The sequence below is a fragment of the Myxocyprinus asiaticus genome, chromosome 20 (genome assembly GCF_019703515.2).
Source record: "Myxocyprinus asiaticus isolate MX2 ecotype Aquarium Trade chromosome 20, UBuf_Myxa_2, whole genome shotgun sequence".
Classification (NCBI taxonomy): Eukaryota; Metazoa; Chordata; class Actinopteri; order Cypriniformes; family Catostomidae; genus Myxocyprinus; species Myxocyprinus asiaticus.
In genome coordinates this window covers 9,613,341-9,741,578 of record NC_059363.1, presented here as the reverse complement: position 1 = coordinate 9,741,578, position 128,238 = coordinate 9,613,341, and the positions used below count along the sequence as shown (strand labels likewise).

At 37.6% G+C, this 128,238-nt stretch overlaps 3 protein-coding genes across 4 annotated transcripts; all 3 read right to left on the bottom strand.

The window, feature by feature from the left end:
- Positions 1 to 13,690: 13,690 nt before the first annotated feature.
- Positions 13,691 to 57,767, bottom strand: LOC127411480 (nesprin-3-like). Its single transcript, XM_051647079.1, has 18 exons — positions 57,631 to 57,767; positions 52,215 to 52,373; positions 51,543 to 51,715; positions 50,967 to 51,276; positions 49,949 to 50,104; positions 48,514 to 48,858; positions 46,468 to 46,604; positions 45,909 to 46,083; positions 43,904 to 44,086; positions 42,384 to 42,527; positions 41,927 to 42,061; positions 40,794 to 40,955; positions 39,265 to 39,437; positions 37,186 to 37,783; positions 31,836 to 31,994; positions 30,585 to 30,758; positions 30,200 to 30,241; positions 13,691 to 18,309 (listed from the first exon to the last, which is right to left on the bottom strand). Exons 2-18 carry the CDS (start codon positions 52,356 to 52,358, stop codon positions 18,118 to 18,120), a joined length of 3,402 nt encoding a protein of 1,133 aa, XP_051503039.1. The 5' UTR covers positions 52,359 to 52,373; positions 57,631 to 57,767; the 3' UTR covers positions 13,691 to 18,117.
- A 13,183-nt stretch (positions 57,768 to 70,950) lies between these two features.
- LOC127411485 (gamma-aminobutyric acid receptor subunit rho-2-like) lies at positions 70,951 to 93,212 on the bottom strand. Its single transcript, XM_051647094.1, has 9 exons — positions 92,930 to 93,212; positions 90,624 to 90,730; positions 80,399 to 80,466; positions 78,338 to 78,561; positions 76,987 to 77,069; positions 76,736 to 76,876; positions 74,597 to 74,749; positions 74,282 to 74,490; positions 70,951 to 72,087 (listed from the first exon to the last, which is right to left on the bottom strand). Exons 1-9 carry the CDS (start codon positions 93,052 to 93,054, stop codon positions 71,776 to 71,778), a joined length of 1,422 nt encoding a protein of 473 aa, XP_051503054.1. The 5' UTR covers positions 93,055 to 93,212; the 3' UTR covers positions 70,951 to 71,775.
- Positions 93,213 to 105,978: 12,766 nt separating this feature from the next.
- LOC127411490 (ras-related GTP-binding protein D) lies at positions 105,979 to 119,095 on the bottom strand. Of its 2 annotated transcripts, XM_051647110.1 has the most exons (8): positions 118,718 to 119,095; positions 117,995 to 118,263; positions 117,167 to 117,462; positions 116,857 to 117,056; positions 116,666 to 116,780; positions 115,597 to 115,739; positions 109,494 to 109,642; positions 105,979 to 107,622 (listed from the first exon to the last, which is right to left on the bottom strand). In XM_051647110.1, exons 3-8 carry the CDS (start codon positions 117,407 to 117,409, stop codon positions 107,471 to 107,473), a joined length of 1,002 nt encoding a protein of 333 aa, XP_051503070.1. In that variant the 5' UTR covers positions 117,410 to 117,462; positions 117,995 to 118,263; positions 118,718 to 119,095; the 3' UTR covers positions 105,979 to 107,470. The 2 variants fall into 2 exon arrangements, with proteins under 2 accessions (XP_051503070.1, XP_051503069.1); XM_051647109.1 differs by lacking the exon at positions 117,995 to 118,263.
- Positions 119,096 to 128,238: the final 9,143 nt, after the last annotated feature.

Genomic DNA, 128,238 nt, shown 5'->3' with positions numbered 1-128,238 from the left:
TGGGAACAATATTATTATGTGGTGAACCTAACTATCATGCAAACCGTCGTCAGGGGGGCCCTGGTTGGATGGCAAAACTTACAAGGGGGACCCCCTGGTCCAACGGCTGTCAAGGGGGGCTGGTCAGTTGCTTAGGGGCCACGGAAATCATAAACACGCACCGTCTGTTGTTAACAAAATTTTTGGAACAATAAACAACACAACATCTGGCACAGCGTAAATAAGTTAATTAAAAGCACAGTCATAAACAGCAGTTAGGCCTACTACAAATGCAACGACTCGCGCGAGACTACTTTTTAGGGAACAGTTTTGCGTGGTGACTCAAAACAATTTTGCGCGGTGTTCTATTTAATTGCTTAATTGCTTACTGTAGGCCTATGTTGTAACTGCTGTTTTATCATATTTATTTGGTTTATTCAAATTATTTAGTTTTTTATTCTGTTTTGTTCTATTATGTTTAAGGTTTTTATTATTTATTTATTTACATTTACATTTATGCATTTGGCAGACACTTTTATCCAAAGCGACTTATTCAAGGTATACATTTTATCAGTTTGTTTGTTCCCTGGGGATCGAACCCATGATATTGGAGTCAGGGGCGGACTGGGACTAAAAAGTGGCCTTGGATTTTCTGGCCCACCAAACCTGGCCCACAACACACCACATCATAACACATCGGCTCATTGATTCGATTTTCCGGCTCAATTTCAAATTTTTGTGTTGAAAAAACAAAACAAAAAAAGACATTTCTATTGACTGCTAGTCATGACAACGGGCCCCTCCAGTGCAAAAATTGTCAACTTTAAAACATATAAAAACACTGTAAATGTGTTGAGTGGATTTTTTAGAGAAAGCACTAAAATAAGTACTTTATAAATCAGGCAAATAACATGTCAGAAAACGTTTTTCCCAACATACAGATGTTAGGTTAAAATGTACATGAAAGTACAAGGGAAAGTGTGTATTTTAGGTGCTGTGACAAGTCAGCATAAAGATCTTAATCACTTTTAAACTTTTTTCTAGAAGTGCAAATAAACTATTGTCTCAGTTAATATGAGGTTGTGGAAACAACAAGTATAATAATAATATATTATATATGTATATATAGCTATCATAAAATGTGGTTTAAAATAGTTAGATGAGGAAAGTGTCACAGCAGGACACTGATGGCAATGCTTAAAATTTCATGTCAATTACTCACATAACTATGTGTAAATGTTTATTTAAAAAACAAAATCATCTGCAGTGTTTTAATTCCTTCCCCAGATTATTCTTGAGAAAAAGTGAAAAGCCCGATGCTTTGACAAGCGATGTTTCTGCTATCCTTTAAACAAAGTAAGACTCAAATAGCCACAAAGTAAATATTTTTCATGACTCATTTATCAGGCGTGAGCATTATTCAGGCAAGCCGCGCTTCAGCTCCCAGAAATGCTTTTCGGGATGAATAATTATGCAACTGACTATGTACTGCTCATAGCTGTTTGCTGATTTTATTTACGCTACTGTTATTGTATTTGTTGTAACTTGCAGTTATTTGTCATTTAGTTATTATTCAGAGCTCATCTTATAATTAATATGTTGTTTTAGGTTTTCACCATTATTGTGATTTGTATGTCAAATAATGAGGTCCACACAAGGTATGAAGTTAATGCTTACATAGGGATATGCTATCCAATGTGTTAGTAATTTCAAAATAAAATTCATTACATTATTTCAAAATAAAAGCCATAGAACTGGCTTGTCTCGCAGAGATTATGACATTTTTGCTTTGTTATAAGGTCCGTGCAGGCACATTGGGGCCCAGGGCGGGCACCTATATCGTCTGTAGGACAGACCGGTACTTGCGCAGCAGTGGGCCAGCCCAAATTACCCAGCGGCCCACCGGAAAAATACCCGGTGCTCCCCATAGCCAGTCCTCCTCTGCTTGGAGTTGCCAGGGCTATGCTCTACCAGTTGAGCTACTATTTCTTTATTTGTTTGTGTGTGCATGTGTGTGCGTGTTGTAGCGCTTTGGGAATGAGAGAAGCGTGTTACAAATAAAATGCATTATTAGTATTAGTATTATTATTAAAAATAATAATAATAGTAATATTATTATTATTATTAATAATAATAGTAAAATAATTGAATCATTTTTTAAACGGTTCATTTGAACGAACCGTCCGAACGAACCGATTCGCTAAATGAATCGGATTTCCCCACGCTGCTGTATCACTCGCTCTGTTTCAGTGAAGAAAGACAGCTTGGAGAAACGGTGTGTATTTGCAGTGCTTTTTGGCGCATATGGGTCGTGTAAACGTGATGGACATCGGTCGTCGTTCGTACGTGGCTTCGCTGCACATTCTCTACAAAGACCGGGCTAAATCTGCTTCATGTCATGTGCAAATCACCTACCCACCCCCTCCTTTAAGCACATACCCGCATGGACAACCATCTATTATCGTGACCACTCCTGCAGCTCTTTTCTAATGACAGATCCAAATACGATCGTCGATGTAATCATGAACAAGTATAGTCGCGGTAAAAGTTATGGATTATCGATAAAGCAGTGTAGTGAACTGGTTATTGCAGAAGAGAGAACAGTGGCCACTGAAGGTTTTATCTTGATCTGCCCCGTTTTTTACTCATGATGGAATTTAATCTCTAGAAGCAACAACAGGAGTGAACATGAGATTACAGATTTCCTCTGTAGTAAAGCTCTAAATCATCAAATCAATTCTTGTAAGTGCAATGAGCCTCAGTTTATAAAAAAACGTGTCTGGTGACACCTTATAGTGGACATAATGCATCTTTATATTATTGGTTTCATTGGTCACCACGGTTGACCACACCATTCATAACCACAATCTTGGGTAGTTCACAAAATGATTGTTCGAAGAAAGGCAGCTCTATGCTGAAATTTACTTCTTAAACCATTTATACTTCTTCTGGCAACTTAAAATTATGTCTGATTCTGTTTAAGATTAAATAACCCTTTAAATGCATCTCAAATAAATAAAGTCCAAGAACATGAGTACAATCCATTGTGAAGTTGTGAAAAGTTATACTCATATTCTTGTACTTGGACTTTATTTATTGATATATTTATTTAACTTTTTATAGGTAGAATATATATATATATATATATATATATATATATATATATATATATATATATATATATATATACACACTATATTGCCAAAAGAATTCGCTCACCCATCCAAATAATTGAATTCAGGTGTTCCAATCACTTCCATGGTCACAGGTGTATAAAATGAAGCACCTAGGCATGCAGACTGCTTCTACAAACATTTGTGAAAGAATGGGCCGCTCTCAGGAGCTCAGTGAATTCCAGCGTGGTACTGTGATAGGATGCCACCTGTGCAACAAGTCCAGTCGTGAAATTTCCTCGCTACTAAATATTCCACAGTCAACTGTCAGTGGTATTATAACAAAGTGGAAGCGATTGGGAATGACAGCAACTCAGGCCACGTAAAATGACAGAGCGGGGTCAGTGGATGCTGAGGCGCATAGTGCGCAGAGGTCGCCAACATTCTGCAGAGTCAATCGCTACAGACCTCCAAAGTTCATGTGGCCTTCAGATTAGCTCAAGAACAGTGCGTAGAGAGCTTCATGGAATGGGTTTCCATGGCCGAGCAGCTGCATCCAAGCCATACATCACCAAGTGCAATGCAAAGCGTCGGATGCAGTGGTGTAAAGCACGCCGCCACTGGACTCTAGAGCAGTGGAGACGCGTTCTCTGGAGTGACGAATCACGCTTCTCCATCTGGCAATCTGATGGACGAGTCTGGGTTTGGCGGTTGCCAGGAGAACGGTACTTGTCTGACTGCATTGTGCCAACTGTGAAGTTTGGTGGAGGGGGATTATGGTGTGGGGTTGTTTTTCAGGAGCTGGGCTTGGCCCCTTAGTTTCAGTGAAAGGAACTCTGAATGCTTCAGCATACCAAGAGATTTTGGACAATTCCTTGCTCCCAACTTTGTGGGAACAGTTTGGGGATGGCCCCTTCCTGTTCCAACATGACTGCGCACCAGTGCACAAAGCAAGGTCCATAAAGACATGGATGAGCGAGTTTGGTGTGGAAGAACTTGACTGGCCTGCACAGAGTCCTGACCTCAACCCGATAGAGCACCTTTGGGATAAATTTGAGCGAAGACTGTGAGCCAGGCCTTCTCGTCCAACATCAGTGTCTGACCTCACAAATGCGCTTCTGGAAGAATGGTCAAAAATTCCCATAAACACACTCCTAAACCTTGTGGAAAGCCTTCCCATAGTAGTTGAAGCTGTTATAGCTGCAAAGGGTGGGCCGACGTCATATTAAACCCTATGGATTAAGAATGGGATGTCACTTAAGTTCAAATGCGTCTAAAGGCAGGTGAGCGAATACTTTTGGCAATATAGTGTATATATATATATAAACTCAGCAAAAAAAGAAAAAAAAAGAAACGTCCTGTCATTTTCCTTATTTTCAGTAAACTTAACATGTGTAAATATTTGTATGAACATAAAAAGATTCAACAACTAAGACATAAACTGAACAAGTTTCACAGACATGTGACTAACAGAAATGGAATAATGTGTCCCTGAAAAAGTAACAAGTCAGTATCTGGTGTGGCCACCAGCTGGATTAAGTACTGCAGTGCATCTCCTCCTCATGGACTGCACCAGATTTGCCAGTTCTTGCTGTGAGATGTAACCCCACTCTTCCACCAAGGCACTTGCAAGTTATCAGACATTTCTGGGTGGAATGGCCCAAGCCCTCACCCTCCGATTCAACAGGTCCCAGACGTGCTCAATGGGACTGAGATCCGGGCTCTTCGTTGGCCATGGCAGAACACTGACATTCCTGTCTTGCAGGAAATCACGCACAGAACGAGCAGTATGGCTGGTGGCATTGTCATGCTGGAGGGTCATGTTAGGATGAGCCTGCAGGAAGGGTACCACATGAGGGAGGAGTATGTCTTCCCTGTAACGCACAGCGTTGAGATTGCCTGCAATGACAACAAGCTCAGTCCGATGATGCTGTGATACACCGCCCCAGACCATGACGGACCCTCCGCTTCCAAATTGATTACTAGAGTACAGGCCTTGGTGTAACGCTCATTCCTTCGATGATAAACGTAAGTCCGACCATCACCCCTGGTGAGACAAAACCATGACCCGTCAGTGAAGAGCACTTTTTGCCAGTCCTGTCTGGTCCAGCAAAGGTGGGTTTGTGCCCATAGGCGACGTTGTTGCCGGTGATGTCTGGTAAGGACCTGCCTTACAACAGGCCTACAAGCCCTCAGGTCCAGCCTCTCTCAGCCTATTGCGGACAGTCTGAGCACTGATGGAGAAATTGTGCGTTCTTGGTGTAACTCGGGCAGTTGTTGTTGCCATCCTGTACCTGTCCCGCAGGTGTGATATTCGGATGTACCGATCCTGTGCAGGTGTTTTTACATGTGGTCTGCCACTGCAAGGACAGTCATCTGTCTTTCCTGTCTCCCTGTAGCGCTGTCTTAAGTGTCTCACAGTACGAACATTGCAATTTATTGTCCTGGCCATATCTGCAGTCCTTATGCCTCCATGCAGCATGCCTAAGGCATGTTCACGCAGATGAGCAGGGACCCTGGGCATCTTTCTTTTGGTGTTTTTCAAAGTCAGTAGAAAGGTCTAGTTAGTGTCCTAAGTTTTTATAACTGTGACCTTAATTGCTTACCGTCTGTAAGCTGTTAGTGTCTTAACGACTGTTCCACAGGTGCATGTTCATTAATTGTTTATGGTTCATTGAACAAGCATGGAAAACATTGTTTAAACCCTTTACAATAAAGATCTGTAAAGTTATTTAATAATAATAATTAATAATTAATAATAATTAATTAATAATAATTTTTTTTTTTTTTTTTTAATAATTTTCTTTATTTATCACACATTATACATTTGCACATATACGGTGAAATTCTTCTTTTTCACATATCCCAGCTAGGCTGGGGTCAGAGTGCAGGGTCAGCCATGATACGGCGCCCCTGGAGCAGATAGGGTTAAGGGCCTTGCTCAAGGGCCCAACAGTGGCATCTTGGCAGTGCTGGGGCTTGAACCCCCGACCTTCTGATCAGTAATCCAGAGCCTTAACCACTGAGCTACCACTGCCCTATTTTTTTTTTTTTTTTTTTTTTTTTATAATTTTATTTATTATCACACATTATACATTTGCACATATACAGTGAAATTCTTTTTTTTTTTTTTTTTTTTTCACATATCCCAGCTAAGCTGGGGTCAGATGGATTTTTACAAAATTATCTTTAAAATACAGTGTCCTGAAAAAGGGATGTTTCTATTTTGGCTGAGTTTATATAAGTTTAAATAAAGCTTCTTTACATCTTTAGTCCCTAAATGATGTCATATACTGTATAAGATATAAGAGCTTGTAGAGTTAGTTACAAATAATAGCCATTCCTCACAACAGCACCTAACGGCATCCTTTAGAAAACGTATTGCCGTAATAAGGTATATAACTTAAGGTACACAACTCAACTGATTACAACGTCCTATGCCTTAGGCCCAAAGCAAGCCATTATATTAACAGGGATTTCCTGTAAAGGAGCAACTAAGTTCTTCTAACTGCCATGTGCATAAGAGAGCGAGCAAGAGGTCTAACGGCACTATTGTTTTTGCATTGCAAAGAATATGATGAAACAAGTCTGTGAGGGTCAGTTATGTGGAATATTCATAAAGATTGATGGGTAGCAGCGTTCATCTGCCCTCTGTTCCAGGCAGAGGCGGCTGTTGTGTATCAGGGGAGAAGATGGAAAGTAAAACCACCCACCAACAGAAGCTTGAACAAAATCCAAAATTCTTTGACACATTTGACTGCAGTGTTAAACAGATTAAGTTTCAAGTTTTCCAACATTATCTAAGACCATCAAGGCTTTACAGCATGCTTCCTGGAAAATTATCGTAGTTATTCATTTGAGATATTTCCCTTGATTTACCTATACAGTTCCGGCCTTTACTGCAAGTTGAATAGTAGCAAAAGTTTGATGGCTAAAATATGTTCAGGTTTCTATTTTCTTTTTGAAAGAAATGCAACAGTACTTCAGGAAAGAATATCAGTTCATATTGAAGGAACCAATAACGTTCTTTGAAATCATCTGTTTAGGGGACCTTTTATAATAACCATCTATTGGGGATGATCATCTTATGCCCATGGTGCTCAGTAACTCATTTCTGTTTCAAATACACTGTCTTATCTGCAAATACTTTTACCTTGTAATAACCAGACAGGAATGCTGTGCTTGAAACTAATCACCATAAGCCATCCTGAGACTCAGGTTCAATTACAGCAGCCAGAGGGCTTCATTATAGGTATTGTGCTAACTTTGTTAATGCTGTCAATCTATCTCTTAGAAAACCAGGGCAGACTGAAATAGGGGCTCTAAAGTAAAGAAAGTTGCATTGCTGTAATAACTAATGCACCACTGGAACTCACTTTCCTCTTGATGCTTATCAGGTTATAAGCCCCAACAACAAATTACTTTATAAATAAAATCTGTTGGTTTGATTTGCAGTGTAGGTGAATGCTTTTATGAAGCAACATCACATAAACAAGAATGCAGTTGTGATTACCTGTGGCTCTCGGCCTGCAGTCTTGTGCTTGCAGCAGAATCACAACAATGCTGAATAATATTCACGATTTGGAGCGTGATATTGCTTTTCTACAACAGTTCTGTGAACAAGAAGCTAATACATAGTAACTTACATTTTGGACACAATATGAGCAGTTTTTGGTCTATTTTTACCCTGCTAACGAAAATGGTTAGAAATGAAGCTATAGCAGGATCAGACATTGCATGTCACATAGCAATCAGATTTGAGGGTCAAAATGAACTGCATAAAATGTCTTCTCATTTAAGACTTGACAGTAAATGCCCACTGTTATGATTGGCTCTCTGCCCTTGACTAAACTGCTCTCTCCTTGCCATCTCATTGCACACCGCTTCTGGGCGGGGCTACGGAAGTGATAAGGTAAAGTAGACGTTGATGTGTTGTTGTAGAGGTGGTCAGATGTAAATGTCTACCACAGTGTGACATCACAATGTGGAGGAAGTAGAGAACGAGTCATTTTGGTGGCTTGGTTTCAACAATGTTCTTTTTGCAGCGAGGAGGAAGTTTTGAGTTCTGAAACTTAAAGTATGTTTTTATAGTATAATGGACTTTTATATGTTAAAGGATCAAGGAAAATTTCATTCCTCATGCTATGACTCCTTTAAAACCCCAAGGTGAAGGATTTTCACTAAGCTCTAGATTTTGATTAATAATGACATAGTTAATCTATATTTAAGTTAGAAAGAAATTCTTCGGCTTATGTTGACAGTCACCTATTTTGATGTTGGCTGCAGCTGGTGCCTGTATCTTGTGTATTGACCTGAGGCTCTAATGTGGTGTCAGCGTGCCACTAGTTGCTGCTGTAGCTCTGGTTGGATTTATTCTTTCTGCTGCACAGAGCAAGTGCCATGCTAAAGCTGCCAACACACTGGTGGTGACCATCTGTCCTCTGTGTAATGTGGAGGAGTACAGAGATGTCACAGTGGAAGTGGGATGGGCAAATGTATGAAATGTTTGTTATGTTGTAGGTTAGTATATTAACATTAAATCATTAAATGACATATACGGCAGTGAACTGTAAAATATGCAGGCACCAAAATGACATCCCGTAATGTCTGAAACATGGTCACTATTTTTTGTTCAAAATTTCTGGCAACTAAAGCTGCCAGATTTTTACCATAATTTTAACATTATTCTGTTTTTGTACAGTGCTGTTTATTGTTACCTGCAAGTTACCTTACCATATACTGTACACTTTACTGTACATTACTGTACAATATGCTTTTTGGAAGTAAAATGTATTAATTATCATATAATTGATAGTGAAAATCTCTATTATAATTAACAAGACATTTACATCTACAAAATTGTTTAAAGTAGGTGGCTGAATGTGAAAGTGAGTCACTTCCATACCAGAATGTGAAAGTGTAGATTTTCAGTAAAAAAATATATAAATAAAATAAAATACAAAATACAAAAAATTTCACCATTATTATTTAAATTTAGCAACCACAACTGCCAGTTCTTTACCAAAATTTTAACAGGATTTTATTTATTTGTTTACTCTAATGGAGCACAATACTTTGTTGAGTTGGAGAATTCATCACTAGACTAATGGTATTATATAATCTATAGACAAACAAAATCATTTGACCTCATCCCATCTGGCCGCTGTTTAGTGCCTAGATCCTAAACCTTTTTTTGTGGTTCACCACAAATGGGTGTGGAAAATGCTTGCCCCCCAGCCACACCTTTATCTGCCCTCATGTGCCTCATAACACATACCACATTAAACAAGGTTGCTGCAGAGCTTTTAAAATCAAATTTAAGACTTTTAAAGACCTTTTTCAAGACCTGAACAAATAAAATTCATACCATATCCCCATACAAAAACAAACCAACACAATCTCAAAATAAATCATGTATCACAGAGTCTTACTTAAACAGGCAGGGGCACACATTCAACATTGCTTTAACATTGCTTATCAGTAAAACAGGGTAGGATATATGCAAGTTTAAAATACTCAAGACATGTTTTCCACAAATATATCACATTAAAATTGGTTTATGTACCATTATATAAATAAATACAAATTAGGTCATCCGATATTGGATTGTGCTGATTTGATAATGTGTAAAAGAAATAAAATTAATCTGCATATAGTTTTTAAAACTGGTAGCCTATATTAAATGGTATTAGTCTTTCCTTCCTGTAATGAGGAGTGGTGATGGTGTAGTGGGCTAAAGCACATAACTGGTAATCAGAAGGTTGCTGGTTCAATCCCCACAGCCACCACCATTATGTCCTTGAGCAAGGCACTTAACTCCAGGTTGTTCTGGGTGGATTGTCCCTGTAATAAGTCACTTTGGATAAAAGCATCTGCCAAATGCATAAATGTAATGGGGATGGCCAGACAGAGGCTACAAGAGTCCAAATTGAATTAATATATACCAATAACCAGCGAAAAAAATATATATTTGATTCATAGCTAGGAACTTCTAACTTTAAAGGCTGAAAAACACCAGGGACTCTTATTTTGAAATGTTTGAGCTTCAATGCTTCCAGCTGCTCATTCAAACAAATAAGGGATATAGGGATATCATCTACAACTTATTATAATATAAACAATCAAAAGTAAACATTGTCATATTTCATCAACACTACATCATCATCATCATCAACAGCTGATCATTAGTGATAGCTTGTCACAATTAATGATTGTGAACTGCTCTGCAACAGCTGATAACTCTGTTTGGAGAAAATACAACAGTGCCAAAAGACTTTTGTTGTATCATTTGAGATATTTAAGACTTTTTATGATCTTACATTTTGGAAAACTGAATTTAAGACATTTTAAGACTTTTTAAGGATCCGCGGGAACCCTGTTAAAGCCATTATTATGTTGTGGATGGGTTTAGCATGCATTAATTAAAAGGGTCATTCCATAATGAGGAAGACGTTAGGTCAGCCAAACCCAAGCCCTCCTGGATTAGTGTTTGCATTCACCACAGCTGAAAAAAGCCTGCTTTGTACTGAAAAAGGCAGATTCATATAGGTGGACATATTTGCTAGTATGCAGAATATTCAACTCCAGTAGCTACAATAAAGAGCTTAAGATCAAGTGATTTCCCCATGGTGAATTATGTGTAAATAAAAGTGCTCTCAGCCATATCTAACCACTGCAGTAAAAATACATTTGTCAGTATTACAGCAGTTCATAACATTACACAAATTGGAATTTTATCATTATATTATTACTAGATGCATAGTTACTAAACATAGCTACTAATTCACATTCAACTTACATTACTTATTTATAATTCAAATTTTATATTTTAATAAAAGTTAATGATACTAACTAACTAGACTAACTAGATATTAATCTAAACCTGTGATGTCACATTATTTGAGTTAGAGGTCGACCGATAGTGGATTTTGCCGATTTTTTTTTTATTCTTTCCATACTATGGCAGGCACAGACAAAGAGTCCTTAATGAACAAAATCCCAGATGCAGTTTATTGTTCAACCAAAATCCCCAAAATAACCAGAAAAAATCAAATAAAAAATGAAGATTTGCATAACGTGGGACTTTTAAGTATAAACAAGCCGAAACACACCTGGGACTCTTATTTTGAAATTACTAAATGATGAAGAAACTACGTATCTGCAACTATCGACATAGTTTCTTTTTTTAGCAGAGAATGGTAGTTCCAAAAAGCAACTATCAGCACCAATTATTTGGTAAACCTGTTATCGGTCTACCCCTAATTTGAGTAATTGTAATTTATTCGGGAAATATTTTTTTAACATTTTGCCAAAGACTGACTTCCAATATCAAACAGAAAGCTGATCTAATGGCACTGAACCATGACACATATGTCTGTAAAAATGACATTAAGACAGGGCGTTGCCGAGGCCTGCTTGACTGAAAATGTGAGGGATTCTTTTGTCTGTTTTATTGTCTGCCAAGGGAAAATCGTAAATCGAATAGCTTAGAAAAGATCACATCTCTCCTCAACACTGAATATATCATTCATGTGTGTTGCACAAACAGCATGAGACAAATTTCACACCAGGGGTTCGTTCAAAACCTCTAACAGCAAGTTATAATCCTTGAGCTGGATGGGCCCTGAAAAAGGACCGTCCACTAACATACATTTTTTACACTAATCTGCAAATTAAAACCTTTGTTTTAAGGAGCTGTCAATTTGGATTTACTAGATTTCCCAGTGGAAAGGACCTACACCGGCGGCCAAAAGTTTGGAATAATGTACAGACTGTGCACTTAATTGGTACTTTTATTCACCAAAGCGGCATTCAACTGATCACAATGTATAGTCAGGACATTAATAACATGAAAAATTATTATTACAATCTGAATTTCTTTTTTCAGAACTTCTTAAACTACTTCAAAGAGTTCTCATCAAAAAAATCCCCCACGTGCAGCAATGACAGCTTTGCAGATCCTTGGCATTCTAGCTGTCAGTTTGTTCAGATACTCAGGTGATATTTCACCCCACACTTCCTGTAGCACTTGCCATAGATGTGGCTGTCTTGTCGGGCATTTCTCACACACCTTACAGTCTAGCTGATCCCACAAAAGCTCAATGGGGTTAAGATCCATAACACTCTTTTCCAATTATCTGTGTTTCTTTGCCCACTGTAACCTTTTCTTTTTCTGTTTCAAAAGTGGCTTTTTCTTTGCAATTCTTCCCATAAGGCCTGCACCCCTGAGTCTCCTCTTTACTGTTGTACATGAAACTGGTGTTGAGCGGGTAGAATTCAATGAAGCTGTCAGCTGAGGACATGTGAGGCATATATTTCTCAAACTAGAGACTCTAATGTACTTATCCTCTTGTTTAGTTGTACATCTGGCCTTCCACATCTCTTTCTATCCTTGTTAGAACCAGTTGTCCTTTGTCTTTGAAGACTGTAGTGTACACCTTTGTGTGAAATCTTCAGTTTTTTTGGCAATTTCAAGCATTGTATAGTCTTCATTCCTCAAAACAATAGTTGACTGACGAGTTTCTAGAGAAAGCTGTTTCTTTTTTGTCATTTTTGACCTAATATTGACCTTAAGACACGCCAGTCTACTGCATACTGTGGCAACTCAAAAACAAACACAAAGACAATGTTAAGCTTCATTTAATGAACCAAATAGCTTTCAACTGTGTTTGATATAATGGCAAATGATTTTCTAGTACCAAATTAACAATTTAGCATGATTACTCAAGGATAAGGTGTTGGAGTGATGGCTGCTGGAAATGGGGCCTGTCTAGATTTGATCAAAAATGGCTTTTTTCAAATAGTGAAGGTGCTGTTTTTTACATCAGTAATGTCCTGACTATATTTTGTGATCAGTTGAATGCCACTTTGGTATACCAATTTCCTTCCAAAACAGCAAAATCTGTACATTATTCCAAACCTTTGGCCACCAGTGTATGACATCAGAACCTTGGCTGCCATAGCAACATGCTACATAATTAAATATTTACTACAAGGGTACAGGCCAGTCAGTGCAATAAAACAGTTTCCTTCAGCCACATTATTAACAGACCAGGTGCACCGCAACATTAACTTGTTTGTTGTGCCTATAGAATAATTAACAATGTCAGGGCAGCAAACAGTGTCTTTTCTTCACCAAGTCATCCAACTGGCTGAAGTGCTGTTGCTGCTTGACTTTTACTCACAAACTGTCCCTAATGTTCAACCCAAATTTCCCAAACTGTAAATCCAAAACTGTAGCTCCAAAGTGCATTATTACAAGCTAACGTGAAAATCCACATCTTTAGCCATGTGAGTCATGCTAGGCACATTAAAAACAGCAGTCTGTCATGTGATCAAGAGCTCTGTGCATTTTCCATATTGCATTTAAGCCTTCTAATGTGTGCTTGCTGTGTATTGAACTCCAGTCAAAAGTTGAGTGGCTAAATCTGATTATTGTAACACCACACACAAGAAAATAGATAATGCCTTTTTTCCCAAGATAACTCTATAACTCTTTTAATATAGAGCACATATTTCTGTTACTCATTGCTTAAGGTTAATGCAGTTTATCTTTCTTCTTTCAGTGAACTTGAAAGGACAATGTAAATATTTGTGGGATCCGGAGTATGATTTACTGTGATTGTAATTTGTACCAAGGTTTAAAAACAGAATTTACAGTGCATATGTATGATAATTATGATAGTTTATCATATATGATCATAGTTATGATATGTAAACAGCAACTGAACAAGGTTATCACTCTAGATTGATGAGGCAATGCAATTTGCCATGTTAAAAAACGTAAACAAGTCTAACCTATTTTTCTTGTCTTAGCTGATTTCTTCTACATTCCTATAAGAAATCGCCTCTAGTTTTAGAGGTTAAAGGTCCTTTTTATTGGTTTTTGGTTAATGTGTCAGTGTGTGTTTTTAAATTATGTTTGATTGTAAAGGGTGGAGATCGTGTCAGGGTTACAGAGATTGTGCTTGAGTTTCATCCTTACTCGCCAACAAAATGAACCTGGATAAGGGATTACTGTATTATTCAAACTCCATTACTTTCACCTGAATGGCACATTTCTGCTCATTCAAAATGTGTCTTATGAGTCCATGTGCCATGATCTGGCTCAGTGCTCCAGAATTTCTAAGCATCATCAAACAAACATGATTGGGTCTGTAGTGAGATGCATGTAACACAGAAACAGCACACGGAAACAGCCGTGTGAAATCTGTTGGTTACGATGCATGTAACACAGAAACAGCCATGTGAAATCTGTTGGTTGCGACGCATGTAACACAGAAACAGCCGTGTGAAATCTGTTGGTTGTGCACGTCGCTGCACTTGTGGGCGATTGTGTTGGATGGATCCAACTCGTTCTCTCTCATAGGAATCCTATTTGAATAAATCAGGCCACGCAAGTGCTTGAAGTGAGTGGGCCATAACATTAAAGGGATAGTTCACCCAAAAATGAAAATTTTGTCATCATTTACTCACCCTCAGGCTGTTATAAACCGTATGATTTACTTTCATTTGTGGAACACAAAAAGACAGGCAAGATAAAATTTTAGTCTCAGTCACCAATCACTTTCATTGCATCTTTTATTTTTTATTATTTTTTTTCAGTGGAATTCTGTAATACATTCTGACTAACATTTCTACTTGTATTCCATGGAAGGAAGTCACATGGATTTGGGACAACATGAGGGTGAGTAAATGACAGAATTTTCAGATAAATACAGAACTATCTTGGTGCCCAATATGCGCGAGTTCACATATACACACACCTTGAAGGCAAATAATCACCTGACTCCACAGCAACTACGTCAATAAATTGACTTCACTATGACCAATGTTTAAACAAAACATGTACCAGTACAGTCTAACAGTGACTCTGCAGTCTTGTTTATTTTACAAATATGTTGTTTTCACAGGGCAATATCCTCCAATTAGATCTAGTTTCCCTTTGGCAATAGCGACCTAAATTAAATGGAAAATGAAACTCAGGCAGTGAACGTAGCTTTGCCCGTTGCTTAGGCAATGAAGAAATGATGACAGAACTATGCAAAAAAACAATCAACTGCTATTTTTTTAACTAAAGCTATTGTGGTTCTTAAACACCTAGTTACTTAAGAAACTAAATATTTGATATATACCTTGATATACCTTCTGGTTTCTAACTAACCATATCAAATCAAATGCAAAACCTCAACCTAAGGCCCATGTAATATCTTTACGTGGCCCCTATCGCTAGGTAAAACCTAGCTGTGCTCCATTTCGTGAAGTTTCTTCACACCTGCACGCTGGTTTTGTGTTGCATTATCAGTATTCATTGTCGTGCATTTCGCTAAATCATTTCCACTTTGGTCTAATGCTGTGAGCACGCAAACAGATACATTTCCAGCTAAAGATTATCTTGATATTGAGCTACGCATTATCTAACATTCAATTTAAAGTCCATAGTGACAGAAGAAACACAAGCAGATCACATACTGAAAATGCACTGCATGTTTATTGCCCAGAGTAAAATACAAAAATACTGTTAATATGTGTGTGTGTGTGTATATATATATATATATATATATATATATATATTATATATGTATATATATATACACATACATATACACAGTATATATATATGAGGTTTAAAGATACAATATAAGAGTTTGATCCAAAATAATGTAATAAAATAAATGTTTTAACCTTTTTTTTTTCATGAATACATTGTCCTATATTAAACTTTCATGCAATATATATGAGGTTTAAAGATACAATATAAGAGTTTGATCCAAAATATTGTAATAAAATAAATATTTTAACCTTTTTTTCATTAATACATTGTCCTATATTAACCTTTAATGCATCTGAAAGCTACTTTTACCTTAAAACAAGGTTATTAGAAAAAAGATAACTATAATTTCTACATGCTGTAAAGCAACCATCTTGAATTAAGTTTTTGAAATTATTTCCAGTATTTTTCAAATCAAAATTTTCCTATGAGAAAAGCTCTTTCCATGCACACAGTGCTGTAAATTTTCTAGATATTTTAGCATACATTTAAGAAGCATTTGCGCTGATTCTTTTAACCACATTTTATACAGTTTACCAGTACAGCATTTGTCATCTTGATTTACATACAGTATCATTGATGACATTTGTTTATATCTGTAAAGAGTTTGCATTGACTTAAGAGATGAAATACAAACGATATAGCAGTGCAACAGTTTAAAGAATTGCAGCATATTTTGGGTTGTCTCTCTCTTTGGCATGCATTTTTGTTATATGAATTTAACATGATATAGTGCATGACATATTAAAGGAATAGTTCGGCTAAAAGTGATAATTCTCTCATCATTTACTCACCCTTTTGCAGTCTTAAACTAACTTTCTTCTGAACACAAACAAATATATTTTCATAGATGTATGATGTGTCTCCATACAATGCAAGTTAACGGGGTCTAACACATTTATGCTTCAAAAAGGACATAAAGGCAGCAAAAAAAGGTAATCCATACAACTTGAGTGGTTTAACCCATGTCTTCTGAAGAAATATGATCAGTTTTTGGTGAGAGACAGACTAAAATGTAACTCCTTTTTCAATATAAATCTTGCCATATGCAGTTTCCTCGGTGATCATAATTTGAAGCTTGAGTACACTTCCCCATACTTGACGCATGTGCCGATGCGTTCTTGGTTTTCTCCACCAAAACAATCGTATCACTTCAGAAGACATGGATTAAACTACTCAAGTTGTATGGATTACCTTTATGCTGCCTTTAAGTCCTTTTTGGAGCTTGAAAGTGTTGGACCTCATTGACTTGCATCGCATGGACAAAAATATCTTTGTGTTCCACAGAAGAAAAGAAAGTCATTTGAGTTTAAGTGGGGATAGTAAATTATGATAAAATTATCATTTTTGGTGTAATTATTCCTTTGACGAAAATGACAATCTTAATATAGCAGTTTTGTTTTAAGATATAGAGTTCTCAATAAGATTATTAAAAGGGCACTAAACAGTTTCCATTTTGCTACAGGATAAAAGCTGTACGGTGCTTGTATATGCAATACTACTGTCCTGAACTACATAGCTTAAAGCCATGCAAATTGCCTCCGATTCTAAATAAACACTGAACTCGACATCTAATGATTTTAGAACAAATGCGCCCTAAGAACTCCCAGCTGAGACACTGTTGCAAAAAAAAAAAAAAAAAAAAAAACCAGGAAGGTCACAGAGTTTACAAATTATTTTCAATAAAGGAAATTTTCCCCAAACAGGGCTATTTTTACCCTATAATCTGTGCCTTCAAAAATCTGATTTCCAAAAACTGTTTAAAGAACACGTCTATTCTGATATAGTTCACCCAATAACAACAATTCTGTTATCTTTACTCACACTCCTTTTCATTCCAAAACTGTATGACTTTCTTTCATCTGTGGAACACAAAAGCAGATGTTAGGCAGCATTTTAAGGACTGAGAAATCAAGTCACAGATATGGAATGAAATGAGCAAATGAGAACATAATTTTCATTTTTGGATGAACTGTCCCTTTAATTGCGTAAGACATACCACACAAAAATGACTTTTTATCGGCATTAAGTAGATACAAAAATGAATGAACATAAAAACGTATGTGATTTGAAATGGTTCCTGAGTAGAAACGTCTTTCATGGAGTTTTGCACTTTATAAAGGCTGTTTGGTTTCTCCAAATGCTTGTAGAGAAATTAACTGCTTGAGTCATTAAGAGCAGGTTGCGAGTGTCTATGCCATCCACCCACTCTAACATTTTCACTCTCTCACACAAACACACATTTTCTTATGTGCTGGGTCAACTAGTGGGTGTACTGTGGACTGAAACAAGCAGAGAACCAAAAATAAACATTAAAAAGAACAACGATAAAAAATGACATATAACGGAACAATGATAAAAATATATAAGCAACCATGTTACATGAACACAACCACAAATTGCTGTCTTAAAGGAAAAGCTTGTTTTGTTTTGGGTTTTTTGACCATGCGGCCTGAGTACCCATTGCATCTATGCTTAAGTGGGCGGTGGTCCATTGTAGCGCAGCATGATGTTAAAAGAGCGAGCAAAGTTGTTGGACAGCGAGCAGCTGGTGCCCTCATCCATCATAGGCAGCAGGAAGGCCAGCAGCAGCAAGGCCAATAGCAGGAGCTGGAGAGGAAGAGCCACGCGACATACGCGGTACAGGAACCCGGGACCGCTGCTCTGCTGCAAAACACAACCACATAATGATACATGCTGTATGGCTCTGTTCCGAAATGTAGTGATTTGCCTCACTGTCTACACTCTAAAGGGCCATTCACACTGAACGTTTTTGAGTGTCCATCTGCGCTGTTTTTCAAGCCGTTGACTGTTGCATCAGGCCTAGCTGATATTTCAGCATCTTACACAGGGACAGCATGTTTTGTTTTTTTTATTTCAACTTCTAAAAAATGAGTCTAGAGGCTAGGGCTGGTTATCGATACAGATTTCTCGATTCTATTAGAATTTGCAAGCTCCCGATTTGATTCGATTCCAATTCATTTGGGTATAGTTCAGTTATAATGTCCATTTTGCTTACATATGAAAGCAATCTGATGATTCTCAATACCAGTTTTGATACCACAACAAAATAGTAATTAATTTGAGTAAACATTGTTTCAAGTTTTCAAGTAATTAGTCAAGAAAAGAACAAAGAGGGGGGTCTGGCTAGCTCAGCAAGTATTGATGCTGACTACCACCCCTGGAGTCGTGAGTTTGAATCCAGGGCGTGCTGAGTGACTCCAGCCAGGTCTCCTAAGCAACCAAATTGGCCCGGTTGCTAGGGAGGGTAGAGTCACAACCTCCTCGTAGTCGCCTCATGTGGTTCTCGCTCTCGGTGGGTGCGTGGTGAGTTGTGCGTGGATGCCGCGGAGAATAGCGTGAATCCTCCACAAGTGCTACGTCTCCGCGGTAACGCGCTCAACAAGCCACGTGATAAGATGCACAGACTGACTGTCTCAGACGCAGAGGCAACTGAGATTCGTTCTCTGCCACCCGGATTGAGGCAAGTCACAACGGCACCACGAGGACTTGGAGCGCATTGGGAATTGGCATTCCAAATAAAAACATTTTTTAAAAAATAAAAAAAAAGAAGAAAAGAACAAAGAAACAAATGGCCATTAATAGATCAAATTAAAACAACAGAACAAATTAAGAAAACAGTCTTTGAAGCTTTTAACAGCAGTATCAAGTGTAAACATTTAAGAATTGAAAAAAAAAATGTAACATCCTTAAATTACTGGTCTTCACTGTATGATTATAATACTGTACATCAATACTTGTACTGTTATTTGATTAATATTAACCACACACTTAAAAAAATATATTTTAGCCAATTTTAAAGATTTACACATTTCAATTTCATAACAAAATCCCATCAAATTGAACTGTATAACATTTAACAAAATGAAATTAATAAAACGTAATTTTATTAAAAATTACTCAATTCAATTTGATGGAATTTTATAAAACTTAAATACATAAATCTTTAAAAAAAGCAGCATCCTGTGCTAATACTTTTCAAAGCGATTAGACTTATGATCTTGGAGACATTTCTAGGGACAAATTATCAAAATTCGGGACGCGCTTATTTGATTTGGTCAGTAAGCAACCACATGAGCAATGCACAAAACAAAACAAAAAACACTCAGAACAGCTTAGCAACTGCATAACAATGCCCTGTCAACCAGTTAGAGTTTCAGAAAAATGACCTTGAAAGATTTAGCTCTTTGAAGTCTTATCTTTATGTCAAGATGATCTGAATGACAGAAACAGATCTGAGATGTTAGTGTGTAAAGTGTCTATATTTTCCCTGCAGGACAATGACAGGTTCCTGAAACAGCAGAAGGTGGTAACAGTTTCATGGCGTTCTGGATCAGGTGTGCAACCCTCATTTATATTTGACTTTATGATGAACTAATGAGCACCACTGCCATGGCAAAATACAGCAACAAAAGTAGTCCTTTAGAAGTCAAATTAAAGTGTACTTTGAGAATACTTAAAGGAATAAAGGAATAGGTTCAATACAAGTTAAGTGGCCAATTTTCAGTGGGTTTAAAAGGCAGAAATGTGAAGCTTATAATTTTATAAAAAGGTGTATTATTTGAGCTGTAAATTTGTTTAAATCATCATTTTTACAGTCATTTTAGGTTTCAGAGTTTGTTGACATTACATCATCATGGCAACAAAGTTGTAAAATTGGCTATAACTTAACACAGAAAAGGTAATTAAGTGATTTTATCACACTAAAAAATCATGTTTACACACATATTGTTTATGTCTTGTGGATATACTTTTGAATCAGTGAGTATTTTACCATTCAAAAATTGGCCCCCATTCACTTCCATTATAAGTGCCACACTGGTTTTTGCTTTTTTTTTTTTAAAGAAAAGGATTGTGGTAAACAATGTTATGGCACAAATGCTGTCTATTGAGCTTAACCTGTATTGAAGCCAGAATATTTCTTTACAGTTCGTACTAGGGCTGGGCGATATGTCTTAAAAAATTATATCTCGATATTTTTCAGCCTATTGATGATATTCAATATATATCTGCTCTAAAATGGCTCAAAAGTGTATGTTCCCCTTCTGTCACTCACTCGACGTTGTGTCGATGAGGTGACATTACGGTTCGCACTTGAGAGCCCTGAACACCTCAGATCTTTGAGAAAAGGCCAATGAGAATTGGCGAGTGGAATTTGCATGCCACTCCCCCGGACATACGGGTATAAAAGGAGCTGGCTCGCAACCACTCATTCAGATTTTTTCTTCGGAGCCGAGCGGTTGTACTATCAGCGAGCTGAATACTACTGCTTTTCCATTCACCTCTTAGGAAGCGTATGCAGTTGGATATACGGTGCATTTCCAGCGGCTTTCTCTCCTTCTGCATGACGAGTGTAGATTTCGCCCCTGGGCGCGTCGACAGTGCTAAAAGAGTGTATATTTCTGCTAAAGAGTATATTTTCTCTATTAGAGCACACACATTGATGTTGAACGTCTTTTTAAAGACGCGTCTTTATAAAGATGCCTTTCAGTCTTTGTGTGATTCCTGGATGCAGTCGGTATCTCTCCGCTTCCAACGGCCATGGGCGCTGCCTCACGTGTCTGGGTAGCGATCACACTGAGGCAGCGTTCATGGATGGTTCATGTTCTCATTGCGAGAATATGACCATGGCAACATTGCAGTCGCGGCTTTCCTTCTTCCGGGGGAAAGCCACTCTAGCCGCCCCCCACACCTCGCCTTTTACCTCCGGGTACGAGGCCGGCCCGGCTGGCGCTGGAGGCGATTTGGGGGCTTCAATGGGCACGCCTCCTCCGGGTAAGTCCCCGCAGACCTCCCATTCCCCAGCATGCTCGTTTGCCCCTGGCAAGTTCTGAGAGGAGACCAGCTCGCCCCAGGGCCAGCTTAGTGTCCCTTTCGGAGCTCCGGAGCAGGATGAATGCACGAACGCTGCATCGGAGAGCGTACTGGCAATGTCAGATGCCGAGGACTCGACTGGGCTGCCACCTTCGGGTCGGCCCGCCCAGTCTGAGGCTGACGGCGAGGTGACCGCCATGCTTGCCCGGGCCGCCGCATGTGTTGGGTCCCCTGAGCCCTCGCGGCTAGATGATTGGTTCCTGTGTTCGGGGCGCCGCTCACAGCCACGCCCCCCCCCCAGTCCCTTTCTTCCCAGAAGTGCACGACAAGCTGACGAGGTCGTGGAGGGCACCTTTTTCTGCCTAAATCCGACCTCCCAGCTCGTCCGCTCTCACTACCCTTGATGGTGGGGTGGCCCACGGGTATACGGAGGTCCCTCAGGTGGATAAGGCGGTTGCGGTACACTTGTGCCCGCAAAGTGCAGCCACCTGGCGGGATCACCCAGCACTCCATTCCAAGGCCTGTAGGATGATGTCATCTCTGACGGCCAAAGCCTACAGCGCCACTAGTCAGGCCGCCTCTGCCCTGCATGCCATGGCCCTCCTGCAAGTACACCAGGCTAAGGCACTAAAGGAACTGCATGTGGGTAGTCTTGATCCTGATGTAGTCCTGATCATGTTTCCATCACGCCGATCTGCCGCCACTTGTTCGGCCCTTGGACAGACCTTGCATTTCTACGGGCAGGAGTTCCCCTACAGCAAGTGTCCAAGCGCTTCGTCATTACGACAGACGCCTCCAAACAAGGCTGGGACGCCATGTGCAATGGGCACGCAGCCGCTGTCTCCTGGACAGGACCGTGACTGTGTTGGCACATCAACTGCCTCGAGTTGCTGGCAGTATTGCTCGCCCTGCAGAGGCTTTTGCCATTGATCTGGGGCAAGCATGTGTTGGTCCGGACGGACAACACAGCGACAGTAGCGTATATAAATTGGCAAGGCGGTTTATGCTCACGTTGCATGTCGCAACTCGCCCACCGTCTCCTCTTATGGAGTCAGTGGCGACTGAGGTCGCTGCAGGCCACTCATATCCCGGGCAACCTCAATGCCACAGTGGACGCGCTGATGCTCAGGGGAGAGTGGAGACTCCACCCCCAGGTGGTCCAGCTGATTTGGAGTCGTTCGGCAAAGCACAAGTAGACCTATTTGCCACCCGAGAAACCTCCCATTGCCTGCTCTGGTATTCTCCGACAGGGGCCCCCCTCGGCCCAGACGTGCTGGCACACAGCTGGCCCCGGGGGCTGCGCAAGTATGCGTTCCCCCCAGTGAGCCTACTTGCACAGACCCTGTGCAAAGTCAGGGAGGACGAGGAGCAGGTCACCCTCGTGGCCCCGTATTGGCCCACCCAGACTTGGTTCTCAGACCTCACGCTCCTTATGACAGCCCCTCCCTGGCGAATTTCCCTGAGGAAGGACCTTCTTTCTCAGGGACGGGGCACCATCTGGCACCCGCACCCAAACCTCTGGAACCTCCACGTCTGGCCCTTGGATGGGACGGGGAAGACCTAAGTGGCCTACCACCAACAGTGGTAGATACGATCACTCAGGCCAGAGCTCCCTCCACGAGGCAGCTTTATACCCTGAAGTGGCATTGGTTCACAAATTGGTGCTGAAAACCCTCAGAGATGCGCAGTCGGGTCAGTGCTTTCCTTCCTGCAGGAGAGGCTGGAGGAACGGCTGTCCCCCTCCACTTGAAGTTGTATGTGGCTGCCATAGCAGCACACCACGACACAGTGGACGGTAGGTCCTTAGGGAAGCACGACCTGATCATCAAGTTGCTGAGAGGCATCCGGAGGCTGAATCCTCCAAGGCCACGCCTGTTCCTCTCATGGGATCTCTCCGTGGTCCTCCTGGGCCTTCGCAGAGCCCCCTTTGAGCTGCTAGAGTCAGTCGAGTTGAAAGCCTTCTCTTTGAAGACAGCCCTCCTGATTGTGCTCACCTCCATCAAGAGGGTCAGGGACCTGCAAGCGTTCTCTGTCAGCGATACCTGCCTGGAGTTTGGTCCGGGTGACTCTCTCGTAATCGTGAGACCCCGCCCGGGCTATGTGCCCAAGGTTCCCACAACCCCCTTTGGGGATCAGGTGGTGAACCTGCAAGCGCTGCCCCAGGAGGAGGCAGACCCAGCCCTGTCGTTGCTGTGTCCGGTGTGAACTGTGCGCATCTACTTGGATCGCACGCATAGCTTTAGACTCTTTGTCTGCTTTGGTGGACAGCGGAAAGGGAACGCTGTCTCCAAACAGAGGCTTTTCCACTGGATCGTGGATGCCATCGCTATGGCATACCAGGCCCAGGCCATGCCTGCCCCTTCGGGAATACGAGCACACTCCACAAGGAGTCTTGCATCCTTGTGGGCACTGGCTCATGGCACCTCTCTAGCAGACATCTGCAGGGCAGTGGGCTGGGCGACAACCCAATACCTTCACAAGATTTTACAATCTCGGGTTGAGCCATTTTCGTCCCATGTTCTGTCAGGTACGAACAGGTAAGTTCAGAAATACGGACAGCTGGCCGGGTGTAACACTTGCGTTTAGCGCCTTTCCCCTTCAGATGTGCGCTTCTTTTCCCATGCGAGTTCACGAACCCGTGAACCCTGGATGTCCTTCCTCCCTAGCCCTGTGGCTCGCGAATTCAGTGGAGGAATTCACAGCCGGAACCTGTGCTAATATACCCTTACTGAGGTAGGTGCTCCACAGGTGCCGGTTACTCCGGTAACCCCCTGTGATGTATTTTCTGCAGTACGGTCTCCCTGTCGGCAGACCTGCGTCTCCCTTCGACAGAGCCCTCTCTGTCCTGGTTGCCGTGTTTGTAGAGCTCCTCCCCTCTCTGTCCTGGTCGCCATGTTTGTAGAGCTCCTCCACTTTCATGCAGGACCTACCACCGCGCCTCTTCCATGTGCGGCTCTGAGCCCACATGACATGCTTGCATAGATTGGCGCATATATTAAGCGTTAAAATGGCCCCAGCCGAATAACTGAATACTCTGTGGAGAGAAAACTTAGAGAGAAAAGGCCGTGGCTGGCGTGGCCTGCTTCCATACTAGATATGTCTCTTCCCCCCCTAGGGATGTGGGGAACTATACAACGTTTTTTGGGGCGTTGGGGGAGGCTACGTGCAGACCAGTGCACCTGCTACAACGCACGCAGCACCTACACCGGCAGTCCACGTAACACGGTTCAGCTAGTTGTGGCGTTTCGTATAGAGACCCCTAGTGTCACTACATCGACACAACGTCGAGTGAGTGACAGAAGGGGAATGTCTCGGTTTCTGTCGTAACATCTGTTCCCTGATGGAGGGAACAAGACGTTATGTCCCCCCTGCCACAACGCTGTACTACCCGCTGAAATGGCCGGGACCCTGTCTCGGCTTCTCAGCACAAAACCTGAATGAGTGGTTGCGAGCCAGCTCCTTTTATACCCGTGTGTACGGGGGAGTGGCATGCAAATTCCACTCGCCAATTCTCATTGGCCTTTTCTCAAAGATCTGAGGTGTTCGGGGCTCTCAAGAGCGACCCCTAGTGTCACTACATCAACACAACATCTCATTCCCTCCATCAGGGAACGGAGGTTACAATAGTAACCGAGACATTTTTATATATCAGAGTTACCATCATTTCATCCAAATAGCCATTGTAGCCAAGTAGATTAAATATTTTAAAGACATTAAATACAAATATAATAATAGTTTTTCATTAAATAAACACAAGGGAGAATGAAATTCAGTCATTTTCATTTATATGCACTTTATATTTATACTTCATACACAATAATACATAGTAGCTTAATAAAAAGCATTTACATTCAAATGTTTTTACTGTGCAAAGCTACTTCACTGACTTATTTCTGAAACCCCCAGTTGAACATTGCATAATACTAAATTATTACTGTGGGACACGTCAGGTTGATTATTATAATATAATGCTGAATTATCATTATTGTTCTAATTATTAGATCTGCATTATACAAAAGTTATATATTTCTGTCATGTTTACATCATCTTCACCTGGGTGCTTTTATTTTGACACCGAAAGTGCTGCAGTATTTACTTCAACTTCACAAGTTTACAATGTTCAGCATTTCCTGAAACACTGTAATCTCCTCCTTTCCTGTTATTCTGTTCCGCTTTTGTAGATTTGTATAATAACTTTTATCTGTTACTAATGTTTGGAATTGCGCGAATGCTTGAACTTTGATTTCACAATGCACGTGAACTGATCTGAAAGCGCTGCTATGCGCATGCACACAGATCTGCTGGTTTGTTCTGAATCACACACAGACCATGTTTATCTGTCTTTAATTCACAGCCTTTTGTGGATTAATAATCACATATGACCAACTCGACATGTTGATGGTATTTTGATTAATTGTGCAGCCAAGAAGGATCGTGAAATTAGTCTAGTGATGCACTCTTTATTAAACATAAAGGCCAAATGAAAGTACATTATAATTATCACAATATTGACAATATTGGTCAGTTTTACATCGTCAGCAAAATTATCTCGATTACATCTTTAATATTCTATATATCGCCCAGCCCTAATAGGTACAGTAGAGTAGTGGCGGGCTTTGAACTTACAAACTTTCAGTTAGTAGTCCAGGTCTTTAAGCACTACACCACATCATAAAACCCATGGAATCAGTGTCATAAATTAAAGGGGGCTTGGGCTAAAAATGCCACCAAAAATGAGACAAGTGCCTCCAAAATTGAAAAAGTGGTCATTTGTTTTTAAATTATTTGTAACTCCAATATCCACCTTTTTCCTACATCCCATGATGCTTAGTGAGAAATATGGGCATTACTTCCGTTGTCAAGTAAATACAGCTGTTGTTGCAGCGTACGTCCATTCATTCTTTTGTTGTGGTTTTGGGATATTGAGGAGAGCGTGTATGATTTCATATGGACATACATCAATCACTATATCAGTGTGTTACTGAATGATAATAACTTTAAAAAAGTCATAAAGACAAAGAAAGCGTGAACAAAACTGGCACGCTGTTTCTCCCAGATGCAGTTGAGATTTAATCTAAGCACAAACGCAACATTTCAAGCAAAATTATTGGTTGTTTTAGTGGAGTACCTGTGTTAATTCAGCTTCAGATGTGTGTGCTTGTCATCTTGTCACCCTGCATGTTCAAATCAGACAGACACACCGAGGAAGAGCTGTGAAGTTCTCATACTTGGGTATGTAAATGCTTTTTCAAGATTTTTCCGATCGGATGGTCATTTCCTTTTAAATCTGCCCGTAAGTTTAAACATTTGTTTGGCAGGTGATTGACTGGTGAGAGGTGGTGCTTTGCTACTGTCCAGGACGCATCAGGACACCATTTTAAACCTCAAACGAGATGTGGATTTGACTTCCTCGGTATGTGTTTTGTGTGATCCAATCACAAAACATTTTGCACCCCATTTATAACTGTATAAACGGGGTGCAAAGCGCTGACCTTTGCGATTGGATCATCTGAAACACGTCTTATTACCAGCTGTCAACAGGGTCTTAAAATGACTGCAGCCAGGAATGCTGTAGAACGACTTCCGGCGGAAGTCCCACCCACATTCGTTTCCCCAGTAAGACCCCCAGGAAAAAGGTGGATAGATCTCAGTATTCTATTCTTGGTCTAGTTGTACATTTTAGGGCATAACATATGTAAGTTTATATTAATTTTATTTTATTGAGTTAGAGGTAATACATTCTCAATTTAAATATTTAACTGTAAATTTGTGTTTATGAATTGGTTAATGTATATGCATAAAAGGATGGCAGTTTTTTACATGGTTAGACAAAATATGCCCTCATAAAGGCAAAAATGTCCCTGAATCAAAGTTCATTTCTGACACAGGGGAATGGAAATGGAAGTTACAGAATTACAAAAGACTCAGAACGGCTTGCCACAAATTTAATAATGGATTTCAAGGGTTCATTCAGAAAAGTTTTGCAGAACTGGTTAAACCATTTTATGTGCGAATGGTCTTGATAATTGGATGGTAATGTTGCTTGTGTAAAACAACATTTCTATTCCCTCTGCTGATATCTGCTTATGTAAAAATGAAGACAAACTCAGCACAGCTTTTTATATACAGTCAGCAGGGCACCTGCATCTTTTCTCAAGTTTTTCACAGACGTGACCACTCATGACCAGATGGCCAGAGACTGGCAGAATGGGAAGAGAGGTGTTAAAAAAGTGTGAATCCAAAGAAAATTGAGAAATTACTTGCACAGATTAACAGATTCCTTTGAGAGACAGTGGACCAACTAATTCGATGTTTCCTGATACACTCTGTGTGTGTGTGTGTGTGTGTGTGTGTGTGTGTGGGGGGGGGGGGTGCTTTTAAGGGTGTACTTTGATTTAGTCTGGTTCTTGAAAAGCCATTCAAGTAACCCAACTGAACAGTGTCTCGCATCACTTGAGACCTCTTATAGAGTTTCTACAAACTCTCAGACTTGATTTTATCCATTGGGAATTGATTGGATTGTGAAAGGTAGGTGTTTCAAACCAGAATGGATCATACCTGAATGCGAGTTGGCTTAAAAAATACCTAAATATATTTGGCTATTGGTTAACATTACCCAATGGTCTGATTAGCCTTGGTGATGTCAGCTGAAAAGGAAAGTTATTTTTAAATAAATAATAAAAAAAAAAGTTTTAGTTTTTTTTTTCTCCTAATGGAATAACATGCACTGATAAATCATTCACAATATTACAAGGAGAATGTATTAAAAAAGTACCTAGTGTGAATTTTGATTTCATGTTGACTTTAAAAGACTATTATTTTTAAGTTTTGTAGTAAAATCCCACTGACCCACCCATGTATGATGCCATTTTATAATGATGTTCACGTGTAGTCTTAGGGTTGCCATGGTGTACAGTGTTACCAGTTTTACTCGGTACAAGAGACAACACCGGTGTGAAATTTTATACCGGATAAAAGGGGGAAACTTCCAATATCTGAATGGAAATTCCAATATCAATACAATAGCCTAACGAATAGAATAGCCTTAAATAAAGAATAGTTGCCTAATGAAGAGTTTGCGACCCATGATAAATAAACCTAAATAACGCATTGAAAGCCAGATGTTCTTTACCAACGTATCAACCTACACAGGCAGCAAAGTATGCGCACTGACAGAAGACTTTAATTGCAGGTAGCGAATATAATGTGCATGGTGGGTAACTGTAAGACGTCTTATTCAAAATGACACAAGAAATGCTGTTAGACACACAGACACGTGCTTGAAGAAACACACTTTATTATATTTTTAAGAACAGATGACAGAAAAGCCGTCTATGCGCACATCTGACGCGCTGTTTGTTTGGAGGCATGCAGTCTCATGGAACACGCGTATGTAAAGGGTTCTCACTCTTTCTTTGTTTCAGTCTTCTGAAATTTTTTTGCAAGAATAGCATCGTCTATGAGAGTGCTGTAAATGACCTCAGACCATCTCAGCTCAGGAGGTGCTCTGAGCTCAGTTCACTTTATTTCCATTGAGCAGTTCGTTGTTAGCGCAACTCTGCAGGGTCACTTTATATACAGTCCTATATATCTGTGATTTAATCATAAAATAATAATAAAAAAACAAGTTCACCTCGAACCATGATTTATATTTCAGTGATTATTATCATCATTATAATTATTATGTTTACATTTAAAATTGTTTTTAGATCTTAATATGTATTAGTAATTTTCTGTCTGATGTCATAGACGGATACTTGCGTGATGGTAAATGGAAAGGTGGTTATATATGATTTTTTTCTTTTTTTTTTGACCACTTAATTATTTTAATTGCTTTTTCGTTTCGTTTGAAGTGCAATTTGAATTTAAAAATGTCTTTAGTTTAAGTTTTTCGTTTTTTAAATAAATTAATTTAATTTTCAATGCTAAATCACTAAAGCAAGAATATTCACCGATCCCTCAGCCGGAGGGTTGACGATGTAATTGGATATTGTGTTATGTTTTTATATATATATATAAATATTGTGAACATATTTTTGCATATTGCCCAGCCCTAGGAGGGAACAAAACGAATGTATTCACACACATTCAAAGTCATTACCCTTCTGAAGCAGCTAAACTGAGTCCTGGGATGAAAGGTAATAAAACACCAACATTAAACCCACAACAACCCACAATAAGGGATGTATTTGCCCAGACAACGAAATACCCAATAACCCATGATGGAGACAATGCACGGATGAAGTAGGTTAGTTGCTAAAGAGATGTTGCCCTTCACAACTGTTGAAAAGCCATCATTCAAAAAGTTGAACAACACACATTTTAACTGCACTTCATTTTTTCAGTTTCATTTGAATTTTTAGTAAAAATAAATAAAAAATAAAGTTCAAAGTTTGAAATCAAGCTGTCTTGCATTATTGCTTAACGAAAATTACTCCATAGTACCAATTAGCGTCCAGCCAGCGGTAATACTAGTGTTAGTCTGTTTGAACGTGAACACCGCACCGGTGAGAAAGGGAGGCCTCAACTTGAAAAGGGCCTCAGCAGACCAGCAAGCCCATGGGCTCAGAAGTACCTTAAAGCACCCCTGCATACTGTGCACCCTATTTCACTGTGAGATCACAAGGATTTCTTAAAGCCACTTTGAATTGTGAGAATGTTCTTACAACTTTGCAAACCTACTATCAGCATCAAGGCCTATGTTCAGAGATTTAAAAAGTACCTTTCCAGCTCGTACATGCTCCTCCTCTTGTGCAGTGCCACCCTGAAATAATAAGAAATATTTAGTCAGTGAGTTGAATCGGATTACAAAACACAATGCTACCCCCTTGTGGTGAGTACATGTTAACGCTCCAAGAATTGCACTTGTTATTGGAGAAATTATTTCACATGGTGTATGACTCTTTTCTAGAATTCATCATAAGACCATTCACCATTATTCAAAACAGGAAGCAAAAAGTCAAAATGGTGGCTTAAGGTTTAAAATAATATTAGAAGAAAAAATAAAAACTGATAGATATACTTTATAGATTCCTGAGAGGAAGATTAGTAATAAATGATGACAATTTTAGTAACACATTGTTGTCACAATTAACTTCTTTTTGTACCTTGCATTTCACAAAATCTCTGAGGTCTCCAACCTCTTTCAGTTTGGACTTATATAACATCCATCGATATCGCAACTCCTCTAGTTCCACATCCTCTTCTGCTAGATTATTCTGCCGAGCAGCCTTCAACTTCTGGAACTGTGTCTGACCCCAGGCTACATTGGCATGTAAACCCTACACACAGATCAAAGGCATCGTTAGACTGGCAGGGGGTGGTGTGTTGCAGTGGTTAAAGGTCTGGACTGATAACAGAAAGATTATTTCTCTTCCGTGGAACACAAAAGGAGATCTTCAGCAGAATGTCTAGTCTGTTCTTTTCCGTACAATGAAAGTGAATGGTTACTGATGTTGTCATACTTAAAAAATGACTGAAAAGCACCAAAAAAGTGGCACTTCTTATCTATTTGTATGCTATAAGCATACAAAGCATGACAACCCCTGTATGGATTCACAGCATATGGCAAAGAGGAGTCTGGACATTCTGCTAAATAGCTTCATTTGTGTTCCACGGAAGAAATGAAGTTATATGGGTTTGGAACACCATGACAGAATTCTCATTTTTGGGAGAACTATTCCTTTGCTTGGCTTGAGAGTCTATTTCATAATCCAATTATTTCAAATCCAAAATTACTGAATGAGTGGCAGTTTCTATTTGCAAATAGACAGGTCTAACCAAAGTATTTGGGCACTTTGACAGCTGTTAGATATTAGAAAGAATTTTAAACAATGTGAATATGGCTTCTTTTTCAAACAGCCCACTCTAGAAAAGAGATTTGAATTCGTTCAGAGGCAAACTGAACATGAAGCCCATCCATAAAAGGCTCTTCAAGAGTTTTTCCAAATCTGAGCTACAACTATGAACAAAAACAAGGTATATCTGACAGTTGGCTGTCAGCTAAACTTCCATCTGATATGACAGCTGCCTGGTAGCTTGAATTTGTCAGAGACTGAGGTTAAACCTGAGCATAAAACTTTTAAAGCTTTCCCCTGGTAAATAAACACAGAACTACAAGTAGAATCACATATATTTCAACATAAACAGTTACACAAGAATGTGACAGATGTGGGTTTATTTAGTGAAAATTAGACTACACATACTATGGCCAAAGTGAAACATCATATCGTGATCTGTTAAATAAGATATCAAAGCTTTCTTACAAGACAGCACTATTTGATATTTTGGACCCTACATAAATGTTTAATCAAAAAAAAAAAAAAAAAAAGGCAAGAAATTTAACAAACACCACCAACCTTGAGTGTATTCTGTCTTATCCTCAGTTCTTTGTCGCTCAGGGCCCTTTGGTTGTTCAGAATTCCTTTAAGTTTGTTATTTTCTTTGTGAAGCCACACTTCAAATTCCCTCCAAAGGGCCACCGTGTCAGTATGAAGCTGGGGCCCCTGAGAGCCCATCTATAAAATATATGAAAAGAGACACTAATCTGCCTGTGTATGATTGCACAAATATGTGGCATTGCTTAATTTGCTCATTGGGAATTAGAGCTGGCAATACAGCTAAAAAATTATGTCTTGATTTGTAAGTGGCCTTTTGACAATATTCACATTTATGTATTTGCTCTGAAATTACTTAAAAGAGGGTGTTTTTTTAATCAACACAGTTTTTTTTTAAATTACAACACAGTAAAAATACAATTAAAATAATAAAGGCCTGATTTGAACACTGCTTTTCTCTAAATGAGCACAAGAATGATATTTAATCATTTTCATTTATATGGACCAATATAACAATATATAGCAATAAACAGCAATTACTACCTAAATATATTTTACAAAAACATTTTATTACTTGAAAAATTTCTTTATATTTGAGTGATGCACACGATTCGTTGAATCAGAGGTTTGAATCAATTCATTGAAATGAATTTAATCAGTCTGAACTGATTTTTGAAAATGTATCAAACTTACCAATTCTAACACCATTTTGCAACAGAAGTTCAAATAAGAGACACTATTATACTTTATTACTTATATACAGTGCATCCGGAAAGTATTCACAGCGCTTCACTTTTTCCACATTTTGTTATGTTACAGCCTTATTCCAAAATGGATTAAATTCATTATTTTCCTCAAAATTCAATACCCCATAATGACAACGTGAAAGAAGTTTGTTTGAAATCTTTGCAAATGTATTAAAAATAAAAAACGAAAAAAAATCACATGTACATAAGTATTCACAGCCTTTGCTCAATACTTTGTTGAAGCACCTTTGGCACTAATTGCAGCCTCAAGTCTTTTTGAGTATGATGCTACAAGCTTGGCACACCTATTTTTGGGCAGTTTCTCCCATTCTTCTTTGCAGGACCTCTCAAGCTCCATCAGGTTGGATGGGGAGCATCGGTTCACAGTCATTTTCAGATCTCTCCAGAGATGTTCAATCGGGTTCAAGTCTGGGCTCTGGCCGGGCCACTCAAGGACATTCACAGAGTTGTCCCATAGCCACTCCTTTGTTATCTTGGCTGTGTGCTTAGGGTCGTTGTCCTGTTGGAAGATGAACCTTTGCCCCAGTCTGAGGTCCAGAGCGCTCTGGAGCAGGTTTTCATCAAGGATGTCTCTGTACATTGCTGCATTCATCTTTCCCTCGATCCTGACTAGTCTCCCAGTTCCTGCCGCTGAAAAACATCCCCACAGCATGATGCTGCCACCACCATGCTTCACTGTAGGGATGGTATTGGCCAGATGATGAGCGGTGCCTGGTTTCCTCCAGACATGACACTTGCCATTCAGGCCAAAGTGTTCAATCTTTGTTTCTCATGGTCTGAGAGTCCTTCAGGTGCCTTTTGGCAAATTCCAGGAGGGCTGTCGTGTGCCTTTTACTGAGGAGTGGCCATACAGGCCTGATTGGTGGAGTGCTGCAGAGATGGTTGTTCTTCTGGAAGGTTTTCCTCTCTCCACAGAGAAATGCTGGAGCTCTGTCAGAGTGACCATCGGGTTCTTGGTCACCTCCCTGACTAAGGCCCTTCTGCCCCGATCGCTCAGTTTGACCGGACGACCAGCTCTAGGAAGAGTCCTGGTGGTTCCAAACTTCTTCCATTTACGGATGATGGAGGCCACTGTGCTCATTGGGACCTTCAGTGCAGCAGAAATGTTTCTGTACCCTTCCCCAGATCTGTGCCTCGATACAATCCTGTCTCGGAGGTCTTCAGACAATTCCTTGGACTTCATGGCTTGGTTTGTGCTCTGACATGCACTGTTAACTGTGGGACCTTATATAGACAGGTGTGTACCTTTCCAAATCATGTCCAATCAACTGAATTTACCACAGGTGGACACCAATCAAGTTGCAGAAACATCTCAAGGATGATCAGTGTAAACAGGATACACCTGAGCTCAATTTTGAGTGTCTTGTTTTGCTGTTAGCGCTGGCACTGCGCACATAAATGATGCTTTACCCAAATTGTCCGGTAAGATGGAAGTGTAACACGGCACCAGGAAAACGCTTATGCTTCACTCTAGCGAGTCATGTGAATACAGCTTTTCACAGGTCCAATCTGGGTTTGATTTGTGCAAAAAATATGGTTAAGAGGTCCTTTCTCCATCACTTGATCATTGACACGAAATCACTGTTGCGTGTGTTTGTGGTGTGTGTCACTGTGATGACCCTGGGCGGACACATCGCAAAGATTCTGCCCTATTCCAACCAGTGTTCAGAACTCAAATTGGTAACTGCATTAATCACAATTAAAGGGGCTTTCAGTAGTTCTCTAGCTAGCATTAGCATTGTTCTTCTTTGTGTACTTTAAGTACCGATACGATAGTGGTGGACGCTGTACTGCCATCTATCGATGTGGATAAGCATGATCGTCTCTGCTGCCCCCGCCAGCTTTGGAATATCATTTGCATCTGGAAAATGTCGGAGTTTAAGGTAATTTCTAACGTTATTTACTACTACTATAATATAATTGCTTTTCCTAAAAACAAACGTCAGAATGCAAGCGAACAGACTTCTGCAGTTAAGGACAGATTATTATTGTCCCTCATATCATTAATCTTTGGAGACTGTCTACGTTTCAAGTTATTTCTTAAGACAGTTATTATTAGAGAACTGCTCAGTGTGAAATAAACCTAAATTATCTAGTGATACAGAATGTTGGTAAAGGAAAGATTAGAATTGTTTTTGATGATCAAATTTAGCATGTCCATGAATACTGTATTTGAAAAAGTCGTTTTGTTTCCAAGCAAACCAATGTCATGGTTTACACAAAATCCACAATAATCGCTGTGCCAAGCTACTAAACGAATAAAGATGTATGTTATTTCATAGAGGTGGAGGTAGATGGGCCCCCCTTACTATAGCTGTGATAACAAAGAAAATAGAATTACACGTTGCTTTCCGGTTGCGTTTGTAAACACTGCTGAAAACTGTCCATTACTAACATACGTTGACTACGTACGTAATTTAAAAAAGTTCGAGGTAAACTTGTGAGTTTTCTGTAAATTCCACTGATACTATTTTAGAGAGTGGTCTAAACAGTTAATAATTTCTTACCTATCCAACAAAAAAGAAGCAACATTGGCATCACTACTCATGTTTTTCTCCATCATCAAATCTTTCCACCTTGTGTATTCCGTACCAATGTTTTCTCTAGTTTTTTGCCTTTGCTGGTCTTTCTGTCTTCTTGCTTCTGACCTTTTTCGATTCTTCGGCAGTACAGCTACTGAATCTCCTGTTGTCTCTGCTTCTAAAGCATGATAATAAGTATGTTTCATTGTATTCTTTTGCTCTTCACATCACCAAACAACACTGTGCTAAGCACAGACACGCGTATCTACATAGGCGGCAGCCAATGAGCGCAGGGATTTGCTTCTTCTACGTTTAGTGAAACACAGCGGACCATGTCATTTCAACATTGAAGGGGTGACCCGCACCATGTATAATAAAAACACTTTTTTATAGAAAACTATTATGAGTATATATATATACTGTATATACGTATGTACAAATACAAATCTGTTATATACAGAAGCAAGGGAATGTAATGGCAGAAGAGGTATGGTATGTTGGATAAATATAAATAGAATAAGCTGTGTATTGCACATTAATTCTTGCTCAGTGGGGCAGTTTAAACTGTTCATGGGATGGATAGCCTGAGGGAAAAACCTGTTCTTGTGCCTGATGTTTCTGGTGCTCGGTGCTCTGTAGCGCCGGCCAGGAGGCAACAGTTCAAAAAGTTAGTGGGCTGGGTGAGTGGGGTTCAGAGTGATTTTTCCAGCCCTTTTCCTCACTCTGGAAGTGTATAATTCTTGAAGGGAGAGTAGGGGGCAATCAATAATCCGCTCAGCAGTCCGACTGTCCTTTGTAGTCTTCTGATGTCTGATTTCGTAACTAAACTAAACCAGACAGTTATAGATGTACACAAGACAGGCTCAATGACTGCTGAGTAGAACTGTATCAGCAGCGCCTGTGGCAGGTTGAACTTCCTCAACTGGTGAAGGAAGTACAACCTCTGCTGGGCTTTTTTCACAATGGAGTCAATGTGGGTCTCCCACTTCAGGTCCTGTGAGATGGTAGTGCCCAGGGTCCTGAATGACTCCACTGCTGCCACAGTGCTGTTTAGAATGGTGAGGGGGGTCAGTGTTGGGATGTTCCTCCTAAACTCCACTATCATCTCCACTGTTTTAAGTGTGTTCAGCTCCAGGTTGTTTTGATTGCACCAGACAGCCAGCTGTTCAACCTCCCATCTGTATGCAGACTCATCGTCATCCTGGATGAGGCCGATGACAGTAGTGTCATCTGCAAACTTCAGGAGCTTGACAGAGGGGTCCGTGGCGGTGCAGTCATTTGTGTACAGGGTGAAAAGTATTGGGGAGAGCACACATCCCTGTGGGGCACCAGTGCTGATCGTATACATGCTGGAAGTGAATTTCCCCAGTCTCACTAACTGCTGCCTATCTGTCAGAAAGCTGGTGATCCACTGACAGATAGAGGTGGGAACAGAGAGTTGGTTTAATTTAGTCTGGAGATTAGCTGGGATAATGGTGTTGAAAGCCAAACTGAACTTACTCTGATTTAAGACTTACGAGTTGACTCACTGAACCGTGACCTGCAGTTTCGTAACCGACTGTTAAAAGCAATTAGTTTGGAAAGCAGCACTGAATGTTTTGCGGTGTGGATTCAAAAGAACAGGCTTATAAGAGTCATTCATTTGGCAATTGGGCTTCACTGATTGCGCATGTTTCGCACTCTAGATTCAAAACAATCAACTCATAAGAGTCATTTGTTCAGGAATCAGACAACACAGAACACACTGTATGTTTTGCGCTGTATATTCAACTGAAACAGCTCATAAAGTCTTTAATTGGGGAATCGGACTACACTGATCCCAATGTAGATTCAGGAATGGTGCTGCAGTGCCACTGAATATCAATGCAGGAAACAATGGTAAAGTATTTTAGAACAATTCCCCATCCGCATAAAAGAATGCTTGTTCGTGAACCATTAATGGAACCAAAAGTCATGAAAATCATATGGTACTGTATTTAAAAAAAAATGGAACCAGTTCCGAATAAGAACCGGTTTTTGGTTCCACATCCACAATAAAAGATAAAAAAGATAATAAAAATAACTTATTTTATTGGTCCTTACCTGAGTGCCACCAATAGAGTCATAAGTCACAGTGGTCTCATTAGGTGGGATTGAAGATGGCCTTATCCTTCTCTGTGCATGATCAGATTGAACTCCACTAAAAAAGCCATATCTGCCTTGCATGTCCAAATCTTCAATCCCAGAACCGCCCATGTGTTCTTCAACCCATTCCCCAGTCCTTCCACCACTCCTGGTCTCATTCTTCCTTAGCAAGTAACCTCCAGAAGTTACTGTGTCCACTTCATCTTCCATGGAGATGTCATGGTAACCCCTCTCTCTTCTCCAAACCTCTGGACCTCCTGGTCTTGGGATGTTTTCAGGGAACACCAATGGAATCTGACCCTGAGTTGCTTCCATGTTCCTCTCCAACTTCGGGTGACCTGTTGGTTCTGATCCTTGGTGGAACTGTCCATCGAGCTTCTGATGGCGATGCTGTCCTGTTCCCTCAACACCTGTGGCTGGACCCGCAGCCACTTCAGAGCTTGATGCTCTTGCAGGTCCTGAGCCCTCATGGTGCCTATCTGCCCATTTGTCCAGGAGCTCAGTTGTGTGCGTAAGGGAATCTTGCCCCCCGGTGACAGCATGTCCATTTAAAAGCCTAATATGAACATATGGTGAATAGTACAGAGTATTAAATACATGTGCATAGTTCATTAGGAAACATTCTTGAATTTATTTCATCTTCTGGTAATCATAGTGTAAACATACAGTGGCCATAAAGCGTATTTAGATACTGAAAAATGAATGTCATTGCATTAGATGATACTTCAACATCGTGCGACCCCGCATCCTCCTGCATGGACATTGTGTTTTGTCTTCGCCATATGTTATGCATAATTTCATTTCATTTAAACCGACTGATTTCAGTTTAGGACACTCTGGGCTGTCAGTAAAGGGTTAAGCTTTTGACACACAAAGTCATGTGACAAAACAAAATCGTGCCGATCTCAGCAGTTTGTCTTTGGTAGAAACGCCAACAAAACTACATCTGGTAAGATGTTTTTTTTATATTATTTAAACCTATTTGAGTAAAAAGACTAAAGTCTCTAGTTTCTTCCGATATACCATTTAAAAATGTAATCGATTTATTGCGAAATGGCACACTGTTAAACGCAATGACTACTTACGAGGACTATAGCCCTATTTTTTCTTTAGAAATCCTATATATACACTGTGTATTATCACTTTATTTGGAGTTAGGATGAAAATAAGGTGCATTTCAAACTGTTCTGAGACCAGTGCCGACAGACAGCACACTCCTGCAAACATAATAAACAATTTGATAAAAAAAAAAAAATTAATAAATTAATAAAATTAAATCTGACTTTCTATAGCTTGGTTTTATTTAAAATTTTACAACTTAGTTCCGCTGTCCTCACATGAGGACATACATTTTTAGGAAAACTATTAGATCTAAAAGGAAAAAAAACTTTTTTGGCATGTATATTAGGGGCTACTAGTTGCAAATGAAAAAGGGAAATGAAAAATGCACATAGCAGTCACACTCGGGTCTCAGGAGGTTAAAGAAAATATTTCACATAAAGAAGTTTGTTAGGTTTAAAATGATAATAGATATATTGTTCAAAATTACAACAAAAAATATTTGGATATTTTCAGGTTGTCATATTTAGTGAAACTTGTCCATAGTTAATATGGTAAACTACACATGTGGTTACTCTGCTACCAACTGGTTTAAAGTAATTGCAAAAAATAGCTAAGAAAAGTGAAGCTAGTTCTGAGCAAAGTCTATCTGTTTGCAGATGCCACTTGGTGTGATATTTTTGCATCTAATGAAATGAAATTCAGACATTTTAAGTGTGGCTTGAGTGTCCAAATGCATCTGTGGCCACTGTAGCACTGTAGCTCCTCCTATAGCAATCAACAATAACTGCCATCTACATTACCAGGTGAACTGGTTGTAACTGCACAGAATGTGAAATATTTAAAGAGGAATTCCTACTAGGATAGTACAACAGGTTTGGCAAAAATGACATTACAATTGTGCTTATTATGTTCCTTGAGTCATAGTTTTTCTCTGAAATAATAACATGAACACCCTCTGAAAAAGGTTCCTCAAACCTGTAAAGATTGAGACTAAGCGTGTGGAGGGACATCCAGGAGTCTCTGAGGTGTTTAAGGTCCTGCAGGATGTGAACTTTGCCCTCCTCAGAGGTCCTGGCCAGCACGGTCTGACCCTGAGCCTCAGTCTGATGAAGCTGGAGTTCCTTCTGTGGAAACTCTCCTAGCGCCCTCTAGAGGACAACAGTAGTACAGAGATCAGTCTACAAGAGTAAAATCTTTTATTTGCTCAATACTGCATATATGCTGACATTGTTTGAGAGAGGAGAGACAGAGGAGAAATCAAACATGCAATAAATGACATTTTCAATTCTGCGTTTTAACAAGATCCAGATATTTATGAGGCATATGAGTCTGGATTTTTCCCTCTTACAAGGTTTACCATGGAATTCATAATTTCCAACAAAATACAAGGGCAGCAGCAACAAATCAATAAAAATGGATAACAAGAGTTGACAATGAATGCCATTATCAATTAGTTGGATCTGTGTTGTTATACTGTATTGTTTATATTTTACACAGTTTTGCACACAATATACAGTACTGTGCAAAAGTTTTAGGCACTTGTGAAAAATGTTGCACAGTGAGGATGTCTTCAAAAATAATGACATAAATAGTTTTCATTTATCACTTAATGTCATACAAAGTCCAGTAAACATAAAAAAGCTAAATCAGTATTCGGTGTGACCACCTTTTCTTTTTCTTCTCCTAGGTACACCTGGACCAGTTTTTCTTGGTTGTTGGCAGATAGGATGTACTAAGCTTCTTGGAGAATTTGCCATAGTTCTTCTATCTATTTAGACTGTCTCAATTGCTTCTGTCTCTTTATGTAATCTCAGACTGATTACAATGTTCAGTGGGGGGCTTTGTGGGGGCCATGATATCTGTTGCAGTGCTCCCTGTTCTTCCATTCTAATCTTTTCTATTTGCAAAAGTAATGTTTGGGAGTCTAACATTTATATTTCCTACTGACGCACTAAAGCTGAAGATATAAATAACCATCTTAAGACAAATGCTTTTGTGAAAAATCTTATGTGCCCAAGACTTTTGCACAGTACTGTATACTGTGCAAAAGTAGCACACATATATATTGTGTTTTGGTTTGTAACCTTCAGTTTGCACAATGAAAGAGAGCATCGGACAAGATATTTTTCCAAATATTTTTTGAATTAAATGCTGATAATAAAAATTCAACGTCTTTTTCTGATTAATAAAACAAAAAATTGTTGATTATTCAATTATCAAAAGCATAATAAATTAACATGGGATCTGTTTCAAACAATTTAAGAAGCTTTCAGAATCTTTCTGTTATTTTGTCTGTGGCACTAGCATCTCCAAATGGAGATTTTACAAAGCTTTCCTGAACACATCCCTCGTCTGCCATTGGTCAAACAAACAGTAAGTTTTACCCCAAACTCTGCTGTAACTATTGTAATTACACAGGAACTATAGTTCCCATAGTACATTTTCATAAGGGTTGCTCTGTGTTGAGTTGGCAGAGAGCCATTAGCAGTGCTCGTTGACGTTACCTCAGCCTCATGTTGCCGATTATCGATGCTCCATTCTCCATCGGGCCCACGGAATGATTCCAGCTTCTGCCTCATGATCATTAACCATTTCTCCAAATTCAAAATATTGTCATGGAAACTCTCATGTTCTGCAATGTTCTCTTCACTTTCATTTACCTTCATCTGGTAGAAAAACCCATACATACACATGTAAATACATACATACATGATCATCCCAAAACAGACATCAAGGATTTTGTTGCAATAGAACAGTGGTTATCAAACCTGTCCTGGAGGCCCCTCAACACTACACATTTTGGATAAATCATCAATTATACACACCTGATTCATCTCATCAGCTCTTTAGTGCAGACTCCAAGATTTAAATTGGGTGTGTCAGAAAAGGGCAATAGAAAATGTGCAGTGCTGAGAGGCCTCCAGGACCGGTTTGAGAACCACTGCAATAGAAGACTGCTATCTGTGTTCATTACATAATTTTTTATTTTTTTTTAAATCTCATCGGGCCGCAAGAGTACATTAAAAGTGAAGGAAGAGGTGTTTGATCAAGGCCTTCATAGTCATCGTCTACATCACCATCATGATCAACACACAGCAGGAGGTATGAGAACCAGGGATAAGGTTGCTGAGGTTTCTACAGATCTTCAGGATTAAATCAGAATCACTTGTGAAGCTGGGCATTTTTGAAGTGACTAGTAAGAAGATATGTCCCCCCCCCACCCCAATTCTGAATTTCACATCTCTATCAATTAGAGATTGAATTTTAAAAGGAATGCTTCCCCAAAAATTGTAATTCTGTCATCTGCTCATATCTTTTCAAACCCGAATGACATTCTTCTGAGAAAGAGTCATTCTGAAGATGCCCTTTTCCACAAAAAAAACCCAAAAAAACATGACAACAAAAAGCACCATAAAAGTAGTCCATACGACTCATACGCTATATTCATAAGTCTTCTGAAATCTTCCACTCCATTGTAGCTTTTAAATCAAATATGGCACCATTGCTTTTTTTGTAATTTTATCAGTTACCTTTGAACATGAGGGTGAGTAAATGATGAGAGAAATTTCATTTTGGGGTGAACAATTCCATTCAACTTTAGCTAACAATTTTTAAACTTGAGCAGAGCACATCTTACCCAAACTGCCTTATAAAGCAATTTCCAGTCTGCATACAGACGCTCAAACTTTGTCCTGTTCGTAGGGCTGGATGACACCAGTGTCTCAAGAGCTATGATATGGGCCTCACAATCCTCCAAGTCTCTCCTAATGACCTGCAGAGAGAGACACTCTTTAACATTCAGGCTGTCACCAGTGAGCCATTCCTGCTCCCACCTGGACGATCCGCTCTGATCAGCCAGCGCAAACACGTTGAGCTCAGCGTGACAACTCCGAGCTCCCTAAATTATTCACATGACTCTTTTAGTGTGTGCCGAAAGACGATCTAATCAAAAGTCACTGTACATCTATAGCATACCCCATGCAGAGATTAAAACCAAAACAGCTATGTAAAAAGAAATTCAAAGGCTGTGTGCAAAGCAAAACATTTTTTTAGGTTGGAAAGAACTATACGTCTTATGTGAATGTGCTGCTCACCCTGAGCTGGTCTGCCTGGCTCTTCTTTGCAAGAATGTCAGGTTGTAGTCCATCCGCCGTGAGGAACCTATCCTTTATGGAGGTCAGCTTTTTGTGTATGGAGTCATAGGCATCTGAAAAATCCTTTGTCTTTGATATCAATCCCTAGGGACATATATGGGATAGCACATGTTTATGGAGGTTAAGATAACATTTCAAGTTTTTAAGAGGACAGACATGTTATAGTAATAGTTTCAACCTTACATTGCAGAGTTGGTACTTCTTTTTGGATAGATGGAAACTATGATAATTAGGGGTGAGTTCTACAAGCAAAAATTCTCAAAATCTATGATAACTTAAAATATGCATTCATATTTTTATAGAAATGTGATTCAAAAACTACTGAGAAAACAATAATGCAAGGTCCTTTTGACAGCAATGAGCGCACTATGGAACTTTGGGCTCACTAGCGACATCTGTGGTTGAAACCAAAAATTGCAAGCAACTTGTGGAGGAACATTTTACTTCAGTTGTGTTTCGGCACTGCTCATGGTTTTGGATTTCATTCAGGTAACCTCAAGCAAAAATCGTTCGACAAAGGTTGATTTTTGCCAATTTCCCCGATTTTGCGTTGCATGTAAACACCTTTACCGGCATTCTTACTGATTTATTCAGTGTGCGTAAGCAGTGTGTGCATACCTGTTTACGTTTTGATGTCAAAGACAGTTTTGATGGTTACGTTTTGATTTTTGATAGTTATCCGCATATTATTGCTGTGCATGTAAATGCGCTCAATGTTTAAAATAAAGGCAGGCCTACCACACATTTGAAGGATTTACAGTCACAATTTGCAATTTAAATTGTGAAGTTTTTATGTCTGAGTAGTATTAACAATCTCAGTTCAAGTGTTTTTTGTAGAGCATTTTTTAAACTACATACGATTACAAGATGTAAATCCACTGGTAATCCAAATATGAAAAAATTTCAAGTCAAGTATTTGAGTAAGAAAGTGTGAATTAGTAACAGTAACAATGGGGGTGGGGCCTCTTTCTTATTTTCTCAATTACAGGATGGAATGGTCATTCCCTACCAAGTGCAATAGAAACAATCTTTTGTACAAGTTTACCATTTTTTCTAGATTTACAGCTGGTAAAATTGCCCACCTCTACTGGTAACAAAGAGTAAATTAATTTTCCAATAATTTCTATGATGTGTTCAACCATTCATTAAGACTGTTGTGCCATTGTTTGCAGGCCTCTCTATTATTGTGATATCACTGATTTTATGAAATGCCACATAAAAAAACTAAATGTGGTTGATTGGTCAGATGGCCTTCCTAAGTGAGCAGATCTTGGGCAAAAAAAAAAAAAAAAAGCAGCAAATTGCACAAAATCTCTCTGTGTACACAAGACTATGCATGTTATGGCTAATGTACAGACATATCGAGAGAGGAAAGGCAGGGAAAAGATTGTTGTTGTAGCTCAGGCGTTTATAACCTCAACATACTGCGGTAAAATTTTGGGCTGTGGCTGGTGGGGTACCTGCAGGCGGTTCTTGCGCTGTTGGAGCTGGCTGTGGAGTAACTCTCTCTTCCTCATATCCCCGCTGAGCTCCTCCAACAGATCATCCGCTTTCTCCTGGCCAAAAACAGAGCTGAGCAGATCACTCTTCACCTGGAGCAAACTCAAGCGCTCCTGCAGCTGCACGCTGTTTTTTAGAAACTTCTACAAAGAACAAAACAAAAGAACAAAGAGCACAATCAATAATTTCAAAGACAACAAAGGGCTATCACAGAATTACGAATTTAAAAAAGGCTAAATACATAGCAAATGCTTCAATACAATAGAATCGTATCCAAAATAGATTGCAGCAAAATGAAAATAGAGTGTTTCTAAAATCAAATTGAAAATCAAAGACATATGGTGTCAAGAATGGTGAATGGAAACACAGAATGATACACTGTATGTCTAAAAATCTGACTAGCTGTACAATCTAACTGCATAAATCCCTGTATCAGGGCTGTAAATTTGCTCTGATAAAGCTTTCACTATGTTTCTTTACTAAATAGGACTGGGTTTTGATCCATATTTCCTGATTTGATTCCAATCCACAAGCTCTCGATTCCATTCGGATTTCAATTCGATTCATGTAGGTTTATTTCAGTTATAATGTTCATTTTGCTTACATACTGTGTGAAAGAAATGAATCCCCCAACTAATGCTGTTAATTACACAGGAGACCTTCTAACTAGGTACATTACAAAAAAATATTGATTTTACAAATTTTATTTTATCATTAGCATTTCATATTTTAGCTTTTTAAAAATGTACAAATCCATGTTTTCAATCAATAAATGTCTTGAAATTACATTTACAGTATTATATTGCAAATACACTGTATATTGTAACATGTTTATTGTTAACATGCATAATTTGTACTATTTACAAGTATTTACATTTATTTGTAGAACATATGCTAAAATGGTACTGTCTCTTTAAAAATACCAGCAGTTCAATGAGCATCACAAAAGTGTTTGGTTAAGAACAGATTAACGAAAGCTTCCTTACATCATCCATTCTATGTATAAATAGCATTAAATGTTTATTTCAACAACTGACTGTAAAGTACATAAAAGAGACAATATTAATATGGCAAATGGATTGCATGAATCTCGTCTATGGACACACATTACACGGAACGAGTCAAACCAAACCTTTACTCTCAACACGCAGTGAAAGAATCTCAGACTCGGTGCTTAACTTCTTCACCACTATACTTAATCATGGTGAATGTATGAACATTTACTGGCCAGTGGCTAATAACAGATACATTTAGCCAAATTTTAGAAATTTGGTTGCATATTTATGCAAGTGATTTTACTCGCATTGTTGAGGGCTGCAGAATAGATTTAAAGATCGATCTTGGGATTTAAGAATCAATATCGAGGTCGTTCAAATGAAGATCCTGATACATCAGAAAATCTATATATTTACCCAGTACTATCACTAAATGATCTGACATTTGGATAATGATTTGGTCCAATTCGATTATTTTGGTCCTATTAATAATTATTTTCAAAATTATAACCATTTAGGACAATTTAAATGGAGGGTGGAAACTTAAATTCTGTAAGCAATTGTATTTTAGGTAAGAAATGAATGCATAATACAAAAGGTACTACTATATTATAGTGAATTCAGGAGCAAAATTCACATGAATTCCAGGCTAAAATTGGGCCACTTTTTTAAATTCATGTCATTGTAAAAAAAAGAGAACAAATTTTCTTGAAATAACCATAAACGAAATTGATTATTATATTCTGCTAAATCAATGAATTCGAAATTGACTGAATTTCACTGTCAGGTCAAGTCAAGCCAAGTCATTTTTATTTGTATAGCGCTTTTTACAGCACACATAGATTCAAAGCAGCTTTACAGGAAATCATGCATTAACAAAAAAAATTAAACTGTAATATCTATAAAGTCTTAAAGGTCACATTTTTACACCCCTTAAAAGGTCAAAAACTTTTGGCTGTGCAAACTTTACCTCGATATTCTGCACGAGCAGAGCGATATGGGAGAATTCCGTCACATCGGCAGAGGCCTCCAAAACTTGTGAAACGGTCTGACTCCACTGGCTGAAGCCATACAGAGGGTCCTGCAGTATCTGCCGAAGAGCTGTCTCACTTTCAGAGGACAACCTGAAAGATCTGCCCTTCACACTGTCACAGGACACAGAAAACAACTTGACTGAGTCCTATACAGTAGAGTATGTGCTTATAGGTATTCCAACAGATGGCTGTCACAACACAAATGAATAAATAAATGTGGTAAACCCCTGTGTGTAATGCACCAATTGTGTGAAGTGCTTACATTAGCACTCTCTAAGGGCTGGATACACATTGTTTACAGTTGACTAGGCCCCATGAGTGGCATCACAATGTCTGTAACACAATGGGGACGGTAACCTACCCGTGACCATCCTTCCATTGTGTCTGTGGTGACAGAATGTTTACGAATCAATAGATAACGATTCATAAAATATCCATCAAAGCCTCATTCCTCACATGCCTGAGGCTCCCTGTGGGTGTGTGGCTGCTGCTCACCTCTGGTATTCCTTAACCACTGCTAGCATCTCATCAGATAGAGCTTTGGAATCCTGTGGGAATCGGAATAGCTCTTTCAACCGGGATTTCAACTGTTCCACCCTGGGCTCCTCTGCGACGAGCTTCTTATGTACACCCTGAAATGCGCACGTAGAAAACTAATCAATAAAGCAGGTACACACACCATGAGTTCATGATGGAAGCTCATCCAAATGGGCATTAATGCATAATTTCTCCACATGGGGTCCAGACAGCTTTCATTGATCTAAAAAAAGGTTTTCATCGTTTTCAGTTCTTCCCCACCATCAAAAGCAAACTTGGCACAACTGGTTACTTTGATGGACTGAAATCAAAATGTTAGTTTTCAAATTCAGTTTATCATCAACTACAATGGATTGAGTGGAGTGGAGTGGAGTGGGGAGTGGGGAGTGGGGAGTGGGGAGTGGGGAGTGGGGGGTGGGGGGGGAGTGGACTAAAGCACTGAACTGGTAAGTGGAAGGTTGTTGGTTCAATCCCCACAGCCACCACCATTGTGTCCTTGAGCAAGGCACTTAACTCCAGGTTGCTCCAGGGGAATTGTCCCTGTAATAAGGGCACTGTAAGTCGCTTTCGATAAAAGTGTCAGCCAAATGTAAATGTAAATGCATTTTGATAAAAGTTTAATTATACTATGGCATATCAGAATTGTTCTTTTTCTTATTGATTTATTTTGTGTCCCACAGAAGAAAGAAAGTGATGCAGGTTTTGCTTCTGAAGGCATACGATAGGTTTTGGTGAGAAACAATAAATTTACAAAATGAAAACAACATGAATACCTTGGTGTCTGTTGTTCGTTTATAAATGCTATTTTTAGTGCTAAAAACTGCGAGCCACTGTGATCAAGCATCTCTCATAGTGCTCATGAACGCGCAATGGCCATCAAGATTTTCGCTGGAAAATTATGTGTTGTTTCTCACCAAAACCTATCGTATGCATTTAGAAGGCTTAGAATATGAAGCATGAGTCACATAATTTTGGGACAGAGATATTCATTAAAACATCTCTTTTTGTGTTACACACAAGAAAGATTCATACAGGTTTGGAACAACATGAGGGTTAGTCAATTATGACAAATTTTGGACGAACCATTCCTTTAAAGGCATAACATTTAAAGCACATCACAAATTGTGTGGCCATCCGTTTGGAGGTATTCCACACCATTAAAGGAATAGTTCACCCAAAAATGAAAATTCTCTAATCATTTATTCACCCTCATGCCATCCCAGATGTGTATGACTTTCTCTCTTCTGCTAAACTCAAATGTTTTTAGAAGAATTTCTCAGCTCTTTTGGTCCAGACAATGCTAGTGAATGGTTGTCAAAATGCTCCAAAAATCACATAAATCAGCATAAAAGTAATCCATAAGACTCCAGTGGTTAAATCAATGTCTTCAGAAGCGATATGATAGGTGTAGGTGAGAAACAAATCACTTTCACATTCTTCTTCTTGTGTTTTTGGTGATTTACATTCTTCATGCATATCACCCCCTACTGGGCAAGGAGAAGAATTTCTAGCAAAAAATGACTTAAATATTGATCTGTTTCTCACCCACACCTATCATATCACATCTTCTGAAGATATGGATTAAAACACTGGAGTCATATAGATTACCTTTATGATGCCTTTATGTGCTTTTTGGAACGTCAGAATGTTGGCACCCATCCACTTGCATTGTATGGACCTACAGAGCTGAAGTATTCTTCTAAAAATCCTAATTTGTGTTCTGCAGAAGAAAGAAAACCATACACATCTGGGATGGCATGAGGGTGAGTAAATGATGGTAGAATTTTTATTTTTGGGTGAACTATTCCTTTAAGCAAAAAAAAACTTGCAGAATTCCTTTTACAGGGCCACAAACTGCTGTCTAACCCAACACTGGAATTAACCTGGGGCATTTCCTAAATCTCCAATGTGCTACTGTCACATAAACAAGCCTCCAACTCTGCCCTACAGCAAGACATATAAGATCTTTCGGGGTGGTGAAAGTGAGAGGACCAGAATGCTAACCGTGTGCGTCTTCCATTGAGCAACCATGTGTTCCTCAGTCCGCTCTTCATCCCTACTCTCCAAATCACTGCTGAGGGTCTGGACCAGGGTTCGAAGCTGAGCAAGATCTGACCACAGCTGCTTACAACGGTTTGAATACTCGCTCTCAGAGTCCAGCGAGTTCTGGAGCTCTTCATAAATATCCACCAGTGCCTGGCGTAATCTCTGCCAGGCCAGCCTCAAGTCCTCCATCTCTTTTGTGATCTTCTCTGCACCTGCTGGAGACGTGTTGGTCTTCACCACCTCAGACAAGCTTTCAATATGCTGGAGAGTGAGCTCTTCTTTAGCTATACTGGTGTCCAGCTCCTGACATTGGTTGGAAGAAATATATTTTAGAATTCACACAGACTCTCAAAATTCTTAATCTCAAAATGTGGAAGAGCTTTAAAATAATTTGTGAAAGTGAAGAATTAGGACAGAAATGTACTACTATTGCATAATATAATATAATATAATATAATATAATATAATATAATAAACAGTATAAAATGGTAAGTTGACCAAGACTAAAGCTATAAATATTAAAATGATTAATTTCTTTGAAGGAAACCATATATCCCAATTTTTTTTTTTATAAGATTCCAAGTTAAATATGAATAAATGACTTCCTTATTTGTATGTGTGTTAAGCACACATACTGTACAACTTAAGAAATATGACAATTTGAATGATAGTTTATCGGCAGTCAAATGTAATAATTGTGACAGCCCTACAAGGAGTAAAATCATACATTTAATTTTCATTTGATCTTTTCCTAATGTCTACTTATGATGTTAATTAAGGTTTTCTGGTGGCCTAAAAAAGGTATCTATCCTACTGCCTACTTATTACTTTACCGTGTCTCTGCCGAATACAAATATATACAGTAAAGGTCATTTTAATTTACTGTTACAAACAAGTAGAGAAGAAGTGAATGCTGTACGTTTGGTGATACACTGATGCCCTCAAATGCAAATCTCAACTATCTGTTGATAAATTTATGCTTATGATGTCACAAAATTAACTATTTCAATTTACTTTTTTGGTGAATGAGTGAAGTCAGTTTGAAGTTATCACAAAAATGCCATTTGGTTTGATATTTTATGTAATAATATATCATGCATTTACAGTTTTAAGTGTAGCTTAAATGTGCAAATTCTTTTTGGGGCCACTGTGGTGTGTCAAGCTCCTTTATTTTAAAATATCAAGGGAAATGTGATGTTTTGTGATATTGCCCCTTTAATATAGAAGCTCAGCACAGAAAAAAAACAAAGAAAGGAAAATGAGGAGACAAATTATTAAGTACATGGCTAAAAGATGGAATTGTTTTTTCCACAGTTTGACTTCCAAAGTAGGAATTATTTTCCCAGATGACCATTCTGAACCTCCCCTCCCCCAAATAAGTAGGTCATTGTACCTTCAGGGCTTTGAGTCTATTCTGCGTTGTGTCCTCCATGTCGTTGAAACGGCTGACTTCCTCTGTTTTAGAAACCAGCCAGGTTTGGAATTTATGAACACAACTTTGGTATTGCTGGTGCTCCTCTACTATTTTCTGTGCTAAACCCAATCTCTCCTGCACATAAAAAGGAATGCAATATGTTTCAGAAAAACACATACAGACAAATATGTGACATGAGACTAGCCTACTATTTTTAATTAGAGTATCTGAATTAATGTAACAAGCTGTAATAACATATTCAGTGCAATAAATAAAATTTTTGCACCCAAATAAGAATGTTTGGCATTCAGAGATTACTGGATAAGGGTAAATTAAAAAAAATATATTGAAATTTCCATTACATTTTGAAAAAATTTTTTTTATTATATTATTGGCTTTTACTTCCAGGTTTCTATGACTGTGGGAACCCTGGCGAAAATCAAGAGCCTCTAAATCTTTGTCAACAAAGTGTGTGCGTGACGCAGAAACAGCAGTGAAGTTTGTGAGTGAAGTTCCGACTGAAGTTTGAATGACACTTGTTTGGGTGAAAAATGCTTATCGAGAATGCACTGGACAGGACATGTTGATAACATATAACCTCTGATTAAATATGAAAGTATAGAAATCAAGGGCAGTATATCCTGTTTTCGTATTGAAACAAGACCTGTACACCCAGCAAGAGTGAGTGTAAAAAACATGGAAGACAAAAGATTAAAAGGCTGCTGTTAATTGACTTACACAGCTGCATGCTGAGGAGCCTTATAAAAAATTCACAAAACAAGATAGCTTCAAAGCCTCATCTTCAAATCCTTGAAATTTTGTTTCATGTTCTTTTCATGTTATTTGAGAACAAAGACACTACCTTAAATAAAGCCCTCAAAATGCTAAAGCAAACTTTCTGACATGAGTTATCATATATTTGTTTTGGCATTTGGGTGTCAAGAATAATGATACATTCATTGATATATAATATTCGTTTAATCTGTTTCGTGTTTACCTGTGCTCGCTCTCGAATGTGGTTGTAGGCATCTTGAAGTCCCTGCTGAGCCTGCTCATCTATACTGCCATCTTCTGTGCGGTTATACAGGGCTGCAGCCTCATCCAGGAGCCTCTCCAGAAACTGATCCTGGGCCTGGATGTCACTGTGCAGGACCCGTAGATGATCCACCTGCCAAAGTTTCTCCTGCAGACCCAACTGCATCTCAAGCAAGGGTTCCAGAGCCATGTGCATCTTCTCCAGCCACATCCTAAACTCCTCATGGGCCTTCAGGTATTCACTCCAGTGCAGCCACACCCATTCGATACGACTAACAGATGGGGCAACAAACAAACAAATAAGCAAACATCAAATGCAGATATATCCTCCTCATATTATCTATCCTTCCATCCATCCATCTCTTCCTTCTTACATTAGGACTTAAAACAGCAGCATGCTCCCAGAGATATAGACAGAAATACTTTAAATGAAATATGAATTGCAGGGTCTCAGAAGGATTTAACTGTGAAAAACCATCACAATCAAGCGCAATGAGTAAATATATTTGGTGGTATATGATGATACCAACAACTGTACCTGTGGCAGTGAATTATGTAGGTTAAAGTCTCATCCCATAGCACTTTCAGATCTTTGAGTTTTGAATGAGTCTGATTCTTCATCTCTTCGTCTCCATTTCGGAGCAAAGCTTCAGATGCCACAAGCACCCTGTCCATCTTCAAATTGCCTTCAGGCTCTGAACTATGGATTTTCTTTACAACAAACAAAGTGTTACATTCCAGCAAAAATGATGTTAAAAAAACGGATGTTCTTAGCAGTAATGTTCTACATTTAAATGTACTGGTATGTGCCTATTGTGAAATGTTGTAAGATAACTGTATGTATAAATTTATGAGATTTAGTTCCATGTTTGACAACCTGAAAGTGTCCAAATCCTTTTTTTATTTAATTTTGAACAGTATAAAAACTAACAAAACTTAAATTCTTGTAAAATGTTTTGCTTTAAAAGTGTGCTTTGTGCTATCTTTCTTTGAAATGTATGCCACTTGGTGTGGTATTTTGATATCCAATGAAATTAATAGATTCTACATTGTGGCTTAAGTTTCCAAATACTCTTTAAGACACTGTGTTCAGTTCTGGACTATGATCACAAGAGTTTCTTTCAATCATGATAGACCTTTGGAAAAATGCCATAGTGCTATTTTTAGGACTATTAAGCCCTCATAAGTCAAAGGTCCATTGAGCTCTCACCTCGGTTTCTCTGAGCCTGGCCTCCAGCGCTGATCTGGGCCCTTGGGTGTTATCATTTTGTTTAAGCTTCTCCTGGACGGCCTGCATCCAGGACAGGGCTTCCTCCAATCTTTTCCTGAACTCATGCTGCTCTTGCTGGGTCATTAGTTTAAGGCAGACCTAATGCAAAAGCAACAGAGTAGGCACTTATGTTACTATGGTGCAAAACAGTCATGAATTTAAAATACACAAAGTCCTCTTACATATTCTAATTTTAGTATTTCACTCATTTGTAATTTAACTGATGGTTTAATCTACAATGACATGTTCCTGTAGCTCAACTGGTAGAGCAAGGAACTAGCAAATCCAAGACCATAGGGTTGATTCCCAGAGAACTCACATACTGATAAAATACCTTGAATGCTCTGTAAGTTGCTTTGGATGAAAACATCTTGCAGCTAAATAACTGTAAAAGAATAATAATTCACCCAAAAATAAAAATTAGATCATTTACTCAAACTCATGCCATCCCAGATGTGTACAAATTTCTTTCTTCTGCAAAACACAAAGATGTTTAGAAGAATATCAGCTCTGTAAGTCCACACAATGCAAGTGAATGGTGACCAACATTTTGAAACAATAAAAGCACATAAAGGCAGCATAAAAGTAATCCATATGACTCCAGTGGTTTAATCCATGTCTTCTGAAGCGAACCAATCGGTTTTGGGTGAGAACAGACCAAAATGTAACTATAAACTTTTTTCACTATAAATCTTGACATCAGCAGTCTCCTTGGCGATCATGATTTCAATCTCAATTACACTTCCTAGTGCCGCCTAATGCTCTTCGCATACATCAAGCCCTAGGAAGTGTAATCGAGCTTAAAATCATGACTGTACCAAGAGACTGCATTGGCAAGATGTACATTAAAAAGGAGTTACATTTTGGTCTGTTCTCACCAAAGAAAAATAGATATTGCCTTCATATATAGTTATCACTTCAGAAGACATGGATTAAACCACTGAAGTGATATGGATTACTTGCTGTCTCTATGTACTTTTTGGTGCTTCAAAGTTTTGGTTACCATTCACTTGCATTGTGTGGACCTACAGAGCTGAGCTAGTCTACTAAAAACCTTTGTGTTCAGCAGAAGAAAGAAAGTCATACACATCTGGGATAGCATGAGGGTGAATAAATGATAAGAGAGCATTTTTGGGTGAACATTCCTTTTACCCTCAGAGACCCAAGCATAGAGACTGATTAGGAAGCCATTAATTAGTCCTATACAAATCTTGATTTAAAAAAAAAAAAATTTGTTTGGGAGTAAATTTTGTGCCACTTCAGAAAACAATGGCAGTCTATGGGAAAATCTACTATGGAAAACTAGCCCTGAGTCCGAAAAAGCATGCTGTCACACAGTGTTGGGGAGTAACGAAATACATGTAACGGGATTAAGTATTTAAAATACAAAATATAAGTAACTGTATTCCACTACAGTTACAATTTAAATCATTGGTATTTAGAATACAGTTACATTCAAAAAGTATTTTGATTACTGAAGAGATTACTTTGCATTTTATTGTCATTTGTTTCATTTAATATTTAGTCCTTTCAGATGGAAAACATTTATACATATAAATGATGCCATCAAAGTGCATTTGACCAGCGGTGAAACACTTTCTTATGATGTGTTACATTCATACGAACAGACAGAGAAGTAAGTCTGAAGTAAGTTTGGAGCAGAAGAAATAGAATTAAACCTTGTGTAAATTATCAGCTTTACACTAAGCTAAAATGCTATTTCTAGCCATTTTACATGCAAGGCACGATCGTATTTTTTTATCAAGAAAATTCACGTTGGATCATAATTTCTTTTTTTCTAGTAAGACCTTTGATATTAGGGCAAAAATCATATTCTTGATAATAACTGTTGTATTGTTTTCCTGTAAAAATATCGAAAAATCCTTAAAACAAGATCAATTTGATTTATCTTGTTTTAGAAACATAATCATAAGATATTTAGGTTTTTCAGAGAATATATTTTTACCATGTGTATTTTGTCTTACTGTACTGGCAGTTTTTATAGTCAAAACAAGTGAAAAAAATCTACCAGTGCTGAAGAAGTAATCCAAAGTATTTAGGATACGTTACTGACCTTGAGTAATCTAACAGAATACGTTACAAATGACATTTTACAGCATGTATTCTGTAATCTGTAGTGGAATACATTTCAAAAGTAACCCTCCCATCCCTGCTGTAACAGTATGTACTGTATTTGATGAATGACGCACTTCTCAGCCGGTAGAACAGTACGTTCTTTAGGTATGCATGCAAGTAGTATGAATAGATTTTGGACATACTTCATCCAGGTACGTCGGCATTGTCGCGTGACATAATATATGACGTAATAACAACAATTGCGAAAATAATCTACTCAGGCTTTGTGAAACAAGCACCATTTAAGCACAAGGGACATCTTTCTCGGTATATACACCAATCAGCCACAATATTAAAACCACCTGCCTAATACTGTGTAGGTCCCCCTCGTGCTGCCAAAACAGCTCCAACCAGCATCTCAGAATAGCATTCTGAGATGCTGTTCTTCTCACCACAATTGTACAGAGCGGTTATCTGATTTACCGTAGACTTTGTCAGTTCGAACCAGTCTGGCCATTCTCTGTTGACCTCTCATCAACAAGGCATTTCCAACAATCTTTCCACGGTCCAAATCACTGAGATAACATTTTTTCCCCATTCTGATGGTTGATGTGAACATTAACTGAAGCTCCTGACCCGTATCTGCATGATTTTATACTTATTACTGCACTGCTGCCACACGATTGGCTGATTAGATAATCGCATAGATGATTGTTGGTGCCAGATGGGCTAGTTTGAGTATTTCTGTAACTGCTGATCTCCTGGGATTTTCACACACAACAGTCTCTAGAATTTACTCCGAATGGTGCCAAAAACAAAAAACATCCAGTGACATCCAATGTCTTGTTGATAAGAGAGGTCAACGGAGAATGGCCAGACTGGTTCGAACTGACAAAGTCTACAGTAACTCAGATAACTGTTCTGTACAATTGTGGTGAGAAGAATAGCATCTCAGAATACTATTCTGAGATGCGTGTTGGCGCTGTTTTGGTGGCACAAGGGGGACCTACACAATATTAGGCAGGTGGTTTTAATATTGTGGCTGATTAGGGCGTATATAACTTACAGTTGAAAAGAGCCATATGACTCATGGTTCTCCACCGTTCTTTTAAATCTAGCATTTTGAAAGTGATGTCTCCTCAGCTCCTGATGGATTATGGGATCGAAAAGTGCCCAGTTGAGCCACACTACAAAATCTCACCCAAATAGTGGGTCATCTGGGTATTTCTCGCTTACTGCTTCATGAATATTGATGATTCGGACATACTACTTCAGCATGCTGTTTTTGGCATACTATATAGTATGGAAGTATGGATATTCAGACGCAGCGATAGTTAGTCAGCCACAATACCTCTGTTACTATAATAAATCTGTTGTAACAGAGTATCACCCATGTAATAAAATAAAAATAAACAAAATAATAAAAAGATTCTGAAAACTTCTCAGAAGTTTTAAGTAAATCACACAAATACATTTATAATAGTTTAAAAACGATTTATTACACGGCTCTCTGGAATACTAGATTCTGATTGGTAAATGGCACCACCCAGCGGTCAGATGTTGCTCTGTAACAACTGCACATCCGGGGATTAAGACGGATCAGACCGCTCATCCGGGTTCTGCAAGCCGTCTCTCCTGCTTCTCGGATCACTGCGCAAACTCTACAAGTAAGCTAATAAAATAATCTCAACTCAAATCACCATTTCATGTGCATTTATTTATCTATTTGCCAAGTAGTCTTGTAATAGGCTGAATAATGAGCAGTCAAACGGTCATTTTCACAAAATAAACACCAACAGAACTCCGACGTAAACCGGAGGTTGATTTCAGCTGTTCAGCTATTTCTTTCTTCTCAAATTACAGAATTTCAACACAAATTAATATTTCATGTCCATGTATATCTTTATTTGGTTAATAGTCGTGTAATAAGAGGGATAATGTACAGTCAGCCGGTTGTTATAATAAACCGGCTTCAGAGTGATACTAGATCCCTCTGCTTCGCATCAGGGTCCTGATCACACTGTCGGGGTTTATTGTGCAACAACAACTGGTTGTCTGTACATGATCCCTTACTTAATAACCAACTGTAGTAAAAATAGTTTGGTAGAATCTGTAGTAACAATTGTAAAACTATGGTAACTTGGTATTAGACACCACTGGCATAAAAAACAACAACAACAAATGACAGAAAGATTCTAAAAACATTTTACACTATTTAAAAGAAAACCCCATTCAATATTATAATGTCTTTGTAGAAATAACAAATAGTAGTAATCATGATAGCTTGCCATAAACTGTCATAACCATTGTACATTTTTGTAATAGCTAAGTGTCTTACTCACAGTGCTGGTAGTCAATGAATCACTCCTGAAAGGGTTTTCTATATTTACCACCACTACACTACTGACTCCACCCAACAGCAGAGTGTTTTTATTCAAACCCTGTGCATTTGCTACACAGCATAACTGTTCTTAGATGGCACCAAAATGAATTTCTTGCGGCTACAGGTGTTCTTTCAAAACAAGAGAGAGAATAGCTGAGCTATGTGAGCCCCCTTTTTCTTTTTACAGAGGGCACAAAATAAATAAATAAATAAATAAATAAATAAATAAATATAAAGATTATGAGCCACTTTCCTGAATGAGTCATATCTGCCTCAGCATTCCCTTCTTTGGCATTCCCCTTGCTTTATAACCCTTTTCATGTATAAATACACAAACAATACCATTCAGAACACCGTAAATCCTACACTACAATACAATGTACAACGGATTACATATGAATACTAAATAAAGGGAAGCATACAGCAAATTATACAGTACTTTCAAATACATGGCATAGTTAAATTGTCTTTTGTACTCAGATGGTAAAGAACATACACCCCTATAATAAAACCGTTGGCTTCATCTGTCCAAACATAAACACAGTTCAACGTGGCAATTCACAACCAAAACAAAGCTACTCCCTCCACAAGATTACACACCGATTTGCATGTCATTTGGGGCAGCTGAAGATATTGGCTGCTCTGTTTGTTTCTGTGAACACCATAAATGTAATCTTTAAGTTACATATAATTCCGTGTAACAACAAAATTGACATTATACAGGATTATAGCCTCGGCTAGACCATGCAAACACAATAAAGTGCATTGAATCCTATCGTATTGTACTTTACACACTGTAAACTTTATGTTCAGAAAGTGTCACAGAAATGCAATGCTGCTACATAGAGAGAGCTGTGCATTTAGATCTGAGTGTCTCGATAAATATGTTGTACTTACGGATATATGTGCATCTATTGCGAGTACTTTTTGATAAGAAATGACCTTAGTTGTCTTCGAGCTACAAAGTTACAGTGAGACGTCAGGAAGTGAATGCAGGCCTGTCAGTTGAATGGGCTGGTCGAGGAGGAAATCAAGCAGGCAGAAGCAGCATACCCGCTGAGCAACTGATGAGGAGGATCAACGTGAGCCATATCACTGAGCGCGCCATAAATAATTAAAAAATTGCGGGGCGAAATTTTGAATTAACGGTTGATATGATGTAATAGCTAATGGTGCGTTCAAGTCCTCCTGGGAAGTTCGTACTTAGGAGGTACATACGATGTCATGTTCGCTCAAGTGATTTTAGTCTGAAAGAATGGACCCGTTTTGCAATTTTTTTTTTATATTTATTTCTCTCTTTTTCTCATACTGGCGAAGCTAAGAAGCGTTTTCATCACCAATGCAACAAAATGAAGTGAAAGCCGCACATTAGGTGTGTAATTAATGCTTTTTCTATCTAGTTTATCATCTCATGCAGCTACATATAATGATGGGATGTGTAGTTTTATTGCACAAGCCTGTCGCTGCATAAACCAGCTAAAATGAGTCTTATTTTATGGAAAGCTTTATTGTTATTCTTCATTAACAGTACAAAAATGCATACAGACTCCTTGAACTGCACGGTCAAAATCCACAAGCAAAACAGAATTATTACCAATAACAATTTGCTGCCACAATGATTCTTAAATTGACATGCCCCAACTCGGAAAGTCAGGTCTCAAAGAAAGTGAGGGTCTCAGAGTTTCCTACTCGTAATTACGACTCTGTGGTGGCGTTCATGTGCGCCCAACTCATAAATACGATCATTCCGACATGACTTGAATGCACCAAGGCAACGTTTTCACAGTCTTGTTTAAGCTTGACAACCATATTTACATACAGGCGTGAGCAAGGGCGAAGATTTGACTTGAACATTGGGGGGGTTGCAGCATGAAGCATTTACATTGATCATGGTATAAATATTGGGGGGGTTGTATTTGCTTGTTTTGTTGGAATCTATGCCCCTTAGTGTGAGTCTCGAAATGGAACTAGCAGTTGTGATTTTTGTGGGGATTGATTAGGGGTCGGAATTCTGGTCTAAATTTCATCAGCATCAAAGATTAACACTCATAGGATAGACAGAATATAAAATAATGATTTTCAATAAACGTACCCTTAGTATATAAACATATCCCCCAAAATTATTAAAGTATTTCACATTTACCACTTGCCATCTAAACTCAGTTAATAAATCTCACATAATTTTCTGGAGTTAATAAAGTCCTGAAGTAACGTTATACTGCTTTAATAACAGATATTGGGATAAAACAAAAGGGAGAACACACTCATTGCTCTTTACAGGTGTAACGCTGAGTACGTGGAGAGGAAGAGACACAGGAGTAATAATTTAAATATTTTAATAACAAACGCTGGAATGGAACACACAATAAAACTTAACATCATAACATAACACAACGTAACACTTCAAGGACTGACAATTGAATGAACAAAACTAGAGGGTATCTATACACAAGGAACTAATGAGGGAATGGAAGGCAGGTGTGGATGATGAACAAATGGAAGTGATGAGGGCAGTGAACTATGGGAGATGTAGTCCAGGGGAAAACTTCAAAATAAGAGTCCTTGAAGAACATGAGGGGGACAGACTGTGACATTCTTCTCCCCCCCTTTAAAGGGTGACTCCTGGCGCCCAAAGACGGATGAGGGTAGGGTGATGCAGAAGGTGAAGGAGGATCCAAGGAGGACGATCCGGGGGCCTGGGGGGCGGTTTCAGGGCTGGGATTGGATCCGGAGGCCTGGGAGGCGGCCACAGGGCAGGGACTGGGTCAGGAGGCCTGGGAGGCGGTCACAGGGCAGGTACTGGGTCAGGAGGCCAAACCACTGGAGGAGGAGACTCTGGGGAAGCGGGCAGAGACGTGGAAAAGTTTGAGGGAGGAGTTAGGAGAGGCTCGACGAAGGCAGGCAGAGCCGTGTGAGGCAGAGCCAGGGAACTTGGTGCCCGGAGAGTAGCCAGTGGCTCAAAGGGCCAAGGTGGAGCCTGGGGCTTGGAGGACCGAGGCAGTGCCGAAGGCTCGGAGGTCCGAGGCGGAGCTGGGGGAATCGGAGGACTGAGGCGGAGCCAGTGGGACTGAGGACCAAGGCGGAGCTGGAAGGGAGGACCCTGGTAGAGCCGAAGGTGGAGCCAGGTGACTGACGGACCAAGGCGGAGCTGGAGGGACGAGGGACCCCCGTGACACCGATAGGCTGACGGCCCACGGTGGACAGGAGGGGACGTAGAGCCAAGGTGTTGATGAGGGCTCAGAGGGCCAAGGCAGAGTTGGAGGGTCAAGAGATCCCCTTGCCTGTGAAATCTCAGGGGTCGATGTTCAAGGAGGAGGCATCTTGAGTGGAGCCAGCGGAGAAGGAAGGGTCAGGGTACTGGATGGAACCAGAGTGTCCATTAAGCTGGCTGGAACCATCTGATGATGAAGGGTAGTCAGGGTGGGAACCAGGGTGGGGAGCAATTCCAGGTCTGTTAACCTGGTGAGAACTGGTCTCAGGGGCGGTCGAGGCTACAGGCACTGGCTCTGGGACGGTTGAGGCTACAGGCACTGGCTCTGGGACGGTCGAGGCTACAGGCACTGGCTCTGGGACGGTCGAGGCTACAGGCACTGGCTCTGGGACGGTCGAGGCTACAGGCACTGGCTCTGGGACGGTCGAGGCTACAGGCACTGGCTCTGGGACGGTCGAGGCTACAGGCGTGGGCGCTGGCTCATTGACCATGGCAGGCTTGGAAGGAGGAGCCGTGGAAGGCATAGAGCAAGCTGGGAGAGGAGTAACCGTGGTAATAGAAGATAGCAAGGGATAATGGATGTTCAGTGTAGCTAGAATATAATCAGCTAGGGAAAGATTCTCCACCTCCGGAAGCGCTGTAGGTCGGTGATAGTTTAAACCCATACCGTAAATGGACTTGAGGTACATATCTGATATGGTGGTTGTTTCAGTGAGTTGGAAGAACTTGGTGGAATATTCCAAGAGGGGAAGATCCTGCCTGAACAGTTCCATGAAAACCCCTGTTAGCTCCATGCTCAATGATGTGCTCGTCGAGGTCTGGCTTTCTATGAGAGAGAGAGAGAGAGATCACTGGAGTAGAGGAGGACGTTAGGATGAGCAAGTAAGCGAATCCGTATTCGTAACACTGGGTACGTGGAGAGGAAGAGACGCAGGAGTAGATAATTTAAATCTTTTAATAACAATCGCTGGATGGAACAAACGCTGGAGTGGAACAAACGCTGGAGTGGATCAAACGCTAAAACTTAACATCATAACACAATGTAACACTTCAAGGACTGACAATTGAATGAACAAAATTAGAGGGTATATATACACAAGGAACTAATGAGAGAATGGAAGGCAGGTGTGGATGATGATGAACAGATGGAAGTGATGAGGGCAGTGAAATATGGGAGATGTAGTCTGGGGGAAAACTTCAAAATAAGAGTCCTTGAAAAATGTGAGGGAGACAGACAACAGGGTTCCCAAAACCTAAAATAATATCAAAAGTCTATGATTAATATAATGAATTTTGTAGTTTTTCTCTATTCTAAATATTTCATGAGCTTGAAAATGCTCATAGAGTAACTTGCAATCCATAATGGTGTCTCATTTGTTAGTGAAACGTTCTTTTGAGTCCATTCTTTTGAATTAGGTGGGAACCCTAGCTGTAATAAACCAGCTGAAAATGAATGTAATCACAAACTAAGGCTTGAATAAAAATAATCTGCACAAATAATTTAAATTTCAGGTCTGCTTCTCCGCTAAACTCCGGTCAAATCAAATCTGTGTTGCATTACATCTGGTTAACCCATCAGTGACTTAAAAACACTGGATGTATTTACTTTTACCTGTAATATTCTCCTTTTATATTTCCCAGTTGTCATTATTGCTGTGACTGAGGAAATGAACTGGGCTGCTCTGTCACCCACAGACCCAGTTTAAATGAAAAACGTGTATCCACCTTTTTCCTACATCCTGTGATGCTTAGCGAGAAATATGGGCGTTACTTCCGTTGTCAAGTAAACACAGCTGTTGTTGCAGTGTACCTCCATTCATTCTTTTGTTGTGGTGTTGGGATTTTGAGGAGAGCGTGTATAATTTCATATGGACATACATCAATCACTATATCAGTGTGTTACTGAATGATAATTAACTGCAAAAAAGTCATAAAGACAGAGAAAGTGCAAACAAAACCGGTACAATGTTTCTCCCAGATGCAGCTGAGATTTAATCCAAGCACAAACGCAACATTTTGAGCAAAATGAATGGTTGTTTTAGTGGAGTACCTGTGTTAGTTCAGTTTCAGATGTGTGTGCTTGTCATCTTGTCACCCTACATGTTCAAATCAGACAGACACACCAAGGAAGAGCTGTGAAGTTCTCAAACTTGGATATGTAATTGCTTTTTCAAATTTTCTGATCGGACGGTTATTTCCTTTTAAATCTGCCCATAAGTTTAAACATTTCTTTGGCGGGTGATTGACTGGTGAGAGGTGGTGCTTTGCTGCTGTCTGGGTCGCATCATGATGCTGTTTTAAACCTAAAATGCGATGTGGTTTTTAACTTTCTCTGTATGTGTTTTTTTGTGATCCAACCACAAAACATTTTGCACCCCATTTATAACTGTATTTAGCGCTGACCTTTGCGATCAGATCATCTGAAACATGTCTTATAACCAGCTGTCAACAGGGTCTTAAAATGACTGCAGCCAGAGCTAGGGAATGCTGTAGAAGGACTTCTGGCGGAATTCCGACCCACATTCATTTCCCCAGTAAGACCCCAGGAAAAGGTGGATACGTGCATATTCGCGAGACTGCGAGTGTGGAATTCCACCATCGTGCAGGTCAGATAACACTTCCACTGATGTGGAGCGCTGTTTAAACAGTAGATGAGGTTATTTGGTAGCAGCTATTAGTAGTGGATCGCAGTTTATTGTGCTCTGGGAGCACAACCTGTGACTTCCCATATTTATAAGCGACTTCTTGAAAAAACAAGCCCAAAGCCGCTTATAATAACGGTCATGGCAACACTGTTTAAAATTAGACCTAGGACCTTTATACAGCTTTATACAGTGCATGCACACAGTAGCACCATCTATAGATAATTTCAAGGACATAACAATAATAAAGGAACTGGAATGCTACTGCATGTCTTACCCTGAAGCATTTATGGTAGCAGCATTTTTATAACTCAGAACTGTCGAAATGAAATGACTAGCAGCGCATACTTTCAGAGTCTAGCTAAAATAGAACAAACAAGATATATGCAAAACTGAAACTGCTAAACAATTCAGTGTCATTACTGGATCCTTTAAATAAGACTCTGAGTCAACAAACTTTCTCAAAGAACATCAATACTGAGCACGTCTACGCAAGAGAGGAGGCAAACATGTATAGTAGATGCTCACAATTATTTCCTCAGTGGAAAGGTCAGGAAAATTGGATCGCTCCTTTTATAATCAATGAAGCTTTTAGTTCAGACAAAAATTTTAATTCTCACATGATTTACTCACCCTCATGACATCCCAGATGTGTATGACTTTATTTCTTCTACAGAACAAAAATTAAGATATTTAGAAGAATATTTCAGCTCTGTAGGTCCTCACAATGCAAGTGAATGGGTGCCAACATTTTTAAACACCAATCCACATAAAGGGACCATAAAAGTAATCCATATGACTCCAGTGGTTAAATTCATGTGTTCAGACATGATATGATAGGTGTGGGTGAGAAACAGATCAATATTTAAGTAATTTTTTGTCATAAATTCTCCTCTCTGCCCATTAGGTGGCAGTATGCAAGAAGGATGTAAATCACCAAAAACAGAAGAAGAAGAATGAGAAAGTAAAATAAAAATATTTGGGGACCCCCGCAAAGTCTATGTTTTATTTCTTATGAGGGGTCCCTAATGCCTTATGGGGGGTCCCAGATACCCCCAGTCCCCCCTCAATTCGAGCTCTGCTTTTAGAGCCCTAAAGAAATACTCTGACCATCAAACTATACCTATCAAACATACTATTATTTGGCATAACTGTCATTCTCCAACCAGAGGTAAGATGCGTGCTACAGTTATAAGTACTGCATGCATCCACTCGTCTCACTCCAATGCTGCATTTGTGGTACAAAAAAACTTTAATTTCCATTAGTTCCAGGCATGCAGGTAGCATCCAGCCACTGAACATGGTCCAAATTTTAATAATATAACTGAAAAATAGTATTCCTATCTCGTTGAACCAATTTGTAATAATGACATTCTATTACAATCGTATTAATGTTAGTAACATTAGTCGTGTTAAAGTCATATCAGAATCAGAATCAGAATGAGCTTTATTGCCAAGTATGCATACACATACAAGGATTTGTCTTGGTGACAGGAGCTCCCAGTGTACAACCATACAAAAACAATACAACAACAGCAGCAAGACATAGATAATAATAAAAAATAAAAAATAATTATACACATATGTACAGACACACATACATACATACACACATACACATGGGTAGTGCAAATCTAATACAATCTGTTATGTACAGTGTAAATACAAATCTATTATGTACAGAAATGTTTTTTTTTTTGTTTGTTTTTTTTTTTTCAGAGGAATGAAATGGCAGAAGAGGTTGGATGTGTTGGATAAATATAAGAAAGACTAAACTGTGTATTGCACATAGTTATTGCTCAATGGGGCAATTTAACTGTTCATGAGATGGATAGTCTGAGGGAAAAAACTGTTCCTGTGCCTGACAGTTCTGGTGCTCAGAGCTCTGAAGCATCGGCCAGAAGGCAACAGTTCAAAAAGGTAGTGGGCAGGGTGAGTGGGGTCCAGAGTGATTTTTCCAGCCTTTATCCTCACTCTGGAAATGTATAGTTCTTGAAGGGGGGGCAGGGGGCAACCAATAATCCTCTCAGCAGTCCAAACTGTCCTTTGTAGTCTTCTGATGTCTGATTTCGTAGCTGAACCAAACCAGACAGTTATTGAAGTGCAGAGGACAGACTCAATGACTGCTGAGTAGAACTGTATCAGCAGCGCCTGTGGCAGGTTGAATTTCCTCAGCTGGTGAAGGAAGTACAACCTCTGCTGGGCCTTTTTCACAATGGAGTCAATGTGGGTCTCCCAATTCAGGTCCTGTGAGATGGTAGTGCCCAGGAACCTGAATGACTCCACTTCTGCCACAGTTCTGTTTAGAATGGTGAGGGGGGTCAGTTTTGGGGTGTTCCTCCTAAAGTCCACAGTCATCTCCACCGTTTTGAGCATGTTCAGCTCAAGGTTGTTTTGACTGCACCAGACAGCCAGCTGTTTAACCTCCCTTCTGTATGCAGACTCATCGTCATCTCGGATGAGGCTGATGACAGTGGTGTCATCTGCAAACTTCAGGAGCTTGACAGAGGGGTCCTTGGCGATGCAGTCATTGGTGTAGAGGGAGAAGAGTAGTGGGGAGAGCACACCTCCCTGGGTGGCACCAGTGCTGATTGTACAGGTGCTGGAAGTGAGTTTCCCCGTCTCACAAGCTGCTGCCTGTCCATCAGAAAGCTGGTAATCCACTGACAGATAGACAAGGGAACAGAGAGTTGGTGTAATTTATTCTGGAGTATAGCTGGGATGATGGTGTTGAAAGCCGAACTGAAGTCCACAAAATGTATCCTTGCATATGTCCCTGGTCTGTCCAGATGTTGCAGGATATGATGCAATCCCATGTTGACTGCATCATCCACAGACCTGTTTGCTCGATAAGCAAATTGAAGGGGATCTAGAAAGGGTCCAGTGATGTTCTTCAGGTGGGCCAACACCAGTCTCTCAAATGATTTCATGACCACAGACGTCAGGGGACAGGTCTGTAGTCATTAAGTCCTGTGATTTTTGGTTTCTTTGGGATGGGGATGATAGTGGAATGTTTAAAACAGCATGGGACTTCACACTGCTCCAGTGATCTATTGAAGATCTGTGTGAAGATGGGGGCCAGCTGGTTAGCACAGGATCTACGCCATCTGGGCCCTTTGCTTTCCTTATCCTTTGCTGTCGAAAGACACGGCTCACATCATCTTCACAGATCTTAAGTGCAGGTTGAGTAGCAGGAGGGGGGAGGAGGGGGGTTGCAGGAGGTGTTGGTGTTTGTGTGAAGTGAAGGTCAGAGTGGGTGTGGGGTGTGAGATTGGGCCTTTCAAATCTACAGTACATTCAGGTCGTCAGCCAGTTGTTGGTCCACCACAGGGTTGGGGGCAGGAGTCCTGTAATTCGTAAGTTGTTTCATGCCACTCCACACTGATGCAGGGTCGTTAGCTGAAAACTTGTTTTTCAGCTTCTCAGAGTATCTTCTTTTAGCCAATCTGATTCCCTTATTCAGTGTGTTTCTGGCCTGATTGTACAAGACTTCATCCCCAACTCTGTAAGCATCCTCTTTGGCCTGACGAAGCTGCCTGAGTTCCGCTGTAAACCATGGTTTGTCGTTGTTAAATGTTAAATAAGTCCTAGTAGGAATGCACATATCCTCACAAAAACTGATATATGATGTAACAGTATCTGTGAGCTGGTCCAGATTGGTGTCTGCAGCCTCAAAAACACTCCAATCAGTGCAGTCAAAGCAGGCTTGTAGTTCCAGCTCTGCTTCGTTGGTCCATATCTTTACAGTCATTAATACAGTCTTAGCAGATTTTATTTCTGTCTGTAGGTTGGAAGAAGATGAACCAGACAGTGATCAGATAGTCCCAAAGCTGCTCTAGGAACAGAGTGATATGCATCCTTTATTGTTGTGTAGCAGTGATCCAGTATATTTCTGTCTCTGGTTGGGCATGTAATCTGCTGTTTGTATTTGGGCAGTTCACATGTGAGGTTTGCTTTGTTAAAATCCCCAAGAATAATAATAACTGAGTCCGGGTATTGTTGTTCCGTGTCTGTGATTTGATCAGTCAGCTGTTGCAGCGCTGTGTTCAAACGCGTTTGGCGCGATATAAGCACTCACCAGAATAAACGAGGAAAACTCCCGCGGCGAGTAGAAAGGCTTACAGTTAATAAAAAGCGCTTCCAAATTAGGACAGCACATCTTCTTTAACATCGTTACATCTGTACACTAACTTTCATTGATGTAAAAGCATGTTCCACCGCCTCTCGTTTTCCCTGTTAACTCCTTGATGCGATCCGCTCTGAACAGCTCAAAGCCCGGCAGATGTAACGCGCTGTCCGGAATGGGTTCACTCAGCCAGGTTTCTGTGAAGCACAAGGCAGCAGAGTTTGAAAAGTCCTTGTTTGTGCGGGCTCCACACCGAGGCGGCCATCCGCGGCGCCATCATGATGTACCAGGTGAATAAAGTGCCCCCGCTGTTGTTTTGAGTGACTTTCACAACTATCTGGAAATGCTCAAGGAACAAAGACATCTATTCCTTAAACCGACGAACAGTTCCTGAACAAAACATCCAAGTATGTTCACGTAAGGTTTTCCATAGACCTTATTTTATTAATATATTGAAAAACCCTATTATAAAAACCCACAGGAAATTCCAGAGGGAACCCATGGCGAATTAGCCTTCCAGGTTTGCCTACAAATTGAGGTCATGGCTAAATAGCTGTATCAGTGCAAACAATTCCAGGCGCATGTGCATTCTTCATGTTCAGATTACAAAAAATGGGGCCGCATGCATTCAGTGCTCAAGCTCTTGTGCGTCATCCCATAACATGTGCACAAATGGTCAAAACACATCATTGCTTTGTGAATTAACTGTTTCCATCACCTTAAAGGAATGTTCCGGGTTCAATACAAGTTAAAGGTGCACTAAGTAATTTTTTCCTCATTAAAAAAGCTATACTCCTTAAGGAATGAATTGTATGAGGGGCCTGTGTAGCTCAGTGAGTATTGATGCTGACTACCACCCCTGGAGTCACAAATTCGAATTAAGGGCGTGCTGAGTGACTCCAGCCAGGTCTTCTAAGCAACCAAATTGGCCCGATTGCTAGGGAGGGTAGAGTCACATGGGGTTAACTCCTTGTGGTCGTGATTAGGGGTTCTCGCTCTCAGTGGTACGCGTGGTAAGTTGTGCATGGATTGCGGTGTCATGCACAGCGAGCCACGTGATAAGATGCATGGATTGACTGTCTCAGAAGCGGAGGCTACTGAGACTTGTCCTCCGCCACCCGGATTGAGATGAGTAACCGCGCCACCATGAGGACCTAGTAAGTAGTGGGAATTGGGCATTCTAAAATTGGGAGAAAAGGGGATAAAAGAAAAAAGAAAAGAAAAAAAGAAACGAATTTGTAATTTTGAAACATATGTAGGAAATCATGACCACTCACATTAAAAGAAAGACTCCAGTCATATCAGTAACCTTATAAAAGCTGTTTTATTCTACATGGAGAGGGTCTGCACATGGAGGCTGCCAAATTAGATTCACATGACCAGCCAAATACTACTCGCTTCATCTCAGTAACCATCCTGTTATTTGACACTTTCACTCAGTGATTAAAGTAATCATGGCTGACTGTGAATTGTGAATTTTTACACTGGCATCAGTAACTGAAAACTATTGTGTTTGAATGTTGCTGCATCCAGGCCACTAGGTGTCAGTGTAAGTCTAAGACAACATGAACAAGAACTTAGTGCACCTTTAAGCTCAATTGACAGCATTTGTGGCATAATGTTGATTATCACAAAAATTCATTTCGACTTGTTCCTCCTGTTCTTTAAAAGAAAAAAAAGCAAGGTTTTTTTCTGGGTTACAGTGAGGCACTTATAATGGAAGTGAATGGGGCCAATTTTTGAACGTTAAAATACTTTTTCAAAAGCATAGCCACAAGACATAAACAATATGCATGTAAACATGATTTTAGTGTGATAAAACCACTTACAAACTTTTTTCTGTGTAAAGTTATAACCAATTTTACAAGTTCGTTTCCATGACGATGTAATGTCAACAAACCTTAAAACGACTGTAAAAATTACAATTTAAACAACTTTACAGCTCAAATAATACACAAGTTTTAACAGAAGAATTAATGCAAGTGCTTTTATAAAATTATTAGCTTCACATTTCTGTTTAAACCCTCATTAAATTAGCCACATTAACTTTCATTGTTCCCATTCACTTCCATTGTAAGTGCCTCACTGTAACCTCGATTTTTGCCTTTTTTTAAAGAAAAGGAGTAACGAGTCATAATGCATTTTCTGTGTTAATCAACATTATGCCACAAACGCTGTTGATTGAGCTTAACTTGTATTGAACACGGAACATTCCTTTTTTACTTATGGAAAACTCTAGAAAATTAGAATAAAATTAGAATATAGAATTTTGGGAGTATATGTGCATTTCAAGTGTTTCCATTCAGGTTTTTTTAAGCATGACCACCATAACACTGTGAAGTCTCATCTTAGTTGATACAATTTTATTTAATAAACTAGTAAGACTGAGACGAGTTCGCGACAAATGTTAATTAACGATTAATGGACACCGGCTTCAAAAAGAAAGAAAAAAACTTAATGCAGAGCGCAGTATTTGTAATATAAAATATGTAACCATATGAAGTGATTACAGTGTGTTTTATGCATATAAAATGAAATATGCTTTTTCCACCACTGAAGTTAAGCCAGGATGTGCTGTTAGGAGTGATGACGTAAATAATCAAGGCATAAGATTTCATTGGATGATATTGTAGGTTAATTTTATTGGATGAAGAGGCCATCCTCAAAGAGAACAGAAACTGTATAAAAAGGCATGTTCTAAAGTGTAATGGTCATGAACCATCTCGGCTTTGTTATTTTTTATAATAATGTCTAGTTTTGGAATCAGAAACTTTGCACCTCCTAGAAGTTTTTGACTCGACTACGCTTCGATTGCGGTTTTGAAGAATTTACCACGACACTAATAGGACCTGAAAAATATGTCAATTTTTTTTTTTTTGTTAAGAACATTCTAGTGATCATATCTGATTAATTTAAAAGTGAAAATGATGCTATTTTGAAAACTAATGGCAGATAAAGTTGTGGGATGTGTTTTGTCCCATGTTTGTGCCCTTTTCATTTGTTGAACAATAATCCCATTTACCTGTAGCCTGTTCATCTGTACTTCTTTTTTAAAATACAACATATGTGTAGGCCTATATTTTTTTTACAAACATGTTTTATTACAGTGCACCTTTTTCTGGTCAATACATTGTACATTCTTAACTTTTCAACAATTAAAAAAACATCAGTGTCTGTGATGGTTTGGTTATCTTTCAAATAAGTATAAACAAGAACTTTAAGCACATGTACAGTTCACAGCATTTTCATTTACAGTGACAAATATTTTAAAATTTTGTATGTAATACCTCTATGTGTACTAAAATCATCTCACCAAAAGACAAAAAGTAAACAAAATGTTTATTGTCAGTGTTTAATGTCACACATAAGGCAGTTTCAAGTTGTATTCAAGAATGTTTAAATGCATCACAAAGTAACATTTAGCCTATACTGACACCCTACATGAACAAGCTTGTATACTCAAATCTTGTAAGGTATAATGGCAAATCTGTAGGTTTATATTGGAATATGGAATATAAAATGTATAATCAGTGAACTAAAATGCATGTAGATGAGCCATAGTAAAGACCAAGTGATTTATTTTTCAAATATGAAATGTAATGGTATCAAATACACATACATGTGCACACACAAAACACATGCATCCATACATACCTCAAACTGACTGGAGATTCTTTATCCCATTACTGGTAAATACGATACATTACATGAGTGATTGCCTTTGCATTAACAGACTCTCTTTCCTAAATTAAATAAACTGGATACTGTGCGAATAAACAAATAAATATACTTAAAGGTGCACTAAGTGATTTTTACTCAGTCTGTTTGGACAACATAAGGGTGAGTAAATAACAGTGTTGGGTAATTAGTCAAAATAAGTAATCCACTACAAATTACTCATCACTTTAAATCAGATTACTTTACAGATTACTTCATTGAAAAAGTAATCACATTTCTAATTACTTTACTTTTAAGTTACTTTTTAAACACTTTTCGTAGTTTTTTTTCCAGCTCAATAAATTTAAAGTAATGTCTACATATCCTTGTTCATATGTCGCACACCCTCAGTTCAGCTGTCAAAGAGATTAAAACAGGCATACACGTGAACATATGAATTTATATTTGAAAGGTAATCTATATATAAAACAGTATATATATATATATATATATATATATATATATATATATATATATATATATATATATATAATTTTAGAAATATGTGTATCCCAAATAATGTACAGAAAATAATTACTTTGAAAGTAACTGTATTTTAAAATGTAATGCATTACAGTGTTTTTACTAAAAAGTCAGAGTACAGTAACTAATTACTTTTTAATTGGATTTCACCCAACACTGGTAAATAATGACAGAATTGTACATTTTTAGGTGAATTATTCCTATATAATATATTTGACTATTTGTAAATAATGTAGGCTTTTTGTAATGTTATATTGTTAGGATTACATGTCTGTTTTTTACACGTTCTTTTGTTTCTTTTATTTTTTATTTGTTTAAAGTGTGTTGAGCCTGTATTTTTAATATTATTTCAGTCAATTGCAAGACACAGCTGGTCATGTGGTCTCAACATTGCAGCCCTTATGAAGGGGGCTCAATGTATAATAAAACAAGCATTTTCTAAGCCACTGATATGACTGGAATCTTCATCTCATGTGAGTGTACATTTGATGCATTTCATTAGGTGTAAAAGTGTAACAACTTACTTAGTGCACCTTTAAAACAGAAGCTAATACCAGTTCAACTACATACAGAATCATTAATAGTCAAATTACATGAACACGACAAGAAAACACATATGCCCGTACAAAATCTGATAAGTGTTTTAGAAGTAATTTTCAACTTGAAAAGGCCTAAATTATGCACTCATTTAAAAAAGACACACCACCTAACCTTCAAATCTTGTCTTTCCATTTTGCCATTCTTTTAAAGTATGAAAAGTGACAATGGTAACTGCAGTTTGGTATCACATGGGCCAATGTTTGATGTGCATCAAAAAGTCAGCATGATGTTTGTGTAAACCTGAAGTCCAAAAGAGAGCATGATCAGCAGTAAACTGACCAGTAAATAATGTTGAAAATTACATAAGCTCCCGGGAAGATCATACGGGAGTACTTATCAATGGCGTGTGTGTTCTGCATAATGCGTAAGGCGCGGATGCCCTTCTTCTTAGTGGTGGTGGACTCACTGCTCATCGACAGGTGAACCACCATATGCTCCTGTTTCTCCGATATCACCTCGTCTGGAACCATGGGAGCCTCTGTGTAGCCTGCCAGGCTGTTGGTGTCAGCCTCACTGTAGGTCCCATCCAACATCATGGTCCTGGTGTGGGACATACCACAGGTGCAGGGCAATGACTGGAACAGGTTGAGTTAAGTGTCCCGGGAGGAAAAAGTGCAAAGAGAGAGAAGAGTTCATTAACAAGGTGAAATTAACCATCGGTATTAATGAGCATATGGCTGACTAATTTATCAACATTATTAAAAGTCCTTAAAGAAACAGTTCACCCAAAAAAACTGTAAATCTGTGATCATTTACACACCCTCATTTTGTTTGAAAACCATATGAATTTATGAAGGACGATTGAAAAAAAAAAAGCTTAATATAATTATGCTGCATTCATGATGGGTAGAAATTACTGTAATTAAGAGATGGCAATTATGAGATTCTACTCTGAGCTGTTTATTCCTATGGCAACACTCATATCGCCAAAACATGTTCTTGATAACAGCAAAATATCACTATATTAATTTATCACCTCTATATGTTCTTGCAAAATGTTTAAGAACAAAGAAAGCACTCCAGGTAACAGTGGCATAATAAAACGGCATATGAAACAGAAATTTGTGTTCACTACCTTTAACTGTTGAGGCCACTGCCATATTGGTTCTTTGCACGTGACGTCACGACTGTCAAGTTGAGACTGTCATAGAATTCAGAGTTTACGACTTGTAATTACTAGTTCTGTAAAAAAGTGCACGCTTTTAACAAGTCAGAATCTTGTAATTACGGTAAATGCCGACATGACGTGAACACACCATCAGTCCATACTATTAAGCTATGTTTCTTAGTCTTCTGAAGCCAGCGATAGCTTTGTTCGAGGAACAGACTGAAATTAAATTCGCAAATGAGATTGTAGAGATATGACAGAGAGGAACATTTTATTAAGTAAATTAATTTTCAGTTTTGGGTGTTTCACTGAAAATCTTGCCCCTTTGCTGTAGCTCTCAAATATCTTTTGCACTTCCACAAATCCAAACTTGCTGCTTTCACTCAGCAGGTCATGGAGCTGGTTGTGTTCATGGTGAGCTCCGTTAAAATTCAGTATTAAAACTGTGCAGCTCTAAAGAGGCATTACATTTATTCCATTATAGCATGTGTCTTGTTTTTGCATTGCTTTTCTTTATCTCGGCATGTAAATGGTTAAAAGTTTGCAACAATATACATAAACAGGAAGGAGTATTGCTAATAGGCCTGGCAGCCCTTGCAGTAAACCGAAATCATCTGAGAAGCAAAGAGAAATGGTGGATATAAAGGCAGAAATTCTGTCATTATTAAAATCTGATATCCCATGCTTCTCAGCTTAGAAATGAAGACTGCCCTTGGGGGTGAATTTGACAGCATTAGGACTAAATTGCAGGCTAAATATAAACAACACTTTTTTTTTATTGTGCTTTTTTATTGTACAGCCATCCCGATTTACTCTATATGGACAAGAGCAGCTGAGACATTCTGCTAAACTTTGTATTCCACTGAAGAAAGGAAGTCATACAGGTTTGGAATAACATGAGGGTTGGAAAATGATGACAGAATATTTAAAACTATTCCTGAATAATGATGAAAGAGAGAGGGTATTATCATTAAAGGGATAGTTCACCCAAAAATGAAAGTTTTCTTGTCATTTACTCACCCTGATGCCATCTCAGATGTGTATGACTTTCTTTCTTCTGCAGAACACAGATTAATATTTTTAGGATAATATGTCAGCTCTGTAGGTTCTTAATATGCAAGTGAATGGTGACCAGACCTTTGAAGCTAAAAATAAATCACATAAAGGCAGCATAAAAGTAACCCATACAACTTCAGTGGGTAAATCCATGTTTTCAGAAGCGATATGATAGGTGTGGATGAGAAACAGATCAATATTTAAGTACTTTTTACTGTAAATCTACACTTTTACTTTCACATTCTGTCACCTAATGGTGGGGGCTGATCAAAGGTAGAGATTTATGGTAAAAAAGGGATATAAAAATGTATCTGTTTCTCACCCTCGCCTATATTTTCACTTCTAAAGACATGGATTTAATTACTGGATTGATATGGATTACTTTTATGCTGCCTTTATGTGCTTTTTGGACTTTCTGAGTTTTGGTCACCATTCACTTGCATAGTGTGGACCTACAGAGCTGAGATATTCTTCTAAAAATCTTTCTTTGTGTTCAGCAGAAGAAAGAAAGTCATACACATCTGGGAAGCCATGAGAGTGAGTAAATCATAAAATAATTTACATTTTTAGGTGAACTATTCCTTTAACCATTTCCTTTTCTTTACCTGTTCTCTAACCCGGTCTCTGAGCTTGCGCTCTCTCCTCTCCTGGACTGTGGTCAGGTAGTTGACTGCCGCATATTCCAAGACAGACAGGAACACGAACACAAAACTGACCCACAGGTAAATATCCACAGCTTTGATGTAGGAAACTCTGGGCATGGAGGCATTCACCCCAGTGATGATGGTGGACATGGTGAGCACCGTGGTGATACCTGGATAAAATCAGCGCAACCTGTTCAGATGTGGAGGAACCTGACAACATTACATGGCACAGGAAGCTATGCCAGTGGCAAAAATGCCAATTTGTGGTAATCTTACCCAGTGAAACTCTAGCTGGAACAGCCCTGCGATCAATCCAAAATGACACCCAGGACAGCATAACCATAAGTGTAGCGGGGAAATAAGTCTGCAGCAGGAAGAAGAAGATGTGGCGGCGAAGCGTAAAGTTTATATACAGGCGGTTGTACCATCCTGAAGAGAGAGAGAGAGATAAAATGCAAGTCAGACAAGTCATATATTTACCAAGTGAGCCACATTAAAACACTTATGAATTTCGTTGCACAGATAAAAAAATATCAAACTATGTGCACTTATTTTAAAGAAAGATGGCACAAGCACACATTTAATGCACAATATTCCAAAAATAGAAGTTTATATAAAATGATAGAAAGAAGTGTAAAATTATTTAAAGGGGTCATGAGATGAGGAATAAAATTTTCCTTGATCTTTCGGCATATAAGAGGTCTTGGTACTGTACAAACATACTGTAAGTTTCAGAACTGAAATCTTCCTCCTTAATAGAAAAAGAGCATTTATTTAGCCCGTTTTGGAATTTGTGGAATTTGTGACGACACAAGGACCAAATACATCTGCATATGACTGCCTCTTCAAGCAAGACATCAGTGCCTATTTTTAGTCACTAAACCCTTGGCCCTGCCCACTGGTGCTCAGTCACACAGGTGAAGAGGAGAGAGATGGGTCTGTCATCAGAGATTCATCTATACTTTTAAGGGGACTTACACAGGACACCTTCATGTGCCTATCTGGATTGAAATATTTTTCTACATAAATATGCACTAGACGAACGGCTTTGACCGTTATCATGCATGTTGCGCTGCTTTTAAAAGACACGATGTCAAGTTAGAACTGCTGCACTGTTTCTTGCTTGTTTTGAAGGAGTCCTGGACCATTTTTGCACCCATCTGTGCTATTTTAAATTGTTGGTCTTTTGTAAAGATGCACTAGATGCGTCTGTGATCGCTTTGATGTGTTTCCGGCAATATGCGGCGTGCTTTAAGAGCAGTCCAAGTGCAACTTTTAAAAACGCATCTCATTCTGCTGCTAACACTGACTGGGAGGAACACATGCTGTTCTGTGTGTAAAAACCATAGAAGCACCCAACATCAACATGGATTGTATTAAGTATGTGTATTCAGAACATTTCAGCATGGATTTTATGTCTTTTCACTTCAGATCAGTGTGGATTGCTTGTGAACCAGTCAATAAATGATTCAAGTTTTGCAAAGGAACTGTTATCGAATGAGCTAAAGATAAAGATGGGGCAATTAAAAACTCTATTGGACATTAAGTAAACAGTTTCATTCACAAATATTTCAAATGTCATGTCTGTTTTATAGTTAAGGTGCCACTGTGCTTAATTTATTCGGATGCAATGTATTGGGTGTACGTTATGTGTAAACCCTGAAATTTAATTTTATAATGTTGTGGAGCTTGTTGTTCATTTTCTTCTGATTGAGTTTGAAATATGGCTGAATTTGAGGGGCTGCACAATGTTAGCCAATCATAACATTGGCCGTTTACAATGAAGTCTTAAAGGGCCAGAGAGCTTAAAACCGAGCGTTTCAGACAGAGGGCCAGAGACTGAAAATTATTATATATTAGTAAATTATGATGTTTTGGTGCAAAAAAAAAAAAAAAGAAAAGAAAACCTTTACTAACATTATAAGTGGACCCCAGAGAAAATAATAAAAATATTTTAAAAAAGACCTCTTTAAAAAACATATTAAAGCTGACACATGTAATTACTGTGCCAACAATAGCATCACCAAACAGATCTGTAATAGTAAACAGTAAAAAAAAAATTCTTTAAATATTTTTAATAGAATTGGATAGTTCACCCAAAATAAAAATTTGGTCATCATTTACTCACCCTCATGTTGTTCCAAACCCATATGACTTTCTTCCTTGGAACACAAAATGAGAAGTTACCAGTCAACATTCACTTTCATTGCATTTTTTTTCATACAGTATAATGAAAGTGAATGGTGACTGAGGCAAACACCTGAAATGGTAATCTCTACCATTATCTCCTTTTGTGTTCCACAGAAGAAAGAGAGTTGTACATGTTTGGAGCAATGTGGGTGAGTAAATGATGACAAAATGTTCACTTTTGGGTGAACTATCCCTTTAAACAGATTGTCACAATCCAACTGATACCTGTGCTACTGTAGAATGCCAGCCGAGAGGTAGTATGAAACTTCTGTATGAGGAACTGTGAGAGGGAGATTTTGTCATCTATACTCAAAGACTCATCTCCACTTTTCCAGTACAGCATAAGATCCTCATCCGTGTAGGCGTCTAGAAAAGAGGGATCCAATTCAAGAAAAACTAAACTGGCAGAGTGGATAGAACATGTGTTGCACTAAAAATAACACTAAAAATGCACTAAAAATGTGTGATTCACTTACAGCTCTCCAATTCCAAAGAGCAGGTCTGTGAATCCAACGGAAAGCGACTGAAATCCATGTTGCAGGCTGCTGTTACCGTCACCCTGGACACAAGAACCAAGTACAATGCTGATTAGAAACTCTCAGATCTTCCTTTCATCATAGTCCTCACAGACACTTCCTCCTTCCCTATTTTCAAACCTAAAGCCAAGGAATTTTCGATTTGATTGGAAGTATTCTGAGCTGCATGGACTGGTTTGGGTTGGGCAAAATAGCTTTTAAATAAAACTCAATAAAAATATGTCAATATTTATGCATTTGGTCTGAAATGGCTTAAAACAGTGATTTTTTTTTTTTTTTTTTTTTTTTACAATCAGAGGAACCATCATTCCTCTAATCAGTCTTTGTAGCCAAGTAGATTCAAAATATTTACTGCAAGAAGTAAAAATCCAGTTAAAAAAATCAAGGCATGTTTTCCCACTCTGAATATTTAATCATTTTCATTTATGCACCAATGTAATAAAATATCCTATAGTAACGCAGTTTTTGCTACTGAAGTTTAAGTCATAGGCACTGACTGTTTAAACATCTATCACTTTTATACTTGCAAAGAAGAATTGAAAAACGAGTCTAGGATTTTTTTTTTTGTCATTTATTTTAAGTCACTTTGGCAAGAAAGCATCTGCTAAGAACAAATGTAAATGCAATGTAAATGTGCTTAGTAATGCTTGTCCAGAATGGCATTTATCAAACTGCTACTTAAGCTCATCTCATTTTCCCTCCATATTTCTTTCCTGTGTTTTTTTTATAGTAAATCATCAGCACATTCAGTGGTGTCCATCATTTTGTTGGCAATGGAAATAATCTGGGCCAGTCCCATCAATAACGACACTTTCCCTGGAGCCAGAACAGTGTCTGAAATTTGACTTTGAACTCAGTGCTAGCCCTTGATTATAGCCTGCACGCAGGTAGCTTGGCCTAATTTGTAACTCGCAGCACAAAAGACATGGCAAAAACATCACAGGCCAGAAGCACAGTTCTAATTTTAACACCACAGCAATATGCAAATGCCTAAGCCCAGCGACATGCTTTTGTTTTCTACCCACATTTTATTTAAAGGAAACCACAAGAAGGAGTTCAGTTGCATGGAGGTGAAATGCTAGCTGCTAAATAACCAAAAAAATATTAACTAATATTAATATATTTTTTCCACAATGTACAATAATAAATCGGGCTAATAAATATGAGTGCATCTATGAATACATTTAAACTCTATACATATATAAATAATTTACATATAATCAGAATTACGATGCCTCACTTAAAAGTCATAAATGTTAGCGTTGGGAATCTGCTCTTTTGCTTATTTTACCTCAGGCTGTAGAGAACGTGTCCATCAGGGAACACTCTCAGCATGATATTTTCTGTGGTGGTGTCATGAATAAAAGATCTCTTCGAGTGGACGAAGAACACATCAGGAACCCAGATCTTCTTCACCAAACGGCCGTCGAAAGTCATACTTTTATTTGTGGTGCTGGTGAAGGACAAGCGCTCATCCTTCCAATAGTGTCTCAGGTACAATGTCATAGTGAAGTCCTACAAAGTTGGAAAAGTAATTTAAAGTGACAACTTTCACAATATTCATTTAGAGTGTAATAATAATTTCCTATACAGTCCAAATAATCCTGTAATGATCTCATCTGCCAATCAATATTATGTACAGGACACTTTACCATCCTTTTTGACACATGCACACATTAGGATAAAGACAAATAAAATGAAAAAAGAAATGTTATTAACTGTAAAGAAAATAAAGCATATTTTCGGACCATTAAGATATTTTATATTGTGACATTATTTTCATGACATTTTCATTCTCTTTACCATTTTACGTTTGAGTGTTTTTATAATTCCCATTATTCTCAATGGTGATTCTCATTACTGTAACAGTGCATTTTAATGATACTATCATGAACTGTAAGTACTTAACAATTAAAATAATATGTCATTGTTTTTATGCATTAAAGTAATGAAAATATATTTGCTGCATTACGATAATGAGAATGGGGGTGGGAGGGGAGTATGTGCTATTAATGAAAATAATGTCAGAATGCAAAACATCTTAATGGTCCTAAAAGAAGGCTAAATTATCTTTAAGCAAAATATAATTTCTTCTCTCCTTCTTTTCAATTTTCCATGAAATATGACCCCAATATGTTCTTGACAGATTATGAGAAACTCCCATTTTCTTGATACATAAATTCAGATATCTAACATTTTCTTTTTCTTTGTAGTTTGTTTTAAGTACAAAGTGTGACAATGTAAGACTCGATCCTCCATATGACAACTATGCCTCTATAAATTGCTCAAGCAGATCATCCCTCCTCCATTCTTTCTTTTAATTATGTAACAATAAACTTTTGGAGCAGCCAGTAATTATATATGGTCAACAACAGCGCCACAGTTTCTTTGTTACATCACATGAAGGCTTCTACCAAGAGAGAAATCCAAAACTAAAGAACACAGTGAAAGCATGGGCATCATATACTGTTACAAAAGAAGTAAAAAGAAGATTCATAATCAAAGTTTCTCCCATCAGAGACTCTGCATCTCTTTTTTGAGAATATCCTAGTGGGACACAGTAACTGCAATAAAGGCAGTAATAAATGGGCAAAAAGCAACATAATTATGAATGTGAGGGTTAATCTCACGAAACCTGTCAAGAACTTGTCCATGTGTATTTCACCCCAATTTTACAAGAAAAAAAAAAAAAAGAATATATTATATTTTGCTTGAAGAAAAAGACAGCTTTGTTTAGATCTGTTAAGATCTTTTTTCTAAGATCTTTTTTTAACATTATTATCATGACAATTTTCATGACATTCTCATTCCTGTAATCTCCTTCTAATTACTGTAATAATGACATATATACATTTTAATACATATTTTAATTGTACAGTTTTATCATGTTAGAATTTATTGTAATGACTTTAATTTATGATGGTTATTGAATTACAGAAAATGGAATCTAATGAAAATCACCACTGAGAATAATGGAAGTTACACAAAAATTCTGCATAAATATGCTTTATTTTCTTTATGTAAAACATTTATTTTTGTTTCTTTTTTTTTTTTTTAATTATTATTATTTAAATGTGACCTGGACATTTTTTTCCATGAGAGTCACCCAAGTATGTCAGGAACTCGATACAAGAAAAACTCAACAAAAAAAATAAAAATAAAAATAAAAATAAAAATAAAAAGATTTGTTGTATATATTTTTTTTCATTTATAATTTTTTATTATACTTTTGTTTTCATTTTATTTTATTTTTATTTATTTATTTATTTATTTATTTTTTTTACATTTTTTTTTATATTGGTAATGTAAAATAAACACTACATTTGAACTGCAATTGCTTAGGAAGACTTACCATATCTACTTCTGAAATACTGTCCAAGCTTTCCACTTGTACATCAACTCCCACTGGAATAGCAGGGCCTGAAAAAAACAAACAAACAAGCAAAAAAAAAAAAAAAAAAAAAAACATTTATAAAATATACATCTCCGTTTATCAAAATATGAATTAAATTACAAATGAAATTTAAAGGAAACAGAGTTTCCATTCTTTTCTTTCTGCTTGATCTGTTCACAAAGGGCTTAGCAGCTGCTTTGACATCTGACGGATTGTAAGATGTACTAGCTGTTGAGAAGGACAGGCCTTGCTCACGGAGCGTTCAACCACAACTCAAGCTTTGATACCCTACATGGAGCTCCACTCTTAAGGTCTTTTGTAACCAGCATAAACTCTTGCTCTTTTCTAGGATTAGTGTGATAGGGGTATCTGTTACTCAGAAGGTAAGACATTTAGGTAAATGGGTAGGGGGGCGGCTTGTACATATGGACAGGGATGATGCAAGGACACTGGACAAAACGAGATTTCCAGCGCATTCCACTGCCTCTATACTCCTAGTAATCTGACGAGATTACTGGAGATGGTAAATGGTAGATTAAACTTTGATTCTCAAAATAATACTGACACCGACTGAAACTTGCCATTACATATCACTTAACAACATGCAGCTTATGAAAAAACCTTCATGAAAAGCACAAGCATTACTTAATATAGAAAATGCATTTGATGCTGAGTCCAGAAGACACAAACCGCGGAGATGACTTTTCGAAATTCCCTTATATAATCCAGATACTCATCTGTAAAGTATTCACATGCAGCACCCACTGGAACCATCCAGTCAATTTCCCTGTCATGTACCATCAAGGGTTTTCATATCACTCGAATCGGCCTAAATAAGGACACAGCTTCTAGGTAAAATCGATTTTTCCAAACTAATCAACCCCCTGCTGCCAGTTGGGGTCTGAAACCATTAGGATGACCTTGAGTTGGACTGCTTTTTTTCTCGGTGTAGCCACCACTTCAAGTCTTTGAAAAATGTTGATTTAGAAAAGTTGACATTTGTGCTTGGATGCTCCAAGATTTTACCATTAAAGTTGAAGTGTGTAATTCTTCTGATGTTAAAATGCTTTCTCCTATCCCAACTTAATATGCAGAGACAACTATAAAAAAGCCATTTGTAGGTTTATTTCCCCTAAAGGTGTATATACTTTGGCTCTGTGGGGTTTAGTTGAATCTTGAACAGACCCACATAGCAATATTGGTTCAACCAATGGCTTGAGTTTGGGGCGGAACTTTCTGTTTGGGCGACCAATAACAGAGGGCAGAGTGTTCAGCAAAGCTGTTTGAAAACAGTCACTATTTTTGCAATTCTGCTTGGTGGTGCAGAAATGACACATTCAGCTTTAAAGGTGCATTCAGTATTTTTTGTTTATGCTGCGATGAATGATATGGCAGTAGTCTTGGTATGGTTCTGGTCCCATAGAAACCAGGAAGTAATTGCATTAACCTAATCAATTATGAGCATGACTTAGAGGTTGCATTTTTCTCTTTAAAATTAAGTTTTACTCCACTGACAGTTAGGTTTAGGGTTGGGGTTTAGGTTATGGTGTATGGTTAATAAATATGCATTCCTGTTGACTGTATTACATCATTTACAACTAAAAATACAACTTGCTTTTGGTGCCACTCTGTGTACATTTCACCTGGAAACTGGAACTTACCCGTGCCTATGCATTCAACATCACTTCCAGCTTCCGCCACTGGGGACAGTGGTTTGAGTTTCGGTAAGAACGATTTCAGCTGAAGAGCTTTTGACCTACCGTCACCGAATTCACAGTGGGATCAGTCTGTATATTCACAGTCAGCCATGATTAATATATTCCACAAGTGAAAGTGTCAAATCACAGTGTGGCTACTGAGATAAAGCAAGTAGTATTTGGCTAGTTGTGTGATCTTAAAGGTGCACTCAGTAATTTTTTCCTTACTAAAAAAGATTTACTCCCAAAGAAATCAATTGCAATTTTGTGACTTTATAAAAGCAGTTTATTCTACATGGAGACGGTCCCCTTATAGGGGCTGCCATGATAGGATCACATGACCAGCCGAAAACTACAAGCTTAATCTCAGTAACCGCACCATTATTAGACACTTTCACTTGTGGATTGAACAAATCATGGCTGACTGTGCATAGAGATTTTCTACAATGGCATCTTTAACTGAAAACAATTTTGTTTGAATGATGCTGCATCCATGCCCCTAGGTGTCAGTGTAAGTCCGAGATGACATGAGCAAAATGTACTGGGTACACCTTTAACATGTCTGCTCCTTTGGGGTGACCAGCTCATGGCCCCTAATGTAAAATGAAAGTTATTTTTCAAAAGTACTACTCATTTTCTGTTCACTTTAAGGGTTCAACTTTTTTTAACAAGGAATTTTAACAACAAAATTACTGATTAATTACCTTTAATTTCAAATGTATCTACTCTGTATACTTAGGATATCATTCAAATAGTTGGATTTTTTCTTTCAAGGGTTGCTAAGGCCATTTCGTTTAGCTGTTGATTGCTGGGTTAAGTATAGTTAGTGGGTGGTCTTTAAAGCAGCTGTCTGCAGGGCAGGCTGAGATTGTTACATGTACTAATCCACAGGGTTGGCTGACTGGCCGGTCAGCACAAACCACTGCCAGATTAATCTCGTCACTACAGCCATAGTGCCCCGGTCTATATCAGATCAAGCGATCCTCCAGATGGACAAAGCCATCAGCGAGCACCGCTTAAGTCTTTAGCAGACAAAAAAAAAAAAAAAAAAGAGAAGGCGAGAAAGAGACTGAGGGTAACAAAATGTAATGTGATTACAGTTTTACTCAGTTTCACATGTTGTTTGATTAAAGGGTAACTGATCCTTTTTGCTGAATGTCTGAGTTCTCACCTTTGTGTAAATCCATTTTCTACTGTATTTTTCATGGAGATGCTACTTGATATCATTTGATCTTTCAGACCAATTCATGTCTGATAAGAGAATGCTGCTTGCTCTGTTGGCTTTTCCCATATTTCTTGGAAAGTTAGTATTTATCAGTGTTAATATAAGGGATAATGTACACTCACTAGCAGTAATTATTGCAACATAAAAACCAAACAAGGGGGATTAAGTCTTGTCTCCCCCTGAAGGAGTATATTTGGTGATTATGACTGGATGACCATATATTATCCTGCTTTTTACACACCTAAATACCAAATAGATTAATAAATGCACATGAAATATTAATTGGAGTTGAAATTATTTTATAATGTGCACAAAAGAGTGATATGAGAAACATGAAACTATCCCACGAATAACCACTCAGAATCAAATATTTCAGAGAGCTGTGTAATAATAGTACTGATAGCATCATTACACATCTTGTGTACTCTGCAGACAGAACAATATGTTGTCATACAACATGAAACAAATCCTTAATATGTTTAATCCTACACATGAAAAAATCATACTGCCCTGTTGTGACCCATAAACACAGTGAGTGCTACAATATACATTTATTCTCTATGACTTTCAAGCAATACTCCCCTTCTCTGTATTAAAGCCAGACTGCAGTCATGCATTAGCAATTCTCTTTCGCTTCTTAAGTAAATCTCATTTCTGCAGTACACACTGCACATTATACAGTACCTGAGGTACCTTTCACCTCATTGCTTAAATAGAATACTGCAATCTGACAATGAAAGGCATGCTAAAAGGCATTGTTTAATATGATACTCTGTTCATGGTAAAACAGTAATGTTTATAATAATGCAAAGAAAATAGTTTAGGAAATAGTTTGAGTTTTATCAAATTTATATATATATATATATATATACACACACACACACACACACACACACATAATACATTATGTAATTTTTGCCAAATGAAAATTATGTCATAATTTTTCTTTCTTTTGTGTATCTTTTTTCCTTACAATGAAAGTGAATGGTGATTAAGGCTTCTTTTGTGTTCCATAGAAGAAAGAACATAGGTTTGGAACAATGATGATGGTGAGTAAATGATGACAGTATTTTATTTGCTTATTTGTTTATTTATATATTATTATTATTATTTATGTATTTTTTATTAAATTTTTATTTTTTTTATTTTTGGTGAACTATTTCATTAAACTAATCAGGTTACTGTATATTCAGTTTATTATAATTGTCCTGAGTCAACCTTTTAAATATAGCTATATATATATATATATATATATATATATATATATATATATATATATATATATATATATATATATTTGCTGAGCGACAGTAAATATTAACATTTAACAAGGAAAGGAACATTCCAAAACTCAATACAGTCTTGTCTGAGTATTTGCCTGTGTTGGTTTTGTCTCTCCCTCCCTCTTGTATCTTGCAGGTGCCACTTGAGTTTTCCAGCTCCAGTTGCCTTGGCAACAATCATTATGTCAACCAATCAGCTGATCATCTGCGGCACCTCTGCTCCCAATTACCTCTCCCTATATCAGCTCCCTTTGTTTCCTGTCCTGTGCTGAATTGTTTTGTTTGTTTGTTTGGTGTGTGAGTCAGGTTGGTTGGTTTAGCCAGCTACTGGCTTTGTCAAGTTCTGCAACTTATTGAGCAGTTTTATTAGTCTGTTTTATGTTAACCTTTTCTCCATTGAGAGAGTTTTTGTTTGTATTCTGTATTTGTTTTTTGTTTTTTTGTTTTTTTTTAATAAGGTTTTTTTTTTTTTTTTTTTACAGCATCCCTGCATTTGGGTCCTTCCTGCTGAGCATCCCGTGACACTCTTACTTAAAGCCAAATGAATAAGTCCCTTAATGGGATAGTTCTTCTGCAGAATACAAAGGAAAATATTTAGAAGAATATCTTAGCTCTGTAGATCTATACAATGCAAGTGAATGGTGGCCAGAACTTTGAAGCTCAAAAAGGAGATAAAGGCAGTATTAAAGTAATTCATTAGACTCGAGTGGTAAAATCAATGTCATATGAAGCGATCCAATCTGTTTTGGGTGAGAACAGACCAAAATCTAATTAATTTTTCACTTGAAACAGTCTCCTTGGCGATCATGATCTGAAGCTCAATTACACTCCCTATAGTGCCATCTAGTGCTCTGTGCACTGGTCAAACACTACAAAGTGTAATCAAGCTTGAAATCATGATTGTGCCTCGAGCTTGCATATGGCAAGATGTACAGTGAAAAAGGAGTTATATTTTGGTCTGTTCTCACCCAAAACCGACTGGATCACTTCAGAAGACATTGATTAAACCACTGGAGTCACATGGATTACTTTAATGCTGCCTTTATCTACTTTTTGGAACTCCAAAGGTCTGGCCACCATTCAGTTGCATTGAAATGACCTATAGATCTAAAAATCTCTGTGTTCTTCAGAAGAAAGAAAGTCATACACATCTTAGATGGCATGAGGGTGAGTAAATGATAAGAGAATTTTAATTTTTGGTTGAACTATGCCTTTAAGAAACTTCTTAGCAAAGACTTTGTTGACATTACAATGATACAGTTTTCTTGTAACTGGTAAAGAATGCCACTAGCAACAACAAGGTCATGAGTTTGACTGCCAGGAGGCACGTACTGATTAACATACGGATGTATACTTTGAATGTAAGTTGTTTTAGATAAAATTGTCTGTCAAATGTATAAAAGTAAATATTACAATGCTGTTCCACATCCAAAATCTGTTTTAAGATGCTGAAAGACAATTATGCATTTGCATATGCTTTATGAGCCCACATAATAGCATTGTCACTGCCACTCAAATTCATTAAATAACAGAACTTTTATTAAAGCTGAAGTGTGTAATTTACTAGCATCTCCAAATGTAATTGCAAAAATAACTAGCGGTTTTCCCGAACACTCCCAGTGTCTTACATTGGTCGGCAAAGAGCAGGGTTGGGCTATAACGGAATACATGTTACGCAATTACGTATTCAGAATACAAAAATGAAGTAACTGTATTCAGCTCCCGTTACATTTTCAAACACCTGTATTCAGAATACAGTTACTTTATAAAATTGTGGTAGAATACTTTTAGAATACTTTTCTCATAATGACCACAAAATAATGCATAAAGAAAAAAATTCTTCTCAATCAAGTGAGAAAATTGATTGATTTTCTGAAGAGCGTTTCTGAACAGCGCTGATGCGTGCTGCTAATGCATCTTCTTGCTCTCTCTTCTTCAGATCAGCAGCAGCGCGTGACTGCATCGTTGCCAGGGTTTCTTGCCAAATTGAGCTCATTTGAAAATACAATCGTGGGTTAAAATCAAAGAATCGTGGGTTGTGTTTTTCGGATACTTTAAAAAATGGACTGCGGTCACCAAATGGTCTGATGGTAGGCACTAAAGAATGGAAATGCAACATCTTTTTCATGTATAATGATTCCTGGATTGAATATCTGGCAGCCGCACTGGCATATCTTAACAATCAGCACGCTGTCAGCTGTGCCCCAGTATTAATACAGTCGGCAACGTTATTTCCACAAATATAACATTCGTGCGTATCACACATTGTTTCCCATGATTGTTGCTGTCTAAATACATTTATGCAACTACAGAAGAAGCTTCTGTGTAAAAGCGGCTCACGATAAGCATTTGGTGTGTCACGTCCACATCTGAAAATCGCAGAACTGTTGAGAAATAGCAGTTATTAATGACAATAATAGACTACTATGAATAAAATAAATATAGAGAAAGTAGGCCTACTGCAAAGACTAAGAGGGAAACGGACTTGAAGTAGATCGAGTCCAAACGACGACAGAAAAACCACATGTAAATAACTACTGAAAATTTGTGGCTTATAGACATATGGGAGGCTAGTTCAGAGTGAATATTATTACTATTTCTCACTTTTTAAAAAACATCTCATACGAAGTGATTCACAAACAAATTAAAAACGACAATAAAACAAAAAAACAAAAAACAAAACAAAGGATGAGTAAAAGAATCAAAAGCACCCAAAATAAATGTGTTGGTATTAAAAGAGATAGATTAATATAAATTAATAAATTAATAAATCGGCCTAAATATGGAAATATGCAAGGAAGCCTAGTTAAAAATGATTAATATACATTGTCGTCACACGACCTCACTGCTTTATGGCATCCAGTTATCATCTTGTGGCAGCGGGGGCATGATCAAGCTCCCGTCCGGAGAAAGAGAAAGCGGTAAGGGCGCTTACACCTGAGCTAAATTATGCACCTGTTTCTAATTCCAGTGAGCATGGGGAGAGCGGCATAAAAGCAGCCACACAACCAGCAGAGGAGAGAGAGCCTGGGTCCAGAAAGTTATTGTTGTGAAGCTGAAGAGATTTTTGTGAAACTAATAATTTATTATTGTGAAGCTGAAGAGAATAGTGTGTGAAGCTGTGAGCGCTGAAGTGTGGTCATTAAAATCCTTACCTGTGAGTGGAGCAACCTGCCTCCCGTGTCCTCCTTATCGACCGCCTTCACACATCTCAAAAAGAAATATGGTTTATTTGCATTTCTTACCTAATTTTGAGTCAAAATGTATTATTCTTTGTCAGTTCAATCAAATAATGAGTTCAGAATTTTTTTTAAATGTTGATAAAATATTAATATATTTTAGTTGACCACAAACTGCCTTCTGTTTGTCTTCTTCCTTCCATAAAGTAAAACAGTAGTGTCCAACTCCACGTGTAATTTAAAGAAACAAGCTATTCAGATTCACTTAGACTAGATTCAAATGAAGATATAGCACTTCAGATAAGATAATAATGACATTTCACACTTAATTCCTCCGATTGTGCCTTGCCTTTATAAATATGTATTCTAAAAGTATTTTTATATTCTGAATATGTTACTTTTTATTTGATATATTCGGAATACTTTACTGAATGCATTTAAGAGAGAGTATTCAGTATTCAGTCCAGAATACTTTCTTAATGTAATCTGCCCAACCCTGGCAAACAGATCGCTCCGCCTCAAATTCACGCCATTGGTTGAGCCATTTTCGCAGTGCTGGGATGCAAACAAAGCAATGTTTTAAAGAGCAACAATGTTTACATTTGTTAGGCAAATCAACCTGCTGTGACAACAAATAATTGGGGATTGGAGAAAGTATTTTCATATCAAAACTGCACACTTCAGCTATAAATCCAACTAGAAATTATATACATTTACGGTGCATTTTAGCATGCTTGGTTGAAAATGCTAGAATGCCATGAATCAATGACATTGGACGACAGCTGTGAACTCATTACATCATATTGTGAAGGTTTCCGCAGTAAAACAGATGCAACAATCCATCACTGATGGAGATGTCAGATCTGAATCCATTTGTGTGGGGGTGAATATGCTTGGGCTATTTTCATTCCCTTTGCTGTGACCCCCTGCTGAACAAAGCCCAATTCCCAAACGTACGCCTGAGTCAGAGCATCCAAAACAAGTGACTTTTCAGACATTCTGTTCATAGGAGGAGAAGAGCATCAAACGCTGCAACATTTTCCCCTTTGTTCTCTAAAGAAACACATCATTAAAAAAATATAGGGTACCGTATGGCTTGGAAGAAGGACTTACACTAGTTCCTTGCCTTGACTGCTCATATTTTTAAGTGTTGTAGAAAGAAAAGCCTTGAGCTCCTTCTTATGTCATCCTTTAATACCATTCAAGCCTTGGCAGACTAGAAGAAATCTCCACATTAAAAATCCCATCTTCTCAGAGGAGCAATCTGTGCAAGCATCCAGCTGCTGCTATGCGAACTGATTGATTGTTAACTCACCAAACACTGATCATAGTGACAATCGTATAAAACTTGTGTAAAAAGCTTCAGCACAGTGTACGGCGCTCCATCTGACAAGCCTAGAGCTTAAAAGCATGCCTGACTGCTATTGATCTGGGGGAGTTAACACGGTTTTGCGTTGGAGAGAGAAAGAGGAAATATGGGAAATCAAGGTCAAAGCAAATGTGTGTGAATGCATTCATTAAAACAAAACATGATGAGTTTTCTAGCCCAATCTCCAGTTGTTATTCCAAAAGTGAAATATCATTGTCCAACACAAGAGCTTCAATATTGGCACCTTAAATTGGAGTGAGAAATGATAGTGATATAGTGATAGTGATTGTTCATTCTTAACCATTTTATAAAGTGGGGTCCAAAAGTCTGAGACCACTAATGAAAATGCTTCTATTTTTTATTTTTTTTTGCATTATTTTCAACATTAAAAATTTTTTTTCATAACAAATTACATTATTAGCATTTACATGAATTTCATAATTTCTTGGTGTATGGTTGGTCCCCCTTTTGACAGCATGCTCACGAGCTGGCAAGGACTCTACAAACCTGATGGTCCATGTTATCCAGCACGATTTGAGAATGTTCCAAAGATCATATTGTGTGCTATGATGAAAGCAAGGTCAAAAATTTCATACAATGTCAAAAATGTGCTTATATGTGATTAAAGGCCTTGAAAAAGTGCAGAATAGATCATGTTTCTTCTTTATTTTACAACCTAACTTTACAAATTTTCAAAATACTACTTCCAGGCTTAAATGAAAGAATCCTAGAATTTTCAGTGTTGTCAGATTTGAAACTCCACTGTATATACTGAATAAAAATGTGTATAATTTTATGTGTAATAATGTTATGGTTCACAACTATGTGGTGTGGTAAGCGTATTATATGATACACTATACAGACAACTGTATGGTTATAAATTAGATAACAATAGCTAAATTCAACAACACCTGCACAGTTAAAATCTAATTCTCAAACTGTATGTGTTCCAGTTAAACCGAAAGGCCAGACTTAATTACAGGCCAATACAGTGCTTAATGGGAAGGTTGTTTACCCCTCTAGAGGGAGCCAATGTAGATTGTATGCCTGTTGGACAAATAATGTCCTGTCTCCTGTGGTACATACTAAATATGTGCAAACAGTGCATATACAAACTATAAGCGTGCATCCAGAATAATATGGTCAAGTCTATAAGAAAAAATGTATAGTAAGAAAAGATAAATTATTGCCTTTTCTCAACAGCATGTTGAGATTTTTTTGATACTCTGTTTCTTCAAATACAGCTGTCTTTTTTTTTTTTTTTACATATCTTCAGTTTGATTTCTGATGCAAGATGCTGACATCAAACCTTTCATGAATGTCTTTGAAGGTCTATAATAGGTTTCTGGGAGCTCTGTCATGGAAATTAAGGTAGAGAAATTGCATAATTTTTATTTGGTCAATGCTATATAGGAGAATGATGATCTAACCTCCAAATGCTGGCCTCATGGTGAAATCATGGTCATCCACTTTCAACAACTGCTCTGTTTTCAGTCTCCTCGATTTTGTCACGTCTGGTGCCTTCTTGGCCAGGGACCTGCAAAAAGAGTTCCAAAGGCACAAAAACTCTGATCAGCCTCTTATATCATGAATTTGGTCAATACACCCTATTGTTATGTGGAATCTATTAGAGGTTACACAAAAAATTCAGCTTGAATACATAATTTCCATGAAAATGCAGAGACAAAGTGTAATGAGGATTAAGATCATAAATGGCGTTTGTATAGACAAAATGTTAAGGCAGCATGAACTAGCTGCAGCAGCCTGATCTGTTTCAAATTCTTATGTTTTAAGATCGTATCGGCAGACACTTAGATGAGTCCCAAATATTAGATTTTATGAACTGTTTGTTCCAGTTGAATAAGGACCATTATTTAGTGATATTTATTATTTGACCTGTGCAATAAGTTTCGATGCAGTTTGAATTTAATCACTTCTAGTAATGGCTATACATTAACAATACCTCTGCAATCCATATAGTCCTTTCTGTGAATCACTGTGCAATATAAAACATGCGCAGTAGGTACATGTTGTCTAAAACCTGTAGAATATGTTGAATCTTAAATCTATGTGGTTTATTCTTCTAATTTATCTGTGTAATTTATTGTAATGTATATGGTGTATGTTGTGTAAATTGTATTTAAAATGTTGACTTTTGTCTATCTATCTATCTATCTATCTATCTGTCTGTCTGTCTGTCTGTCTGTCTATCTATCTATCTATCTATCTCTGACAAGAACAACCCAAAGACCCTAAAAGAATAAAAAAAAAAGTAGTCATCATTCCCGACTGTTTCCTGCCATTTGTAATTCATTTCTTGTTTAGAGTAAATCAGACAGAGGCAGCTTGCCACAACTGGCGCCCTGTCTACATGAGTACTGCTGGATTTTCTCATGCAAATTTGCAGATTTATGCACTCTATGATTGTTTTAATTTAATAGTCATAAAATCCATGAGGGTATACTCATGTCAGCTATTTGTAAGGACAGCTTCGTGCCAACATACTGTACAGTTCTTGGCAGATGGGCGAAACGTGCCTGGGACACGTAGCTGTTTGTTTGAGTAAGGAACACCAGTTCGAGCATGCTAGCAGTACATGTTCGGTTCAGTGGCAGTATCGTCTGTCTGGGTCATGTTAATTGCGCCCCAGCCTCTGGCCTAATTTAAGGGACTCTGCTGTCATAACAGAATCAGGCTAATAAAGGTGGTCGAAACATAAGTCTCTGAAACACTGTTGTTCCTGTGGAACTCGTCAATGGACATGTCACCATTGCAACTTGTTCAATAACGTCACCAGACCCATCACCACAGTTCTGATGAACAATATTGGTATCTCTGAACACATAAATAAGAATCTTAACATTGTTCTCATGTTCTTGTAATTAGTGAAAGACCGATATATCGGCCAGGCTGATTAATCGGTCACTTTAAGATTATCAGCATCGGTCAATTACTAATCCTACATGGGCTATTAATAGAAATGTTAGCTCTTTCTTTTGTCCGCATCAGAATCAACCAACAGCCTTGTCAATGAACAATGCATTTTTTGTGACTCTGAGTGAATATTGCATTAAATAAGTCTTTATTTAATCCTAAAATTTACAGGTGATTTTACCCATAATTATGCATATTTACTTGTTTTGTCAATGCAAATTAATTTTGATCATTATTTGTGTGATCATTAAAATAGTTGTGTGATCATTTATATTGTTTGACACCTTAACTGAAGCATGCCTGACTTGTCAGATCAGATGAAAAGACCACTTCATGTCACTTCATTTGTGCAAGTCTTATTTGCTATCATTAAATTCAATTATATAGGCTACATTAAAATAGTATTATAAATACAGTAGTAACAGTATAAGGCTAGATATCTGTAACGGTCAAAAAAAATCCATATTGGTTGACTCCCAAATGTAGCCTAAGTTCATAATAGTTATAGTCTTTCATCTTCAATATCATAATTGCCACATTGATTATCACCACCACCATAATCATCATGATCAACATCCTTAAATATTTTTCATGCTAGACATTATTAACAACTTTCAATCTTCTCACAAACATCATCAACATCCTTGTCTTCAATGTTCTCGAAATAAATCAAAGAGCCCAGCAATGTGTAACTGAAATGTATTTCACATCATTACAATCAGATGGCAGTCCAAGATTGGCTCTCTAAGATCTGAGTGCCATAACATTACTGATTTGAGGAAATATCAGTGCTTGCGCTTACGTTCCGTGCTTCTGAGTTTCCACGGGTCCTGTCCACCTCCTCTCTCTCGTGGCGCGCTTATTTCGGCATTCCCCAAACGAGCCCAGGCAGACCGCTAAAATCAGTAAATATCTCAGATAAGGCATTATGCAGAGCAGGTGAAAAATCTACAGGTGTGTCCTGAAATCCAGCTTAATCCATGAACGCGTCTCGCGAGAGGCAGCATCTTTCCGTTCACTGCGCAGGAATCGCTTCACTTCGCATCACTGTGGCACGCGCGATTTGTTCGATGGTTTAAATATGAGCGCTACACATGCGGCCAGCTCCTCGCAGCGTCTTCTGTTTGTCATTAGTTATCGGCAGAACAGCTGTTTAGAAGCGCTCAGACCGCCGCTGTTACCACATGGCATCAGCGGTGCGCGCCGCACACGCGCGTTTTCCACAGCTGTATGTACGGTTGGAGGGAAAAAAAGGGATTAGAAAGACACATATGACCTCAAAAAGCTGTGCATCAAAGACTAGTAATGCTTTCAAATCTAATGCATAAGTGAAATGCAACCACTAAATGACAAATGCAAAAATCACATCATCTACTGTAAGTGATGTTAGGCTACAATAGGCGCAATTCCATTCCACGTGATTCTATTTGGCTCACCATGGTATTAATACAATGCAGTGAATCTGTAATAACTCTTTGCTGTGTATTACACAATCTTAGGCTTTCATTTTTTCATGTCTACATTGAAAAGTGAGGTTAGTGGAGTTGGATGAGATCATATGATGTAAAAATTTGAAGAATGTGCCACCAAATATGCACAACTTGCACTGAAGCTCTACTAAAAATGTTCTGCCTGTGGAGGGCAGAAAATGTAATAATTGGTCCTACTGTAAATGTAATAAAGGCCCTGTGTCAATGTAATAACATTTGATCCTAAATGTAATAAAGGCCCTATATGTAATAACTTTTGGTCCTATGTAATAAAGGCCCTAAATGCAATAAAAGGTCTAAATATGATCATTGCTGGACCTAAATGTAATAATTTAAAAACGTACGGCCCTGAATGTAATTTAAGGGTCTAACACTTTACATTCAAGTTCCCTTTGTTAACAGGTTATAAATAGGTTTATTGATGGTTAATAATTATTTCCAAATGCATCTGAAATCATTGATATGCAGTCATAACAAAAGGCACGATAAAGCTGACTGGCATGCAATACTTGCTAAATAGTGAGACGTTTTTAACTCAGATGTTTGCATTTTTCTTTTCTTTTTTTTATTAACATTTTTATTGATTCCATCTACAAAAAACAAACAAACAAACAAAAAAAAAAAAAACAATTAACACAACATAAAATACGGACTCAATTATATAAATTAAACCCCTCCCCCTGACACAAACACACATTACAGTGGTCTCTTACAGTTATAACAAAAAATGAGAAACAAGCTAAATAAATATACTTACAAAAAACAAGAATGCGCAAACTAAAAATTAAAAATCAAAAATCCCTCTCTACTGCCCCTCCCCAAGGACCCTCCAAAAAATCAAAATATCCACCCCACTTCCTATTAAACAAATCCCACTTTCCCAACCTTCTATAGATCACCTCCTCAAATACCGCAACCTCACTCATCTCCCCGCACCACTCCCGAAATGAGGGTGCTCCAGCCGTCTTCCACCCCCTGAGAATTATTCACCTGGCCACCATAACTCCAGCCAGGACCCAACCTCTCAAATGGCTATCCCCAAAATTAATGACCTCCTCATCACCCAAAATGCAGAGTCTGGGGCCAAATGAAAACTGTGTGTCCAACACATCACACATTAAATCCCTGAATCTTCAACCAAATTTCCTGTATTTTAACACATCCCCAAAAAACATGGCTTGTGTCCCCGTCTTCTGATTGGCATCACCAGCAGGTGGGTGTGTCTTTAAGACCAAGTCTATACAATCTAGAGGGTGTCCAAAATAATCGATTCAAAATCTTAAATTGCATCAGACGCACCCTTGAATCTCTAGATGTAGACTTGACGTTTTTTAGAATCTTAGCCCACACTCCCTCCTCCAATACCAAATTTAAATCTCTCTCCCATAATCTCTTGAGAGAAGTTGAAGCTCCATCCCCCAGACTCTGAATTAACAGGGAGTAATACACTGATGCCTCATGACCTTTTCCAAAAGCAGTAATCACCACTTCTAGAGTATCTGCCCTTTTAGGCGGGTGTATGCTACTCCCAAAAATAGTACAGAGCAGGTGGCGCAGCTGTAAGTACCTGAAGAACTGAAATCTAGGAATCCTGAAATGTTGGACCAAATTTTCAAACGATCTCAACCCACAACTCTCATATAGGTCACCGAATGTATTAACACCCCTCACAATCCACTCCGACCAGCAGAAAGGGGATTCGCCAATATGCAACTTTGGGTTTAGCCATATGCTCGAGGCAACATTTAAATAAATGTCTGAATTAAACACTCTGGACATTGTTGTCCATAGCGCGTGCAGATGTGAGATGACGGGGTGCGATTTAACTTCTCCAATTCATTTAATAGAAAGGCTTTGTAATAATAAAATAGGGGCAATAACTTCCTGTTCAATTCCAAACCAGGGAGGGGCTCTTTCAGGTGGAGGTGTCCAATGAGCTAATAGTCTGAGACCGAATGCATGATAATAAAACAAAATCTTGGGTAGGCCTAGCCCACCTTTGTCAATCGGCCTATGTAACATGTTGAAATGTAACCTGGGATGCTTTCCATTCAGATGTTTGCATTTTTAATAAACAATCACTCAACAATACAAGAAATGCCATTACTCTAGATGCATGTCATGATGCAGCAATAGCAGGCTAATACAGTGAGATTAAAAGGGGGGAGTATGTCATACTGCCACTGGCATCAAAAGAACATGCTCTTGAATGTGATCTCAACTGCTTAAATAAGTCTATGGCATGTTTCGTTTTTTTTTTCTTCTTCTGACGAAAGTGGCAGAAGGGTTCTTGATATGTTTTAGGAAGGCTAGTTCAAGTATGCATTTACATGTAAGTATATACTCTATGTAAATATAATGTCCATCACTTTTTATTAATGATAGTTAGTATAATGACATTAGTATAATAGTTTATTTACTTATACATTCAGTATGGTTTAATGGCCAGCAGTCTTCAATGGCATTTATTACATTTAGGACCAAATGTTATAATTTAGGGCCATTATTATTCTTAGGACCACATTGTAAAAATGGGCAGGATTTTACAAGATTTACCTATAATTTCTTAATATAAAATACCGTATTCAGAATTTTACTGTAAAATCAATGCAGGCGAGGCCAATTTCTGTCATAACACAAAAAAGTACTGTGAAAAAAGAAATTATAATATCGCACTGCATTGTGGGATATAGTGTTTCATTTGAAGTCACCATTATGGTGTTACATTTTCCCTTTGGATGGGAACTTTGAAAACACAATTTGATGCACTGTGATGTATGGAGAAAATGAGTTTAATTTAATGACCGAGTTTATGACTGATCCTGATGTGTAGGCTACATTGTAAAATAATTGAAAACAAAGAAATGATGTAATTTTACATATAAAAATGAGGGAGGGATGTTTGCAATGCAAGTCTATGATATGCAGGGTTGGGAATTAATGGAATACATGTAACGGGATTACGCATTTAAAATACAAAATATAAGTAACTGTATTCCACTACAGTTACAATTTAAATCATTGGTATTTAGAATACAGTTACATTCAAAATGTATTTTGATTACTGAAGAGATTACTTTGCATTTTATTGTCATTTGTTTCATTTAATATTTAGTCCTTTCAGATGGAAAACATTTATACATATAAATGATGCGATCCAAAGTACATTTGAACAGCGGTGAAACACTTTCTTATGATGTGTTACATTCATACGAGCAGACAGAGAAGTAAGTTTGAAGTAAGTTTGGAGCAGAAGAAATAGAAATAAACCTTGTGTAAATTGTCAGCTTTACGCTAAGCTAAAATGCTATTTCTAGCCAATTTACATGCACATGTTACCAGGCACAATCATATTTTTTTATCAAGAAAATTCACATTGGATCATAATTTCTTTTTTTCTAATAAGACCTTTGATATTATGGCAAAAATCATATTCTTGATAATTATTTTTTATTGTTTTCTTGTAAAAATATCTAAAAATCCTTAAAACAAGATCAGTTAGATTGATCTTGTTTTAGAAACAACACTGCATAAGATATTTAGGTTTTTCAGAGAATGTATTTTTAACATGTGTATTTTGTCTTACTGTACTGGCAGAGTTTTTATAGTCAAAACAAGTGAAAAAATCTACCAGTGCTGAAGAAGTAATCCAAAGTATTTATAATACGTTACTGACCTTGAGTAATCTAACGGAATACGTTACAAATGACATTTTACAGCATGTATTCTGTAATCTGTAGTGGAATACATTTCAAAAGTAACCCTCCCAACCCTGATGATATGATTGGTTTTATCTCATGAACTTTTAGAAAAATATGGTAACAATGCACGGACAGATATGAACACTCAGTATATAAAACTCAATGATGGTGACAATTAGCAAACAGTGTTGATAAAAATAGGCTACAGTTGATAATTGTGATTCTACAACGCTGCATTACAACATTACAGTAATTTCCTGGACTTGTTTACTGTGAAGTCACAGTATACAGTTTTCTTTTAAGTGTAATAAATGTATAGGAATAATAGGAATTTAGGGCCAGCACAAAAATGTTGATTACTGTTATTCATGCTTTTATTTCATCCAGATTGGACTACTGTAACTCATTGTATTTGGGGCTCTCAAATGCTTCATTATCACATTTACAGTTAGTGCAAAATGCAGCAGCTAGACTCCTGACTGGCACCTGGAAGCACAGTAGCATATCTCCTGTAATGGCCTCTCTGCACTGGCTTCCAGTTAAATATAGAGTTCAATTAGGTACTTTTAACTGTTTTTAGGGTCTGCATGGTTGCATTTGCACCTGATTACATTTCTGAACTTCTACATCAGTATCAAACCACTAGATCATTAAGGTCTTCACAGAGTATGCTTTTGAGTTTCCCCAAGTCCCGTCTGAAATCTAAAGGGGATCGTGTTCTCTCTGTTGTGGCCCCTCGCCTTTGGAACAGTTTGCCTCTCCACATTAGATCCTGTGGCACAACTGAATATTTTAAAACTCAGCTAAAAACTCTGTACCTAGACGCACTGTAATTATCTTGGTTTATGTTTTATTGTGTAATGTCTGTTGACTCAAAATTGATTCTTTCAAAACAATTACTCTCCCTCCTGTCGCTCCAATCCCATATGACTTTCTTTCTTCAATGGAACACAAAAGAACATCCCCAGTCACCATTCACTTCCATTATATGGAAAAAAAGATGGTCAGATCAGTCAAATGGTCACTTAGACAGTCAGTTCCTTTCATTCCGCCTAACATTTTGTGTTCCACAGAAAAAGGAAAGACATACCGGTTTGGAACAATATGAGGGTGAGTAAATTATGTCAGCATTTAATTTTTGAGTGAACTACTGTATCCTTCAACCATAGTTTTTCTGTAAATAGCATAACATGGTTATGGTACTAAAACCATGGTTAATTATTGTAAGGGGACCTTGTTCCAGTCTAACAAGGCCCATAATGAACTATTTCTTTAATGATATAATAAGGACTGACAGGAACAACCCAGAATCAAGCAATAGTAGTCAACCGCCTAGTAGCCATTCCCCCACAGTTTCCTGCCATTTTTAATTTATTTCCTGGTGAGAGTACATCAGACAGTGACAGCTTGCCACGATTGGCACCCTGTCTGTATAGAGCTGGATTTTCTCATGCAAATTTGCATGATTTTGTCATCCACTAAATGACAAATGCAAAAACACAACATCCTTTAATTGATGGGGGCAATTCTACATGGTTAAAATGCATTGCAGTTTTGCAAAGACAAGTTTGAAATACTGTGTTACGTAATCATGACCTGTACTATTTTCATGTCCACCTTGCAGAATTACTCGAAGTAATTCAAAGAAATAATAATAAAAAATCAAGAAACTTGAAGTATGTGACCAAATATAACTTCCACTGAAGCTCTAGTGATATCTTCACTTTCTGCAGCAATGGTTTCAATTGCTTCATGAAATCTTTTGATTCTCATGAAGATTTTACGACCCCCTGGGGGATTGAGGAGGGGGTGATCTCCATCCAGGGGCTTGTCTGAAGGTCTGCCTGCCTGCCACAGCCTCAGCAAAAGATGGTTAGGCTCTTTTTTTTCTCCACGCATTTGTCCTCCCACTCATTCAGCTCTGGCTCTACTGCCACTGAAACTCAGCTTATCTGGGATTTCACAGCAATTCACCGCTGCCACACCCCAACTCTGTATCCACTCGATGCCTGCCACTGAGCTGGAGCATCGCCAGTGTGTCTCTAAAGGATCCGTTACGTAAAAGTTTCAGTCCTCTCACATTAAAGGGATAAATCTGTCCCCTGCACAGCCAGGGCTTTTGTGTTGCATTGTTTGCAAATCAGAATGGAGAAATCAAATCGCAAATATAAACAAAGCTATCCTTGGTGCTTTTTAAAAAAGAATAAAAATATGACTGATGGAATGTAGAAGGCTTTTCAAGCACACCATATGATACCATGATATCCAACCTTAACTGTGTCCAAATGAGTGCTGCCACTGGCTCTGTGCTAACAGCCGAGTGACAGAGATTGGCAATCTGAGTGACTCTGATTGGAGGTTACAGCTCATGCGGACAGGCGAGATCTTTTGAAGTGTGCTGCACAGCACTGTAGGGCCTATTTTGCGCAAAATTTGCTCATCTCCTCCTAGATGATGGAACCATTTTCGTGATTCAGACTGCTGGAAACCTCAAATTGCACACTAATGTTGCATGCATCAGTCTTATAAATGTAAATAATAAAGGCAGAGTGGCAACCATGTGATCTTTTAGTGTATTTTGTTTAGCATGGATCAGTGATTGCTTGTTGAAGTCTCCTGTAAACACTTTGTATTTTGTACTCCATTTGTACTCCAAGCTTTATTCTTATACTGATCCAGCATATTTCACTGGAGCTTTGATTAAAAAAACCTGAAGAACTTATGTGCAGTAATGATTTTACAAGCAACTGGGATTGCATAGACTTTAGACACAACAGCTGTACATCCTCAAATCATAACAGATGTTAATATAAGTTATAATGTACAGCTGTTATCCCACTCATTATATAGCTACTAACCAAATAAATGAATAAATGGATATGAAATGTTGAAATATTGAATACTGAAGTGTAATTACTTTTTAATTATTCAGAAGAAAGAGACTGCAGAGTAATATGTGACATGAAACTATAGCTTGGATGTCGGTTGCCTGTTTAGCAGTCATAAAGAAATATTTGACCACATAATGCCGTGATTGACCAATCAGAATAAAGTTTTCCAGAGAACCGTGTAATAAATTATTGTAATTTACTAATATACTTCATCTTGACCATGCATATTCATTTTTGTCAGGATTTCTTATACGTGACATTCTCATACTTATCACAACATAAAGGGTTCCAATTTGCCTCACAGATATTTTTAATTAGAAATCAGATATTTGAGTGATAACAGTGGTTACAAAATGTGAAATGACTGCATGCTCAGCATAATCCAACCAAAAAGAAAGACAAACCAGTTATACATTATAACAGTTAATAAAGTACTATGGGTTAATTACTAATTCATGAGCATTCCAAACTTCAGTGAAGCAAACAGACTGTTTAAAAGCACCATGAAACTCAAGAGAGAATTTTAGAAATGATCTGTTTATTCACGATGAAACATTTAAACACGATTCACACTTATAAAGCATAATGAAACCAGGAAGTACAGCATGACTTAATCTGAATAATCTTAGACTACCGATTTAATGAGTAAACATTTACTCAGAACTAAAGTTTTATAGTAAATATTTTCCCTGTGCATAGTATCTTGAAACCTTTTTTGAAGATTGTGTGAAACGCCCAACATCAAAGGAATGGTTCACCCAAAAATGAAAATTCTGTAATCATTTACTCACCCTCATGTTGTTCCAAACCTGTGTGTGACTTTGAGATTTTATGTTGAATGTTATGCACTGACAGCCACAATCACAATGCACTTTCAATGTTTTTTTTGTGGAAAAAAGATACAATGAAAGTGAATGGTGATTAAGGCTGTCAGCCTGTTCTGCGTAATATTTCCATTCATGTTCTACGATAGATATAAAGTCATATGGTTTGTAAAAAACATGGGTGAATAAACTATGACAAAGTTTTCCATTTTTGGGTCTATTATCCCTTTAATACAGAATATGAAGTGATTAAAACTCTGGATAAGAGGGATTTCTAAAGAAACTTTGGTAACGCTTTACAATAAAGTCCCATTTCTTAACATAAATTAACATTAGTTAACATGAACTAACAATGAACAATACTTTTACAGCATTTGCTAATCTTAGTTAATGCTAAGTACAACATATACTAATACAATTTTAAAATCAAAAGTTGTATATGAAGTTGTAAACTAACAGCTAGAATGCCAAAGATCTGCAAAGCTGTCATTGCTGCACATGGAGGATTTTTTGATGAGACACTTTGAAGTAGTTTAAGAAGTTCTGAAATTGTTTTTCAAATTGTAATAGTAATTTTTCATGTTGTTAATGTCCTGACTATACATTGTGATCAGATGAATGCCACTTTGGTGAATAAAAGTACTAATTTCTTTCCATAATAGCAAAATCTGTATATTATTCCAAACTTTTGGCCGCCAGTGTATATATAAAGTTGCAATCAAAATTATTCAACCCCCCTGACCAGCAATTCATTCTGATGATGTGAATTAAAACACATCAACTAAAACCTCAGTAAACAGTCAAAGTAAGTTTTTAATACACATTTGAGTGATTTTGAGAACAAAGAGTTCATTTTACCTACATTTTAAAATAAAAAAAATAACGAATTCTCTCCACAAATGTCATGTCAAAAATATTCAACCCCCAAAGTCAATCATTTGTGGAGCATCCTTTATCCTTAATAACAGCACATAAATGTTTCAGGTAAGTGTTCTCAGGCTTCGGACACCTCTCTATTAGAATTTTTACACATTTCTCATGAGAAAAAGCTTCCAGCTCATTGACATTCTTTGGTTTCTGTGCTGCCAATGCTTCCTTGAAATCCCAACAAAGGTTTGTTATGGTATTTTAATGATGGACTGAAAGGGCCATTTAAAGACATTCCACGACCTATCCTTGAACCAGATTTTGGACATCTTGGATGTATCCTTGGTATTACTGTCTTGCTGGAAAGTCCAGTGATCACAGAGCTTCAATTTACACACTGAAGGCATCACATTTTTCATGCCAAAATGGCCGGATACCTGAAAGAATCCATGGTGTCAGTCACATAGTCAGGATAGCCATTTCCTGCAGCCGCAAAACACCCCCATAACAGGACTGACCCACTTCCATGCTTGACTGTGGGGATGGTGTCGTGCTTGTCATCACCTTGTCATCTTACTCCAGGCATACTGCTGACCCATGGGTCTAAAACTCATTTTCAGTTTAGTGTCATACATCTATAAAACCTTCTTCCAGGACTCCACAGGTCTTTCCTAATTACTTCTTGAATATTCAAGTCAACATTTCCCTTGGTGAAGTTTTGCTTTCTTCCACACCCCAAGAAGGTTACTGTTGTACCATATTTAAAAAATGTATGAATGGTGCTGCCAACTCTGTCTATTGGAAATTGAAGTGCCTTGGAAATGTACTTTTAGCCATGACCTATCTTGTGTAATGAAATAATCTCCTCTATTAGCTTTTGAGACAGCTTATTTTGAATTGCATTTTTTGCATAGAAATAAATTTTTGCTTACAACACTAAACTTACATTTTAAAACTTAAATAAGTGCCATTGCAGATTGATGACTTAATTTTGTTTTAAAACAATTACTTGTGTAGCCTTACATATTTAAGAAACAGCTACATGCAATAGGGATTGAATAATTATGACATGGCTGTATTTTTAAAAAATCCTGCTATTTAGAAATTTTAGGTTATATATTCACACTGTGACTTTGAACGTGTCACTCAACTGATATAGATGTAAAGTTTAAAAATTCTGGGTCATAAGAAAAGCTTACCTTTGTAAATCCTTACTGTCTTGGGGGGGGTTTGAATAATTTCGATTGCAACTGTATATATATAAATATATATGAAAACTGTATTTTGTGTTTACTCAGGTTGCCTTTGTTTTATGTTATATCTCGTTTGAAGATCTAAAACAATTTAGTGACAAATACACAATAATAGAAGAAATCACAGCACTGTATTTAGCTGCATTAAACCATCATGTCATTTCAATTTCCATATGAAAGGTTGCACGCAAATTGTGGCATAAAGTTTGAAAATGGGTCACAAAAATATGATAAAATTGTTGAAATGTTAATTTACGGTTAAACAGAATGTTTGCCTCAGTTCCTGCAAAATTGAAATGGTTCTTAGATTTGCTGGATGCTGAGAGTCTAAATTATAAGTTATCTATAATGAGGCCCTTCTTGAATTGTTAATAATAACATCCAGGCTGCATATTCATGTGTCAGCAGGAGGTAAACTCACAAGCCAGATCCAATGTTTTCCCCCCAACTTTTTTATTCTGTTGGCAAAATAGTGAGGTCAAAGCAAAGCAGGCCGAATGCTGGGCTGTTCTCTCTCATCACAGAATCATTACTATAGCTGTTGATCAGGGCCAATAATTACGCAACAATAAAGATTACTTTTAAGAGACCTTGAAACTAAAGACAGTTCCTCAGGATTTAAATTATTTCTTGAGCCTTAACTGTTCATGCTGATTTTGTTTACAGTGAATGATTTCAAATCAATTTAACACTTTATAAAAATGTAAATAAATAAACATTGTTACAGTATGTTGGCTAATTAATTCAGTTCTCAATTGGCTAAAATTACATAGTGAAGCCAAAAAGGTGCTTAAAAATTGTGAAAAACTGAAATGATGATTAGCCACACAGCACCTATATACTTTCCCTCATACATTAGTATACATTTTAACTTAAAATTGTGATGAATAAAAAATAAATAAATACATTGACATTATGCACGGGTGATGTGTATTGTGAATAACATTAGCTGAAGTATCTGGGTAACTTGACATGTACATCATGTATGACAGAGAGTTACATGAAGACTGCTCTCTTTTCACCCAATCATTGAAGACCTTATGAAGAGCCCATAAAGCCTTTTCTTAATGTGTAGAGACAGCTTAGTTCTTGAAGCAGTCTAATTCTCTTTGACAGCCTCAATCAACCCTTTGAGTCATTGATTGGTACTTTCACTTGCTGCCACTAGTTGTGACTAAAAACTACTGGTGATGTATTTAAATTACAACCAGTTTCACATAGCTACAGCAAAGCTTTTCAATTAAAAATGCTGCTATTCAGTTGAGATAGAGTCTAATATATTCAAACATACACATGAAAGACAGTGAGAGTGAGAGAGAGTTGAAGCTTAACTATTGCTTTAAAGGGATAGTTCACTCAAACATGAAAACGATGTCCTCATTTACTTACACTCATGTTGTTTTAAACCCATATTACTTACTTTCTTCCGTGGAACGCAAAAGGAGATTATGGGGCTCTCAGTCACCATTCACGCTCTTAGTATTTTTTTTTCAAACAATGAAAGTGAATGGTGACTGATGGTAACATTTTGCCTACATTCCTATTTTGTGTTCCATGAAAGGGTTATCAAATGGGTTTGGAACAACATGGGTGAGGGTAAGTAAATGTCGGCAGACTTGTCTGATGCACTAACCCTTTAAAAATACGTAAAAGCGAGGGGGAAAGCCCTTGCTCACATATGGGTCCCTGCTTTTGCAGAGTAAATAGCGCTTGGCCCTCTGAAAGAGATTATAATACTAAACATGGAATTGTCTTACATAACACATTGTAGTTTCACTACAGATGATTTAGTGTCCATTCAGAGAGGAGCAGCTCTTGCATAAGAGGCTCTGACCTCATGAGATTTACCCAGCAGCCCTCATTGCGAAGCAAAGGTATCCCCTGGGATTAGCGCTGGTGCTCTAACCCCGCCGTGAGACACTTCACACAGCACAGGCATTAAAACCCTGACAACACACCAACCACTGAAGTCAGTTACATGATATTAGGTGCTGGGGGCGGAGGCGTGCCCATGCACTTACTGTGACAACACAGAAGTTAATTATTTCTAGGAGCCAAAGCAACATTGGTGGTATTGGGGAAAAAATGTGCTTGCGTTAAAGGGTTAAATCACCCAAAAAGGAAAATTCTCCAATCATTTACTTGCCCTCATGCCATCACAAATGTGTACGACTTTCTTTCTTCTGTTGAGCACAAACAAAAATTTTAGAAGAATATCTCAGATCTGTAGGCCCATACAATGCAAGTGTATGGGTGCCAACATTTTGAAGCTCCAAAATCCACATAAGCACAACATAAAAATACTCCAGACAACTCTGGTGGTTAAATCCATATATTCTGAAGTGATATGCTAGGTGTGGGTGAGAAACAGATCAATATTTATGTCATTTTTCCTTCACTTTTCACTCCTTCTGTTTTTGATGATTCACATTCTATGTGCATATCGCCCCCTATTTGGCAGGGAGGAGAATTTATGACAAAAAATGACTTGAATATTGATATTGAGTTTCTCACCCACACCTATCATATCATGTCTGAATACATGGAATTAACCACTGGAGTCATATGGATTACTTTTATCCTCCCTTTATGTGGATCTTGAGCTTCAAACTTTTGGCACCCATTCATTTGCATTGTGAGGCTCTACAGAGCTGAAATATTCTTCTAAAGATCATAAATTGTGTTCTGCAGAAGAAAGTCATGGGATGCCAGATGGGTGAGTAAATGATGAGAGAATTTTCATTTTTGGGTGAACTATCCCTTTAAGAATGAGTACTGGTACTTGCTGAATTTTATCAAGTGTGAGAAAGAGTATAATTTTGAAGTAAACCTGAAAAAAACAAACCCAATTTTATTTAAATGTCACATTCTCATTTAGAAAGCGAAATGAAGGGAAATATTCTTTTTCCATAGTTAAGAGACTACATTTAAACAATAGCACTTTATTATTATTATTTTTTACAAAATACACAAATAATTATTTGCATGCTTATAATGTAGACAATAAGCCAACTGTATGTGCAAAACAATCCAAAATAGTCTTATGACAACAATTTGTATGAGATGGCGAAATCTTCAGATTTTGTCCGACATGACACGTACGAAAAGGTACGACTTTTATCCCAACCAAGACTAACCAGCCAACAAACAATTTTAGCTTGGTCACATAAAAAAAATTTATGTGAAAAAATTTGGTTACTCATCCCATATTTATTTTTGCAACAGAAATGACTGGTGTATGTCAATAACATGTAATTCACTCCCCTCGTCTCATTCCAAACCCCAATGTTTTCTTTATTCTGTGGTACACAAATGTTATTTTCCTATTAAAATCATGGTTAGGTTATTGTTTGGGGAAAAATTGGTTCATTTATTTTTCTCTATGGGATTAAAAGTTGTACGTTTTTGTATGAGCCAACTTGTACAGTTTTATTACAATTTCCTTATCTGTATTAATATGACTATTATTACTTTAAATTGCTAGCACACTGAAATAAAAAATGTTAACCTTAAGGACATTTTTTAATCATTTATTAATTTAAATTGCAGGGTATTGCAGGGGTAGTAAAAACAGATCATTATGCATTGAAAGGGGACAATTACAGAATGATTAAACTGGAAAAAATTCTAAATTGAAACTGAAGTGTGATATTACTGCACCACTAGCGTCACCAAATGTAACTGCAAAAACAATGGCTATTTTCAAACAGGTTTCCCTGAACACACACCACCCCAATGCCTCGCCACAAACTCACAGCATTGGTTCAGCCAAAGTTGCTCTGTCAGGTACTTTGGGATTCTCAAACAAACAGAGCAAAGTTATGATAGCACTACAGAGTTTAAACTTTCTACGAAAGCTTTACATATTGTTGTCTCTGCATCTTAAGTATTTTAATATCGAAAAAGTTTTAGCAACAATTAATAGGATTTTTCACTTTTCTAAATCTTTCAAAAAAGTTTTAAACCTTTTTCTTTGTTGTTCAGTATAAGTTAAACTCTGCAAGCGTTACTTCAAAAAACATTATTGTGCCCTATATGTGACAAAAAACACTAAAAAGTTTTAAGAAAGTGCATCACTATTGTTGGATTTCTTCTGTAAAAAATAATATTGAAAATGAAAATTGTTGCTTTCCTTGTAGTCTGTTAAAACATGGACAGCTAAATTAGCCGTGCAAGGTATTTCACACACAATGCAGTTTGCATTGACATTTTAGATTGCTGAAGAGCATTAAGTGGCCCTGAATAAGGGTGCAAGCATAGTCTGTATGAATCCTTCACTCTTGAGTCGTAACAGGCTGGCCGGCTGTCCGATTGTCTTTAATGAGGATGCAACGGAGTTCCGTTAGGCATGGTCTGCTTACTCCATCTCCTCTGGTTTAGAAGCTTCCGATTCCTCTGCACTTTCAAATGCACATCAAACACCTCCTCTATGGCTTTCTTGAAACAGTGGAAATTGTAGTCGATAAGTCCTGCAGGAGCAATGACAGGTGTAATCAGCAGGCAATAGGAAAAGCAGCTCGGCCCATTCCTAAATTGGATCGCTACATAAATGCACTTTGAATTAAGTTCTTGCAGATGATCAGGGTGACATGACAAGGTTTGCTTCTTCCAAACATTCTAACCACATCGAGATGCCATCTAGCTTTGATCAGGAGAAAAAAAGCTAACATAAAACATTTACTAACATCTATATGGAGAAAAAATAATAAAAACAGAAGGCTGATGTAAAACATACTGCTTGACGGTTGTCATGCTATCAGACAGTAGCGTAACTTGGATCTTAGGGGTTATCACGGAAATAATAATATATTAAACCGGACCGGTGGGTCAAAGCTCCCATAGCAACTTATCTTTTGACAACTGAGTTAAAGTTCTCCGTTTTCAGTTCAGTTATCAAAGATCAACTTGAGGGTGAAACATTGGTTGTTTAAAATACTGTAATTAAACCCATTAAAAGTCCCACTGTTACTGCTAGTTGTATAGAAAATGTAAGTTTATTTCATGAAAGAAGCTGATCTTTGTCTTCTTTTCCCTGAAAAATTCCTGTCAATGTACTGCAGCTGTAAATGCTCCAAACAGGATATAGACAAAGCCAACAAAGGTGTTTATGATTCATAGGCGATTCTAGACTATTTCTGGGGGCTTCAGTACCTGTCTGTCATCTCAGCACCCCTAAAAATCTGCAATCTGCTCTCTGTTCCAGTTAAAATGCAACCGAATGTATCTGTTGCTGATACACAAGCCTGATCTCATTATAATTCATACATAACATTTAAACATACTGTATATATTTTTGAATGTTTTAAACATACAGTATGGACAAACTGACGGCAGCTACAACGTAAATGTTTTTAGGTTTGTACAGCTTTAATGTTTGTAAAATCTTAATATTATAAATATTTGAGCCACTAAAATCTGTTGCTCACACAGAGCTATCATATGGCTTCTGAATACTTGGGTTATAGCACACAAATAAAATGGATTACTTTTATCATTTTATGGTGCTTTTGTGGTGTATTTTGATGGGCTTTTTTTTTAGCTGCAGCAAATTCAGAAAATTCCCTTTGTGTCCCACTGTAAACAAAATTAAAATTAAATGATAAATGAACGAAGAAATGATTACATAATTCAAGAATTTTTATTTGTTTCATCATGCATGGTTAAAGTGATGGAATCCTTCAAAACAAGTTGGAAACGGCACCAAAAATCACACAGAATAGAATTAAACCATTATAATGTCAAATTAGATAAATGCATCAACAGCGTTGCATATATGTAATAGCATTGAACATTTAATTAATTTCACTGATTATAAATACAATAAAATCCATTGATTAATTTAATTAGTTAAATATTCTTAAATTCAATAAGGATTTGAAACATTTTTACATCTCTAAAGCAGTTCTTACGTAAAATGATTATGTTTTAGATCCTGTGAATACGTCAATATTGTACGTTTCAGTGTCTATGCAAACATAAGTATGCTAGAACCACACTTTACGTAAGAATACCTATAAATACTCATGAGATTACGTTGGATATACATATTCTGACATAAAAATGCTATTTTAAATGTTTTTAGTTGAGCAAGTTTTGACCCAACAACCTTTTGAAATTAAATTAACAAACATTTCTCGAGACCACTGCATTGCATAGACTGAAAGAGTGCTGCAAGGCTGAAATCACTACTGTAATGAATATTCCTAAAATGCACATTGCATATTTAATTTCATAGCTTTTTGCTGTTAAGGAACATTAATAGCCCTAAAATAAATGAGAAAGATTAATCCAATTACTTTAAACCAAACATTTTTGTTAGTCGTCCAGAATGTGACCTCACCTTTCCTCTCAAAACTCTCTTCCCTGAGGAAACACACCAGGGCAAGGAATTTGGTGACCTCCTTTAGATACATCACTGTGGTGTTGTTAAGGTGGATTATGGCCATGGATTCTTTATCATATGGAGTTCCAGCATCATCTCCAGTCAACCTATGAAAAACCACAATAATGCATTCATATCACAAAAAACAATACAAACAAAAAAACTGACATTAAAGGGATTGTTCACCTAAAACTGCCTAAGTCACCATTCATTTTCATTGCATCTGTTTCCATGCAATGAAAGTCATTATGCCTAAAATCTCCTTTTGTATCCCACAGAAAAAATATGAAAGATGACAGAATTTGTATTTCTGGGTGAACTTTCCCTTTAACAGCTTTCCTTTGAATGTTACTTGAAATTTGCTAATAACAAAATTTGGTTTCGCTTGTACCAGAGGCATTACTTGCTGTTTTTGCACTTGTCCTTCAATTTGTATGACAAATGCATGTAATAAACACATCCCTGACGGCGTCCTCTTAGGACAATAAGTAGTGCGCATTACTGTTCCATCAGGAAGCCACTTCCCCAATTCAGTTTAAGAAAAGACTGTATACAGCTAAAAAAAAAAAAAATTATCTAAATGAACAGATGCCCTATCATAATCCCCTGCTTTTGTAGCCAAATATATTTATGCTACTATGTATGGATATTAAAAAATATATAAATATTTTCAAACAAAAAGCAAGATGCTTTTCAAGTTCTGATAAAGATGATGAACAAATTCAGTTCACACAATAAAGTGTCTAATTTTAAGCTTCCTGAAATTTGGAACATTGATGTGCACATGATGAACAGGAAGCCAAATCAGTGACTCATTAACTTAAATGAGTGCAATACTCAATGAGTGAAAAACAAGTCAGGGCTTGCTAAAATTAATTTCACAGCAACTTGTCAAATGTATTTAAAATAAGGACCACACAGTAAAAAGCATTTTGTTAAATCAATACTTTTTGTCTTGTTTGCAAGTAAAAAAAAAAAAAGAGAGAGAAAAAAAAAGCTAAACATCCTTAAAACAAGATAACGTTAATAAGCAAAAATTGTAAGATGCAAGAATGTTAATGTAATATAATAGTTTATCTTAAGTTAATTTTTCTTTCCCTACTGGCACAATGTTTTCTTTTTTCTTTCTTTTTTTAAAGCAGAAATTTTGTGAGGTTCATAAACAAAGGAAAGAAAAACTATTTGCCAGTTGGGAAAGAGAAATAAACAATTCAAGAAACATTCTCTGAAAGCAAGTTTTAAAGAAATATTCCAGGTTAAACAGAAGTTAAGCTCAGTTGACAGCATTTGTGGCACAATACTGATTACCACAAAAAAAAAAAAAAAAAAAAAAAAAAGAAAAACAAATTCACACATCCCTCCTTTATAAAAAACAAAAAAAACAAATCAAGGTTAGAGTGAGGTACTTACAATGGAAGTGAATGAGGTCCATTTTGGAGGGTTTAAAAGCATAAAAGTGAAGCTTATAATTTTATAAAATCACTTACTGTAAATGAATACTTCTGTTAAAACTGGTGTATTATTTGAGCTGTGAAATTGTTTAAATTGTTGTTTTTGCAGTCATTTTAGGGGTTTAGGTTTACAGCATTACGTTGTCATGGCAACAGAGTTGTAAAATTGGATATACCTTTGTATTAATAAGGTTGGTAAGCAATTTTATCACACTAAAAGGTGATAATTTTAACAAGCATCTTGTTTATTTTGTGGCTATACTTTTGAAACAGACAGTGTTTTAACGTTTATGGATCGGCCCCAATTCACTTCCATTGTAAGTGCCACACTGTAACCTCGATTTTTGCTTCTTTTTTTTTTTTTAAAGAAAAGGAAGAACGAGTCAAAATTATTTTTTGTGGTAATCAACATTATGCCACAAATGCTGTCGATTAACGGAATATTCCGCGTTCGATACAAGTTAAGTTGACTCGACAGCAGTTGTGGAATAATGTTGATTACCACAAACATTTATTTTGACTCCTTTTCTTTAAAAAAAGCAAAAATCTAGGCTAGAGTGAAGCACTTACAATGTAAGTGAATGGGGCTAATTTTTATAGGGTTTAAAGGCAGAAAGTGAAGCTTATCATTTTATAAAAGCAATTAATTCTTCTGTTAACACTCATGTATTATTTAAGATGTAAAGTTGATTAAATCATCATTCTTACGGTCATTTTAGGGTTGCTGACATTATAACGTCATGGCAACAAAGTTGTAAAATTAACTATAACTTTACTAACAAAAGGTAAGCAATTTTATCACACTAAAATCATGTTAACACAAATATTGTTTACGTCTTGTGGCTATACTTTTGAAACAGTGAGTATTTTAACGTTTACGGATGGGCCCATTAACTTCCATTGTAAACGCCTCACTGTAACCCAGATTTTAGCTTTTTTTAAAGAAAAGGATGGACAAAAAACCTTTTTTGTGGTAATCAATATTATGCCACAAATGCTGTTGATTGAGCTTAACTTGTATTGAACCCAGAATATTCAATGCACTATTCTATGCAATTTGCCCTCTCAAGTAAATCTAACTTGTTTTAAGGATGTTTAGATATCTTTATTGGAAAACAAGACAAAAAATTCTGAGAAAGAATTAAAAACAAAACAAAATATATACTACAACATTACAAATGAGTCTTCTATCCATGACACAACATGTGCAAGCAACCATGTCAAACTGGACCAAATTGAACAAGACTACCTTTGGACTTAAATTCCAAGGCTCACATTTGTTGACTAAGGCTACATTTAACAGAGTTAACAGTCCTGCCTGCTGCCCTATTCATCTCATAGTGCTGAGGTGGCTCATCTGCTCTTGCAGGCCACTGCGAACAGACAGCTGGGTGGCCCCAGGTCAGGCCTGCCTTTCTGTACCTACCCAGACCCCAGTGTTCTGCCGAATCATAGGATGAACAGGGTCAATGGCGCTGGAGGTGCCACTCTCTGCCCTTCCAGTGTTTACAGCCTGTGTATACATATCCCCCAGTTATATGCTGCTAATCCCCCCCTCCTCCCCCCTCCTGCTACTCAACCTGCACTTAAGATCTGTGAAGATGATGTGAGCCACGTCTTTCCGAAACAAAAGACGAGGAAAGCTTCAGGCCCAGATGGCGTCTCACCAGCGTGTCTTAGATCCTTTGCTAACCAGCTGGCCCCCATCTTCACACAGATCTTCAATAGATCACTGGAGCAGTGTGAATTCCCATGCTGCTTCAAACGCTCAATCATTATTCCTGTCCCAAAGAAACCAAAAATCACAGGACTTAATGACTCCAGACCTGTCGCCCTGACGTCTGTAGTCATGAAATCATTTGAGAGACTGGTGTTGGCCCACCTGAAGGACATCACTGGAACCTTTCTAGATCCCCTTCAATTTGGTTATCGAGCAAACAGGTCTGTGGATGATGCAGTCAACATGGGATTGCATCATGTCCTGCAACATCTGGACAGACCAAGGACATATGCAAGGATCCTTTTTGTGGACTTCAGTTCGGCTTTCAACACCATCAACCCAGCTATTCTGCAGACTAAATTACACCAACTCTCTGTTCCCATGTCTATCTGTCAGTGGATTACCAGCTTTCTGACGGACAGACAGCAGCTTGTGAGACAGGGGAAACTCACTTTCAGCACCTGTACAATCAGCACTGGTGCCCCACAGGGAGGTGTGCTCTCCCCACTACTCTTCTCCCTCTACACCAATGACTGCATCGACAAGGACCCCTCTGTCAAGCTCCTGAAGTCTGCAGACGAAACCACTGTCATCAGCCTCATCCGAGATGACGATGAGTCTGCATACAGAAGGGAGGTTGAACAGCTGGCTGTCTGGTGCAGTCAAAACAACCTTAAGCTGAACACGCTCAAAACGGTGGAGATGATTGTGGACTTTAGGAGGAACACCCCAACACTGACCCCCTTCACCATTCTAAACGGCACTGTGGCAGCAGTGGAATCATTCAGGTTCCTGGGCACTACCATCTCACAGGACCTGAAGTGCGAGACACACATTGACTCCACTGTGAAAAAGGCACAGCAGAGGTTGTACTTCCTTCGCCAGCTGAGGAAGTTCAACCTGCCACAGGCGCTGCTGATGCAGATCTACTCAGCGGTCATTGAGTCTGTCCTCTGCACTTCAATAACTGTCTGGTTTGGTTCAGCTACGAAATCAGACATCAGAAGACTACAAAGGACAATTCGGAATGCTGAGAGGATTATTGGTTGCCCCCTGCACCCCCTTCAAGAACTATACACTTCCAGAGTGAGGAAAAAGGCTGAACAAATCACTCTGGACCCAACTCACCCTGCCCATTACCTTTTTGAACTGTTGCCTTCTGGCCGACGCTTCAGAGCTCTGAGCACCAGAACCATCAGTCACAGGAACAGTTTTTTCCCTCAGGCTATCCATCTCATGAACAGTTAAATTGCCCCATTGAGCAATAACTATGTGCAATACACAGTTTAGTGTTTTTTTATATTTATCCAACACATCCAACCTCTTCTGCCATTTCATTCCTCTGGGAAAACCAACAAACAAACAAACAAACAAACAAACAAACAAAAAAACAAAAAAAACATTTGCACTGTACATAACAGATAACAGATTTGTATTAGATTGCACTACATATGTGTATGTGTGTATGTGTGTATGTATGTATGTGTGCGTCTGTGTGTATGTACGTATGTGTATAACTATCTTTTATATTTTATTATTATCTATGTCTCGCCGCTGTTTTTGTATTGTTTTTGTATTGCTGTACACTGGAAGCTCCTGTCACCAAGACAAATTCCTTGTATGTGTAAGCATACTTGGCAATAAAGCTGATTCTGATTCTGATTCTGATTCTAATCCAAGAAATATTAAAACACAGCCAGCAAAGGCTGTAGGGAAACAAGATTACAGCATGGGGAATGTTGGAATTTATTGTCTATTTTTAATTATATAGCTGTTAGTTCTGGTCCTCTAATCTGACAGGACATGAGAAGTTCCAAGAGTTATGATATTTAGAACACTTCACTGTTTGTATAACTGCGCTTGTCTGTGTTCATGGCACTCCAGACATGCTGTCCGTCTGTGTGTTGGTCAGCAACATGCAATGGATGATCCTCCTTGGGAACTATTTTTGTTAGCAGAGCAAAAACAGTCAAAGTTACTGGCCATATTGTGTCTGAAATGGAAGCTTTTTAATATTACCTTCTTGTTTATAGAGCATTGTATAAAAGCAATATCACAAGCAGGAGTGTTACTGTAATCGGCCTTAGGAACGAGGACACAGGCAGTCAGTCCTTCAGTACAAATTTACTCTGTAATGTGATTGTGGAGGATTCTATAGGACAGTGGTTCCCAACTTGTCAAATCGAACAACGATTTTTTGGCAAAAGGTTGCATGACATACCCTCATCCTGAAACTACAATAAACAGAGCCTCACTCGTAGCACGGATAAACATGGTTTGTGCCAACTAAAGTATGTTTTGTGAAGTGAATTGTTGTGATTTTAAATTTAGAAACAGACTGACAACATTGTTTCTATTCAGCCCATTTCATGTTAAAGGAATAGTTCACCCAAAAATGAAAATTCTTGTTACATGCATAGTTGACATATTTGGTTTCAGTGCTTTATCTGTTATTTGATTTAAAGAGTGAATACCAATTTAAATTTTATTCTCGACACAAAGTGATTGTATGCCTTCAGAAAACTTGGAATACAGCGCATTAGTCATATCAATTACTTTTACTGTGGTTTTGTCCTTTTTCAAGCTTGACAGACCACAGTCAATTCAGTTGCAATTTTTTTTTTTTTGGCAAATAAAACCATGTAAAGTCTTTTAAACTTCAACTTTTTGATTTTCCAAAAGGAAAGAAAGTCATACGGGTTTGGAGTGACATTAGGGTGAGTAAATAATGACAGAACCATTGAATAGACTTTTTTGTTCACTTTTGTATGAGAAACAGTTTTGGTGCGGTGTTGGGTCGCCACTTGCTGCCCAATGTAAAACGGGTCCTTGAAACAAAATCAGAACTAACACTTTAGTGGATTGAGGTGGAAATATGAGTGCCACTCACCCATAGATGCATGAGATGTCAATAACCACATCTATCATGTCACAACACAACTCGTAGGTCTGCATGTCCACCGGGCTGCTGTCTGTAGCTATGTAAATCTTGCTGACCACATCAAAGAGAAAAGCCTTTTCAATCCCTGAATTCTGCAATGAGAGTGCACAGGATGGAGTTAGGGTTCAGCTGTTATCCTTAAGAAGTACAGCGGAACAGGACATCATATCTAAGAACACTTTGAAGTGGAAATGAATTATGCAACCAAGTAAACAACTGCATAGCAAATACTCTTGTTAGAAAATGCAACAATCTAAATCTATAAAGGCTGTTTAAAGAATATAAAGCTTTTTCCCAAGTTAGCAAAATTAGTGTTTAATTGTGACTTAAGTTTTTAAATTGCCATCTAAACAGTTACATGAATTAATTAATTAGGATTTGAATTTATTTTACTTCAATTGTATTTTTAATGTATAAAAATAAATATACAATTATTTTAATTAATAAAAACATTACAACACATACGTGTATACATGTATATCTGAACATTTTGACATATGAATACACACACATGAATTCTTTTTTTTTTTTACATTTCTTATATTTAAATAAAACAAAGGAAGAGAAAGAGAGACTATCATAAATCAATCAAAACAGACAATTTAAAACACAATCATTTCACAGCGCTTTGAGTGGCAGATGGTGAAGAGATTTCAGTCTTCATTATTTCAAATCTATAAACTGTTCTGCTATATCATACTCATATTTGAGCAATCTTTATACTATACCACATCAACATATTACCTTATAAGTTTATCATTTGCTGCCACCAGCTGGCTATAAAAAGAATTTAATATTTGCTAAATGAAATTGCTGTCCTGATAAACATTTGATAAAACAAGTGCACTATGAAATTATATTATGTTGGAGAGATCACAATTTCGAGGTGACTCACTCGTATCTGCAAATCTTGGATTGTGTGATGTAATTAAAGCCTTTTGGCTATATTTAGTTTATTTTTAATACTGATGTAGTGGGCCACATAGCTTTGGGAACCAAGATATGTTCAACTACTCACAGATATGAAAATGTTGAGCAGATTCTCAAGGGTTGGAAGCTGAGGGATGAGTTTCTGCACAACTTTACTGAAGGCCTCAAAAATTGAATGATCATAGATGCTCGTCAGGTAGAAGCTGAAATAAATAATAATCAGAGTAATTATATAATTTTAGGATTACCCCATACCATCTGAGTATATGTGAAACACACCTTAAGTGTATCCTTTCTAAACCAGCATCAGCTAGATCATCGTTGGCTCGTTTGTGTATGTCCCTCTGTTTCTCAATCTTGTGGTCATCGGAGAGTCCATCCACCTTGTGGATGAACACCTCGAAGTTGATGTCTGGATTGACCTTGTAGGCCCTTGTCACAGTGAGGTGAAGTCTACTCAGTGCCTCCACATAATCATCCTACACAGTTAAGACATACATAATATGCATGCATGAATAAATGGATGGATGGATGCATGAAAAAATTATGGATGGATGGATGGATGGATGGATGGATAGATAGACTTCACCTGTGAATCTATGACAAAGATCAGAGCCCCTGTTCCACGAAATATCATCTCATAGTCGAACGTGGGGTCGAAGAAATCTATCTGACCAGGAAAGTCCCAGATTTGAAAGCTGACAAAGGAACTATTGGACACATCCTCTCGACAAATCTTATTGGTGCTCTCCAGAAAGAGAGTCTCATTGGGCGACATCTTGTGGAATACAACTTTCTGAATAGAAGACTTGCCACTTCGCCTCAGGCCCATGAGCAGGATTCGAGGTTTCACCTCACTGCTGAACGGATCACTGAATCCGAGTACTGGCCAGCAAACAAACACAGAAACTTTTGTGGGTTTGAATACATTTCAATTTTTGACATTAACGAGAATTCCATTAGCCCATTTGAACATTCAATCAATGTAAGTCTATGGGTCTTTGTAAAGCCAACATAATGATGAATGTAAATCTAGCCTTTAATACAGTATAAGAAGACTGTCATGTGGCTGAAAATAATTGCAAATTATTGGTCTTAATCTGATGTTTAAAGAAATTGAAATTCATTTAAGGACAACAAATAATAAAGTTTGATCACGTTTACTTTGGGTCAACTGTAATGCACAGAACGTCTAACATGAAAAAGATTTAAACCCCATTTAATCTTCTTTCAAATTCATTTCAAAACTGTATAATTTCTGCATCAATTCAATTCATACTGCTCATACTTGAGCATGCAATAAAGGCATAAACATGGCCACAAATTCCCCTTAATAAGATCTGCTGAGGTCAAGTTCACAGACCCACAATTAGACATGCAGTATACAAAGTTATAATTGAAAAGAGAAATGACATACTACTAATCCCATGAGTTTGAATGATTGGTGGGGACGATGTGTAGAGTTGTGGGCACAGCCTACACTGGCATTCCAATGCTTCATATCACATGCTGCAGCTCATTTTAATGAATGTGACCTTGCTAGCTGTGAGCTGAGGAATGTGAACTGCATTTGGTGAGACTGACGGCCACTTCTAGTCTCAAAATACAGCCCGAAGTGTTTATCCAAGTGTCTAACTGCAGGGCACCACATATAAGAGCGTCAAAAAGTGTCTGTGTTTGTTAAATCTGCAAATGGAAAAATCATGGAACTAACAGTCAAGGAAAACTTGGACACTCAAAGGAAAACAAATGAAACACGAAAAGGTGTCTGCAACACCCTTGTCAAAATGTACTAGAAACAGAATTAAATATAGCCTAATTAAAAACATAATTAGTTAAATATACCTTTGTAATATAGCAGTTATTGTTACTACATAACATATAAATTATGAAATATAATAATATATTATCACACCGTGTAAGAAGCTTTCTGTCATTTTAATTTCTTTTGTAATTACTGTTGTAGCTATTGTACTACTAACTTAGTCTTGTTTTATTGTAGTAGGCCTATGAACAATGTCTGTAATAGTAAATTGTTGCAAGGGTTTTGTAGTTTTTACTCATGTCCCCTGTTGGTGTCGTGTATAATATTTACATGGCTGCTCTATTCATGAAAAACAAATTAAAACTCCCCTCTAACCTCCTTCATCACACCCGCAGTCTCCGTCCCCGTCCGTGAACGTGTCAAAATAGTCTTCATCGTCATAATAATCGAACGGTAGCGCTTCGTTTTCTCCGTCCACTTCATTGTATTTCCCTTTGCTTGTCATTCTCCGAGTTTGAGACATTTAATCTGCGGAGGCCGCCAAACTTTTCCACATTGTCACTTGATATTCCCAAGCCATGGTGAACTTTCACCTCCCCACTCCCCTCCATACTGTGAGACACACATACAGTACCAGCCCGCCTGCGTGATAAATCACAGCACACTGCGACTATTCATCACTATCAGACACGGAATGATGAGCTCGAGTCCCATAAACTCCAATGCACGAGTAGCTTGTGAGAGAGAGGACGCCTCCCTTCCCTACACAAACAGGAATGGAGTCTTTGGAAGTGCTGTGGATCTCGGGAGATGTAGTTCTTTTTTACTTTTCCAAAAAAGGGACATACTGTAGATTAAAATGGTCATTTTTTTTTTTATGTATTATTTTATATTTATTGTATTACTTCCCATCAGTTTATTTTTTAAATATTAAAATAAAAATAAAAATATATACGATTATTTTATGTGTGTCTGTATGTATTTGTGTGTGTGTGTGTGTGTGTATATATATATATATATATATATATATATATATATATATATATATATAGGTCTATATCTATCTATCTATCTATCATATATATATATATATATATATATATATATATATATATATATATATATATATATATATATAAATATATATAGGCCTATATACAGGGTTGGGAGGGTTACTTTTGAAATGTATTCCACTACAGATTACAGAATACATGCTGTAAAATGTAATTTGTAACGTATTCTGTTAGATTACTCAAGGTCAGTAACGTATTCTAAATACTTTCTTCAGCACTGGTAGATTTTTGTACTTGTTTTGACTATAAAACTCTGCCAGTACAGTAAGACAAAATACACATGTTAAAAATACATTCTCTGAAAAAACCTAAATATCTTATGCAGTGTTGTTTCTAAAACAAGATAAATCAAAATGATCTTGTTTTAAGAATTTTTAGATATTTTTACATGAAAACAATACAAAAATTATTATCAAGAATATGATTTTTGCCCTAATATCAAAGGTCTTACTAGAAAAATGGAAATTATGATCTAACGTGAATTTTCTTGATTAAAAAATGTGATCGTGCCTGGTAACGTGCATGTAAAATGGCTAGAAATAGCATTTTATCTTAGCGAAAAGCTGACAATTTACACAAGGTTTATTTCTATTTCTTCTGCTCCAAACTTACTTCAAACTTACTTCTCTGTCTGTTCGTATGAATGTAACACATCATAAGAAAGTGTTTCACTGCTGTTCAAATGCACTTTGATGGCATCATTTATATGTATAAATGTTTTCCATCTGAAAGGACTAAATATTAAATGAAACAAATGACAATAAAATACAAAGTAATCTCTTCAGTAATCAAAATACTTTTTGAATGTAACTGTATTCTAAATACCAATGATTTAAATTGTAACTGTAGTGGAATACAGTTACTTATATTTTGTATTTTAAATACATAATCCCATTACATGTATTCCGTTACTCACCAACCCTGCCTGTGTATATATACACTATATTGCCAAAAGTATTCGCTCATCTGCCTTTAGACGCGTATGAACTTAAGTGACATCCTATTCTTAATCCATAGGGTTTAATATGACGTCGGCCCACCCTTTGCAGCTATAACAGCTTCAACTCTTCTGGGAAGGCTTTCCACAAGGTTTAGGAGTGTGTTTATGGGAATTTTTGACCATTCTTCCAGAAGCGCATTTGTGAGGTCAGACACTGATGTTGGACGAGAAGGCCTGGCTCGCAGTTTTCTCTCTAATTCATCCCAAAGGTGCTCTATCGGGTTGAGGTCAGGACTCTGTGCAGGCCAGTCAAGTTCTTCCACACCAAACTCGCTCATCCATGTCTTTATGGACCTTGCTTTGTGCACTGGTGTGCAGTCATGTTGGAACAGGAAGGGGCCATCCCCAAACTGTTCCCACAAATTTGGGAGCATGGAATTGTCCAAAATCTCTTGGTATGCTGAAGCATTCAGAGTTCCTTTCACTGGAACTAAGGGGCCAAGCCCAGCTCCTGAAAAACAACCCCACACCATAATCCCCCCTCCACCAAACTTCACAGTTGGCACAATGCAGTCAGACAAGTACCGTTCTCCTGGCAACCGCCAAACCCAGACTCGTCCATCAGATTGCCAGATGGAGAAGCGTGATTCGTCACTCCAGAGAACGCGTCTCCAATGCTGTAGAGTCCAGTGGCGGTGTGCTTTACACCACTGCATCCGACGCATTGCACCTGGTGATGTATGGCTTGGATGCAGCTGCTCGGCCATGGAAACCCATTCCATGAAGCTCTCTACGCACTGTTCTTGAGCTAATCTGAAGGCCACATGAACTTTGGAGGTCTGTAGCGATTGACTCTGCAGAAAGTTGGCGAACTCTTCGCACTATGCGCCTCAGCATCCGCTGACCCCGCCTACTTCGTGGCTGAGTTGCTGTCATTCCCAATCGCTTCCACTTTGTTATAATACCACTGACAGTTGACTGTGGAATATTTAGTAGCGCGGAAATTTCACGACTGGACTTGTTGCACAGGTGGCATCCTATCACAGTACCACGCTGGAATTCACTGAGCTCCTGAGAGCGGCCCATTCTTTCACAAATGTTTGTAGAAGCAGTTTGCATGCCTAGGTGCTTCATTTTATACACCTGTGGCCATGGAAGTGATTGGAACACCTGAATTCAATTATTTGGATGGGTGAGCGAATACTTTTGGCAATATAGTATATATATATATATATATATATATATATATATATATATATATCCTAAAATTATTTATATAGTCAATACATAAGCTACTACACAACAATGACAATTTTAAATATAAAAATGAATAGAAATAAATTTGTTAGGAAATACGTTATATGTATAATACATTTATGCATTATATATGTTGCATATTACTTTATATATATATATATATATATATATATATATATATATATATATATATATATATATATATATATATATATATATAGCCTATAAAATATTATATACACAATACATAATAAATTGTGTTTTATAAAACTATATGATAATATTGTTAATGCTACTGCTACTACAACAACTAGTAATTATTATCATTAGCCTATTATCATTTTCCTTTTCGGTTAACTGATCAACTTTCTGGATTATTTTAGAGATCACATTATATTGAGCTTCATATAGAACGTGCTTCGCTTGTAGTCTCCTAAAATATTGATTCAGAACCAAGGACAGATCACAGTGTTTCGGTTTGACGGTTCCATATGATTCATCCGGGATCCGCCGGGTGGCGCTGTAACTTCTGTGTTTTATCACGTCTCAACATCTATTTCTGGAGAACATTTAAGCACGTTTTGAGAGCTGAGGTTAGCTCTTCATGTTCTCAGGTGAATATCAGTATAACTCATTTCTATGTGTATAATTCAGGATTTAGATCAGGCTATTTCTCTAATTTTACCCTTTTTATTTTAATTTTTTCTTTTAGGACAAACCTGCTTCCCCAAATTGTATGTTATTAGCCTACATAGATAATCAAATATTTTGTTAGGTTGTTCCTATACGTTTGAGCTTTACATCCAAATAAGGGAACTCATCAATCTCTTGCCTATTAAGGACCTGAGAACAACTGAATTAGAGCTACAGACTCTTTCTGATTCTTCAGGTTCATAAACTGTTTGCTGAGTTTCAAAGGAATATTTAGAAATTTCTTTCAGCCAGCATCCTTAAAATAGTACTAGATCCTCTTGTCAGAGAGTTTGTGTGCATGTAAGAGTTTGAAGCATAATTTATATGTATTCATTCAACAAAAGCTTTTATCCAATGCGACGTGTTGTGGAATAGTGCAACACAAGCAATTCAATCATAAGTCAATAACTTTGAAGTAGCTACTGCAATACAGTTTCAAAAGTAAAACAACCAAATAAACAAACAAATAAATAAATAAACTAGCCTTATCACCAAGATTTAATAATAAATATATAAAAATAAGAATAGATTTAATTAACATAGGCTCCTGCTCAAGGTTGCCTCGGAAACAGCTTTAAAGCTGTATAGTGAGATACAGTATTCGGATTGTTTAACTCCACCCCATAAGAACTCCCCCCTCTCTAGAAAACCATCATATTATAGTGTCTGAGGTCTTTCAGGATTTGACCCACTGCAGTGGACCATCCTCTGTGCTGACACAAAGCCTGCAGACTGACTGCTGATGGTAATTTCCTAAGGCACTGGTGGTTAGGTGATGTAGTACAGATGTTTAGTGTGTGAGCTTTACCCTCTGCTGCTCTTTCAGTCATGGCGCTGATACTGGTACCACTTCTGACCCAATGGAAAATATAAGGAGGTTCTAAAGAGGTAACCTGTATGTTATTATTGTTATTATTATTGTAAAAAGCTCATGTTGTAGAGTGATTATTTGCTTTGACTGGTTACTTGCTGTGATGATATAGGCTAGTTTTATAGTATGTAGCGTATGTGGTGATTCTAGGTCACTGATCTTCATTTTGAAGTTTAATTGTAATGCCTGCAAAATGTAGACTTAAACTAGTCAATGCACACTATTATATTATAGACTAGTCCACACACAGTGCAATATAGTTCATAATATAGTGTACAGTTTAGTAAGTGGTTATGTTAACAGAGTATATTTGTAGTATATGGTTCAGTCAGATTATGTGTAATATTACTATTATGTAGACAAAACTACTAACTCAACCATATACACTTACACTACATTTTTGCCCTGTGTATTTTTGTTATACATGCTCTCTCTCTCTCTTTCTCTCTCTCTCTCTCTCTCTCTCTCTCTATATATATATATATATATATAATGTAGTAAATACTTGATTAAATACATTAAAACGTATGTACTTTAGATAATATGTTGTTGTTTAATAACTGGTAATGGGTGATGTCAATAGCCAAACCTGAACGTGCTATAAGTCATTTTGTTTTGTTTATAGCAGAGCATGGTTCATTCTAAGCTTTGGGGTCAGTTTATCATTTTATCAAAGATAAGCTGATAATGAGTCACACTATGAGCAGCCAGACTGCTGTTGTTGCAAACAAAAGAAGCTTTACATCTGTTATGATTTCACTTTTCATAAACAGTAAATGGTGGATCCTGTATCACTGACCTGAGCAATGTTTTAACATTACAGTATTTGTAGACAAAATATTGATTTACAAAAGGAACTACTGTTGATCATAGTTTCGTATTATATTGAAACTGTATTCCAATAGCAGTTTATAAAAAACTTGGAAATTAATTGACTGTATAGAATAACAGGATTAAACCTTTTAATATTCAACTGCTAAAATTTAATATAAAATTTTTTATTGATTCATAATGTTAGAAAAATGTAAGATGTTAGAAAAGAAATATATATTTCTATTATTTAAGGGAATATTATTATAATAAAAATTATTCTATGGCAAAAATATGGAATTAAATTGAAGAGTGCCTGAGGTTAACAATCTGCCTCACATCTATTTTTGTGTTCCACGGAACAAACAGAATCATACAGGGTTGGAACAACATGAGGGTGAGTACATGATGACAGGATTTTTTATTTTTGGGTGAACTATCCCTTTAAAGTAAAATAACAATAGAAGAAATTGTATTTTAAGTTTTAATTTGCCAAGTGTATAGATCAGGTTGAAGTTGTTACTAATTCTATCTCTGATTTTATCTGACATAGAGAGAAAGAAGTGGGTCGGGGTACAGGGCACAGGCGCTCTCTGAGTAGACAGAGGTTGTTCAGATGTGTGATGCTAGTGGCTAAAGTAAGCGCCATGACCAGAACTTGTATTTTCTTGTTAATTATTTTATGGTGGTCCTATCTCCGATTCACCATCTGGAAACATATATAGAACATTTAACTTTTATGTTATCTTAATTACCATTATAGTTCCCCTGTGGGTGGAGAGATACAACATTTCCATTATTTTAAACCGCTTTATGAATCTGGCCTTGTAAACAGCAAAAACTACAATAAGATCCATGACTGCTGTGTTATTGTGATTGCATGCAATATGAAAACCAATTTAAAGGAATTTTCTGGGTTCAATACAAGTTAAGCTCAATTGACAGCATTTGTGGCATAATGTTGAGGACACTGTTAACCCTTACACTGTAGTTTATTCAGGCAATAACTGTAAAATAACCAGTAAATTACTATAATATAATCCTACAGTATTTAACTGTAATATGCATTGCATCATGGGTAATTTCTGTGACGTCACTCATTAATAACAGTCAATTATTTTTATCTAATTAATACAGTAACAAACTGTAACTCAATACAGCAAATTACTGCAGATGTGTATTGGTACGAAACCCATAACGTCTTTGGGTTTATGTCTTTCTGTGTTCATTCGTGTTTTGTTTTGTTTATTAATTAATAAATTCCGGTAATTATTTGCATTAACATGCACATAGGCAGACTCCGTTTGATCTCAGAGCATTTCTAGAGGAAAAATAAGCTGTCAGCGCTTATTATGGAGTACACACAGAGACAACTGCAGGTAAGTTTAACAATGAAACGTTAAATGATAGGATAGTTCACCCAAAAATGAAAATTCTCTCATCATTTACTCACCCTCATGCCATCCCAGATATGTATGACTTTCTTTCTTCTGCAGAACACAAACAAAGATTTTTTGAAGAATATTTCAGCTCTGAAGGTCCATACAATGCAAGTGAATGGTGACCAGAACTTTGTAGCTCCAAAAATCACATAAAGGCAGCATAAAAGTAATCCATACATCTCCAGTGGTTAAATCTCCACTTTCACTTCCAGATTCTTCTTCTTTTGCCGATTCACATTCTTTGTGCTTATAACCACCTACTGGTTGAGACTGGTCAAAGTTGGAGATTTATAGAAAAAAAGGACTTAAATATTGATCTGTTTCTCACCCACACCACAGCACTATGATATTGCTTCTGAAGACATGGATTTAATCACTGGAGTCGTGTGGATTACTTTTATGCTGCCTTTATGTGATTTTTGGAGAGTCAAAGTTCTGGTCACCATTCACTTGCATTATATGGACCTACAGAGCTGAAATATTCTTCTAAAAATATTTGTTTGTGTTCTGCAGAAGGAAAGAAAGTCGTACACATCTGGGATGGCATGAGAGTGAGGAAATGATGAGAGAATTTTCATTTTTGGGTGAACTAACCCTTTAATGTTTTACTATATAGAATTACTGTATGTCGTGATCCAGTTCCCCTATTCTTGTCACGCTCCATAAAAATAAAAAAATTAAAAATTATGTGTTTTCTTTATTATTAATAAATTGTATATAATAAAATAAAATATAAAAAAGAATAATGTAAGGGATATTTATAGCTAGTTACTGTACAATTTATATTTTTACAGTAATATACCTCAGCTACCAATTACAGTAATCACAACAATTGCAGTAGCTTACCGTTATCAGGTTTGAACAGTCACTAGCTGGCAACAGCAGTGTTTTCTTTATAAATTTCTATTCAATTTTAATGCTGTAAACCCTAAAATGACCGTAAAAAATTACAACTTTACAGCTCAATTAAATTCACGAGTTTTAACAGAAGAATTAATGTAAGTGCTTTAATAAAATTATAAACTTCACATTTCTGCCTTTAAACCTTCCAAAAATGGACCACATTCACTTCCATTGTAAGGGCCTCACTGTAACCTCAAATTTGCCTTTTTTAAAGAAAAGGAAGGATGAGTTGAAATTATTTTTTGTGGTAATCATTATTAAGCCACACAATCAACATTATGCCACAGTTCTATCGGCAGAGCTTAACCTTTACTGAAAATTGCTTTACACTCACAATGAAAGATCCCATGGTGTTTCTTTTACTTTCTTGATCATTTCTTCAAAGCAAATTTAGATTCATTGTGCAATTCAAATACTGGTTACACAGGCAATAAATCCTGTGCCATGGTATGAAAATATCCTTATATGAACATGTCATAACTTCCTGGGCATTTATTTTACCTTGAACCAAACTAACTAATATTCAGCCTGCAATGATCTGCAAGATTAGAGGCTCACCTTGATAACCAGGCTTAATGTGTTTTGTTGTACTATATCATGTAACATCTGTATTCTCATGCAATCCTTTTACATCCATGTCATGTGTTCTACTTTAACATGTGAATGCAACATAATGCTTTTTATATAGTGGATTTTATTTGCTTATGGACATTTTATTTCACAAAAAATTTATTTTTATACATCCAATATGATACTGTATATTCAGGTATGAACTACTGTATAATTTTACCCGTATTTGTTAGGACAGGCAACTGCTTATGATCATAGTGAAAACTTCACATCTTTAACAAACTTTGTTTTATGAGTTCATGAAAAACACTGTAAAAAATCTTGTTGTTTCAACTTAAAAAAGTAAATGTTCGTGGTGTCTTAAAATTTTACGTTGTTTTAAACAGAACATAAAGTTGACTAAAATCAATATAGCTTGTTAAATGAGCTCAATGTCACACATGGCCCTCAACACTTTACACGCAAAATCACAATGATGGTGACTATCATCAAACATCACTGAGTGAAAAGATGAGCTTTGAATTATTGCTACATGACAAATAAATACAGGCGACAACAAACACAACAACCAACAGCTTAAAAAAAAACAGCAAAAAAAACGGCAAAAAAAAAAAAAAAAAAGGTAAGACACAGTTCATGCTGGGGCAGTGGTGGCTCAGCAGTTAAGGCTCTGGGTTGCTGATCAGAAGGTTGGGGGTTCAAGCCCCAGCACTGCCAAGATGCCACTGTTGGGCCCTTGAGTGAGGCCCTTGACCCTATCTGCTCCAGGGATGCAATATCATGGCTGACCCTGCACTTTGACCCCAGCTTAGCTGGGATATGTGAAAAAAAAAAAAGAGTTTCACTGTATATGTGTGATAAATAAAATTATTAATTATGCTGGGAATCCAAATACATGAGTGTGATGTCTGTAGTTCTCTTTACTTATATTTTTTATTTCAGCTAAATAGTTTTTCTAATCTCAATAGCTTATTAGTTTAGCCAACAAAAACTTGGATAATGATATATAAAGTTTTGTCCAGTTCACAATAAACAACAATATTTTAATACGTAAAAACCATAAAGTGTTTGGCAACACACAACAGATACATATTTATTTATTTACTTATTTATTTCTTGTTTGTCTGTTGTCTTAGCATAATGCTAACATAAGTATGCTTTGTTTGTTTGTTTGTTGTCTAGGTAACACATTAACAGTTATATTATTTGTTTATGTTGTTTATTTATTTTTCTTCTATACAACTAGTCATCAGAGCTTTTCTCCATCTGTTCTACCATGTCCACAGCTGCAGCTATTAGGACAAACATCTGGGACATCTTGCTAAACCCTCTCATGA

What these genes read in the sequence shown, in the direction of transcription:
- LOC127411490 (XM_051647109.1), bottom strand. Translation starts at nt 118,865, where the DNA reads ATGTCTCAAACTCGGAGAATGACAAGCAAAGGGAAATACAATGAAGTG. An exon ending in TCTTTGTCATAGATTCACAG is followed by an intron (nt 117,057 to 117,166) that starts GTGAAGTCTATC and finishes TTAACTGTGTAG; the next exon opens with GATGATTATGTGGAGGCACT. An exon ending in TGCTCAACATTTTCATATCT is followed by an intron (nt 115,740 to 116,665) that starts GTGAGTAGTTGA and finishes CTCTCATTGCAG; the next exon opens with AATTCAGGGATTGAAAAGGC.
- LOC127411480 (XM_051647079.1), bottom strand. Translation starts at nt 52,358, where the DNA reads ATGACCCAGCAAGAGCAGCATGAGTTCAGGAAAAGATTGGAGGAAGCC. An exon ending in CTCAATGGAAGACGCACACG is followed by an intron (nt 46,605 to 48,513) that starts GTTAGCATTCTG and finishes TGCGCATTTCAG; the next exon opens with GGTGTACATAAGAAGCTCGT. An exon ending in GAGATTTTGTGAAATGCAAG is followed by an intron (nt 30,242 to 30,584) that starts GTACAAAAAGAA and finishes TTATTATTTCAG; the next exon opens with GGTGGCACTGCACAAGAGGA.
- LOC127411485 (XM_051647094.1), bottom strand. Translation starts at nt 93,054, where the DNA reads ATGCCTTATCTGAGATATTTACTGATTTTAGCGGTCTGCCTGGGCTCG. An exon ending in CTCTTTGGAATTGGAGAGCT is followed by an intron (nt 76,877 to 76,986) that starts GTAAGTGAATCA and finishes CCTCTTTTCTAG; the next exon opens with ACGCCTACACGGATGAGGAT. An exon ending in TCCAGCTAGAGTTTCACTGG is followed by an intron (nt 74,491 to 74,596) that starts GTAAGATTACCA and finishes GATTTTATCCAG; the next exon opens with GTATCACCACGGTGCTCACC.